Source organism: Lycium ferocissimum, chromosome 11, assembly GCF_029784015.1.
Source record: "Lycium ferocissimum isolate CSIRO_LF1 chromosome 11, AGI_CSIRO_Lferr_CH_V1, whole genome shotgun sequence".
Taxonomy (NCBI): Eukaryota; Viridiplantae; Streptophyta; class Magnoliopsida; order Solanales; family Solanaceae; genus Lycium; species Lycium ferocissimum.
Genome location: NC_081352.1, coordinates 32648941 through 32791003, shown reverse-complemented (window position 1 = coordinate 32791003; position 142063 = coordinate 32648941). Strand labels below are relative to the sequence as shown.

Below are 142063 nucleotides of genomic sequence, written 5' to 3'. Positions count from 1 at the left end.
CCTTTAATTGATCGTATATACTTTCATATTTTTGTTTTATTTTAATTTTTACCTGTGTTCTTTTCCTTAGTATTAGCATATCATCACTGTTCATGCATTAGAAGTTGCTTTCACCATTTTTATCATTCATGAAAGGTGATCTTTGTTATTTCCCTTGCTTGATATGCCACCTGTAGCTGCCTTTCTGCAATGCTCATTAGCCTGGCTGATTATCCTCCTGAAATCTGTTGGACAATTTTTTCAAGTTCCATAATTTTGATGTTTTTTATGTGTGTTCGTCTTCTGGAACTACTTTTATCAGAATATTCATTATGGAAATCTTCAACTGCTCAAATGGTAGAAGCTGATATTCTTTTATATGCTTCTCTGTGTGGGAAGAGCATTCATTAGATCACCGAATTGTGTCTTGCATTGAATTTATGTTATAGGATGCTGACAGTTTCAACCTTCGTGCAGTTATATTTATTCGATTACTTTGCTAATCCAACCAAATAAATAAAGAATCATTGTAGCTATGTTCTTTCGACAACTTATTCTTATGCGTTGTCGTTTCTCTGTTTGCTGTTTCGTGTAGGTTCTGACTACGCAAAAAGAAACACAAAAGCAGATGGAGATGATGGTTGCTGTTCCAGTGACCAAAGAAGGAAGAAGACTTGAAGCTGCCTTGGGTCGGAGCATGGAGAAATCAGTCAAGGCCAATTCTGATGCTTTATGGGCTCGTTTACAAGAAGAGAGTGCAAAACAGGAGAAGTCTCTTCGTGATCGTACACAACAAATAACCAATTTGATCTCTAACTGCTTAAACAAGGACATGCCAGGGCTGATGGAAAAATTAATGAAGAAAGAACTAGCAGCTGTTGGACAAGCTGTGGCACGCAGTATTGCCCCTACTATCGATAAAACTATATCAGCTGCAATTTCAGAGTCATTCCAGGTTAATATTTTGAAACCTTTGGTTGTCTGGATTTGCTTGTGTCGTGACTGAATGTTTTGGTGCAGAAAGGAGTTGGTGACAAGGCAGTGAACCAACTAGAGAAAGCAGTAACCTCCAAACTTGAAGCTACTGTAGCTAGACAAATTCAAGCACAATTCCAAACTTCTGGCAGGCAAGCTCTTCAGGTAAGCTGAAAGCTTTCTATTGAGCCAATGCCACTATTGTGGGTAAAAAAACATTTTCCTCGTGTTCTGTTTAAAAGAACGTTTTCCTCGTGTTGTCATGTCCATTGTTTTTTCTTAATATTATGGTTTATAATACTGGATTTCTAGTTAATCTTTTCATAGTCTATCTTTTCAATTAAGTGTTGAATGTTTCTTATGTGATGGCACTGAAACTGTGCATGCAGGAAACACTGAAATCTACTTTGGAAGCTTCAATAATCCCTGCCTTCGAGATGTCATGCAAGGCAATGTTTGAGCAAGTAGATTTAACATTTCAGAAAGGCATTGCTGACCACTCGGCTGCTGCACAACAGCAATTTGAGTCCATGCATTCGCCGTTGGCACTTGCTCTAAGAGTATGGACTTTTTTATATATTGATTTTATCCTTTTGTTTTCTTGCTAATGTTTTTTGTTTTTTGAAACTGGTAAATTTAAAAGTGAGTTTTCTTGCTAATCTTTTGTTAGAATGTTCTTTTTCTGCTTTTACTTTATCTGAACTACATCAAGTAATTATGCCTTCAAAATGCAAAGTTGGTTGACTAAGGGTATGGTCCTTTCACTTTCTGTGTTGACTTATTCTTCTTTCTTTACTGTGTTTTAAATTCAGCAAGATACCTTTTCTTCTTTGGATATATATCATACCATCTATAGAATTTGTTTGGTATTCACAGAAGTTAAAAAAAACCCATCAAAAAGCGCGGGGTGCACTTTTTTTAGTTTTCTACATCCTGTAGTGCTCTATAGTGAGTTTTCTTAACCCAGGTTTTCGTGCTTTTGCCCACTGTTATTTGTGATTAACAACATATTGAATGGCGACTCGCTGATCTCTAAATATATACACTCTGCTCTCCCAAAAAGATTGCCATTCTTTCCACTTTGCTCAGTCCCAAAGTGGTTAAGGAAAGTTTCAATACAATTAATATATCACAGAAAGATGAGCTTTGCCCACTTTATACTATCCTCATTTATCAATACCTCTTGTCACTGTTATATTCTCCAAAAATAAGCATTCAATATAATACACTGCTTGTTTCACTATCCTCATTTCTTTAGACAACTTTTTCATTATTGTATCTCCGAAAAACACATTATCAAATATAATTCACCTCATGTTTCGAAAATAAGACAAATCACTTGTTCCCCTCATCTTAATAGTTGTGCAGAATATTCTTAAAATGGGAAGGAGGGAGTGGTTATATTTTTGTTTATGCGTACTGCTATTTTTCTTTCTTTCTAACATATAGTTCTGTCTTTGTTTATGTGGAAGCTATCTTTCTTCCTTCTTTCCTCCCTCCCTGCATCCTAACCTGGTGAATGTGTTGATGAAGTGACTGGGATCACATCTTCCTTAGAATTACTCACTCACTAGACTCAATTTTCAGGATGCCATCAATTCCGCATCGGCAATGACCCAGACATTGAGCGGAGAGCTTGCTGATAGTCAGAGAAAGTTGCTTGCTCTTGCAGTATCTGGAGCAAATTCCCAATCAGCAAATCCACTGGTTAGCCACATGAATAATGGATCATTGCTGCATGACAAGGTTCTTCCTATACCTTAGTGGAGCAAAGAGTTAGCTGCGTATATTTTGTTATTAAGAATTTGCTTCTTAATACTTTGCTATCAGTCTCTTTTTTGTCTACTTTGCTATCAGTCTCTTTTTTGTCTTGCTTAGTATATACTGACTGATATTTTTATGTCTGCCATAGATTGAGACACCTTCAGATCCGACAAAAGAGTTATCGAGACTGTTAGGGGAGAACAAGTATGAGGAAGCATTCACTGCAGCGTTACAAAGGAGTGATGTGTCAATTGTCTCATGGTTATGCTCTCAGGTATGCTGTTTACATTGGCATTTACTTGCTGATAGGATTATCAGGTAGAGACGTGTTGTTGAAGAATATTGTCTTAATGGGAATAAAAGAGGAGAGCAATAGGGTCCAGGAAATGAGGAACAGTTAGGGAAGAGAGAAGAAAGGGGGAATTGGGAATTTTAATGGTGTTGGGGGTCGTTTGGTTGCTGGTTAGAGTGGAGTTATTCATGTGTTAAAACTAGCATATAACCTTATACATTGTTTGGTTACAAAAATTGGGGGTGGGGTAATCTCCACATAGAATCTAGTTGAAGTTTTACAATGTTTGGTTGGGCATTGCTAATACAATGTTTAATTCACGTTTTTCTTTTCCGCATAACTAATACATGCATGAGTTATGAGGGGATCTATATATTATTTTATGCAAGGTAGAAAATGGAATAACTAATACCTGCACCTAATAAGTAAGTCTAACCAACAACGAAACCACCCCTTAGTGTTATTGTACAAAAACAAAAGAACTTAGTTCTGCCATTACTTTAGAGGATATTGTTACCTTGTCTAGTTAACACTTGTTACCTTGAACTTGTCTGTTCTTTGACATCCAATAAAATTGGGACAATACAGAGAAGAAAGTTCTTTACCTGGGAATATAAAAGCTTTTTAAATTTCTTCTGTTGTAAAGTATTTGTATGTGCTTGCCTTCAGTTCATGAGATATGTACACACATAAAGAACAGCTGTTTGGGGGTTGGGAGGAACATGATGTTCTTCCTGGTTTTGGTTGCGCTAACAAAGTGACGACGTGGCATTCTGTGGTTGGATCTTGATCGTTTTCTGGTGTCTTGTACCAGGTTGATTTGCCTGGGATGTTGTCCTCGAATCCTCTCCCTTTGAGTCAAGGAGTGCTCCTTTCACTTCTTCAGCAGTTGGCGTGTGATATTAGCGCAGAGACTGTCCAAAAACTATCCTGGATGAGGGATGTGCTATCTGCCATAAATCCAACTGACCCAATGATTGCTATGCATGTCCGGCCCATCTTCGAGCAAGTATATAATATATTACACCATCGCAGAAGCATTGCCAACACACCACCTGCTGAACTTTCAAGCATTCGGCTGATTTTGCATGTTATCAATTCGATGCTGATGACCGGTAAATGATGATAATCAAGAATAATGATCATGTTTGGTGAATATAGGAGAAGCCTGTACAAATCCTAGGGATTTCCATGGAAAGGCTAGTGGAGAATTGAAGTGTACAGTGTACACCACCCTCCTATTATCCCTTTTTTTGTTCTACTTTTTCTAGGTAAAATCTGTAATCATTTTGGCTGAATTTTCAAGCTGTAGAGACTAGTCAAAAGAAAAAAGAAAACAAAAAAAAGGAAGAGAATTTCCAAGTTGTAGAGTTGGTTCTTTTGGGTGAGTATGATACAAAATTTTGTGCTTGTACATTGTTATACTGCAATTTCAAGTGGCAACTCAAACTGTCATTCTTGTGATATCAATGTGTGCTAGAAAAGCTCCTTTTTTAAGTCTGGTTCTTTATGGTGGACTAACATTTTGAAGACCGGTCCCTTTTCTCTCTGAGTTGGGACAAAATTGGATTGGATTGGATTTTAGTTCAATCTTTTGGACCCCATAAGCACTTCTTTATTTTTGCTAGTGGTTCTGATCCTTTAAAAATATCATCTACCTTGTTTAAGTTTCTAATATGATGTGCTATTCCTAAGCAATAAGTCCATTTTGTGCATTTAAGTTTGATTGTCTACGAAATACCGTTTCCAAAGTTATGTGCTATTCCTAATCAGCGTACCCGTTTTGCATGTTTGACGGGGAGAATAAATACTCCTAAATACAACAATGACTTCTAGGCCCCAAATTAGGTCCGAGATTGACTGTGGATCATTGCTGCTTAAATGAGGTGATGATTTACATGAGTATCGGACATCTCGGATTCAATAGAATTAATTTTGTCATAGAACATACATTTCTTCCTACTTACCAAGTGACAGAAGTAGTTACAACAACACACCCAGTGTATTCCACAACGTGGGGTCTGGACAGGATAGAGTATATATATACGTTAGGCTTTTTATTTCCTATAGACTCTCGGCTTGAGATAAAAGAATAATTAAAAGCAGTTCTGAAAAGAAAGTAGTGGAAAAAGTATTTATAATAAGGAGGGTAAAAAAAATGCAAGATTCTGTTCAAATTATAACAGATAATAGAATAACATTTGCTCCACTAGTTCTTTAGCTAAACCCAGAAAGCCTCGGTTTTTGCTACCTCACTTCTCCATTATCTAAAGGAGAGCACTTCGAAAACCAAAAATTACCAGAAAAATTTAGTAGTCCTAGATTTCGTTCGGATGGGTTTATGGCTTTTAACTTATAAGTTAAAAAGCCATAAGTTAGAAATCCTAACTTGACTTTTGATTTATTTTTGTTATTTTGGCTTAAAAACAAGTGCGTATAAGTACTTTTTTATCTTACCCAAACACTTCAAAAGAGCTTAAAAGTTATTTTAGCATAAAAACGCCTAAAATAAGCCAATCCAAGCAGGCTCTTAATTTCTGCGCAAAATTTCCAAGGAAAGCCATGAGAATGTGAAATATGTATTTACTCATTTCCTCAAACAAGAAAATTTTCCTTTTTTTCATTTTTCATTTTTGGCCAATTGGCTCAAATAGAGGAACAAAAAAGGGAAAAAAATAATAAAAAAAATTGAATAAGATACCATATGTACACTAGCTAAAAATCTCCATCTAAACGCCACTTGACGAAAAATACAGTGTGAATACGGAGAAATGTGTGGCCCTAAATATCACCAGCATTGATCCGTTTCCCATCTCCGGGTCGGATAAAACCCGGACCTCTTCACCCGGGTCGGGTAGATCCCTCTTCGCCGTAAATCCACAGTCAACTTAAGATCATAAAGAGCCCTAGCTGAAGGATCAGATAGCGTAGCATAAGCATCATGTATCTCAATAAAATCCCGGGTCGGGTCGGGCCTGGAAGATTCCTCCTCCGCAGCAGCATCGGGATGGTACAGTTTAGCTAGATTCCGGTAAGCAGCTTTAATCTCTTTTGCTGACGCATCTCTATTAACTCTTAACACTTCATATAAACTCACCGATTTTCTCCTCTCTAACACTGGATTAGTAGCCTCCGCAACAGCAACAGCACATACCGTTGCCTTCCTAGTACGCGAAACACGGCAGTTAAATCCAACTGCCGTGGCGGAATAGGAGGGTTTTGGGACGGAAAAAGAGAAGGAGGTTAGCGCAGGTAGAGTTAGTGATTGCACCATCGGAATAAAATAAATCCAGGAAAGTGAAGGGATAACTAAAAGGAGGATGAACGAGACCAAGAAAAGATAGTATCCAATACTTTTCAAATGAATTTGTTTTTCTCTTTTAATAATTGAACTGACAATTTTACTAGCAAATCAAATCGGGTACAGAGTTGATTATCAATTTTTTTCCAGGAAAGTGAGGGATAAATAAGAGGAGGAGGAATTAGAACAAGAAAAGATAGTATCCAATACTTTTCAAATGAATTTTTTTTTTCCAAAAAAAAAAAGAACTAAGCCTTTTGTTAGCAAATCAAACCTGGTACAGAGTTGAAAAACAAAATCCCTAATTAAGAAATGACAGGGATTGGACCAAAATTCAATTTTTTTCCACAACTAAGAGGAAGATGAACATGAACAAGAAAAAACAGTATCGCAAGTACTTCTCAAATGAATTTGTTGAAAGCAAAAGTGAGATATATAGATTTTTTTTTTTGTGTGAATATAATTTAAAGAGAAGGTGAGAAGATTTTTATATAAAAAGAATTAGGAGAAGGAGGTTGGGGCAATTAAAGTTAGGGATTGGACAATTGAAAAAATAGTTTTAATTTTTTTTTTTCCAAGAAAGTGAGGGGACAAGTAAGAGCAGGAGGAACTAGAACAAGGAAAAATAGTATCCAAAGTGCTTTTCAGATGAATTTGTTGAAAGCAAAAAGTGAGATATGGAATTTTTTGTGTGTGTATAATTTAAAGAGAAGGTGAGATTTTTTTTATATAATAACGAAAAAGTCTAAGGAGGGAATCTTTAAACCGAGGATGGCGCACCCACTGATATTTTTTAGAAATACGGTTGGAATATGGAAGACTGTGTACCGACGAGGCACTTTTATGTTTTTTTTATTCCTTCTAGAAGATGGGTACTGGGGAGTGGTAGATGTAAAAATTCGTTTTGGTTCTCAATTGGTATTTGGTACCCGTCTAATTTATAATGAAGGGCTGGATGTCAAAGACACATTATTTTCAAGGTACAAATTTCATAGACTTAAGTTAGAATTTTGAGTTATGTATTTTATAGGATTCTAAAAAAGGTAGCTACCTTACTAGGTTTTTGATAAAATATTTATACTTTTTTTATGACAAGAAACTCGCAACCGCTATCCTTTTGATGCGCATAGTTGCAACTTGCACATCATACAGGAGAAATAAATCGCACGAGGCAAGCCCCGTGGAATGAGCTCTACCTAGAAAACATGCAAGGGGTTTCGAACTTGAGACCTCCCATTTGAAAGATCCCTTGCTCAACCAACTCGGTCACCTTCTGCCGGGTTATAAAAAAGTAACTTATTAGGTTCTTGATAAAATGCTTATGCTTTTTAAGTGAATTTTTTTAATACAAATATAAAATCGAAAGCAAAAGCTACTAATTTTGGTCGAATTTGTAATAAAGCTTGCAATTTTATTCCTATCGAATTTGAAACCTCCGATTAAGGATGCATGGAATATGCTTATATAACCTTTAGTGGTTGATCTAACTTCTATCATATGTTGTTGTGTGGGGGTAGAAGTTTCATGGACTCAAATGCTTAGCGTATAAGGCCTAATGTTGGTATTTTGTATTATACTACTCCCTGCTTAACTACTAACCTACTCGAGTAGTATCGATATTTTCTTATAAAATTTATGTTAGATACATTTGACACGTAAGTATGTTTGTATATCATCAATATAATTTTTTTACTATAGCGTATTAGTTATATTTTTATCGGTATTATTTGTTACTAATGTTTATTGTAGAGTTTTATCTTTAAATATCGTACAAGTTTTGCGTTCTACTATTTACTTAATCATAGGTCTTATTTACTGTAGAATGCTAAATTGAAAAATTGAGTCAGGATTGGACAAGTCAAAAAATACCACGTTGAAGTTCATACCGCAATTCATTTCTTATTAACATTTTCTCTTCGGCTGTTAACATCTTATTTTTCTTGGGCTAATAGTTTTGACCACGTAATTGAATACATTTAGTACTTATAATACTCTCAATACTTTGACTAGCTAAAATCACATTTTAATCAGATTAAGCTAAAATATGACTGATCAATTTGGACTTAAGATACTTTTTTAAACTGTCATTAGTTATGACGGTCCATTCAACCGTCAAACTTTGGAAGGATTGAAGATAAAGGACAGCGCCGTTCTGTCTCTCGATTAATGTTTGTGGTCTCACGTCTTGTGCTCTTTAAAACTGCAAGCATGACCAGTTAATTTTCATACCGACAATGTTGTATAGTAGTGGACATTTGATTTTAGGCTTAATGCATATGTAACCTCATAAACTCACACTTTTTTTCTAATTTGGCACCTCAATTAAGCGCTGTTTTTATTGAACTCTTAAACTAGTTCTAAAGTGTATCTATCAAACACAATGCGACTTAAATAACATTTTTCAAATAGTAGATATGAACTCATTTCTTTGACTATCTAAGCATATTATTACAACACTAGCCATATGGTCAATGGATCATCTTAAACCCAAATTCCATATATTTTTCTTCATATCAGAAACTTCAAATAAGATTGTCTTCTGATGCAAATCGCGGTAGCAAGTTGATATCAAGAGTAAGGGTGTGGGCTATCTTGGATATGAAAGCTTTCAATCACCCATGAAGAGCTCAAAGTGCTATGGACGATTCAATTAAAAGAACTTTTAAAGTCCACAACATGCTCATAGATTTTTAGGGAAGTGATGACAATCAAGGTGGTCATAAAGGACTTTGGAGCATTCTTCCAACCATCATTAGTTTGGATGATCTAAAGGAAGCATGGAAGGAAGACTTCAAGGCCACCAATATGCTCAAGTGGCTATTTTTATAATCTGGTCATTTTTGTAATTTAGCTATTTTGGCAAGACTAATATAAATAGACTAAACTCTTTCACATTTGAGAGTTAGTTTTTGGGATGAACACTTGGTTTTAGGCTCCTTTGTGAGTATTGGGGAAAACCCTATTATCTCTCCAATTGAACCCTCTTAATTACTTCGGTAAGTAATCTCTTGTATGAGTTCAGTTTCACTTCTTCCTTGGATTAGTCTAATGATTATTACATTTTAATTGTTCGATCATCCCTTCTTTTCTTCTAAAATCCATTCTCCCTCCTTTCTATTTTTTAATCAAATTCTTATATTTTATCTTGTTTGTTTAATTGTGGTTCAATTTATCATTCTCCCATCTAGAATCACATCATCTTCTGTAAAGTGTAAACCTCATGTAGTTTATATTACTAAATTAGATACCCCGCAACAAAGTCTTTAGAATATTTTCAATTATTTGACTACCTAAATGCAACAAAACAGTAACGCCTAATAGAAATCAATTCAGTCAAGGATCAATCAAAAACTTGTGGCACATGAACTCAAAGTTGGTAATTAAGTAAGAAAATGATACTAATGAAACTAACTGAATTATGCTTGCGCATACAAAGAATAACTCTATCCTATTGCAAAGTTTGCAAATCGGATTGTGTTTGATAGACACACTTGAGGACGAGTTCAGGGGTTCAATAGGAACAACGCTTAGTTGAGGTGCCAAAATGAAAAAAAAAAGGTGCAAGTTTAGGGGACTGCATATGCATGAAGCCTTGATTTTAAAAGTGCAGCATATTCATTAGATAAATATTGCAGAGATGCGAATATAAAATGAATGTGCAACCATACTAAAAAATTGTAAATATCCTTGCATTGCATACTTAGGCTTCAACGAAATATTCGAATGCTAGAGGGGCTATCAAGACTTCGCGACGAAAGTTGGTTTGTTTATCTGCAATTGAAAAAATCAATATCGATTGGATCCATTGACATGCGTTTTTTCTTTCATCTGCTTAAACGATTGTCGTGAGTAAACTTATAGGAATAATTGGATTTAACTTAGTTACAAGCAATAAATAATAATGAAGAAATGAAAATTATACAATTTTTTTTTTCATTTTTCATTTTTATAGGGCTATACGGATTTAGATAATATTAGAAATGGTTATATTCGCCAGAAGGTTTAAATAGAAATTATCGAGGATAAATAAGAGAAAGTTGTTTGAGATGGTTTGATCCCGTCCTATTTGACTTCCAAATGCTCTAAATATAAGTGTGAAACTCATGCTAACTTAGCTAAAGATAAAACACAATAGGAAAAATACATCTACAATTTTAATCATGTTAATACATTTACTTAGGTACAATATTTTTCTAGGAGTATTTTAGCATTATTATACATTTTTGTGCTCGTATAAATATAAAGAACTTCTATATTATTTTTAGTTATTTATATATGTTTATTTTTTTAAATTTCACTTTTAACAACAACATACTCAGTGTAGCCGCAAGTGGGATATGAAAAGTGTATGATGTACACATATTTTATTCCTATTTTTTTCGAAAATAGAGAAGCTATTTCCGACAAACCTTCGACTTTAATTTCACTTTTATTTGATATAATAATGACATGAGGTAAAAGTAAAAAGCATGGTACTGAATATTCACATTATTAACTCAACCTGTTTCGAATTGAATGGTAATTATTGTTGTGGGACTACAATTTGTGATCACAAAACACAAGCCCAACATAAGAGAGAATTTCTCACGGGTCATTGGCACGATTATCCTTCAAAGGCATTGGACTTTAATTTTTGACCATTAAATTGGTGGTCTTTAATTTTTGTCTTTGCTTAATATCATGAGGTTTAGAGAGTTTCGTAGCAAAGTTAGGTTTATTGGGGTCAAAGTTAGGCCTATTCGGGCCAAAGTTAGGCTTCAGGCAGAGTTTAAGGTAGAGTTTTGCATACAAAACTTTACCTTAGCGATTTTTTTTTTTTTTTAATTGAGTTGGATTCAAACCCAGAACCTCGGGATATTAAGTGAAGGACAAAAATTAAAAATCACTAATTTGAGGGGCTAAAATTAAAAACCAGTGCCTTTGAAGGGCAATCCGCACAAAAAAATGATTTCTCACGTGGCCATACTTCTAGATGCCCTTGTCTTCCACTCCACCCAAAAGAAGAACCAAAAGCCCCAAAATTTGGAGAAAAGTCACCATCGTTCTTGATTAATTGATCTGTTGACGTTCCCTTTCGTTTTTTATACAAAGTCTCTATTGGGTTTGCACTTTGGACCCCACTTTTAGCAGATGTATATCTTCATGCACCATAAGATAGCTTTGAATTATAATTGCATTTAAGCAAAGGATAAGGCTTCTAGAAATCTTTCCCTTACACCTTTCTAAAAAACGGTTATCTGATGTGTTTGTACTAATAGTTGTGCTTTACCACTAACTCAATTCTTTTTCTTTCCTTAATTTAGTAGAAACTGATCCATTAATTAATTTCGATTGATGACACTTTACTTGAAGTTGAAATAAGTAGTACCATACATCACGGGTTGCATTTCTTAAGGCATACATTTAAACTCTCTGCCGGTCTGGGAGTGTTGGACCTGTCATGTTTGCTTATGTTAGTCTCAACTCTCAGGGTGTGTTAGGTATGAAAATATTTTCCTTGAAAATGTGTTCTTGAAAAATAAGTGAAAATTTAAGTGAATTTATTTATTTTTTAATGTATTCGTTTGGGTAGCGAAAAATAAGTGAATTTATTTATTTTCTCGTATTCGTTTGGTTGGTAGAAAACATTTTTAGGAAAATACTGCCCCACAACTCTACCCCTAACCCCTATTTTTTTTTTTTTGAAGTATTTAATTTTTTTTTTTGAATTTTCTAAACCACATCCCTCCTCTCCCCTCACCCCCGGTGTGGACCCATACCACACCAACCCCCACAACAACCCACCCCCCACCCTCAATTTTTTTTGGAGGGGGTGGTGGGGTGTCGGGAAAGGGGGTGTGGGTGGGGCAAAAAACAAAAAAACAAAAAAATCAAAACTTTTTTTTCAAAACAAAATTAATTTTTTTTTTTTGGGGGGGGGGGGGGGGGTGGGGCAAAGGGTGGGGTGGTGCAAAAAAACAAAAAAAAAAATTTAAAACTTTTTTTTCAAAAGAAAATTCATTTTTTTTGGTTGGGGGTGGGGTGGGGTGGTGCAAAAAAAAAAAAAATTCAAAACTTTTTTTCAAAACAAAATTAATTTTTTTTTGGGTGGGGGGTGGGCTGGGCTGGGCCGGCAGCAGGGTGAGTGGGGTGGGGTGGTGCACAAAACAAAAAAAAAAATTCAAAACTTTTTTTTCAAAACAAAATTAATTTTTTTTTAGGGGGTTGGGGGTGGGGCGGGGGTTGGGTACGGTGAGGATGGGTGGGGGGGTGAGGAGGGGGGTGGGGTTTGATTGCGCGTGGGGGTGGGGTCGGGTGGTGCAAAAAATAAAAAAAATAAAAATTAAAACTTTTTTTTCAAAATAAAATTAATTTTTTTTTGCCAGGGGGTGGGGTAGGGGTGGGGTGGTGGGCGTGGATGGGGGGTGGGTTAGGTGGTTGGTAGAATGCACTTATAGACTTGTTTTTTCTACTTTTATTAGGGAAGTCATTTTCTCCATTTTTAAGGAACTTATTTTCCTAAAGAAAATGTTTTCCAAAATTTTTGTCCAAACGAACATGAGAAAATTGAAAAACATTTTCCGAAAAATATTTTCCTCCATACCAAACACACCCTCAACTATCTTTCCTTTTCGGAAGAAATTAGTAAAATGCTATGTGGCATTTCAGGATTCACCTTAAATTCTAAGAAAATTTGGGGTAAAAGGGTCAAATTTCACCTAGTAATTTTTACACAAAGCACAAACCTTTATATAGAAAGTTGTTAAAATTTCAATAGATATTTGTATTTACACATATAAGAATAAATACGCCTCAATTTCAGACTAGGTAGAGTCAGCTATATTGAATCATCACTCCGTATTTAAGCTCAACTCATATCATTATTTGATATCAAATAAAGATGACAGTGAAAAGTAAGTTTAATATGTATATAAATAATAGTGATAAAATATTAGAAGAGCTTTAATAAGATTAATCTCGTTCCTCACCAGTAAACATCACTTTATGGATCTTTTTCTTTCATCATACTTTACTTTTAGGAAGTCTGCATTTATTTCAATAAATTATAGATCTTTCGATATAATTTCCTTTCATTTGATTTCATATTTAGCTCATTCCCTGTATATTGATATCTTCACTTACCATAACTTCATTCTTATGGATCAATACATTTGTAGGTTAACACAAGACATGATTAGATTATCTCAAACGGCATTCTCTCATTTTATTCGTGCTACTTGTAACTTTTGCTACTTGTAACTTTTGGCCTATATGGTCATTTTTTAAGCTTTGAATCTAAACGGTTTTAATCTGAAAGCCATAGGCATTTTTTACTAGTATAAGATATAAAGTACATACAAACTCTTTATGGTCTTTGATTGCTGGACTTGTCATCATGTTTTGAGAAATTAGTCTCAAATATTTTTTCTTTTCGGAAGAAATTAGTAAATATGTGGCATTTCATGATTCACCTTAACTATTTAAGCCTTTTAAGAACCACTTTTCACTGTCATATGCCTTCCATAAAGAAGAAATGAATTTGTGAAACAAGTATTTACTCATATCCTGAAAAGAGACATTTTTAAAAAAGAATTCCAATTGGAATAAGATATTGTATACACTAGCTAAAATCTCCAACTAAATTGCCATTTGATACTTGATAGTAGGAGTATACAATGTTAACGCGGCAAAATGTGGGTCCCTAGTGAGCTGATCATCTGACGTCACCAACACTGATCAGATTCCCATTTTCGGGTCGGGTAAACAGTAAACCCCTGACCCAATTTATATGAATTCCACTAATGGTAAATATGGGTCATTTCGCTAACAGCAATCTCACGAGCGAGACCATTTTAAAATGGAGGTAAATTTTTTTATTTATTTTTTATTTTTTATGAAATGGGAATTCTTGAATGTTATTCTTTGAAATAAGGTAAATTCAACTCCTTTACTGATAAAAAACTACGGAGAGATAACTCACTTGTGCAGTTGCCGCTTTTCAAGGCAAATCCCCCAGTGTTGTATAGATTTTAGCCGGCACTCTATTATGAAAGTTCCATGCTCAACCAACTGAGCCACTCTTGCAGGTAAATGGAGGTAAAATTGCTCTATATCGAATAATGCGTGACATATTATGATTCACCTTGATATTTTTCACGAAGCTTTTTACACTATAAGCCTTCCATGAAAAACAGATAAAATTGTGAAATACTCTATATAAATTACTCATATCACTTGTAAAAATTTCCAATTGGCTCTTCATAAAGGAGCAGAAATGGAAACAAAAAATTAAAGAAGATGCAGAATATGTACACTAAGCTAAACCTCCAACTAAAATGCCATTTAATATACAGTGTTAACGCGGCAAAATGTGGGTCCCTAACATCACCAGCACTGATCCGTTTCCCATTTTCGGGTCGGGTAAAACTCTGACCCATTTATACGAAGATGGGAGCTCACATTTAACTTAAGATCATATAGATCCCTAGAAACAGGATCGGATAGCGTAGCATAAGCATCGTGTATCTCAATAAAAATCCGGGTCGGGTCGGGTCGTGAAGATTCCTCCGGTAGAGAAGCAGCATCAGGATGATAAAGCTTAGCCAAATTCCGGTAAGCTGCTTTAATCTCCTTAGCTGACGCATTTACTTTTACCTTTAGCACATCGTACAGACTCGCCGCCGGCGTTCTTCTTTCCAACGCCGGCGGAGCCGCAGCAACGGCGGCGGCGTTTACAGATGATCTCCGGTTAGTCCGTCGGAGAAACGTGACGTGGCGGTTGCCGGAAGGGTTTTGTAAAGATAAAGGGAAGGAGGTTATGGTGGGTAGTGTTAGTGATTGCATTTGCACCATTGGAGAATGATTTTTTTTTTGTTTTTTAATTTTTTTTTTAAGCAATATGAAGAAAATTGTAATTAGTGTGTGTGTGTAATTTAAAGAGAAGGAAAGAGAGGTTTATATATGAAACAAAAGTTGAGCCTTTGAAGATAAAATAAAATAAAAAGATGAGGGGGAATCTTGAGCACCCACCGTTTCTATGGGTTTAGCAGTTGGAACTAAGAAGACTGTGTGCTGACGAGGCATCTTTTCCTTCTAGACGAAAATGATTGGATTTATTACTCTATTGTTTTAATAAATTAGTATTCGTACTCGCGCGATGCGCGGTTGACATGAAAAGAAACTAATCGTAAAAAATTAGTACACATACCTTACTTAATTTGACATCAAATCTAATTGTTTCAATTTTTAAATTGACAATTTTGCCGAGACCATTTATTTTTTCTTTATAAATCAATTTTAATATCCTACCTACACCGAAAAATTAAATTAAGAGTTGTTAATAATTTTTTAAATATGCAAATAACGGTAACTTTAAGATTTGATTTTTATAGTGTCTTTTTTCACAAATGCTATTTCAATTATTTATCCGTCCCAAATTTATATATAATCATTTCTTTCACACTAAAAATGATTAATTTATCTTTTAATTAAATAAAAGTTAATTACACTTCATGTTATTGCATCCATTAATATTGTCCGAAACTTGACATATGATTTTATAATAATTTACACTTGGCTAAATATCTTTGCCCACTATATATTTTATTGATTGAAACCTTGTTAGATCTCTTTATAATTTATCAATATGTCAGCCACATAGTAGTTAGGGGTGTACAAACCAAATCGACAAACCGCACCAAACCGATAAACCGAGTCAAAACGAGAAAAAAACCTGACTTGTGGTTTGGTTTGACTTGGTTTGGTGTTGGAAAAAGAAACCCGACCATAATTGGTTTGGTTTGGTTTTAGCTAAAAAAAGTCAAACCGAACCAAACCTACCCGATATTACGTGTATTCGATTTTAAAAATATTTTATACATAAGAATATTTATTTGTAATGTAATTTGTATATATTTCTTAAAATTTTTCATAGATTTTTGTCTTTTATCATATTATTTTAAGCTTGAACTTAGAATTTGAATGCCAATAAGTTTTATATTCCATAGATGTTAATAACTCAAATAAAGTCCAAATCAAAACCAACTCAACACTAATGCTAACAAAAGAAATTCAATTCTAACACTAGGAATGACAGTAATGTTGGATATCTATTCTTTAGTTTTGCATAATTGGTTTACAGCGTAAAAATACATAGCTTAATTTTTTCTTGTTAATTTTTTCTTTGTCATGTAATTAATACTTATTAGCCGTACTTATTTTATCATAACTTAGTATTTAGATTAAAGTCATTTTCTTTATGGCTTATTAATTAGCAATACTTATTTTAACCGATTTTATTATTTTTTTGTTGAATATTTTAATACAATGTCATGACCCATCTCACATTTTGTGTTATTTTCTTAAGAAACACCTTAGTTATATAGTTGTATCTTACTAGGACTAAAGAAATATTTGAAATAAAAGTCATATGTTTTGTATGAAGACTTTTTCGGAAAAAAACCGAAAAAACCGAAAAACCCGAAAAAATCGAATAACCCGAGAAAACCCGAAGTTGAAAAACCCGAATTTTATTGGTTTGGTTTGGTTTATAAATTTAAAAACCCGACGCAATTGGTTTGGTTTGGTAGTTGAAAAATCCGAACCAACCCGGTCCATGTACACCCCTAATAGTACTTACTACATAGCAAAGCAACAGAACGACTTAATTACATTGCATAAGCAAAAAATATTCTTAAGCAATTGATCAAACGAATGAACTTGCAGTGGAAAACGTATTAGATATTGTAGTCGTCATTAAATCAAATTTCTTGTCCCATTGTCTCAATTTTTTTCTACTCATACAATATTCACCACTCATACTTGTTCTTCAAACTCTTATTCTTTGTCTCCTTCTTCTTAAATGGGTGATTTTAGTGATGAATTTACGAAAAGCGTTGAAATTGATAAACAGCCAATGCTTGAATTCCAAGGATCAACCTCAATAATTAATGTATATAAAATGTTTTCTGAACTATATTTATCCAACGACTCTTGGATAAAAAAAAAAGCTCAAAATATTTTTATTCTTAACTTTTATTCAATTTTCCTAGTTGAAGTTTAAAGTAAATCTTCTCAATCGCATTGAAATGTTTCATTCCTATCATTACATAGTCGCGTTTAAATGATTTTTATTTCTTTAACTTGAAATATTTATCTTTGAATTTAAAGCTATCAATTGAAAACTAATATCTATAAGAATACCCTTCCCACATTTAAAATTGGCAAGTGGCTTTTTAATAGCTTAGCACTGGTCCTAAAGTATTAATAATATGTCACATCCAATTTAATTTATATTTTATTTTTACTTAATTATACATCTTTTCTCAAAGGTGAGAGTCACTACCTTATGTTCGAAAACTAAAACCATTGATATTTAACACCTTATAAAATCTTATGACTGCTTTATTTGTGCATGACGTTTTTTTTTTTTAAAAAAAAAAAATTATATATCCTCGTTTATCCTTTTCTTCCTTGAAGCATTTTTGTTTTTAGAGAAGAAAATAACTGTTCTATTTTTATCAATGCCGAGATTTATTATATCACGTGATTAGCAATTAATTTTTGTTTCTCTTTTATTTTGAACATACAAAATTTGAGTTTAATTTCAAATTAAATTTACTCACATGAGAATTTTATTTATATTTTAAAATTTCTAATGTGTTTCCTGGAATTCCTTCGTGATTCAATTTTTTTTAATTTTTTTTTTTTTATCTACAAAGACAATCGTATCCATAGTATGACTTTTTTAATCATAACTTTAAGACACTTTCCTATATTAAATTCAAAATAAGTTTATTAAAAGGGGTACTTGTAAAAATTACTAACACAAAATGAGCAACGTGCCATCCTAGCTCTCCTATTTCCATTTACCGTGCGAAGGCTAATGGATTAACTTTTCTCAATAAAAAACATTCAATTCTTCTCCGATTGCATAATGTCCACAGGGTTCACGTATTTCCCCCTTTAAGTAAGTGTCCTATGAAAAAACCCAAAATCGATAACAATATCAAAATAAGTCTGCAACATTTTTTTCATTTTCAAAGATGAATGGTAATCCACAACAACTTAAAATAAGATTTTCCATGATACAATAAAAAGCGCATACATAACCTGCTTAATTTTCCTCGGTTTTCCTGTGTGTCCTTCAATATTTAGGAGTAGATAGGCTCGCTAGAATTGCTTAATCTTCGTCGGTTGAATTTACCTGAAAGATAACATAAAAATATTTGTATACATTAGTTAATAGCAGGAAGGTAAGGGACTGTTGGAATTATAAGCAGCTATAAATAATAACATCATTGAATATTGATAGACTTCCTCAAAAGCGATATGCATATACTAACATCATTGAATATTGATTACTGATTACTTACATAATAATATTAAAAGCTACATAATATTACATATTTTATATCAAAAGCTACTTCTTCAAAATTCAAACTTACCGAAACCTAATTCAATGAATTATCTTCTCATTAAAATTTGAATATTTATATTTCAATTATCAATTCAAAATTTATATTACAATTTTTATTAACTTTGTCCTAATTTTCATTAATTTGTCCTAAAATTGCCAAGTGGCTTGTTATTAGCTTGCCACTTGGCTTAACCACATTGCTTATACCTCTCCTATTTTATATATATAGATATAACGTTTAGATAGATCGCATGTTTTCCGTCGTTATGTAATATCACACATCAATATTTTGGAAGTTAAATCTATTAAAAAAAAAAAGAAGGTAGGGTACAAGATAAAGCTACTATAAAAGAGTAGGATAAAGAATAAAATAGAATTATTAAATAATTAGTAAAGGCATAATAAGAAATATAAAATAAGGTAACAACATGATCACACCAAATCGGTCGTTACATAATGGAACTTTTTGTCGTTGCATCTTTCTGTGAAATATTTACTGGGTGACTTTTAATGTGATATAGGGAAGTTGGATGACCTTGTTGTTACAAAACAAGGAAACATAAACATGACTTTGGGAGATCATTACTCATAATTGGGTGACCTTTGTGTTACTGCCTCTAAAATTGGAGATTAAAGTGACAGGGATTAAAAGTACACCCTCGCATGTGCAGGACTCATTTTGATCATAAAAATATTCAATTTATTTGAAAATTAATGTTTGGCCATGAAAAATTCAAATTTGAAAAATTACTTATAATCTATTTTCATTTTTTTGCAACTCACTTTTTACTTTTAAAGTTGTATTTTATAAGCACATTCATGAACACTATTCCAAATATTTTTGTTACAAAAAAAAAAAATATAACTAAACAGAACTTTATCTTCAACTCCATAAATTTTAATAAAGTGAAAAAAGACAACGCCGTTCTGTCTCTTTTTATGCTTATGGTCTCGTGTCTACGCTCTTTAAAACTGCAAGGATGACCAGCTAATTTTCATACCGACAATGATAAATGGTAGTGAATATTTGATTGGTGAAGTGCAACATGTTCATAAGATAAATATTCTGGTGATTCAGATAGTAAAATGAATATGTAATCATATAAAATTAGATAATATTAGAAATAATCACATTCACAAGAAGGTGCAAGTAGCAATTATGAAGGATAAAATTAGAAAAATTTGTTTCAGATGATACGATCATGTCCTACAAGACTTACCAAATGCACCAGTATATACGTATGAAATTCATGCGAACTTAATTAAAGATAAAATACAATAAAAGAAAGAAAGTTCTACAGTTTTAATCATGTTAATACGTTTACCATTCAATACTTTTCTAGGAGTATTTTAGCTTTATCATGATAGATTTTTATACCCGTAAAAATATAAAGAACTTCTGATATTATTTTTAGTTATTTGTATACGTTTAATTTTACAATTTCACCTTTATTCGATATAATTATCACATGAGATGAGGTAAAAATAAAAATAAAAACATGATAGTGAGTATTCACATAACTTTCGAATTGGATGGTACTTATTGTTGCAGCACTACAAACTGTGGTCACAAAACACAAGCCCATCGTAACTGAGATCATTTCTCAGGTGGCAATGCTTCTAGACGCACTTGTCTTCCACTCTACACAAGAAAGGATGTAAGCCCCAAAATTTGGAGAAAAGTCACTGTCGCTCTTCATTAATTGAACTGTTGACATCCACTTCGTTTTTTATACAAAGACTTTGTTGGGTTTGAAGGTTGGACACCAATTGTAGCAGATATATAAGCAAGGATAAGACATCTAGAAGCCTTTCCCTTAAACCATTTCTAAGAAAAGGTTATCTGATGTGTTTGTACTAATAGTTGTGCTTTACCACTAACTCAAGTCTTTTTCTTTCCTTAATTTAGTAGAAACTGATCCATTAATTAATTTCGATTGATGACGCTTTACTTGAAATTGAAATAAGTATTCCCATATATCACGGGTTGCATTTCTACTCGTAAGGCACACATTTAGGTGCCGTTTGGCCATAAATACCAAAAACAAATTCACCTTTTTTGGAATTTTTAAAGTTGGAGTTGGAGTTGGAGTTGGAGTTGTGTTTGGCCATATTTTTTAAAATTGTAGTTTTTGGTGAAATGTAGTGTAAAAAAGTGGGAAAAAAATTTCGGAAAAAAGTGAATAATTTTTATGGCCAAATGGCTACTTAAACTCTTTCTTTGGTCTTGGAGTGTTGGACTTGTCATGTTTGCTTATATTTAGGGGTGGGCGTTCGATTCTTCGGTTCGGTTTTATCAAACTTCGATTTGACTATTTCGGTTTCGGTTTTTTGAAGGTGGACGCCGAACACCGAACCAAACTAGTTCGGTTCGGTTTCGGTTTTTGAAGTTTGATTCGGTTCGGTTTCGGTTTTTTCAATTTTGTTTTTTTGATATGATATTAGAAGCGATTCCATTTACACTAATTCATATTCTCAAAAGTAACAAAACATAAAACTAACAAATTAAAATCAAAATCAAACAAACAAGATACACAAGAACAGAAAATCATAACCATAATATAGGATTACTGGGTGTTATATACATACAGTAAGAATAATTAAGAAAACACATAAAAGACATACATTAATCCTAAAGACACATTCTAGTCACCTTTCTTTGTTAAGGATATTTGATTTTCTCAACTGAAGTGGAAAATTAGGGATACAAAAGCAAAAGAGAGCTTATTACAATTGAGTTTTTTTTTTTGGCTTAAACTTAATGGGTCTGGACTATTTTAATTTTTTTGGATAATGTATAAATTTCGGTTTCATCAAAGTTCGGTTTCGGTTTTTTGAAGGTGAACACCAAACACCGAACTAAACTACTTCGGTTCGATTCTTTCGGTTTCGATTCGGTCCGGTCCGATTTTTCAGTTTTCGGTATTTATGCCCAACCCTACTTATATTAGTCTCAAATATCTTCCCTTTTTGGAAGAAATTAGTAAATGTGTGACATTTCATGATTCACCTAGAATTTTAAGAATTCCTATTGGGTAATAGGGTCTAATTTCACAGTCATTTTTACACGAAGCACAAACATTTATGTAAAAATATTTGCTAAAGTTTCAATAGATATTTATATTTGCACACATATAACAACAAATACGCCAAATGCAATCCAGTTAGGATCGGCTATATCAAATTCTTATTCTTTTCATTTATGTTTAACCATTATCATCATTTAAGATTAAATAAAAATAACAGTGAAAAGTAAACAAGACTAATCGTATTCCTTACTTGTAAATATTACTTATATGCATCTTTTTCTGTTCATCATGTTTTATTTTTAGCTAACTCTGCATTCGTTCCAATAAATTATTAGGTCTTTTGATATAATTTCTTTTCGTGTAAATTTAGATTTAGCTCGTCCACTTTTAATATTTTTACTCATCATAGTTTCATTCTCATGAAACGAATGACCAAACCATTTTAAACGACATTTTCTTACTTTATCCGTGGTATTTGCACCTTCTGACCTATCTGTTCACTTTTAAAAATACAATAAATTCAATATAATGTTGCTAAGAATAAGGCTTGAATTAATCAGATTTAAATCTTAAATTCATAGGCACTTTTACCCTGGAAAATACAGTACATGTAAATTCCTTTATGATCTTTGATTGTTGGACTTGTCATTTCTTGAGAAACTAGTCCCTTTTGTGACATTTCATTATTTAGTACACCTAAATATGTGACATTTCATTATTCACCTTGGTTTTTTAAGAATTTTTTTACACTAAAGGAGAAGAGATGAAACTGTGAAATATGTATTTACTCATATCCTCAACAATGAAATTTCCAATTGGCCTCTCACAAGGAAGCAAAAATGGAAACAAAAATTAAGAAGATACTTATATACACGAGCTAAAATCTCCAACTAAAATGCCATTTGCGATAGTATACAATACAATGTTAACGCGGCAAAATGTGGGGTCCTTAATCATCTAACATCTCACCAACACTGATCCGTTTCCCATCTTCGGGTCGGGCAAAACTCCGACCCATTAATCCCAAAACCTGGTCGGCGAGAGCTCACGTTTAATTTGAGGTCATAGAGATCCCTAGACACAGGATCAGATAGCGTCGCATAAGCTTCGTGAATCTCAATGAAATTCCGGGTCGGGTCGGGTCGTGAAGATGCGGTGTCGGGATGGTATTGTTTAGCTAAATTCCGGTAAGCCGCCTTAATATCCTTAGCTGACGCATTTTGTTTTACATTTAGCACATCATAAAGACTCGCCGGAGTTCTCCTCTCCAACGCCGGCGGAGCCTCCGCAACGGCGGCGGCGTTTACAGATGATCTCCGGTTAGGCCGTCGGAGAAATGTGACGTGGCGGCTGCCGGCGGTGGAAGTAGAAGGGTTGTGAAGGGAAAAAGGGAAGGAGGTTCCGGCAGGTAGAGTTAGTGATTGGATCATTGGAAAAGTTGAGTGAGATGAAGAAAGTTGTAAGAGTTAGCTTATAATTTAAAGAGAAGGCGAGAAAGAGGATTTTATATAAAACAAAACAAAGCACCCACCGTTTTTATTGGTTTACAGTTGGAACTGGGAAGACTGTGTGCTGACGAGGCATCTTTTCCTTCTAGACTAAATGAGTTTTATTACTCTATATTGTGGGTTTGTGGTTATCCATTGGTCAACTAACACTCTGTTTGAATAATTGCTACACATTATTTTTAGGGAAAAGAGTAAAAAATGTCCCTCTATTTTGGAAAAAGGGCTAAAAATATCATCCATTATAAATTTGGGTTAAAAATATCCTTCCAGTCAATAAAGTTTTCAAATATACCCTGTCTTAATGAAAATTAGCTATGTAATCCGATTTTATTTTTAAACCTGACCCAACTACATAAAAACCCCATATGTGGCCAACTTGTTCCCGATTATTACATCTAGAGCCACTAGGCACAGGAGCGGGTAACTCATATGGGTTTTTTTATTTAGTTCGGTCGGGTTTAAATGGAGCGGGTTTAAAAATGAAATCGGATTGTGTTGGGAATTTCTGTTAAGACAAGGGTATATTTGAAAACTTTAATGACGGGAGGAGTATTTTTTACCCAAATTTGTAATAGAAGATATTTTTAGCCCTTTTCTCAAAGTGGAGGGGTATTTTTGACCTTTTCCCCTTATTTTTAATGCATCATGTATTGTATCGTACTGTGTAAATTTGATGAATACAATATTTGAATAGATCGTATATTTTTTTCTTTATTACATAATATCAAACATCAACAATTTGAAAAATAAACTTACAAAATGAAGATAGAGTACGAGATACAGCTACTATAATAAGATAGTGTAGAATAAAAAAATAAAATTAATTTATTAAATAATAAGTAAAGTTAAAAAGAGAAATATAAAATAAAGTAATGACGTGATCACGCTAAATCTGTCATTACACAAAATGATAGGAGTAATAGATTTAATAATACAATACAATAAAATTAGTAACTATCAATCAAAATAATCATTATATTAAACTAACAAGACAATACAATACCATAGCTAACAACCATCCGGACAGGCTGTAAGCATTGTATAACTTTAAACAACAGGGAACTTCTATTATGGGCTGTTAGCTTGTTGAGATGGTGAGATTATGACCCCTAATGCTTGACTTAAAGGGTCTAATGATTGCTGTATTTTTGTTACTAACTATTGTTTGAGTGATGATTTATTGTACCTACTAAATTTATCTTAAGATTATAATGTTATTTAAGTGTTAATTGGGTAATATAGATGATCAATCACCTTTGTTAAAACTCAACTCATGTTTGATAGTGACATGTAATGCGAGTAAATGCCATTTAGAAAAGGTCATCTCACATGAAATTTGTGAGAAAACTTATACGATTGTTAAAACTCTCGATAGATACAAGCTAATAAGAATCAAACCTCCCATCAAAAGACAAGTTATAGAAATAACCTCAAATAAAAGGATATGGACATATTATTCACTCTACACATGTAATATAGATGGTTTTACAAATCTCACTCGACAAATATTTATTCACACCGGATATTCAAATTTAACTAAACAATTAATATGAAATGCATATCACTTAATCATAGTTAAATTTTAAAATATATATATATATATATATAAATCATATATTTTATATTTATTGATCTTGTTTAAATACATGATGTGAGTAAATTTTTGTTATCTCACTGCACTAACCATGATAAACTTGGTTGACTTTCCGCTAAACCATTCACGGAGCTATTGAACTGTGGTTACAAGCCCATCGTTAAGTGTTGTCCTTTAGAACGTGGCAATGCTCTAGAAGGCCTTCCCTTTCACTCCACAAAATACACACATCCCCTAATTTGGAGAAATGTCACTATTCTTCATTGACTATTGCCGTCCCTTACAAACTTTCATACAAATCTCTGTTTGTTTGGACCCCAATTTTAGTAGGATTGACCCCTTGATATATCCACATATACTATCATAAACTGCCGCTGATTTATGCAAATGTTTTCATGTTAGATTCGAGCATAATATTTGCTTATATACTACTGAACCTTATAGATAAAATATTAGATTGTCGTCTAACATTTGCATAACATACAAAATTACAATTATCGTCTAATGTTTTTGCATATGATTTTCAATCTGTTCAAAAAAAACTTTTAGATTGTATCTAAAAATCCGTAAGTTACAAGACATGTAAAGGGAGAGTCATTTATTAAGCAGCTATCCCAAAAAATATCTGACAAATTTCTTTGCATATACTATAGCATGATAATTGCATTCAAGCAGGGATAACGCGTTTAGAAACATTTTCCCAAGCATTTTTAAATTCTAGATAGAGTAAAGAATTCATATAAAACTCACCGAAATTGCAGTAATGAATTATTTAATGTGTCAGCAACAGTTGTGCTCTACCATACTTCAAATCGCTCCTTTTTTTTTTTCCTTTCAATTTAGTTGAAACTGACCCCATTTGTTAATTTCGATTGATGACGCACTTTTTCAATGAAATTAAGTACCATTTTGCGTCGCATTCATCTGCTATAGGAAATAGTACATTTTAAATCTTTGTTGGTCTTTGATTGTTGTACTTGTCATGTCCTGGTGAAATTAGTCTACATATATATATATATAAAATCAATATTTCAAATTATTAAAAAACAATTGATCTTTAATGATAAGCACTAATGGTTGTCCTTTTCTCAGGTTGTCTTTAAAATTATTTTTTGAGAAAATTACATCATAAGTCACTATACAAGAATTAAAAACATAAATAGCAACTTTTCATATTCTACAAAAAGAACACTATTTATTACATTTATAACATTTGAAAATAAATATGTGACGAATGGGAATATCCCCTAAATCAGGGAGTGATATCTTGTTTTCTTTATTTTCATTTATCCATCATTTATTTCTCTGATTTAATGATAAATATCTACCAACTTATCTATCTTCTTCAACCAATATATCGTCCATCTCCTATTACTCATCCCTCTATTCTTTCATTTTATTTATAAAAAATACATCCGAAAGATAATTATTATATGAGGTATTACTGCATACAATATTATTTAGTTCACACACAAAATTATACGAGGTATATAAAATTAATTATACAAGGTATGATTTAATTATACAAGGTATATAAAATATTATATAATCAGCTTGGTTATGGGTTTTGGGATTAGCAGAGCCCAACACTGAATAAGCCTTTTAATCCCTACTTCTCATTGAGCCTTGCAATTTTTTGGGCTAAACATATCATTTTTCGGGCAATTAGCCGGAATGGCCTTAGTACGGGGTGGTCTTTAAGTTTTGTCCTTTGAAATGGCGGTCTTTAAATTTTGCCCTTCGCAAGGGACCTCTTGGTCACGGGTTCAAACCCCTACTCAGGCGAAAATTTTAAAAAAATTCGCAAGGCATAAGTTCAGAAAAAAGATATAACTCTGCCTTAGGCAGAATTTGCAGAAAAATTCTGCCCCATGCAAATTCTGCCTTTTTTTACAACTTCTGCCTTGCCAAAAAAAAATTTAAATTTTCACTGAGCGGGGGTTCAAATCCGTGACCAAGGGGTCCCTAGCGACGGGCAAACCTTAAAGACCACCTATTTGAAGGACAAAACTTAAAGACCACCCCAAATGAAGGGCAATCCACGCAAAAAAAAAGTTATTTTCCTTCAAAGGAGTGGATGGCAACTTGAGCCCACATTTAGATGGGTTTATATCTGTGAGCCCACAAGCCAAATTGTTGAGGCTTTGGCATTAAATTGTCCAACATACTTGTGTATAAAACCCATGAGCACAACACAAGATTTTGGGAGACAAGGCTGTAGTAAAGATCAAAATAGAGTCCATAGTATATAAGTATGTAACTAAAAAAAAAAAAAAAAATCAATTATAGCTCAACTCTATCCAAATCGAGTGGTGGGGATTCTTTTTTCCCTGTTGGACTATTGTTCTTGCTGATACATTCAACTGGAGTGGAGCAATCAAAGAAGTAAATTCTATATCAGACAAATTTGGCAAAAGAGTTTGTGGAAGTCGTATTTAAGGCATATTTTTTCGGCAGAGTCGAAGATAATATCTGTTGACGCGGAGAACGTAACGTTTGAAAATGAAGAAACCTAATTCCACAAGAAAAGTTTTCCAAGTGGGATATCATAATTGAGTTTTCATCATCTCTCAGCTTCCTTTGTTTTGTGTTAATTAGCTTATTATATTATGGTAATTAAGAAAGTGGACTTTAGGTTCAAATCAAACATATAATTTGTTACTATTAAGTTGAGTATTGTCAAAGATAAAAAATTGAGCCGAAACACGTGATGTGTTGATGTACAAATTCCTACCATATATTTTTTTTAGCACCATCTTGTATATATTTCGGTATCCACTGGTCCGACTAATCAAGATTCGGGTTGCGTATGACTCATTAGATGCGGAAAACGCTCCTTACTAAAGATGTTTACATCACAAGAATTCAAACCTGAGACTTCTGGTTAAAGATGGAGGGACCGTTTAGTTGTTAAAATAACAATTAACTTTGATAATATTGTTGAAAATACCAACTTGGGCTTAAATTGAAGTTGATTATCAAATGCCCGACAAATCTTCAGCTTTTGAACTACAAAAAGCAGAAACACAAGTAAAAAACACTATAAACTTGCGAACTATTGTAGAAAGTTCAAGCTTGTGTGTGTTGGTAGAAGACTTAAATTATTACTAATTACTTATATTGCGATATGCTTGAAAACTGAACTACAATACAACAAGAACAACAACAACAACAACCATCCAGTGAAATCTCACAACGTGGGGTTTGGGGAGGGTAGAGTGTACGCAGACCTTTCTCCTACCAAGATAGGACGATTGTTTCCGAAAGACCATCGGCTTAATATAAAGCATAAAAGGAGTCAGATAAGGTCAAGAAATTCAAAGCGATATGAAAATGAAAATAACAAAAGCAACTGAGCCATGATGAAGCAGTTTGCATGTGACAAGAAAACGAAAATTAAAACGAAAGTTAATATTGCAAGTGGACGATTCATGTAACATGATTGCATGTGTCATCTCAAATAATTCTGGGCATTATATGCGGAAAACAAATAATGGAGGAGATTGGTTCAACACTAACGTTAACATATGTTTGTCTTGTTTTGGAATGGAGAGAGCAATAATTGGACAATGATTGTTATTCACTTCAACTGCACATTACCCAAGAACTTATCAATTCTGAATAATATTTCATTAGAAGTGTCGAACAAACGAGGTAAAATGGACCAAATTAATAAATAAACGAGTTAATAATACGTTCAAAAATTACTTAAGCTAAGATAAGCTTAATGAAATCGAGTTAAATAATAGTTAATAGCTTAACTCGTTAATATGAAAGATAATTCCACATTATACCCGCTACTAGAACATAACTAGCATGTTCCAAACTAGCTAAGTGTTCTTCCAACTTCTTTCAAGTTTTGAAACTAAAAATGCTTTTGAGAAATGAGAAATTTCTTAACAATTTACTATTCTTAGTGGACTTATTCGGTAATTTGGCACGAATTTAAATTAGTTAGATGAGTGAAGAGTATCATATAGTTAAGCTTAAAAAGATATGTTAACAATGAGAAAATCCTGCTATAATTTTGAGTTTACAAAACGTAATCTTTGATTAATTGGTGAATCATATCCTACTAGGATCCGAGCTGTAAATGATGTGGTATTGTCACAAACAAATCAAGCTGATGTGTCTACACGGTCCACCGTTGCTTATCTTCCACAGTTTCTTTGTTTATTTATACTTAAATGCCTTGATGACATTTTTATTGACACCTCACATGCAAGTCACCACGATAAGATTTGAATCGAATTAGTCAAAAAGAAAGCAGACTAATTCACAAAATCCAATTTTAGTCACATGATAATTAAAAAGTGTCCTTTGTGGTCATGTGGATCGTACTTGTTGCAGACCCGTGATACTTTTTTCCTACCTTTCACGTTTCGTTTAATTACCAAAACCAAAAGAAACCAGATATTTTCAACTGCGTAGTGATTGCTAATTCAAATTTGTTGTCTTCCTCTAGCTCTTTTCCGAGCAATCATGGAATTACAAAAAAAAAAAAAAAAAAGGTTTGGTTCCTCAAATTGATTTGGAAGAAACCCCAAACACATACACTGTAATCCCTTCGTTTCATAATAAGTGATATTTTTAGCTTATGCACATCCTTAAGAAATTGTTCATTCCTAAAAAATTAATAGTGTTTTTACTAACTTACACCAATCAATGTCTAAAAAAAAAAGCTACGTAATGCTTCTTGATTATGTAAATAAAGGTAATTTTAAAAGACTAAGATCAATTTTTTCTTAAAATTCTAAAGTGCCACTTACTTCGAAACAAAATAAAAAATGTAAAACACCATTTATTTAGAAATGGAGGGAGTATTCAATTTACATGCCGACATAATGTTTGATTATAAAATAATTAAATGAGAAATTTAACTTCTATATATCGACAATCTAAATTTTTTTGGTTAAACGATCAATCAACTCTTTAAAAGCAAATAATTATGCAATTATCACTTAAAATAAGTGAATTAGATTATTTTGGAATATATTTCCAGCTCCATGTGTTGCTTCCCGCCATAAAAAAAGAAAAGAAAAGGAAAGGTAAAAAAAATAAAAAAAATAAATCAAGAAAGCAAATGAAAAGACTCAAAGATCAAAAAAAAAAATTCAATTAAAGATCCAGATTGGAGCATAACTGTGCACCTGGTTCCACCATCCACTTGGCAATAGCTCATATATCATAAATAAATCATAATGGTTACTTTTTTTTTTTTTTTTTTTTGATGAGATGAACCAACATTGTACGTAGCTTTAAAAAATCAGTATAAAAGGCACAAAACCCGGCAAATATTAACCACTGAAGCTTCTCTTTCTCCACTTTCCAGCTCTGAAAAATCTTACACATTTATCAATCATTATACAGGTTTTAATTCTGTCATTGCTTATTCTTTGTGGGGTTTTTGAGATTTCTTGTTTCTTTGGTCTTAGAAAGACAAAAATCATATTTATTCACATTATTTATCAATCACTATACAGGTTTTGGTCCTGTCATTGCTTATTCCTTGTGGGGTTTTTGAGTTTTCTTGAGTTTTGGGTCTTATAAAGACAAAAGATCATATTTTTTTTTCACATTATTTATCAATCACTACATAGGTTTTTATCCTGTCATTGCTCATTCCTTGTGGGGTTTTTGAGTTTTCTTGTTTTTGGGTCTTAGAAAGACAAAGATCATATTTTTTTCACATTATTTATCAATCACTACGTAGGTTTTTATCCTGTCATTGCTTATTCCTTGTGGGGTTTTTGAGATTTCTTGTTTTTTGGTCTTAGAAAGACAAAGATCATATTTTTTTTACATTATTTATCAATCAATGAAAAGTTTTGATCCTGTCATTGCTTATTACTTGTGGGGTTTTTGAGATTTCTTGTCATTTGGTCTTAGGAGGACACAAAGATTATATTTTTATAGTTTTTTTTTTTGGTTTACGGTTTAGGAAGACAAAGAACAAAAGTTATTTCTTTGGATACTTTAGTAGATTTTTTTGTGTTTTGTTTTTTTATAGGAAGAATAAAGATGACAGTGGGAGCAGGAATTTGTGTAGCTGAAAGGAAGCTGAATGTGTTGGGACAAAGCATTCTGACAGATGTTCATGAAAACATTATTGTTACTCAGCCAAATGGTGAAGCTTTCACTAATGGGGCATTCCTTGGTGTTAACTCAGACAGAATTGGTAGTCACAGGGTCTTCCCTATTGGCAAACTCCAGTATGTTCTTCTTCTTAGCTTTGAATTTTGAATTTTCCTTAACGAATCTAATGTTAAGATTGCATTTTTTGATGATGCATTTAATGTTTTAACTCAAGGCATCCCATGTATTTAATCTAAGTGTTTAGAGTGTTTGGAGTTTTAGTCTAAAGATTGCATTTTTTTAGCTGTAAAGATCGCATCTTTTTGTTGCTGTAAAGATTGCATTTTGATTTTTGGTTCTTTGAGTTTCACGTGGGTTCTAAAAGGAAATTATTTGTGTTTGAATGCTTCATTTTGGTTCACTGAGGATTTTATATTTAACTTCATTGAGGCTTCACCTATTATTAATGTAAATATTGCATTTTTTTGTTGTAAAGCTTGCATTTTGATTTGAGTTTTTGGGGGTTCTAAAAGGAAATTATTTACCTGTTGAGTGTTGAATGCTTGATTATGGTTTGTAGAGATGATTATATTTTAACTTCATTAAGGCTTTCCCTGTTCTTAATCTAAATGTTGATAATGTTTGGAGTTTAATGTAAAGATTGCATTTTGATTTTGGTTTTTTAAGTTCTTTTGGGGGGTTTTAAGAGGAAAATATTTATGCGGTGGATGCTTGATTATGGTTTGCAGAGGATTGAGATTTATGTGTGGTTTTCGATTCAAGTTATGGTGGATGACACAAAGGATGGGCACATCCGGCCAGGATATACCATTTGAGACCCAATTTTTGATTGTGGAACGAAATGATGGTTCAAATTTTGATCAAGACAACCAGGAAAATTCAGCATTTTATGTTGTTTTCTTGCCTATTCTGGAGGGAGATTTTAGGGCTGTTCTTCAAGGGAATTCAAACGACGAGTTAGAGATATGCCTGGAAAGTGGTATGAATATTTTGATCGTTTCTTGTTGGGACAATCTCCATTCATATGTTTTGGATTTGCAAGAATGGTTGTTATCAATTTTCATGATGCTAATGGTGATGGTTGATTATAGGAGATCCTGCTGTGCAAGATTTTGAAGGAAGCCATTTGGTTTTCGTAGCTGCTGGACCGGACCCTTTTGATGTCATAACTAGTGCAGTCAAGTATGTTTTATTCCTTTCTTTTATAGTTTCCATTCTTGAATATTCCTTATTCAAGTATCCGATTCATTGTCCTCTAAATTTTTGGTTTTAACTTCAATCTGTCATGTGTAATGGGAAAAAGGTGTCTTTAAGGCCAAAATATATGGTAATGGGAAAAAGGTGTCTTTTCGGAAGAAATGCCTTGAGAAAAGGCAAATGTATAGCACCTTTTGTCGAGATATTGCTATTTCAACTCTACCAAAATGGAATTGTCCTGAATATATATGCAACGGTTCCTCAATTTGACAGCTTATAAATATCTGAATTTTATCTTTGGATGTTTTTCCGGACCTATTTTCATTTCCAAGTAATCATCAAATTTATTTATGCATAATGCAAGATTTGAAGTTTGCGATAATGTTGGCGCAAATTGTGAAGCTTGGGCTTTCTGCTTGAGATTTCATATGTTGCACCAATTTTAGACATTTGACTATTCGAAATGGAATTGATGGTTGAAATACATTGTCAACGCAGGACAGTGGAGAGGCATTTACAAACATTTTGTCACCGTGATAGAAAGAAGGTACTGTTTGAATCTCTTTTGATTGCTGTAAATGCTATTGGCATCATTACATCTGAATATAGTCTTATATAGATATAACATCATGTTTTTGTCATGGTTCAGATGCCAGACATGCTGAACTGGTTTGGATGGTGCACGTGGGATGCTTTCTACACTACCGTTACTTCAGAGGGAGTGAAGCAGGGTTTAGAGAGGTAACAACTGTAACTTTTAGATACTGAAAAGCATTCTAAATTCCTGTTTTGTGTAAGGTGCTTAAACTTCTATGTCTTTTGCAGTTTGGAGAAAGGAGGTATTCCCCCAAAATTTGTACTCATTGATGATGGATGGCAATCAGTCGGTATGGATCCCAATGGCATTGAATCCATTGCTGATAACCATGCAAAGTGAGTAGATGGAACAACATTTAAAATCATTGTCATTGCTTATGAATCCCTTTAAACGTTCTGATCGTTCTTTGGTTCGTTTTCAGCTTCGCAAACAGGCTAACTCATATCAAAGAGAACCATAAGTTTCAAAAAGATGGAAAGGAAGGTCATAGGGTTAATGATCCTGCAATGGGACTTCGACATGTTGTTACCAATGTCAAAGACCAACACAATTTAAAGTATGTTCTTCAATATCTTCACCACAAAAAAAAAAAAAAAAAACTGAAATTAGCTACGAACTTCGTCGCTAAATTGCTCGTTGTTAACAAATTTTATGATAATCTATCGCTAAATTGAATTAGTGACGATTTTGCTGTTTAGCTACATAATTTGTCCGTCGCTAATTCTTGTTCTTTTAATAATGCTTCAACTATTAGGTGTCGTCCTTTTAATTATCCACTAATTTATTTGCTTCTATGAACCATGCACTTTAGGTATGTGTATGTGTGGCATGCACTTGCTGGTTACTGGGGCGGTGTGAGACCTGGTGTCCCTGAGATGGAACACTATGAATCCAAGTTATCTTTCCCGGTTTCATCTCCTGGGGCTGAGTCACAAGAACCTGATGATGCTTTGGATAGCTTGACAAAGAACGGTCTTGGTCTAGTGAACCCTGAGAAAGTCTATAATTTCTATAATGAACTGCATTCATACCTCACTTCTGCGGGCATAGATGGAGTTAAAGTAGATGTTCAGAACATCCTTGAAACACTTGGAGCTGGTCATGGTGGAAGAGTAAAACTCGCAAGAAAGTATCATCAAGCATTAGAGGCATCTATTGCTCGAAACTTTCCTGATAATGGAATTATTTCATGCATGAGCCATAGTAATGATAGTTTGTTCAGGTAATTTTGTCTCCCTCTCCTCTCTTTCTTGCTTGTAAATGTTATAAGCTGAATCAGTTCTAAGAAAGATAATATTGTGAATAGATAGCTACAAAAAAACTGGAAGTAGCTAGAAACTTCGTCGTTAATCCGTCGCTAAATTGCTCGTAGCTAATAGAATTTTATGATAATCTGTTGGTAAATAGGATTAGTGATGGATTTTGCTGTTGATTAGTGATGGATTTTGCTGTTTAGCTACAGAATTTGTGCGTCGCTAATTCCTATTTTTTACTCCCTCCGTCCCAATCTATATGACACTCTTTCCTTTTTAGTCAGTCCCAAAAAGAATGACACCTTTCTATATTTCGTAAAAGTTCAACTTTAAATTTATCTTTTTGCTTTAATGAAATGATTTCTAGCCATACAAATTTCTATGGGTTATGTTGGACCACAAGTTTCAAGTCTTCCTTTATTTCTTAAACTTCGTGCCAAGTCAAACACCTTCATATAAAATGGGATGGAGGGAGTAGTAGTTATAGATACTCTTCACATATTCTGATTTGATTTCACTTCTCCTTCATTGTGTAGTGCAAAGCGTTCAGCTGTTATTAGAGCATCGGATGATTTTTGGCCACGAGATCCTGCATCACACACAATTCACATAGCATCAGTGGCGTACAACACCATTTTCCTTGGGGAATTCATGCAGCCTGATTGGGATATGTTTCATGTGAGTGATGATATGAATCTCGGTTTGTTAGTATACTTACCTACTTCCCAAAAAAGAGCTCAACTGACTAAAAAATGCTAACCGTGGTTTAATATTTTAGAGTGTGCACCCGATGGCTGAATACCATGGAGCAGCACGGGCTGTTGGAGGCTGCGCTATTTATGTCAGGTACTGCTTATATATACCTTTGAAACGGCTAGTTATTTGGTGTACAATCCAATTCTGGTTAATATTTTCTCATGGCTGTGCCTGTTTCCATGCAGTGACAAGCCTGGACAGCACGACTTTAATCTTTTAAAGAAGCTTGTACTTCCAGATGGTTCCATATTACGCGCCAAACTTCCAGGAAGGCCAACTAGAGACTGCTTGTTTTCTGATCCAGCAAGAGATGGGATAAGGTAATTGGTTGATCAGATAGTTCTCAATCCAAAAGGAAACCATCATTTTCAACGGTGGTATGCAGTCAAGCCTCTCTATAATAGTCATCCTCTATAATAACATTTCACTACAACCCCCATGTTTTCTGTGGAACCCATCTTTCATGTTATGTTATGTTGTATGTTCTCTATTACAGCATTCCTCTATAGCAGCCAAAAAGTATCGGAACAAACAATGCTGCCATAGAGCGGCTTGACTATAGTTTGTAATGTACATTAATCTTGCTTATGTATATGCAGTCTTTTGAAGATTTGGAATCTAAATGATTGCACCGGAGTAGTCGGTGTATTCAACTGCCAAGGAGCTGGCTGGTGTAAGGTCGGGAAGAAGAATCTAATCCACGATTATCTACCAGGGACGATAACTGGGATTGTTCGCGCTAATGATGTTAATTACTTACCAAGGATTGCTCATGATGGGTGGACTGGAGATGCCATTCTCTATTCTCATCTTCATAGTAAGTTGCTCTAATCATTTTCTATTATAATGTTCATTTTGCTGACCTGATTAATTTTACGGAAAAGGTTCAAATATGCCCTTAAAGTATTCAAAATTGAGCATATATGCTCTTTGTTAATAATTTTGCTAACATATGTCCTTACAGTTCAATTGTTGGGCCTATTACACCCTTAATTTAACTGAATCCCCCCAGATTAAGCTAATTAATTGATTAATAAGCGAAAAAGGGCCAAATATGCCCTTAAAGTATGTGAAATTAAAGCAGAAAAGCCTTTGGTTAATTGTTTAACATTTCGAATACTGCAGGGGAATTGGTCTGTCTTCCTAAAAATGCAAGCATTCCAGTTACTCTGAAGGCGAGAGAATATGAAGTCTTTACAGTGGTTCCAATCAACGAAATGTCCACAGGAGCAAGATTTGCTCCGATTGGTCTATTGAATATGTTCAATTCAGGAGGAGCAATCAAAGAGTTGAAGTATGAAACAGAGAGAAGTGGACTAATCTCCATGAAGGTTCGCGGATGTGGCATGTTTGGAGCTTATTCATCTATGAAGCCTAAACGAATACACTTGGACGATGAAGAAGTACAATTTGATTACGACGAATCCTCTGGATTAGTCACCCTTAATCTTAGAGTTCCTGACGGAGAGTTATACCTTTGGGATGTAACGGTTGAAGTGTGAAAAGTGCAAGATGATCATTGTGACGTACAAATGGTAAAATCATTGGATGAGGTGTGGACTTGTTAACTGAGTCTCTCCTTTCCAGTTCCTGATATTTGAAATCTAGAGGGCAATATCAGACATTGAGGTCCTGATGTTGTAGCCTTGGACTTAATGTATGATCCATTTGTTAGAGATTTCATAGTAAAATGATGGTCTATTGGTCCTGTATCTTGGTTATTTGAGCCTTGGAAATGATCGACTCAAATAGATGCTCTTCATAATCTTTGTTTCCTCCTCTTTCTTGTTTTATTGATCAGAAGCATCTAACATCGCCAGACCAGTAAAAAGAGTTTAAGCTATTAATAAAGATCCTTGAAGAGGCACTAACCCTTCTTTTAGTCCACAAGTAAACTCTCAAGGTACCAAAATGTTAACACTTTCATGTTCACTCATAGTTGACAACTTTCAAGTGTGTTTTGATGCTGACTATAACAACGTAACATAGCAGCAGTACACACACAAAATATTAGAGTATAACCAGTTAACCACACAATTATCTTATATCTTGTTAAAGGAGTAATTCATTCTACCTCCTATAACATAAGGGTATCTTTGTTTTCTTTTTTTGTTATTCTCTCCGTTTTGATATATGTATCTGTTTTGAAGAAATGATACACTATACCTTTTTTCAACTTTTTGTTTCAAAGAACGTATATATCATAGTCAATTTCTCAACTCAACTTTACGTTGGATTTTTCTGAGTTTGAAAAACTCGTTTTAAGCGCTTTTTCAAGTAAAAAGCTTTTTCTCCTTACCAAACTTCAACAATTTTCAAGTGAAATGTAGTCGAAACGCAACTTTAATTTTAATTAAATACTACTTTTTTTGAATATCTCCAAATTCATAACAAAACCCCTACTAAATTTCTCCTATTACTCGTGATAAGATAATTTATAAATACACAAATATTTATGTCTTATTTAATTAGATAGCAAGTTCAATACTCGTGTCCAGTCAAATATAAATGAATTATCCCAATATTTATATATATATTATGATCATTATAAATTAAGATGTAGCTAGTATTTGTTTATATGTTACCGCTTGTTTCTATTTCTTATACATTAAGCAAACAAATTATGCTCAGCTCAGCTCCATTAAACTCCAAGTCCATGATCCTATCCAAAAATTCGTCCCTTTGCACCTGAATAAAGTATAAAAAATGCCACGATAAGTTCAAAAGCATCGACTTTACTTGCTACGCACCACGTATATGAAAAAAAGCAAACACGTGCCCTAGTTACAACTAACATATAAGTATCATAAGATCATCATTGAAAGTAGTCGTGCCACTACAATTTCTCAACTGTGTGAGAGAGCAAATTAGGAGTAATAAAATAAATTAACCAAAAAGAGTATGGCTGAAAACAGGCAAGTGATGGACGTAAATCCACAACAAATCATCCCAAGGTCGTGGATTTGGACAACAATTGCTGGAATTACAATTGAAGGACCAATTTTGGGACTTATGGGTTTCAGTTTCTTGAGTTCTTTGATACTTCTGGTGATAACTTCTCCGTTACTCATAATATTTAGTCCTCTGTTAATTGGTGCTGCATGTGTATTTTTAGTAGCCATGGCAGGGTTTGGGGTGGCTGGAATTACGGCTGTTTTTGGATTGTCTTCGTTTGTTGTGGTGTATCGTTCACTAATTAAAGATAGAAAAATTGGCCAAATATATAGCGATGATAAAATGATACAACCGGCGGAGACGGACGAGGAGGAGGAGGAGCAGCAGGACGACACCGAAGTGCCAGGTGACGGATTTAAGATTTAAATTTTATGAGTTCAATATTTATATACCGCTACCGTTTAGGGAAATAGAAAGACATAATTGAACTTTGAAGAAATATTGCATGTATACTATTCTAGGAAATAGTGACAACTCCCTCCTCCAAGATGCTGTAAAGCCATTATGTACATAAATTAACTTAGCCACTTAATTAACTTTTAATTAATTTTAGGGTGATAAAATTAGCTCATGAAAACATAATGTGTCAACCCATCTAAGTTTGGATAAGTTAATGACCTTTCTATTTATTATCTGAGACTCTCAGTCCATTCGAACCCGCTCAAATTTTTCATCTAAAAGTTGGGCTAATTTAGGTGCTCAAAATTAACCGCTAAGAAACTTTATCAAATACTTGCTAGAGATAACTACGATAAATTATTAAAACTTGGTAGGAGTTGGCGGGTGGAATTATGACGTATTATTTAGGGCCGTTTGGCCATGAAATTTTTTCACTTTATTAGGTGGAAATCAACTTTGGCCACGAAAATTCCAAATATAATTTCAAGCTGTATTTGGAATTTGAAAAACACCAAAAAAATTGTTTTCACTTTTTTCACTTTCAATACATTCAAACCACCAAATATTGTTTGCAAAAACTATAACCAAACACAACTCCATCTCCAACTCCAACTCAAAAATACCAAATAAAGTGAAAAATATTTGGTTTTCATGGCCAAACGCCTACTTAGTTTATGTTCTATTTATGTTAGCACAAGTAATATTTAGATTAGTCAATGATCCGCTTATATTAACTCAATTCATTTTCGTTCGTCTAACCTCATCTCAACTAGCTCGATTGACTCCCTAATTAATTTACAGAGTTATAAAACAGACAATTCAAAACAGTCACATTTTTCATGAAAAAAGGCGTACGTCTAAATTAAAAATACCAAGTCTTATTATATACATAAAACCATCAAATTCATTTTTGCCTTTCGGTAGGAGATCAAATTCATTACAAACTATCTAAGCCATTTTGATTACTTATTCATTGCATTGTTGCAGTTGGATTCAAAACCTAATATTTGTCAAAATTTTAGTAATTTTCCACACAGGTACCACGGATAGAATTGAGCCAGATGAGGCTGTAAAGGAGAAGCAACAAGGTGTTATTACTGAGCCAGTTGCAGTGGATAGAATGGTTGAGCTCTTTGAATCTTTAAAAGATGACACCCCTGCTGTCACAATAATTAATGTGGTTGATGAGTCGGAGGATATGCCTAGCTCTGGTGGCTATTTGCAGCAAAATGTTCACCGACAGATCCCAGTACAAGAGGTTTAACAAATATACATGTTTAGAAGTGGCTATAGTTTAAACACGTGTACCATATTTTGCTTTTACTAAGTTTCAGCTCATGATAGGATTTTTTTTTTTTTTTTGGTCTTTATTTCTAAGTTCTACTACCACTGCACATGTACATTTTTGGAGAATGTTTTTCATTTTGCTTCTACTTCTTTAGGTTGCTTCTACTTCTTTAGGTCTTTACGGTATTTACATAGTTGGTGGTGCTGTTTTTTAATCCTCATATTATCTTTTTTTAATTACTCTTAAGACATTTTGGTGTTGTTTAGAAAGAAAAGAAAGAACAAAATATAGCTAAGCGTTTGGTTTCAAATCTAATTCGTCCACTTCTCAAAATCTCATAACAAGAAAAGAGTATTATCAATGAGTTTAGAATTTTCTATTTGGAAACAAAATTTGAACTTCTTGCTTTGGGACGAACACACTAATTCAGGATCAAAATCAGCAATTATATATTGAACCACTTCCATTATAACCACAAGAACGTAAACTGAAAAAAAAGTGAGAAAAGAAAACCTTGCAGCTTGTTTGGAAATATTATACAGTACAATACGACATGATACGTTATGAAATGATATCTAACAACCATCCAACCAAGTTGTTAGAAGTTCATCTTTTAAACGGCTGTATTGTTGATCATGAAATTAAAATAAAACGAACTATAAGACTAATTTTTATAATAAATCAATAAGATGTTCAACATCTAAAAGACCAAGTAGACAAGTAAGATTTGATCCTAACTAAAGCAGGAACAAAAGAACCCCTAGCTACTATTACTATTTATTATATTACTAGCTCTATATAAAAATACTAGAAGCTAAATCTTTACTAACAACATTAAAACCTTAGATGACACTGTGAGTTTTCTTAGCACAAAGCTTTTGCAGCTCCTTGGCAACTTCTTCAATCTCTTCATCTCCTTTGGAACAAAGCAGCTCCTTCGTATCCTTTGCCTTTTGCCTTACAAGTTCACCATCCTTGTCAAGCACCACTTGATTGATTATGGCCGCAACTTCCTCTCTATGAAGCTTTCCATTACTATCCCTCACAACTTCCACAGCAATGCCAACATCTTCAACAAGCCTAGAATTAATTGGTTGATCAATATGCATAGGCATCGAGATAATCGGAACCCCATATTTCATGCTTTCCATTACAGAACTCCATCCACAATGACTCACGAATCCACCAATACTCGGATGCTCCAAGATTTTTGCTTGTGGTGCCCATCCTTTAAAAACTTTTCCCCTATTCCCTACCCTATTGAAAAAGCCTTTAGGCAATGCCTCTTCAAGTTCAAGATCTTTCCCTTTTTGGAACCTTATAGGCCATATAAAATTGACCATACTATTTTCCAACCCATAAGCAATCTCTAACAAATCTTCCTTGGACAAAAAATATTCACTTCCAAAAGACACCAAAATTGTGGATTTCTTCTCTTTTTCATTCAACCATGTTATTAACTCTGATTCTCCATCATCAAGGGTAGGTTCTTGAACTAAAGGACCAAGAGGGACAACTTTTTTCCCAGTTAAATTAGTGATATAATCACTATACTTACCCTCAATCTCCTTAAAACTTTTTATCAAAACAATATCACAAGATAGGTAGAAACAATCTCTAACTCGCTTCTTATCTTCCTCAAGCTTTTCCACCGGGATAGATGATTCTTGTTTCTCAATACGAGCCATCTCATAATCGCGATAATAAATAGATGAGAAGGGGAATTTTAAACCTGGCTTCTTGAACACATGCAACATATAAGCGGTCATAGTGGAGCTGCTACTAATAAATTCAACAGCAGGGATTTTTAATTCAGCAGCAGCCTTTGGAGCCCATGGTTGGAGAAAATCATAAATCAATAAATCGGGTTTTAGGGTTTTCAAGATTAGGGTAAAATCAGGGCTAGCTAAGTCAAAAGCTTCTTTGAGAGTGTTCATGAGATGTGGTGGGAGGCCATTGGTGGTGTGGTGACAAGGCGGAAGATTAGGTAAAGTTTGGAGATGAAGTTCCACGAATTGGATCGATAGTGAAAACTCCGGGCTAAGCTTTTTCTTGATAGAGTTCAGGGTTACTGGCGTAGAACACAAGTAAATAGTGAAGTTTCTTTTGCTGAGCTTTTTGGCTAACTCTAAGAATGGAGAGATATGACCATAACCCAACCATGGAAACATCAAAACACGAAGAGGTTCACCATTATCCATGAAATTGTTCATGATTAATTCCTTGACTTTTTCTTGTTTCTCAAACTTGCTCTCTTATTGAAATTGTTTCTATGGAGGCCCGCCGTATTTAAAGTTGATCAACAAATTCTCATATGGTAAGTTGAAGAAATATTGAAAGATTTAGAAGTCTTTAATGCATATATAAACACGTAAAGGAAAATGCGGCTATGTATTTTGGTATACGTACAATATGCATGGTTCATTTTCCTTTTTGCATTGATCCACTTTCTTTTTTTTCCTTCTTCTTTTAAAGTTTCTCTAATTAACTTTCTTCTTCGTTTTCTATTTTTGGTAAGTAGTGCTAATTGAAGCTTATAATAGTTATTGCAATAGTGTGCGTAGGCCATAGTGTGGTAATACTTGCGCGAGTTACCGAAATCAATCCACAAATGGAACCCAGTACTCTCAAGTACTGTTTATATTTTACTAGATCTGAAGAGAGGCGAAATAATATTTTTCTTGTATATTCTGTCCCTTGTTTTATTTTTCAATTTAGTTTAAACTTTATTCTTAATTACTTTCTCTGTTCCATTTTATGTAAAGGTGTTACTACGTATTGAGTAATCAAACACTTTTTTCTTTAACTAATTTTCTCAACTTTTTAATTATTAGCTATGTTGACTTGTAGTACTCATCATATAGTTTTAAATGTGTAATTTTTATTTTCAAATAATTGAAGAATCTATACCCAAATTCATAGTAAGTGTTTAGACCCTCTCCAAAGCTCTTCACATTAATTGGGAGAAAGGTAGTATTTCTTTATATGACGCTATAATTTACAGAAGCCAAGTTGGATGAGAGAATTAGATTATGTATTTAATGATTAAGAAAAGAAAGTATAGTTTTCGTTACCGAGAACTACACATAAAGGTAAGCTTATCAATTTATTATAAATTATAATGTAATCTTTTTACACAAGATATTAAAGGAGATTAAGGTGTTTGTGTAACATATAGAAACCAAAAGAGGAAGTACGTATAATTTCTAAAAATAAATACGGCCAGTGAGATACACTACATATATAATCTTCATACTTCTTATTTTATTTTTCAGAAAACAACGATAATAAATTCTGACAATTTACCTTGATCTCGTTCCAATAGAAACTTTAGAACTTAAGTAATATCTTTTTACTAGAAAATATATGTCACGATATTCCCTTAATCTAGCTATAACGTAAAATCAATAATTATATAGGTTCCAAATATAGTACTTCTGTTGCAAATACTAACAAGTAACGAGTACTTCCTCCGTCCCAAAATTAGTTATACTATGTATAAATAAGGATGTCAAAAATTTGTCGTCCTCACAAAGTATTGAAATACTATCCTGATGCTACACGTGGCTGACTTTTCTTTGCCTATAATTTCCCGATGCTACATGTTGTTGCTGCATTTATCTTTGCCTAATTTTATTTTGGCACTCATTTTTTTTTTCAAAGTCCATTTCTACGTGGACCTCTATAATTGGTGTATATTCGGTCTCAAATTATTCTTAGTGGTTACTAAACATAGTTATGTCAAATTATTTGTCGTTTTATAAGTTCAAGCATAATTAATTACATTTTTCTCATTTTACCCTTAGTAGAATTTTGTCATTAATGAGTTGAACACATGAATAGAGCAAACATTTAATGGAGAGTGATTGCAACTTAGACATAAATAAGGGTAAAGTAGTCAAATACTCTTCATAGTTAATATTTCTTAAGGGACGTGTAAAACAAAAAAATGACAAATAATTTGAGACAGTCTTAAGGGGTGTGCCCAAGCTAAAAACACCATATAATATGAATTGGATGGGGTATTAGATTTCTCTTTACATTATTTGTCATTACATGTTTTGGTAAAATTTAGGCAACTTTGGAGCCACATTTTTGTTTCCTAAGAGATTTATTAGATCTTATTAATTACTTCCATCTGTTTTAATTTATGTGTCACTTTTCATTTTTCAGAGTCAATTTGACTAAATTTTGAAGTTATATTAAATAAGCTCAACTTAATATTTTAAAGTTAAAATGTAAATACTTAAAAGCTATGCAAAAAATATTGTACATTGTAATTTTAATTGAGAATATTTTTAAGTATAAACTATCTATAAAAAACTAAATTGGTTTTTGAGGTTTTAATGATTTTTTTTTTTTAATTTTGTCTAAAACAAAGCTTAAATCACCACATTTAACTAGCATGAACTCTTGCTACATAAAATATCACAAGTGGAATTAAAACTTAACAGATTACAAAATGATCTATTTCTTTTTAATGAATAGGGAAATGATATGCTCACAAATTCATAAAAATGCCAATATTTTGCAATTTATAATTTTCACCGAATTGCAAGTATTTTATACAATAATTTACTTTACAGAATGTCGAATCACTTGTGTCTCTTTGGTATTTGCTAATTCTCCTGAAAATCCTTTTCCTCATAAATAAAAAAATATTTCATAATTATGAAAACTTACCAACAATAGACGTTTAATGTGCCACTGAATTACATAATTATACGGAAAGAAAATATGATACAAATAATATTTTAAATTTAAATATTACGATTTTATATATTGAATTTGGGTCCGGGCTTATCACGGGCCTCGTGGAATTAGTACTTATCATACTTAACAATACACATGTTTAGGAGTGGCTATAGTTTAAATACCTGTGCTATATTTTGGTTTTACTGAGTTGCAGCTTATGATGGATGTTCCCCCTTTTTTGTCTTTATTTCTAAGACATTTTTGGTGCTTTTTTAAAAATCCTGTTAAAGTACGAGGATGTTGTTTGGCCTTTCCAGTATGAGCATGTTATATTTATTTTATTATTACTCTAAAACTATTTTATGTTACATTTTGGAGAAAAAAAATATAGCTAAGCCTTTGGATACAAATCTTATTTATCCACTTTTCGAAATCTCATAGAAAGGAAAGAATATTTATCCGTGAGTTTAGAATTTTCTATTTGGAAAAAAATCTAAACGTTCTTGCTTGAGAATAAATTGGCAACACTTTTTCATTTTGCAAGTATTTTACATATGGGTTTAAATTTTGTGCATGTATAGTATACAAAATATTTATTCAATCAATTTACTAATTAAATAATTATATATAATTCCTTGATAAATATTAATGAATTATCTGATAAAATAATAGTAAGTAATACTCCATCCGGATCAAAAAGAGTGTAGAGTGTTCACTTAACCATTATCAAAAAGAGTGTCCACTCAATCATTTACACAGCCCTTAAGAAAATACTTCATTTGCACACTCCTTAAGAAAATACTAACTCCTAGATAAAAATAAGTAATTTGACTAAATTGTCCCTAATTAAATATGTATTGGGATTTGATCATATAACAATCAATAGGGAAAAATCTGAAAAGTTAAGGTTAATTATTTCTTGATTTGATACGTGAATATTTTTTTTTTTACTCAACAAAAAAAGATTAAGTGAATATTATTTTTTATCCGGAGGGAGTACTATGTTATATTATATGTTTCTCTCTTCTCTTCCAACATGTTAAAATTCAAGGATATGGCCAAAGTCATAAGCGACCCCCTAAACTTTTTCTCAAATTCCTCACGGCCACCTAAACTGACGCTTGTTCCAATTTGACACCTAAACTACTTCGAATTTGAATCACTTAGATACTTTTTGCTGATTTGGCACAATGTGTGTGATACACTTAAGTCAGGCGCGTGGAAGGCATTTAATTAGACATTTTCCTTTAAAAAATGATATCTTCTTCTTCATCTCTCTTTGCCACCATCCACCCACCACCAATCCTATGCTTTGCCGCCGTCATCCACTCTTCTCCTTCCTCTTTTTTTTTTTTTTTTTTTTTTTGACTACTTCACCACCATCATTTTTCGGTTCTGGTTGTCACCGCTGCCACCACGCCATTTTCATCCTTATTTGGAAGATGACCCTTTGTCTCTGCCATTACAGCCACCGTCTTGTCGTTTTTTTGTTCAGATTTGAAAACGCCACCACCGTTACAATTTCATTTCTTTTTATTTTTTCCAATTTGAGTTGGCCATCAAGAAAAAGGATATCAAATTTGGGTCTCAAAACTTTTCCGGCGAATCTCCATTTTTTCCGCAAGTAGAAACGAACGAAATTTTTTTTTTTTTGAAATTATCACAAAAGTCCAAACTCTAAAGAATCCACAACAAAATCCTTGTTATTTCACCTTCAACAGCAACAGCAGCAGTCAGCTCCCAGGAGGAAAGGTGTAGATCGTGAAAATGCCGTCCCATCATTTTAGCAGAGTTATTTTCTACTAATGTTTTGGTAAAAAATGTTGGAGCTTAATATCCAGAAAAGTTTATGTATTAAAGGACTATTTTTGGATTAAAAAAAAAAAAAGAATCCACAATACAAGAAGGAAAAGAATCCACAATTACAGTGGTAAGGAAGATGAAGAAAAGAAGAAATGGGGGTGGCGGGGGACGGCGGTGGAGATGGCAGGGGACGGCGGTTCTATAGCAGGGGAAGCTTGGTGGGTGGGGGTGAGTGGGGTCCTTCTCTTTTTAGCATAATTTTTTTTCCTTTTACTCATAAAATATTTTTTAATCATTATTTAGAACTCAAAATACCAGATGGCCATAGTTAATTCGTCACTTGTCACATCATGGGCGAGTGCATCTCACACACTTTACATTTTTAGCTGATTAGTAAAAAAGTGCGTAATAGATATATTTTTTAATAGGTTAAGTGTTCAATCGGAACAAGCATCAATTTAGATAGCTATGAGAAATTTCAGGGAAAGTTTTGGGGGCCGCTTATGACTTTGGCCAACTTTTTTTTAACAGGTCGTGACGTGGTAGATTAAAAAAACTGATGTGACTGATGGTTGGCTGGACTTTTCTGAAGTAAGATTTTCCAAAAAGATTATGGTCGTGGAGTAGGTAATTTTTAGTCTGCCACGTAAAAGCTTGTCTAGGATTTCTAGTTGATTTCTTTATTAGCAGTCCTAGTAATTCCTTCGATTTAAAATTCGTTTTGAACAAAGTTTCTTGCATGATAGTAATGATTTCATCGTCCCAAAATTTGCTTGACAATTTGGACCACATAAAAAAAAAAGTTTAAAGATCAATGTTTTCAATCATAATCCATGGCGGAGCAAAATTTTCATTAAGAGAATTCAAATATATAAAAAAGTAAATACATAAAAAAAAAAATTACGGAATTTAACATATATTATATACATATATAAAGTAATTTATATATGTAATTTTAACCTTATACATATCAGGTAAATTTTATCTGAAAAAGATTCTGGTGGATACCTTGCTGTCACCTAGTTCCGCCCCTGATCATAATAGCTTCCGTAACTATCCTGCACCAACTGTCGCGTGTGATAAATATGATTTGTTTACTCTTAATCAGAGGTTTCAAGCGTGTGCTATTCAAAGGATTTTTTTTTTGAAAAGAAGCGCTAGTCTTTTAATTGGCCACGCAAAAAAAGCGGCAGGGGACGCTTTCCCTATTTGTGAAAAGTCGAATAAGCCTTTCAACTCTTAGGTGTGAAGCTAAAAAATTATAATGGGGGAATAGGAATAGTTTCAATTCTTCAATATAGGTACTTTTTAGTTAGGGAGAATTACCTGTATATTTTAATAATAAGAAAAGTATTTACAAAAGGTGGTAAGAGTCACAAAGCATTCTCTTTAACGAGTTCCAAAACAAATATAGGAACATCTAGTGGAAAAAATAGCTAAACGTGTAGGGGTCGTTTGGTAGAAGGTATAAGTTTGGGATATTAAAGATTCAATTTTTATACCATATTTGGTAGAAGGTATAAATTTATCTTTGAATAAATTTATACCTTATACCAAACATGATAAAAAAATTAATCTTTGGAATATCTAACCTTCTTATACATTTTCTTATTATTTTATACCATCTTTTGGATGGTATAAAATAATCCAATAGATGGGATAAATTAGTCCCGGGATTATAATCCCGGGACAATTTCGACTATCTACCAAACGACCCCGTAGAGAAAAAGGCAGTAGACAGTAGGTAAACAAATGCCAAACGGTTTTGTTTGTTCTTAACGTGGAATAGTACACAACTACACACCAGAACAGAACCAATTGAAAAACAAGAAACACGACCAATACCATTCTATATAGTTATAAATATTGTACGTACGAGGAAAACACACACAGAGAGAGAAGAATCATCATGGCTGGTGGAACAGAACATAATCCACAAACCCCATTACTACCGGCTAAATTTTCTGGCTCTTCTGATAATAATGGTAGATTTATTTTTATTAAAATTCTTTCTTTCTGACTTTGGTGTAGTAAATGTTACTATGTCTTTCTGACTTGATGTAGCAAAATGGTATCTTGATTTTGTTAAAAATTCTGTCTTTCTGACTTTGGTGTAGTAATATGGTGTCTTGCTGTTAAAAAAATTGTATTTCTAACTTGGTGTAGTAAATAGTATCTTGATTTTGTTAAAAGTTCTATCTTTCTGTTTTAGTGTAGGAAAATGGTATCTAGATTTTTGTTAAAAATTCTATCTTTCTGACTTGGTTTAGCAAAATGTTATCTTGGTTTTGTTAAAAATGCTAATCTTTCTGACTTGGTGTAATAAAATGTTATCTTGATTTTGATAAAGATTTTTTCTTTTTGACTTGGAGTTGTTGTTTACTACTAGTACTGATTTGGGTTTTGGTTCATTTTCTTTAGTTGTATACTCAAATATTCGGAAAAAGGGTACAGAATGGACTGCAGTGGCACATATTATAACAGGGGTTATAGGAGCAGGCGTACTCTCACTTGCATGGAGCATAGCACAATTAGGATGGATAGCTGGTCCATTGGCGATTCTAATCTGTGCATCAGTTACCCTCTTTGCAACTACCATACTTTGTGATTGCTACAAATCTCCAGATTCTGAGCTTGGCCCTACCACAAATCAGTCTTTAATTGAAGCTGCAAGATTTTACTTTGGTAACTTACTGTTCACTTCATTTCTTTTACCTTCTTATTATTGCCTTCTACTACGGTAGGTGTTCAGGCCAGTTTACCCACCTCCACTATTTGATTGGTATCTGTTAACTTCCAGTAGTACATATGTCGAATGACTCTGTCACCAAGACTTAACTGTTCACTATACTTCTTTTACCTTCTTATTATTGTGTTTTAAGATGGTAGTGCCTTGGCCAGTTTACCCACCTCGACTATTTGATTTGTACCTGCTACCTTCCACTAGCACATATGTTGAATAACTCTTGTTGGGATTTATCATCATCATCATCATTTATCTTTCATATGAGAATAAGACTATTTTGGGGGGAATGACTGAACAATTATGTGTAGCTATTGTTATTGAGGGTTTGTATGACCTCTGTCCTATCCCTGGAAATAGAAAGGAAAAAAAAAGTGTACTAAAAAAAGAATAGAAAATATAAATATGACCATATGATTGAGAATTCAAGTAGCATTAAGAAATTGATAGGTTACTGTATCATCATTGAAACAGTGTAAAGATTGTGGAGTATTTGAGATACTCTCTAGTCTTCTGTTAACCTTATTGTGACATTACAAATTTTCATAATGGCTTGGCACTTGGCAGTCCAGTCAAATCGACTTGAATCTTTTTGTTTTAAATCAAAGGATCGGTGGGGTTAGACTGCACCCTACCAGTATATTAGCACCCAAAAAGTGATGACATTGATTTGAATCTAAGTTTGGCTGTAATCTGTCAGGCCTTGAAAAAGACATGCACATGGAGTGTATGAATGCAAGTATCTAATTCCAGATCTGGCCATAGTGACAAGACCAAAAATTGGTTAAAGTTACTAGACTCTATGTTTAAATAGACACCCCCCTTCGGTGAAAATTCTTGTGAAATTTTTATCTCATGGTTTGTTACAAGTTAGGACCCCTTTGGACTGTTGCTTTTTGTAATTATATGGCAAGTAGATATTTTATTTTCAAAATTTGTATTTATTTGCAGTTAAAGGATACTAGAATTACCACAAAAGAACTACAACCAAACGTTTCTTTATTAGTGGAAGTTCCATTATTGTTGATAAAACTTGTGGCCAAGTCCAACAAAAAATTTCTTTCCCCCTATCTTTTTCATTAATATGATGACTTATGAGCACTTACCACTACTAGTGGTACTGTTGTTCTGAAGGGAGGAAGTACTAGAGAATTACGTCTTTAAACGTTTCTACTAATAGGTGAAGGCTTTATGCGTTCTACATTTTATCCAAGAGTTGCTTCAGGGCTCCTATGTATAAATTCTTAGCGGCCAGATAGATTGATCTCAGATAGATAGATGGAAGTTCAACGTGCTCTAGAACAAGAGAAAACTTCAGGCAAAGATGATGTAGATGCAATTAGAACTGGTAAAGCTTTAAGTTGTCTAATATTTTCTCCGGTGCTGGAGTTTTAACATTAACTAGGATTAAGAAACAATAGCCTATGTGTATTTTCCTACCAGGAACTGTGTGGACTGCAGTTGCGCACATTATATCAGCTGTAATCGGAGCTGGTGTTCTCTCTCTAGCTTGGTGCACAGCACAATTAGGATGGATTGCCGGGCCAATCACCATGCTTTGTTTTGCAGTTGTTACGTACATATCTGCATCCCTCATATGTGACTGTTACAGGTCACCTGATCCCATAACAGGAACGCGAAATCCCTCTTACATCGATGCTGTTAGAGTTAATCTTGGTAGAATTATCTTAGAAACTCTTTTAGCAATCCCTTATATAAGGATTCCTCTTTTACATTTTTTTGTGGGGGAGGGGATTAGAAGCTTCTTTTATGTATTTTGACTTACTCATTCAGGCAAGAAATGGACGTGGTTGTGTGGTTTGCTTCAGTATGTGAGCTTCTATGGGACTGGTATTGCCTATGTAATTACGAGTGCAACAAGTATGAGGTTAGTTAGCTATATCTATATCTATATCTATATCTATATCTATATACACACACAAGTTTGATTTTTGCCTCTCTGAATCTGAAAGTGTTCAACAACAATAAGCGTGTCATTATACTATGCTCATTCGGTCCGGTTATAAGCTAACATTATATCCATTGTAGTGATGCCTAGTGAAGTATGCTTCTGAAAACTTAGTAATCCCTCAGACAATTTTTGCAGAGAAATTCAGAGATCAAATTGTTACCACAAAGGAGGAAAAATAGCTGATTGCCAGACTGGGACAAACATTTTCATGCTGATTTTTGGCATTACTCAGATAGTAACGTCGCAGATACCAAATTTTCATAACATGGCGTGGTTATCTGTTGTCGCTGCATTAATGTCGTTCTGTTACTCTTTTATTGGATTGGGCCTTGGATTTTCTAAAGTGATTGGTAAATCCTGGACTGTTTTCTTTCTCATTCTGTTTCTTGTTTTTCATCTCAAGTTCCATAAATATATCGAAGAATCCCGTGTATCTGTAGATAATAGGGGTATCAAGGGAAGCACTGTGGGAGTACCAACAAAGAGTGCTGCTCAGAAGATATGGTTAGTTTTCCAGGCACTTGGAGACATTGCTTTTGCCTATCCTTATTCGATTATTCTCCTCGAGATACAGGTATTGTGTATGAAATTCGACAAACTTTGTCTACTCTTTGCTATTCTTTAGACCTGGATTTATTTGAAGATTGACTCGGAGCATAAACATGAACTTAGCGAATGTTTCTGAAACCAAACTAACCATAATTATGAAAACTCTAGTTGGAATGGACGAATAGTTACACTAAAAGTATCACAAAGACTGCTAATATTTCTGTTAATATTAAAGATGTTTTTTCCTTCTGGAGTGAAGGATACACTAAAATCGCCTCCACCAGAAAATCAGACCATGAAGAAGGCGTCAATAAACGCGATAGTTATCACCACGTTCTTCTATCTATGCTGTAGTTGCTTCGGATATGCAGCCTTCGGGAACGACACACCAGGGAACCTCTTGACAGGTTTCTATGAGCCGTTTTGGCTTGTTGACTTTGCCAATGCCTGCATAGTCCTTCATCTGGTTGGAGGGTATCAGGTAGTACTAAAACTCGAGCATTTTCCTTTCTCCCTTTACTTCACTACGAAAAAAACATGAACTAGCTATGGAAAAATTCTGTACGAGCAATTTAGTGACGGACTAGCGATGAAGTTTGTAGCTAAGTTCCTTACCTTTTTATAGTGCTTGGTTTATGAAAATTTTAACTTAACATGAACGAAATGGTCGTTTGTTCCTTAGGTATACAGCCAGCCAGTGTTTGCATTTGTAGAAAAATGGGCAACTCAGAAGTACCCGGAAAACAGATTTGTGAATGAATTCTACGCGATCAAACTCCCGGTGTTGCCAGCTCTTCAGTTGAACCTTTTTCGGTTATGTTTTCGGACTTTATATGTTATTTCTACAACAGCAATAGCTATGGCATTTCCATATTTCAATCAGGTACTAGGTATCTTGGGAGCCTTGAACTTTTGGCCTATGACCATATATTTCCCAGTGGAAATGTACATTGTGCAAAGAAAAATAGGAGCATGGACAAAAAAATGGCTACTTCTTGAAGGTTTCAGTATGATCTGCTTGGTTGTATCTGTACTGGGCTTGATTGGATCAATTGAGGGAATCGTTAGTGCTAAATTAGCTTAAATGTAAAAACTTCTCTTCTTTGACTCTCAATAATATTTGCTAGTAAATACTAGTAGTAAGATTTTAAGCCAAAGGACTCTACATTTTCATTACTTGTACATATGCTACTGACTTGTTGCATTGGAACAAATTAGCTTTTTTGGGGGAAAGTAATGTTGCACATTATGACGTCGTTTTATATTTTTTTATGCAGAATGTGCCTTTTTCGTTTTGCAATTACTATAAATTTTTAAGACAAACATGTTAAAATTTGGACTTTATGATTTTTTAAAGTAATCAATAATTACCAAAATTACACATAACACACATCATGTTGTGATTTTCAAAATATTTTTATTAGACAAATAAAAGGATACAATTACAAACAATTTTCATTGGACAATGCAAATAACACATTACAAATTAAATTCCTAAGATGATACGTACTAACACATTACAAACGGAACTTTTAGAACAATACCCATGAATACGTAAGAATAATGATCACGCCTGTTATGTCTTGTCTGTTGGCGTATTATATAAGCTCTATTATACGTTTGGCGTCCTTTTCTTTTTTCCAAAAAGGAGGGAGAGTAATTATGGAAGAATATCAGTGGTTGTTACTCTTGAATCTCTTTTTTTGTTTTTTTCTTATAAAAATATCTTGATTATTGTGCAAATTTTAAGTGCTGTGTACTGAATATAAAAAAGAAAGATTGAAAGCTACTGCTTGAAGGTTTGCGGGTAAAACCAAACACTATAATAGTTGATTATTAGACGTTTCAAAGATGTTGATAGGCACCAATGAATCTGTCATCAAAAAACTTGTAGCCTTTCCTTTTCAATTTAGAGAATAGGCTACTCCACTAAGGTCAAATGGAAATGATAAAATTACATAATTTTAAAAAATGAGCATATGTCCATTTCTTTGAAATATTAAAAAGGACTAATTACAATTTTGCTCCCCCAGTTGTATAGTATATTCTGAATTTTGGTCCTTGTGATATATGATTAAACGCGTTTAACTTTGATCAATAGAAATCTACATTTTAAATCTTTTCTGCTAGTGAATATTCTCAAATTTACCATAACTATTAATCGTTCCACTACTTAATTACTCATGTATTGCGTTAAGCTTGTAATATTACTTCATATGTGACGGTAACATAGTTTTGAAAATAATCCAGATCAGGAGTGAATGCAACTTCGAGTTCATCTGAATCCAAACTTTTGATGCAGAAGATAAACTTATGTATAAAAATTTATTAAAAGCGCAATAAATAGTAGATTTGAACCCATATTTTGATAATATAGCGAGTTTAATTTAACTTTTTTAAAAGTTAAACACATAAAACTTAAATTCTAGATCCGCATGTGGTCCACATATAACATAATTACACGCAAGAGAATTAAAAAACACATTTTAATTAATTAAATAGTTTATGTTCTTAGTCAATTGCATAAATGCCAAAATCAGAAATTGCTAAAACAAAGGGACTAAAAATGCTATTATCCCTGTTAAAAGTGCTATTGTTATCTCTATTAGTAAAACAGTGAGTACTAAACAAATTTGTAGAAAGAAACTTTCCAAGAATCTTGGAATTACCAGAAATATGGGAGTTGATGAAGAAATTGATTCACAAATGCCATTTTTGGACCCAAATTATGCTTCTTCTTCTTCCCCATCATTTAAACCTGCCTTCAAAAGAACTGGTACTATGTTTCTTCTTCAACTATTACATATCACTGCTTTTTTCCCACTGTACTATAAAGTCATGTTTTTGGCAGCTATCTTTTCTTGTCTCAAACTTCATTTTTTCCTCTCTTCTTCAACCCCCTTTATCCCCACTTTACCATTTTACAAGAAAGTTCAAGTCTTGACAAATTACAATAACAAAGTTAAAGTCTTGACAAATTACAATAACATATTGGGTCCATAAGTGAACCCATCTCAAGAATCTTGATTTAACTTGTCCTCTGCAACTAGTGCTGTACCATCTCTGCTTATTCAAGGAGATTTGTCTTAAAAGGTGTATAACATGTTTGGCTATGCTTTTGGGAAGTCAAAAGTTTTATTATTTAAAAAGTGTTTAATTTTTTAGGGAGTGAGGCGTTTGTCCGAGCATTTAGGAAAATTACTTTTGAATAGTAGCAGAAATTTTTTTTCAGAAGCCGCAAAAAATAGTTTTTTTCAGAAACACTTTTTGAAATCTTGACAAAGCACAAATTGCAAAAATGTTTTTCAAACACAAATTGCTACTCTCTAAAGAAAGTACTTTTTCAAAATAAGCAGATTTTGGAAGGTTGGCCAAACAGTACGTAATCTTGATCTTTTCTCACCTTTTCAAACAAATTGGGAAGATAATTTACTCCTCTTCCGTCCCAATTTATGTGGCCATTTGACCAGGCATGGAGTTTAAGAAAGGAAGGAAGATTTTTGAAATTTATTGTCCAAACAAGCCCTAGATATTTGTGTGCGGTAAATCATCTCATAAAGTTAAATTGTTTCTAAATATATAAAAGTGATATTCTTTTGGGACGTAACTAAAAGGAAAAGTGTGCGACAGAAATTGGCATAGAGGGACTATTAGTTTCTACTAATTTCTTGCAAAAATTGTAACCTGTACAAGTAGATGATACTTACTGAAGCTAATATGTGTACTCACCATGAGAATTCAGGAAATGAATGGACAGCTTTGGCACATATAATTACAGCAGCAGTTGGTTCTGGTGTTCTATCACTAGCATGGAGCATGGCACAATTAGGATGGATTGCTGGTCCAATGACCATGCTCTTATTTGCATGTGTTAGTCTTACTTCTGCATTTCTTCTAAGCAACTGCTATAAGTCTCCTGATCCAGAAACTGGCCCTGATAAGAATGGCTGTTATCTTGATGCTGTACAAAAGATTTTAGGTGAGAATTTCAAGCTAAGGTGAAATTAGAAAAGTCTTATGTCCTGCACTTTTTTCAGTTCAGTGGAGCATTAGCTTTCCTTTAGGGTGTTTGGTATGAAGGAAAATGTTTTCCTGGAAAATAAGTGAGCTTACTTATTTTCTGGTTTGTTAATTAAGCAGAAAATTATTATGACAAAAGCATTTGTATATGGGGGTGGAGGGCAAGGCTGTGAGCGTGGTGGGGATGGGGTGTGTTAGAGCGTGGGGAGTAGACAATTCTTTGTGGAATGCCACTTATGAAACTTGTTTGTCCTCTTTCCACTAGGAAAGCCATTTTCCTCGTTTTTAAGGAACTTATTTTCCTAGAGAAAATATTTTCCAAAAATTTTAACTAACCAAATATGAGAAAATTAGAAAACATTTTTGGATAATATTTTCCTCCATACCAAACACCCTTAATTGGAGCACCAACTGAATAGTTAGTGCAACATAGCAGAAATTTACTGCCCTTATGTAGAACTTGGCATGGCAGCAATTTTCTACTTACCTTACTGAACTCAAAATAGTTGTTAAGTACTTGGGCTTACACAGCAAATTCTTTTCTTCTTGTATCTCAGGAAAAAGAAACGCTTGGCTTTGTGGAATTATTGTTCGTACAAACTTCATCAAGGTTCCAATTGTATATACTATTACATCTGCTATCAGCATACGGTATGTCTGTAATCGTCTATCTCACTGGTATTGACAATGTCTCCTTTCAACAATTTCTGCACTTTCCTTTATGAGCTTTGCTGCTTATCTAATTGTTGTTTGGTTTCTCCTATATTCCATACTATCTGACAACTTATAGTATAATTATATAAGGGCCGAGAGTGATTACTTTCACACATTCTCAAATTATCTATTTCCCTATCTTGCTTATTCTTAATGTATTCCCTCTCTTGCTTATTCTTAATGTTTTAACACCTATTAGAAGTACATTAGGAAGGGTTATTTCTAATAGGTGATATTAATAGCACATCCTTTAAATGCATCCAGAGCAATCCAGAAATCAAACTGCTATCATGATCAAGGTCACGAAGCTACCTGTGGTCACGAAGCTACCTAGGTATATGGTAATATTTGGATTAATCCAAGTTGTAGCGTCTCAAATTCCTGACTTTCAGAATATGAAGTGGCTCTCCATAGTTGCCGCAGTCATGTCTTTCACATATTCAATTATCGGATCAGCACTTGGCTTAGCCCAAGTAATAGGTAGATTACCTTTTTGCATGTCATTTTATTGCCACAAAATCTTCACAATAACAACAGCCTCCGGTATCTTGATATACAGAAAATGGAGAAGTCAAAGGTAGCATTAGAGGTCTGCCAAGTTCTACTGCTGCTGAGAAAGTATGGTTGGTTGCTCAAGCGCTCGGGGACATTGCCTTTGCCTTTCCATTCTCTCTTATATTTCTGGAGATTCAGGTGCTGCATTTTGCTTTCTACATCAAATAATAAGAGAGTTTTAAGTTTTATACACCGTTACTGTAAACAACTTTTACTATCAGGTCATCTAAACGACATCTACTGGTAAGTCTCGTTAACATGTGGGATTTGCAATATTGAAAATAAGATGTGTTGCGTGTTATAACAGGTAAAGATGACCTGATGGTGTAAATATTATTTACACTAACGGTGCATATTACTTAAAACTCATAATAAGAATGTACTCTTAAACTACATTAAGCAACACTGAAGCAATTAATGAAAACTTCCAAAAAATATGAAGGACACATTAAAGGCGCCTCCTCCAGAAAAGATCACCATGAAGAAGGTCTCGATAATGGCAGCCTGTATTACAACTTTTTTCTACCTTTGCTGTGGGGGATTCGGTTATGCAGCCTTTGGTAATTCCACACCAGGGAACCTCTTGACAGGATTTGGTTTCTACGAACCGTATTGGCTTGTAGACTTTGCTAATGCATGTGTTGTTCTCCATCTAGTTGGTGGATATCAGGTACTTGAAAACCTAAGTGCTCTGTCAATCCCTAACAATGTTGCCCTATGTTTTTAATTCTTAAACTTCTATGCCTTCGCAGAGAACTTGTTTAGTACTCAGCTAAATCTTTAGTTTTGGCATCTCAATGAGCTAGCTTTTAAGTTTGAGTCACGCCTAAGTTCATTTTCTTTTACAAAACTACAAATTGCTTCCTTGGAATTGATCTTTTGTATTGACTTGAATATGCTTTACAGATTTTCAGCCAGCCACTATTTGCAGATATTGAGAGATGGTTTGCCAGAAAATTCCCAGAGAGCAAGTTTGTTCACAAGAATCACACCCTGAAACCTCTACTAATGCTGCCACTTAAGTTTAATTTTATGAGATTAGTCTTCCGAACAGCTTATGTAGCATTAATCACTGGGATAGCAGTATTATTCCCTTACTTTAACCAGGTCGTAGGGGTGTCTGGGGCGATAACCTTTTGGCCTGTCGTCATTTATTTCCCTGTAGAGATGTACTTAACCCAGAAAAAAACTGAAATTCGGAAAACCAAAGCTATCGTGCTTCGCGTGTATACAATGGTATGCCTGGTTGTGATATTCTATGCATTTGTAGGATCCATTAGAGGAGTGATAGTCGCTAGGTTCAGGTAAAATATACTATACTTCTTCATATACCTACTGAACAGGCTTTAGTCAGAGGAAATGTAAATGAATTCTTAGCAGTGTGTAAGTCTTGGTTATGTAAACAAACAATGTTTTACTTTGTCAATAACAAAATATGCCATGAAGTGTAATTTTGAAGAGTCGAGCATTCTTTTGTTAGCTTCTGCAAGTGCAAACTGCAATGCAATTTTTTGCGCGGAGTGCCCTTCTTTTGGGGTGGTCTTTAAATTTTGCCCCTCATATTTGTGGTCTTTAAATTATGCCCTTTTTCTATTGCCGGTCTTTAATTTTTGCCCTTCGCGTTAGTTCGAGTTCGAACCCTAACAAAAATTAAAAAAAAAAAAATCGCAAGACAAGGGTTGAATCGCGTGTATGCCGGACCGGCATATTTTGAAGGAATTACAAATTTTATGCGAACCCGATACTCATACCTTTTTGCATAAGTAGGATCCGCACGTGGTGATAACTTTGATAATTTCTTCTGGGCATACTTTTAATGGGCAAACTTTCTTCATCACAACACGTTGCACATAACACAAATTGGTTCTACACTCTTATTGTATGATCCTATTAGCGATCGAGCTATCTTCCATGTAAGCACAATCACATTGTGAAATATATTTTAGTCGAGTGGCATGTTGAAACACCTTGACTCTTTCGGGATTACCTAATAATTGCAAGAATTTAGTTCGAATCAAGCTTTTTCCGGGTTGAGAAGAAGTATGCACTTGCTCAGGATTCTCCAAGAACCAATAATTTGTCTAACCATCCAATACAGCCAAACCTTTGTTAAATTGGTCAAATCCTACTCTTTGACATAGTAGGCATGGATCCACTTTATCCATAAACTTTTATCGGTAGATAACTTTGTGAAGGAATTATCAAAGTTGGTCCGCCCATAAGGCACAGCGCATAACTTTGATAATTCTTTTGGGCAAACTTTCTTCATCACAACACTTGCACATAACACAAAGAGCCCCATTGTATGATCCTATTATGCAAGCCTTCCATGTAAGCACAATCACGTTGTGAAATATATTTTGGTCGAGTGGCATGTTGAAACACCAGGTTGACTCTTTTGGGATTACCTAATAATTGCAAGAATTTAGTTCGAATCAAGCTTTTTTCGGGTTGAGAAGAAGTATGCACTTGCTCCAGGATTCTCCAAGAACCAATAATTTGTCTAACCATCGATATGTCGAGCAAGCTCTAAATTGGTCAAATCCTACTCTTTGACATAGTAGGCATGGATCCACTTTATCCATAAACTTTTACGGACCGGACCCAGGCATAACTTGAAGGAATTATCAAAGTTAGCGGACATTCTTAAGTCTATAAGGCATAAGAGTATCAGTGCCGTCCGAGATAACTTTGGCAAACTTTCTTCATCACAACACTTGCACATAACACAAATTGGTTCTACTCAAGCCTTATCATGATCCTATTAGTGTAAGACAATCACATTGTGAAATATAAGAAACACCATAAATTTTCATACTTTTCAGATTACCTAATAATTGCAAGAATTTAGTTCGAATCAAATGCAAGTGATTCTCCAAGAACCAATAATTTGTCTAACCATCCAATATGTCAAATCCTACTCTTTGACATAGTAGGCATGGATCCACTTTATGAGAGCGATCCCAGATGCGCCTGAGGCATAAGTATGCCGGTCCCATAACTTTGAGAGATTTAAACTCGCCTTGCGAATTTTTTTTAAAATTTTGCTCGCGCTGGTTCGAAGAGAAACCTATGGGTGTTAGCCGAAGGGCAAATTTTAAAGATTTCAAATATGAGGGGCAAAATTTAAAGACCCCCCCAAAAGAAACATTCTGCGAATTGCCCCTGATGCTTAGCTTATCAAATGAACATGTGGATAACGGGCTCGTCTATTATTAAGTTATTAGTTTACAAAGCTATATCAGATATCTCGAAGTAAAGTAGACGGACGGGTATGACAGCTAGAATTCTATTTCTAGGAAGAGACTATCGGGAAGCTCAGTTTCGATCGGGCTCGAAGCAGAAGGTAGAGTCGTCATATCTCTTGCTGGTGCAGCATTTAGGACATTCTTGGGCTATTGAGCCAGGTGCTTATCAAGTAGCTCTAGAAGCATGTGTACAAGCTTGGAATGGAGGACGGGATCTGGCTCGAGAAGGCAATGAAGTTATTCGCGAGGCTAGCAAACCGAGCCCAGATATTGGCTGTTGCTTGTGAGATATGGAAAGAGATCCGATTTGATTTTCCAGAGAAAGCATGAAAACCTCTTATTTGGTCAACGAGAAGTGAACTCCTCTTTAGTAACCCAAGGTGATCCGACCTCTTCGATGCTTTATCTTTGTATACCACCTCCAACTATGCTTCAAATCCAAATTGGTCGAGATCGAATAAATTAGTCCTCGTATTCATTCAGCTTATCAGGACTAATGTCATTTGAATACTATATAATTAAGTCTCAATACCAAAAAAGTAAAGTAATAAGTTAACAACTAATGTAAAACTAATCAATTTATGATAAAGCATGCAGAACGACATTCGACTAGTTGGTATTTATATAGCCAATCTAGCTTGCAAAAAAGTAAAGTTTCTACTTCGAATTTTAAGCTCACTCTTTTCAAAGAACAACATCAGATGTTCACATTTATACTCCCAAGTCAACACGGTCTGCCCCGACACCCTACTTTTTTCTTTGAACCGCGCCTATCTTATTAGTTTGTCGGCCTGTACCGTGTTAAAAAAGAACTGTATTTCCTTATACGTGCCCTATGGTTGTGTATAAACCAAGGAATGCATGAAAAGAGACGAGACCATCTTTTCGTGCAAGAACCTTAAAACTTGCCAAAACGAGAGATCAACAAGAGTAAAACCAAAGGTTTTACCACCAGCAACTTTACCACTAGAGATTTTCCTAATCATTGGAACTGCTCCTACTTCCAGTAAAATAGTCCCTTTCTAGGCTCGAACCTTAAGTATACAGCTGATGAAATGGGTAGCTTGACAAGGCCCCAACTAATGCACCAACTGCCAGTGTCACACATGAAAATAAAAATGAAACAATTGAAAAATTCTGTGGATTTATCAAAGGGCAATTAAGAGCCTGACTTGCTTCCCTCAACAAGCCTTAAGATCCCGGTGGAGCAAGTCCACCAATCACGCATCAGAGGAGCACGATTTCACCATAACCTTCCATCTCTGGTTCATGAAGAGGGATCTCCGTAGAACCAGAGTTCGTGTACGCAAAGCACATGCAAAAGACCAGCAAGGTCAGTTGCACAAGAAACTTGATGAAAACGGCTAGGATTCAGAGGATGTAACAGAAACAAGAAATGTATCAATAATTTTCAACTCAGATTGTGTTCTATGGGAGAGATGATCATCTGAAGATCTCATAAATCTACTAGCGAAAGTAGATTTTTGTAATATCTAAAGAGGCCAAGCCAAAAAGTTGTCATCATTATCAGAAGAACAACAGAATGAAGAATAAACAGGGGATACAATTCATCAATGGTCAAAACTCAAAAAATGAATGTCTATTATTCTTGTCGATTTATCTTTTTATTCTATCTCTCATTTTATCTTTTTATTCTATCTCTCATTTAAGGCAAACCATGAATCTCAAGCGAAGTAGGATGAGGATGATGATGTATCAGCCAGGACCTGCAAAGATGTCACAAATGATCTCGTTAGCTAGGAAAGCAGCTATTACATTAATTATAGCGGTGGCTTGTTAAAAACTATGTAAGAACTACTCCATTCTTCTAGTTGTTTAACTAGGATTTGATATAAAAAATAAAATGGAAGTCTTATAGAACTTTGAAAAGAAAACTTCCTTTTCACATTAAACAAGTAAACTAGTTTTGGATGAAATCCGATATAGAACCTAATGGCCATAAGATCCCAACTATGTCATAGCCACGGATCTAGATTTTCAATTCGCCTCTACTTGTATGTCAACATTTTGGTTAAAAAATTAGATTGGAGAGGACCCATACATCAGCTAAAAGTACAAAATAACAATAAATGTACGTGTGACCACACCTCAAGTTGTTCTTCAGTGAAAGAATCTTTCTGAACGTTCCATGTGTCCGCATGAGTACGTCGAAACTCTGCCACAGCTTTTGTCACGGTCGATTTTACAGGTGATGGTTCAGAAACAAATTGAGCCAATAGGGTAACGTGTCCTGGCAACCAACTGCAATAAAATTTGACAATTTGTCACTAATGAGAAACATTCCTCTCGAGTAAATCCATACTACTGGAAATATCTAAGTTTAATAGTATACAACTTTAGACTAACTCAAAAAGAATAGATATCTTTCTACAATTAGAAATAATTTAACTATAAAAGATTTATGTTTTTGGAAAAGGTAATAAAGTATTTGTATTTATAAGCAACACAAAGTTGGTACTGAAATTTATGTACAGTGAGCAAAAAAATCAAAATATGGCTCTTCTAATCCTCGAGAGCCTCTATTAGTTCTAGAATAGCTTCTGCCTCATTTACAATTTCCTTTTTACACCAAAAGTGAAATAACACAATACACACTAATGAGATGATTTATAGCCACACACATATTTATGGCTTGTTTTAGACAACAAGTTTAAAAGTCTTTCAATATATCTTTCTTAAATTCCGTGCCTAATCAAACAACATCACATAAATGGGACGGAAGGAGTATTATTTAATGCGGGATAGAATTGATATAAGAACAAGTCTAATAGCAATAGATGTATAAGAGTATCGAAAGACAGAGATGCCTTTATAGCAGGTAATCCCTGCATAACAGTCTATTATTATTTCACTACATAATAATTCTTATGTTATTATTAGTCCATGGACCAAACATTACATGGAAACAATACATGAGACAATATCAATATTTCCATCAAGTATTAAACCTAATTCTCAAAATTAACGAAAAAACTTGCTTATATAACTTTTTGTTTCATCCTTTTCAAAAAAACTTAGTTGTATAATTAGAACCAAAAAAACAAAAAAGAAAGACACTAGCTAGCAACTATTCAATGATTTTAGTGGTCATGTGAAACTTGACTAATAAAATGTACTGAGCGGCAAGAAACTCGACTCTTTTGTATTAACAAAGTTACTAACTCGTAACTTGAAAGTTCTGAATGCCATGTTCAAGTAGGCATATAACAAAATAAGATTGATTAGGTAATACGACAGACCAAAATTAAATTTAAAGCAATGTTCCGTGTGGAAAAAAGTTGTTGTCGTGTTAGTGGCAGTTATGACATACACTACAGCATCATATATCAATATAAAATAGAGTTTGAATTTTTCAGCTACTTGATTATATTAATAAATCAACTAGAAATAGAACATCGGTTTTTCAAATTGCATTACTGTGTTGCACGCCCGTGCAAAACTAGCAAATACAAAAGGCAGAAACAACCTATGTTAACCCTTTCCAATTAGAAGGAATACCTATCTCAATCTTTTATTTCTGTGTAACTCCATTCTAAGGCAACAATCCTTCCTTCAAGCACTTAATGCACTAGATACACAATACCAACCAAGTATGAGATGCCTATTATTTTCTTTTCTTTTGATAGGTAAATTATGAAAGTCCATCATTCACAGTCCCAAACGTTGTTGGCTCTAGGAAGTAGACCATACAAATTCACTGCTGCTAGGATGCTTCACATGGCTTATCTGGAAGCTAATAACTTAGGAATGTAAAGTCCATAAACAAGATTTACCTACGCTTCTGTAAAAGATTGCTTGAAAGAAACTGTCTTCTAGAATATTTCAAAACATTAAGCATGATCTCTACACATACTCAATTAGTATGGACCAGCATAAGTTGATCAAATTAATATTTTATCATATTGCTGGCCCTATTAATCAGGGTCATCTCAAGCGTTATTTAAGTTTCAATTTATTTTATTTTATTTTACTTTATCTTTTGACAAGTTAAAATGCTGCTTATCATTTCAAGTTACCATTTTCTAAAAAAAAAAAATGCTGCTTATCGTTCCTGCTATGTATTGCTACTTCCAGGAACTCCCTAAGATAACAGTTAGTCAAATATTCGAATGTATGAAACTCTATTAGATAATGGACATACCTGGGAATATCATAAGGAACTGATAGCACGCAAGCTGCCAAAGCAAGGATCTGCCCATGAAGGGATGCTACAGAGAGTCCAGAATGCATGCTTCTGCAATTGCAAATACGAAACTTCAGGTAAGGACATATATCAGTCATCAGGAATACTAGAAGCACGCAACCCACAGAATACATAAGCATTGGATAAAAGCCCATCCCAGGTGAATGGTGTTAGAATATAAAGATAGGCAAGACCTCTCTAGGATGATCATCAGTAATGACCTAACAAACGATAAAAGCAGAGCAATAACCAGCCAGAATTGAGTAAAACAAAAACAATAAAAGAACCTCTGTTTTCTCTTCTTCTGAACAATACTTGCTTCTGTATAAGCTCTATGACGAAAATCCTGGGCTAAATCTTCATCCCCACCCTTCATTAGGCCAGCCAAAACTGCTGCTGCATGCTCTCTTACCTGACCAAAGTGTTCAGAAGGATCAAAGTGAATTTTAAATCACCATATTCTCTATATTTAGGTAATCAGGGAAAACTAAAGTTATTTATATAATAAAAAAGTTAAAACATGACTACTTGAAATGCACCTGTCTTGTTTCTTAGGAAATACCAATGAATGCATTGAACACTTACGAACATGTTAAGATTTCATCTTGAAAACAAAGAAGCGTGTAATGCAGGTCCAACTTCTAAACACAGAAAGAATGTCTTAAATACTTGTTTTTTATTTGATGTGGGATGTGACATCACATTCCCTCCTGGTTGAAGTCCTGATGTTCTAATTAGACACAAGCGTGGACCACCAGGCTGTTCTAGAGGTGGTGGCTCCCACCACGTATACGATGTAACACTTGATCTGGTATGGCAGTTAGTTCCCACACCTCTGGCTGGTTTCCTTAAGCTTGATCCATTTTGTAGTGCATCGGGTCAAACCTCTAGGACAAACAACTAATCAAGCTTATCCTTGTTCACCCTGCTAGGTGTCATTATTATTTGACTCTTCAGTTAAAACGCAAGTTCTTAGTAGTGGGTGTATGAAGCCTTATATATTACTTAAACAAGTTTAACCTATCCTATGTTGGAACGGCGGGGGGGGGGGGTGGGCGCAATGTTATCAAAGGCGAGCTGAAGCAAGGCTCAAAACTTGTTGAGCGCTTCGCCTCGCTTTATGTGCGCTTCAGTGTCATCATCAAGGCTCTAAGACATACTTTTCCGAGCCTCTCTTGGAGAGGTGACACTAGAGGATTGATATTTCACTTTATCGTAATATTTTTACAATTTCTTTGTCCATATATTTGTTATTCATGCTTATTATTATCAATCTTGGACTAAACATATACATATTTGTATTTTTGCACCATTGCACTTTTTTCCATTAAAGCCCACGCTTTATTTGCGCTTGCGCTTAAAGCCCCAGCTGACCTTAGACCTTTTTTGCGCTTTTCGCTTTTGATAACACTGGGTGGGCGCAATAATCAATTGAAATTCAAGCTACACAAACATGAGCTTTCAGACACCAAGTAACTTTATAGGATAATGATCTCACTTGATCCGAACATGAAGGGTTGAAAAAGGACCATAACCAAACACACTATTTATTACCTATATCATCATTACGTACATAATTGCGCCCCTTGATGACACAGTATCCTGTCTCATCATCAGGCAACTGGAGCTGTACCAGCAATATTTTCAGAAGCTCATGGTACCATTTTAAGGACATGACAAGACTTACAGGCTACATCAATAGAAGAGGGACGGCCATATGAAAACTGGATGTATTTGGAAATACCATATAGAATTGGACAAGACATAGGATAAGCAGGGGCGGTCTTTGAAAAAAGGTTGTCTTTTGGTGCATAAAACATATGATAGGATAGACAGAGGAAATTGTACTCTATCCTAGCCTTTCCTATTCTATGTAAACAAACATAACCCAGTAAGTTTACGAAATTAAAAAAGCAAAAAATGCAATTTTCTACACCAACCATTGGACAAAACAAGCAAAAGAGCATCAGAGAGATCTACTTAGTTTCTCCAAGACTAGACATCATAAGATAATGCACAGCATTTTAATTATTTACATAGTTGATAACACAAATATATCAGCAAAAATTTATGTAAACTTGCCTCAACTTGATTATCTGTGAGTAGCTTCTCAACAGTTTGCCAAATTTGTTGTTTGTCCACCTTAGAGAGGACGAAAGTGTGCCTGTATGGTGCAACAATATAGCAGTTCAATTCTCCAGGATATTACAAGTTCATTTTTGCCTTACTTAGCTATTCTAAACCACCGTGACAAGACAATGAGTTATACCCGAAGACTGAGTTTGAAATAAAAATAATAATGATTCAATTTAAAGTTATGATAAGGATACTCTTCTCTTTCAAAAGTACCTCATTTTCTCTTCAAGAACCAAAATAAGGAATTTTACCCTCAAAAGAGAAGAAAAGGAGCAAGAAGATCAAAATGGAAAGATCATACCTATACATGAAACTCCGCAAATAGGTCAGTGTCGCAGATCTTGTGCGCCAATTGGCATCATTGGCTATAGAAAGAATGGTGAGTACAACTTTCCTTAAATGGGACTCTGAAAACACTCTCCACTTAAGCAATTCAAAAGCTGCTTTGGCCAGTGTCGACAAATCCTTATTTGATGTCTCCTACAAGAATTCAACAGTATCAAAAGAGGAATGCACTTCCTATTATAAACACCTCCAATGAGAATATATTAATTTATATGATGTATCAATTCTTCACGTGTAACGGCTGCAAAAATGTCAAGAATTTGACTTTTCAGTATGCGTTTGAACAACACTGCATTTCAACTAGGATCTACTTCATATGTAGCTTCCATTTCAACTAGGATCTACTTCATATGTAGCTATAAATCAAAGACTAGAAACTGAACGAAAGAATTAAGGGAACACACATGCAGATTTGACATGGTCTGGGATGACGTATACAGCGGAAATATCACCAAAACATAAAGGACGCAGAGACTCGCAATTCTCCTACTTTGTAAAGGATACAAGTTCAATGGCCATGGCTCGTGTACCAAGCATAAAAACTATGGAAAACTGGCTATGGAGATCCTTTGCAATCAGAATTTAATCCAGAAGGTGCTCTTATCTTCAGCCTATTAATTTGGCTCACAGAAGGTCCTCTTTCTTTCAACTATGGAAACAACTAAACCCAATCATTTATTTCCAATAAGCCATTCACCTTGTGAGGAGGTTGGTGGAGCAGTATAGGGATAAGAAGACTGACTTGCACATGGTGTTTGTTGACCTTGAGAAGGCTTACGACAAAGTCCCAAGAGAGGTGCTGTGGAGATGTCTGGAAGCTAGAGGTGTTCCTGTAGCATACATTAGAGCGATTAAGGACATGTATGATGGAGCCAAGACCCGGGTGAGGACGGTTGGAGGTGACTCGGAACACTTTCCAGTCACGATGGGCCTACACCAGGGCTCCGCGCTTAGCCCGTTTCTGTTTGTTGTGGCAATGGACGCTCTGACAAGCCACATTCAAGGAGAGGTACCGTGGTGCATGTTGTTTGCAGATGACATTGTGCTTATTGACGAGTCGCGGAGCGGTGTTAACGCGAGACTGAAGGTTTGGCGACAGACTCTGGAGTCGAAGGGTTTCAAGTTGAGCGGGTATAAGACACAGTGCTTAGAGTGCAAGTTCAGTGATGGGAGGCAGGTAAAGGATGAGGACGTGCAGCTGGATACTCAGGTCATCCCGAAGAAAGAAAGTTTCAAGTACCTGGGGTCGATCATCCAAGGGACAGGCGAGATTGACGATGATGTAACACGTCGTATTGGAGCGGGATGGATGAAATGGAAGCTCGCGTCGGGGGTGTTGTGCGATAAGAAGGTGCGCTATTCTAAAAGGAAAGTTCTACAAAGCGGTGGTTAGGCAGAGCTATGTTGTATGGGACGGAATGGCGGTTAAGAAAGCTCATGTCCGAGAAGATGAAGGTGGCGAGAGACGGATCTTTGAGATGGATGTGCGGGCATACCAGGAGAGAGAGGATTCGGAATGAAGTGATTCGGGATAAGGTGGGTGTGGCCCCTGTGGTGGATAAGATGCGGAAAGGGAGGTTGAGGTGGTTCGGCCATGTGCAGCGGAGATGCGCCAGTGAGGAGGTATGAGAGAATGGCACTGGTGGTCCTGAAGAGAGGGAGGGGTAGGCCAAAGAAGGCCTGGGGAGAGGTGATTCGGCAGGACATGGCGCTACTTCAGCTTACCGAGGACATGACTGGTGATAGGAGGGGATGGAGGTCAAGCATCAGGGTGGAGGGCTAGTGGGGGGGGGGGGCGCGAGGTTTCCTTTCTCGTATTAGGAGTATTTTTACCCTGCTTCTATGTGTTCGGTCTTGTCTCTCTTTGCTGTTTATCATGACTTCCTTGCTCTTGCTATTTCTCATTTTCGCATTGTTTTGTTTTGATTTGCTTGTCCGTATCCTTTTCCCTTGTTTTTCTTGTTTTCTTTGGAGCCGAGGGTCTTTCGGAAACAGCCTCCCTACCTTCCAAGGTGGGGGTAAGGTCTGAGCACACTTTACCCTCCCCAGACCCCCACATTGTGGGATTCAACTGGGTATGTTGTTGTTGTAATATCCTGCCTTCATAGCTATTTCCATCCTCGTCACCTAAGCAAGGCGTACTCCAGTTCCAACAATATACATATGTAGTTGGTAAAAGAAAAGAACAACCAGTCAAATATGAAGAACTGCAAGAAATAGCAGTTCCCGAAGACGAGAAAAAATAAGAAAATTCAAAGCCTAACCTTTTGACCACGAGATAAACAAGATGCTTCTCATCAGTTTTATGATTTATCAACCAAAAAAAAAAAATGAAAGTTAATTGTTTAAGAGATCTAAGTCAATGGTTTTGATGGAAAAAACGTTTCTTTTTTGAAAGAGAAATCAATTCCAAGTTTTACCATTTTCATCAGTAAATCGGAGGGGAAGCGTGCACATATCAAGTTCTTCAAACGGCAATTTCATCCATTCAAAATGTCAAAAACAACTAAAAACGACAAGCAACAGGAATGGAGCGAGGTTGCAACTTTCTTACCTGTAGAGATACTACAGGATACAAAAGACCAACAACAACATCCAGCAGAACCGAGGATCTTCCAGACTTTAGAGATGAGATCATGAAATGAAACAGCTGCACATCACCAAAAACAAGCTAATTAATAAAAGGTATTAGGAACAAAAAGTCCACTAGATGATTTTGGCTGACTGTACCGTCTCCATCCATTTAACATCATCATGAGACTGTTCGCTTGATGCTCCACTGTCAGAAACTCTGTCCGTTTGCACATCCAGAGTGTCAGACTGGCTAAAACTTTGGATCTTCACCACAAGCTCAGATGCGCGTTCTACTAGATACTGATCCCAATTCCCTGCTTCAACTTTCCTGTGCACATCACTTGTCCCAACTTCATGTGGATGAACTTGATTATAGGACACCTGAAGGCGAATGTTTGAGCATAAAACAGAGAGGGTGACACCAATGGATTCTCTAACCTGTTCCAGAAATCATTTCATTAGCTGTGACTGTAGTGACAACAAATTATACAGAAGACTTTGAATGGGGTTGATGAAACAGTGAGGGATTCAAAACTGAAGCCATTAATAGGAAGTCAGCATTTGAAAAGAATAACAACCCTCCCCCCCCCAACCCCACAAGACAAATCTCATAATTTTTAATCCTTTTTTGTTACCAATTTCCAGCCTCAAACATAGATTAATTTTGTTAGAAACTAGACGAGAAGAACTATAATTTACAATGTTCTTATTTACAAATGACGATATTATACATTCAAAAAATGTAGTCAAAGATCTTCTTCTATTTTTTTTTTTTTGGGTGAACAGTAGCCAAAAAAATCACTTTTTTGGACTCACAAAGTCAACAACTTTGGATACAAGGAATATAATGAAACTATGAAAGTCGAGGCCAGTTCTAAGATGTAGCCTCAATGTATGTACATCTTGGAAAGAAGAATGGTCAAAGAGAGTGTACATGGGGTCATAATGCCTTTGAGATGCAAAGGGATGAAGTGCAAAAACAATGGGATTAAGGTCTGGTGTGGAACCATAACCATGAGAAGTGTTAAAAGGCTATTGAAAATATAGTTTACAAAATCTAAGAAGGGACCTAACAATGATGCTCAGAGTTGAGCCTATTAATCTGGAAAAGTTGAGACTAACAAGCTTGTCTTTCCGGAGAACAATTGAGAAGAACCAGATGAACTTGTAAAACTAAAACTGGTAGAGCAGATACTCCTTATGCTTCCTTTGGCAATTAAATCAAATACCAAAATGGCTCATGTAGCCAAGCAAGCCTTAACACAACCAGAAAAATAACACAAGAAAAGAGAAAACAATAGATTGTGATCCCAAGCCTTAAATCGAAATGTTGAATACTCACTTGTGCAGATGAATGGCTCATACTGCTAAGCAATTCTTCAAGAAGCTTATAGTGAAGGGCTAGTTCAGTAACTGGCATTTTTGGTGGAGAAACTTCAATTAGTGCGGCTGAAAGGAACATGTATCGCTTGGCAACTACACTAGTACTAACTGTTTCAGGCAAGGGGTTCATTAAACAGTCCATGACCTTTTGTCTCAAAAGTGGAACTTTTGTTCCATGTTTTCCTTTTCCTGTAACTGCATAACGAATACAAGCTGCCCACTCAGGTATGGACTCAACTGTTGGTGCTTGAATAATACTCTGAAGATGGGCCATCAACCAGCTATCCCATGCTTCTGAAACACCATAAACATCAGAATGTAGCAGACCTGCTACTGCCTCAGCAGCAACACACTGCTTTGTCCTCTCCTTGGCATTTATGTAGTCCCCTAATGCATCTTTTAGTTCCAGTATAACAGGAGCACCACATTCTTGGATTAGACGTTTAAAAATTCGGGCAAAGCTCGAGTAAAAGGTATCATTTCCAAACAAAGATATCCAACTGGGAGTACGGGGCCATGATGAAGAAAATTCAAAATAAAAACGAGTGATTGATTTATCGGCCACACTCTGAAATGAAGAGGTTCCATGATTTCCTTTAGAAGAAGCACCATCTGTATCAATTATATGAACATGCGAAAGACTATTCAGGGTTTCGTTGAAAAAACCCTCTTCCTGGAATATATTACTTAAAGCTTCTTCAAGGGAAGACTTGGATTTATCCTGCCGGTTAGTAGAGCAAATGGGCCGGTCCTCAGAGAGCTTGTAAGGTGATTCTTTCAGCAAAGTATTTAGAGCTGAGATAGCCAAAATTCTTGTCTGTGGCAGTTGGCTTTTTAAACTCTGTAAGAAGTGACCTGATAAGATTAATCATAAGATGAGAAATTTAAACATGAAACATAATGCTGCTTACTTTAGATCACAAAGAATCACAGTTATACTTATAAAGGTAAATTGAGGTTTTCTTTAACATTGTTTTTAATAGGTGAAAGAAAATATCTCTTCGAGATAGCAATCATTTCGAGTGCTTGTTATTCAATTTAAATTACATCAGGGAACAAGAATACCAGAAGGAGAAGAATACTGATCAACAAAAAAATAAAAAAGAAGAACACTAGAAGGAGTGTCTATTTCTTGCCTATTGAGGGAACAAGAATACAAGCAGAAATGTCCATTTAACGAATGCGCTGAATCAAAAACAAAGAAGACCAAAGGACAAACTTAACTAACCAGCAGTTTCACTCAGAATTTTGGAGGACAAGTTAGGGTCATTCCTGGAAGCCATAGCCAACAGCAGCAGTACACGGTTAGCCATCAGATTGTACCTGAAAGAAATGGAGGAATAACAATATCTTTTATATAAGTATAGACGGAAAAATGGGCGCTGATTGACAACAGGAAGACAAAACCAGTCCTGCGGCTAATCTATCGTCTGCATATCTATAATTAGAGATGGCGGTCGAGGCAGGTCATGCGAGAGAATTTCTTTTTAAGAAAATTGTGGGCAGAGCTGGTTGTGGCATTGTGGGCAAATGCTGAAGTAGGGATTCTACGTCTCTGAACACCTAGTCATCTCTCATGACAACAGCGACCAAAGTCATCGCTGGCAGTACCACCCACTGCCTGTAATTAGCCTCCACAGTCCGCGGTTACCCACAACTCTTTATTTCCCCAAAATCAGTATACAATGGCACCCAAGATAGAGAAAACAAGAAGCTAATATGAAGCTTAGAGTTCTTCAGATATTAAGAAGACGGCATAAAGTTTAGACGCAACGTCTTTTACGGATCACAATGAAAAATTAGTGGTTTCTAATGTTTTATTGGCTTTGATATCTATTTTCATTTCCTTCATCTTTTGACAATCTTGAAGCACTCTGTTGATATTTTTTTAATGTTCACAATAGTTATGCTTGAGGGGAAGATCAACGAACAGAAAAATGTTGCGGCATGCAGGCAGTGTCCGGTGGGGTTTTTTCAGGGAGAAAAGAACTTGTGCGGTGAAGAGGGCAGTGTAGTGAGGAGCGGAAGTCAAAACCTGCCACACCCTGCCCTATAGAAAGATCTTGCACAGTGAAGTGAGTTTTGTGACGCAGCACTGTTGCAATGGAAGTTAAAACCTGCCACACCCAGCCCTATTCTCATTCCTAGGTGTAATGGTCCAATCGAGACACATAAACTTAGAGGAACTGATGCTAAGTGGTGGTGAGTATATTAGATAAAGCTTTCTTACCTCCAGTGCAAGTTGGAGCTCTCAAAACTCTTCGAACCTATCTCAGAAACCAACACTGCGAAATCTGTTCCTTCTGAATTGCCTGATGCCTTAAACATGTTTCTGGATACTCCAGAAAAATGAATGTTGTACTTAATGAAAAGCTGTCAGATATCCAATAAATAAATAAATATTCTTTTGTCGACATAGAGAATAGAAATAAAAAGACTCAACTTTGAACGTATATTCACCTCGTTGATGGCTTTCTGAGCTTTTAGTGTTTCGTGATGAGAGCTTGAGCAATAAAGATTCAGTAACACACAGTCAATACCAACATTGTGCTATAAGGAATCACAAGCTCAGAAGATGCAAGCATAAGAATTTACCTTGACAGAATTCCAAGCAGGAAGGAAGAAAGTGCCTTCAAATCCTTGATTCATGAAGAACAAAAACAGTCAGGTACTCATTTCTTAAAGAATAATGCATGTAATCTGAAGATCAATACCGTTGTTAAACATTTGAGAACAGCTTGTGTTGCAAGGACTGCACAGGAACCTAAGACTGCACATTCTGGTGAGCTAGAATTCTTTAAGTTCTGACTGAGACTGAGCACACATTTTGAGATTGTAGAGGGCCATCTTTTCATCATCTTCAAGAGAGATTTTCCAGCAAGTCTGAGGAAATGGGGAGTAGATAGATGAGATACAAAAAATCTTCCAGAAGATGCAACTTGGTTATGGGACCTAATCACTAGTATCAACATAAAATGGTCTCTCCAATATAAATTAAGAATGACAGGACAATGACCATGAGAGATACGCACACAGTTTGTACTCCTATTGTATTGCTTAAATCACTCAAAAATGATATCATTATTCTACTTCCACGACTATCCCAAAACAAGATAAATAGCATGGACTTACATTAGCTTTATCACTTAAAGAATATATCGGGTACTAAGTGAATGAGAAGGTTTAATTGAAGGCAGGAAATATGTACAATATAGAGTAACTGAAGCTCCTATTAGTTGATGAATAAATATTTTGTAGGTCAAATTCAATAAATTTGTAATACTTTGACATCATTTAAGGCAAAGAGGACATATGGATAGATATCATGAAGAATAAGTCAAGCAAATACCACCTAAACTCCCATTAAACCAGATCAGGTAGGAGATAATCATACATGATCAGAACCTGAACAAAACTGTTAAGTCTTACAGATGCTGCCTTAAGTCGTGTCTTTGAACTTATGATCACACATCTGCAAGTGTCTCATCAAAGACAATCTTCCAAATTCCACAGATTTCTTCAGACAACATGAGTGTAAAATTAGAACTCACCTACGGACTGTTTCATAACTATGCAAAGAGAGATTGAGAAGATCATCCGTCAAATGAATGATATGATCTGAAGGAGATGCATTCGCACTCAACCGGAAGATATGATATGATGATTGTGAGGCTCTCCAAGTACTATGCATGTATGCTTTGTCAATAAGTGCCCACCTAGGCCTGCAAAATTGGCGTTACCTTCAAATCAGAAAACGACATATTCAATATGGTCGTTGGTCCTACGTACAAAAGCATAACTAAATTTACCTTCTTTTCCCTTTCGAATGAGATGATACAATATAATTAACTGGAGGTTCTATTATGGCAGCAGATTCTAGTTTCCAGGAATGCCTGTGATTTGACCACTCATCATATTCTGAACTCCCTGTTGACCATCTCAATAACTTAAGATAGAAGTTATGGAAGACACATAAGAAGAAAATGAAGATTGTACAAAGAATATTCAACTACCGTAGTTCCCCAAGGAATCAATTATACGAATTAGAAGCAGCAATAGAATGCTATCATCTGATTTTTCCTCCAGTAAGTATCTGCCATCATAGTAGTGGTCAAATTCACGACTTGAAACCCAGGGAGAGAAGAAGCAAGAAAAATATGGAAGAGATCAAGATGAATACTGGCAGGTTGCATGAATAATGTCAGCAGCCTTTGATCGTAGTTCCATGGTGCCAACACATGAACCAGTCGCTCCAGCAATTAGGAAAGGAATGTCAGATTGCTCTTCAGCCAACCCGTTCCTACAGGATGGTCTGAAATCAGGTAGACATGACAAAACACCTTGAAGTGACGAATCAATACGTAGAAGGGTCACTTTCAAGTGTTCTTTCTCTATGCCTGCAATCAAAGAGCAAAGGAACAGTAAGTCAATGACTTACAACAAAAGCATACATAAACAGCACATGTTTTAAACTGGAAAAAGAAAAGGTAAACAACCCTTAACTATTCTTTTTTCTTCTTTTTTTATGCATGCATTATATCTTTTTCTAAGCAAGTGATACATGTGTTGGGCTTGAATAGAGTAAAATGGATATAGAGAATTCATCTAACCAACCCCAACTTCATCCTGAAACCAATACCCAACAAGTTTGGATCATCCGGTAATTTATTCAAGGACTCATTCCAAGCTTAATGATCTATGCAAGTATCATTCAGAAAAACACTATGCCTCCACTCAGTAGAGGAATAGAAAATCTCCATAAAGTTGATCATGGCGAGTGGTAAGCTTCATCCGATTGGCAGATTGCAGTTGCAAGAATCAGAATTGTAATAAAAAACCATAGTTACCTGGATCAGAATGGATTTTGGATTTGCATATTTTCAAAAGGTCATCTAAAGCAGAATCAAGATGCAGCTTCAAGAGTTCATTTGCAAAATGGATTTCTTCAGTGCAAGGGACATGCCACTTAGGGGCTAACCAGGGTTTATCTTCAGTAAAATCTTTTGTGCTGATCCATTCCTCCAGTGCAGGGGCAGCAGCATGGTGCAAAACACACCTGGTATCCGGAAGTGGTGCAATCAATAGATACATAAATGAAAAGTCATCTAGTAGAAAACACTTGTCTTGTATATTTTGACCGAAAATAAAATGGAAAAGAAACTGCATGGTGAATGTATAAAATTCTTAACTAGATAAAAGTTTTACGTACTTGTACTGATTGATGGGATAATAAAGAACAAGATTTCCAAGGAGAGATCGAAGGACATGATCACCAGCACCATTAACCTGTCATATAATATTAAACTTATCAGATAAAGTTGAAGGACCAAGAATACTTTGGTTCAAAGCTTCATACGAACAATGGTCCACCTAGACTAACTGGACAATAAATAAACATAATTCTCAGTTTACTACTACCTAAGTGCAACATGTGAAAGGTGTGAACAGGGAGGGAGGGAGAGAGAGAGAAGAAGAAAAGAGCTGCTATGCTTCTGTATTGTGTGCAAAAGCTGACTTTCTCTTGGATCTTTATTCTTGGGATGGAAGGCGTGAAGGCAAGAGGTTATGTAACTTGAATATACCAAAGAGATCTTTACTGACTATGTTTACAAAGGAATGGTAGTATTACTTGTATAGTTTCTTCTCCTTCGACTTCTGTTACATTCTGTTATTTCTTGTACTGCGATTAGTTCATTTGTATATCGACTGTAGTTACTGCCTTTTCATAATGCTATATCATGCTTTTTACCTTATCAGGCTTGCTTTATCATGGATTTTTCACTCTCGTTACTTTCATTCTAATACTGCTTTGATCTGCTTGTCCATATCTAACCTTTTTTGTGAAGTTTTCTCTTGAGCCAAGGGTCTTTCGGAAACAGCCTCTCTATCTTCCAAGGTAAAGGTAAGGTCTGCGTACACTCTATCCTCCCCAAACCCCACATTGTGGGATTTCACTGGGTATGTTGTTGTTGTTGTTGTTTACAAAGGAATGGTCGAATAGGAAAAAAATAACCATCTGCCTCTATCTGCAAGACATTTCATGTTTGCAATGCGCATTTGCTTGATATAGTTTCCAAATATGTAGACCTATACAATGTATCCTCAATAAAGAGAAGATATTGGTAAGCCTTAGGCATTCTTTCGGGTTTTTTTAGCAGCCTTAGGCATATATATCAATCATATGACCTCTTTTCCCTAATTGATTTGATATCATCAAGATTTGGAAAACAATTTGATCACCAGACCACACCGTTGGGCAATAGGTAGTGTTCTCCAGGATCTTTGTATGTACTTTGGGTTTCGGCAGATAGAAGGCAGCTATTCTTAATAGGATCATTTATTTGGAAGATGGAACATGAGGGGTTACTGGAATTATGATTACTTAGGTGACCGGGTTACCGCATGATTACTTATGTTTCAAGTATACAACCTTATAACGCCACTAAGTAAAAACAAATATTCAGTCCACCAGAGCAAGGAAGTTAGAGAAGAATCCACCCAGTGGACTAGGTTGGTGTAGAAGACAATCAAACAGCTCATGACTAGATGAGGGACAAAAGCTAAGAAGTATCGACCACTAAGACGGGATAGTAACCATCCACTGCAGCAAATGAAATGAAATAATTTTTGGTCGGGGGGGGGGTTGTAATTGTTGCCAAAAGTATAGACTTCTAGCTTAATCAAGCACAAAATTGGCTCATGAGGTGAAGTTGTGAGGATTGTTAACAACCTTATATACTTGACCATTATTGCACTCTATGACTAACCGCAAGAACCACATGACCATGGTTGGACTTCTGGAGCACAGACGCAACATAACGTAAGGGTCCAACATTGGGAAACCAAGAACAGAGATGAGTTTAGCTTTGATAGCGTGTTACAAAAGTGGACCTTACGCCTAAATATTTGATTTAATGTCAGTACAATCAAGGGTTTAAAATAACAAAAGAGTAACCAAAAAAGGATATAGAGTTGAAAGAAAACCTTCCAAGATGGTGAATCAAAGGCATCAAAAATAGCTTCCTTGAATTCGTTTTTGTAATGAAGAAGTGATGGACCTCCATAACTAATAGCAATTGATAAAACTTTCAACTGATACTCAATTGCAATTTCAAGAGCAGGAGAGACCGTTGGCTTTGCCTGGAGAATTCAAAAATGAGAAATCAATGCAGACTGTAAGTGGAATCGTGAAGCATGTTACAATAACCATTAGTTAAAGAAGAGAACCTTGCTTGCTTCAGAAGCTTCAAAAGCTCCTCTTCCACCAAATCCTGTAACAGGCGTTCCTTTTAAGGATGATAGAGCAGACTCCAAAAGTGGTTTGATAAGCTGAGAAACTGCCTCATCAGGGTTAGAGTGAACACAGGCACAGCAAAGCAATCCAACCTCAGCAATAGCCCCAGGAAGAATATTTGTTGTGACAAACTTGGAAATTTTTTTAAGAGCCTGCTCAGTAAAATTGAAGTTTACATCAATAGAAATCGTTATTCTCAGAACTATCATAATCATTTCGAAATCCAGAAAAAGATACCTTCTTGTATAGTGATTCTGAAAGCCTCCCAAGCAAGATTTCCAGCATGCAAAAATAAAATGGACCATCTTCTACCAGGAAAGTGCCTGAAGTTGCTGGCGAATGAAGACCTTCATTCCTGGAGCACCAATTATTAGAACAGCCTTGAGCATATAATTGACTTCATTTACTTGCGCTCAAGTTTTGTAACATTAAAAATGGAAAATATAACCAAAAAAGGGAGAAGAATAACTAGTATTACTTACACAACACTGTTAGCTTCCAAATTTTGAAGTAATGAAAATAAGCGGAACAAGAACTCGTCAAGCCATTCTGAAAAGTGAAATCCTGGTATGAGTGAGGACTGGTCCATAGTCTCTTCCAGTATAGCCATCTGCAAGGTATGATAAATAAGCATAATCCTTTTGTGAATCGAGCCATAACTGGAAAGCAACTTTTAATATCAGAACTTAACAAGGAAAACTCTGAAGCATCTTCTTCAAAGGCAAACGATGAAGGTGATACTAAATAAAGAGTTCCCAGGTTTTTCAACAGCAACGAGTTGGTTCCAGCTCCGCTTGACTCAGGGATAGATTTCTCTTCTCTAGCAACCTGTGATGCACTCCCACTGACATGGTGCGAAGGTGGTCCAACTGCGCAAATGGTCGACAAGCCAACACTAGTCGAGACTTCACAATGGACAAAAATCTTCATGGCTAAGGCATACAAGGCTTTTGGGGTTAATGCAATGGGATTCGAACACGAATTACTTGACATGATTCTCAGAATGGAACAGAGGAAGAGAATTCAAATTCAACAGCAAGCCGAAAAACAAAATTCTGGGGCAAAGAGAAAAAACAAAGGAGCAGGTGAATTAAAGAGATTGGAGTGTGGGATTAAATATGACCGGAATAAAACGGAAGGCAGTGGGAGCAGGGGCTGGCAATACAACTCAGCTTCCACATGAAGCTAAAAGCATTGAGCTGGAATGCGCAGGGGATGAATGAGGGTGGGAAAAGAAGCACTATAAAAACTCTCATTCAGAAGTGGAGGGTGGATATATTATGTTTGCAAGAGACCAAAATGCAGGATTGTTCTAATAGTATAATAAAGCAGATATGGGGCAGCAGATGGGCAGAATGGGTGGAGTTAAAAGCAAGCGGTACCAGGGGTGGGATTGTTATGATATGGGATAAGAGAAGATGGAACAAAATAGATTTTCACCAAGGAATCTATTCCATCTCCACTATGCTTGAAAGCACTCAAGAAGAATTTAGATGGTGTTTTACTGGTATATATGGGCCACATACCAATCCGGAAAGGGAAGAGATGTGGAGTGAAATTGCAGGGGTAAGGGGACTGTGGGAGGGACACTGGATCTTGGGAGGTGATCTCAATGTATGCAGATTTGAAAGTGAGAGGCTGAACTGCAATAGAAGGTCAAGGTCCATGTTAGAACTGTCAGAGATGATTCAAGACCTGGATATTATTGATCTTCCTCTCCAAGGTGCCCAATACACCTGGTCAAGAGGGGAGAACAGATTACAAGCTTCCAGGATTGACAGATTCCTAATCTCACAAGAATGGAATGACACATTCGGAGTAGTGAAGCAAATAGCAATGCCTAGGGTGATTTCTGATCACAGGCCAATACTATTGGAGAATGGGGATTGGGATGCAACTCCTTCATACTTCAAATTTGAGAATATGTGGCTGCAAGCTGATGGATTTATTGAAAAAATGAAGAACTGGTGGCAAAGTTATAGCTTCAATAGCAGGGCTGATTTTATACTGATGCAGAAGCTAAAGAGCCTGAAAAAAGATATCACCAACTGGAACAAACTGGAGTTTGGTAAGGTGGAAACTAGAAAGTCCAAAGCTTTGGAAGATTTAACAGCTCTTGAGCAGTCCACAGAAGGAAGGCAAATGAATCTTACAGAGGCTAACCAAATGATTAATTTGAGGATAGAAATCCAACAATTGGCAAAAGCAGAGGAGATTTCATGAAGGCAGAAGTCAAGATGCCTTTGGCTTAAAGAAGGAGATAAGAATACTAAATTCTTTCACAAGATTGCTAACTCAAACAGGAGAAGCAACTGTATGGACAGGCTTATGGTGGACAATGTCATCATAGAAGACAAGAAGCAAATAAAAAAGGAGACACTGGACTTCTTTGAGAACTTGTACACAGAACATGAAGGTTGGAGACCAACTGTTAGCTTTGAGAACATTAACACCATTTCTGAAGAGGAAAAGGAAGATTTGGAACAACCTTTTGGGGAGGAAGAAATCAAAGCAGCCATTGACTCTAGTGCTCCTGACAAAGCACCTGGTCCTGATGGATATACAACGGCATTCTTTCAGAAGGCATGGGATTTCATCAAGCTGGACTTCATTGCAGCCATGAACCATTATCACCAACACTGCTGGATGGTGAGATCTTTCAATGCATCTTTCATTGCTCTAATCCCTAAAAAGAAAGGGGCAGTGGAACTCAGGGATTATAGGCCAATCAGCTTGATTGGAAGTGTTTACAAAATTATAGCAAAGGTTCTGGCAGAAAGGTTAGAGAAGGTTATGGAGAAGCTTGTTTCAAATCAACAGAATGCCTTCATCAAAGGCAGGCAAATCACTGATGCATCTTTAATTGCAAATGAAGTACTTGACTGGCAGATGAAACAAGGAGGTGCTGGTTTACTATGCAAACTGGATGTTGAAAAAGCTTTTGATAAATTGAACTGGTCCTATCTCATTTCTATCCTCAGGCAGATGGGTTTTGGTGAAAGATGGATAAAATGGATCAAGTTCAATATCTCAACGGTAAAGTATTCCATTCTCATAAATAGAAGTCCAGTTGGTTTTTTCTCACCTCAAAGAGGACTAAGGCAAGGAGAGCCACTCTCACTCCTTTCCTCTTTATTTTAGCAATGGAGGGGTTGAGTAGAATGCTTGACAAGGCCAAGCAGTTGCAATGGATCAATGGTTTTGATGTGGGAAGAGTCAATCCTGTTAACATCTCTCATTTGCTCTATGCAGATGACACTCTGATTTTCTGTGGGGCAGACAGGAATCAGGTGCTCTTTTTGAATCTCACTCTGTTTATTTTTGAAGCTCTTTCAGGTCTCCACATTAACATGCTGAAAAGTGTCATGTACCCTGTTAATGTGGTGAACAATTTGGAGGAAATGGCAGAGATTCTAGGTTGCAGTACTGGATCTTTCCCAACCACCTACCTAGGTCTTCCTCTTGGGGCTAAATTCAAATCCTCTAACATTTGAAGTGGAATCATAGAAAAGTTTGAGAAGAAGCTTGCATCCTGGCAAATGAATTACCTTTCAATGGGTGATAGGCTGACCCTCATCAATAGTGTGCTTAGCAGCATTCCAACCTATTCCATGTCACTTTTTCCTATACCAAGTAAAGTTCTGGAGCAACTAGATCAAATCAGAAGAAATTTTCTTTGGGAGGGAAATAGCACTGAACACAAATTTCATCTAGTCAATTGGGATACTGTGATGCTGCCAAAACACCAAGGAGGATTAGGCATCAGGGACCTCGCAAAGCACAATAAATGCCTACTAATGAAGTGGTTGTGGAGATACACACAAGAGGACCAGAGTCTATGGAAAGAAGTGGTCAGGGCTAAACATGGATTCCAAAATCATTGGTGTACTAAACAGGTAACTGACACACATGGAGTAGGAATGTGGAAGAGCATAAGCAGACTTTGGGGTGAATTCTCACAGAATCATCATCTGGTTGTAGGGCATGGCCAACATGTCAAGTTTTGGAAGGACAGGTGGCTGGGAAACACCCCTCTAAAGAGTGAGTTCCCTGCCTTGTTCCAAATAGCTAGGGAGCCAGATGCAACAGTACAGCAATATAGAGATGGAAATTTCTGGAATCTAACCTTCAGAAGAAACTTGCAAGACTGGGAATTAGAGGATTTGTTCACACTCTTACAAACTCTCAATGGATTCACAAGCAATGACAATGCAACAGATCAGTTTTGGTGGGGTCACTCAGACAAGTTCACAGTGAAGGCAGCTTACAAGTTGGAAATGATGCAGAATGCCATCACTGACAACTGGCCTTGGAAACTAATCTGGAAGGTCAAACTCCCACTCAAAGTTGTTTGCTTCAGTTGGACAGCAGTATATGAAGCCTGCCTAACACAGGACAATCTGGCAAGGAGGACATTTCAGATGGTGAACAGGTGCTACATGTGTAATAGAGAATCAGAAACTCACAGCCATCTTTTCCTGCAGTGCTCAGCTGCAGCAGATCTATGGCATATGTTCCTCACCTTTTTTGGACTCAAATGGGTAATGCCAAACACTATCAGGGAAGTTTTTGAAAGCTGGAGCCAATGGAAAGTTGACAGCACCATCAAGAAGATTTGGAAGATGATACCAGCTGCCATCTTTTGAAGTATATGGAATGAAAGGAATAGTAGATGTTTTGATGGACTTTCAACTAGTCAAACTATGCTCAAAGCTAAATGTCTCTTTTATTTACATAGTTGGGCCTTTTTATCCCCAATAGATTCCCCTGATAGCCTTTTAGATTTTGTTTGCTCTTTAGTTATGTACTAGAGCCGACATTCTTGTGCTCAATCTTTTGAAACTACTTTGCATCTTCTGGATGCCTTGAATAGAATCAATTACTTCATCAAAAAAAAAAATATATCAGAACTTACATTGGAGAACAAGGAGCCAATCAGTTGCATTGTTGCTAAGGTTTTAGGTGGGTCATTGGCATCCATCCCAAGTAATGCATTAGACAAGGAAATCATCATCAGGTCAACAAGTGAATCAGAACGATCAACAACGTCCAAAGCCATGGATGAATCTGACAAGCTAGTCAGGAGAAGAGATCGACCAGCATATGCTACAGACGTCACAGCACTTTTCAACTGGTGAATGGCTGTCATCTATTCAGAAAATTGCAGTAAGGGAGTAAAATCATCAGTCCAACTCCAACAATATTAACTCTTCAGCCAGCAGGAGCTATCTATTTGAAAAGGTTCAAAAAGGAGTGTTGAATCTAAATTGCCAAGATTCTTTCTTAAACAAACTCACCGTCTCTAAGGCCATACGAAAGCGAGATGATAGAAAGGGAAGAACCATAGATGGTTCAATGTATGATAGGATAGAAGTGGCAGCTGCTACTGTTTCAGAAAGATGTTCATTTTTGCTATACTGTCCACGATCAATTAGCTTGAGTATAGAATTCACAAAAGCAACCCTCTCCGATTGCCCTAGGAAGATTTCAGACTGCTCGACATCATCATTTCTCCTGAGCCCACAGTCTCACAGTCAGATAAAGGCTACAAATTCCATGTATTATCTAGAACTAGTATGATAGATTTAATCTTCTTACTGTTGCTCATTTTGCAAGCGCTTCTGAAATATATTTACCAAGTGGAACAAGAATCGCTCTAAGGAATAAGTCCAGCGACCACCATTAGAAGGATGGTAATACCTAAAGCAACAAAAAGAGATGGTTTACAAAATTTTACAAGGCAAAATTTGTGAAAGTAAGGTGATATAAAATCCGTTTAGAAAACAAACTGTTCCAAGAGGTTGACCAATTTCTCCAAATGTTCTTGTGCAGAACCACCAGGCTTTAGTACATAAACCTGCATTTACATCGACAAAAACAGAGGGTCATTTTGGCAGCATGCAGATGTTTTCTTATGATCATTGATCACTTATACAAGTGAGCTTACTATTGATTTAGCAATGGCTTTTGATGGAGTGATTGTTCTATTTGAGAATAAGAATCTAGTGTTTCTGGGAACATCCACAGAGAACGGATTTGACCCACCGCCATTTGCTACGGGAACCTGTGGACAAACATGAATGAAATCTTACATGAGAAACAGCAGGCCAACGAGTTCCATTCTTCGTAAGATAAGGAGCCTTCAATGTACAAATGTGATAGAATATGATCTTCTATACAAGGCATAGTAATACGACAAACTTGTTTGCTCATGCTCATTTGCTGAGAAAATTTCTTCAAGTGGCGAAGATAAAAGTCTATGCAACATAAGTACATAACGGCATAACCTACCTCAAACATATTCAAGTATTTATTGAAGATATCTGGTAACAGATGTTCCCAGTCAATGAAACTATAGTTCTTTATCACACGAGCTGTAACAGAGGCCCACTGGCTGTTCCAAAACTGAGAATTTGGTACGGAATCCCAGTGGGCTAAACACGTAAGAATCCATGTGCTGTAATGACACCACAAAGAAAATCAGTTTACTCATGTAATGAGGTGAAAGTGAAAAGATCTTCAGAAGAAGTTGATCGTTCTTACTGAGAAAAGAAATCCTGGTTGTCTCTGTTGGTAGGAAGGAACAGTCTTACAAAACCGGCACCCTCAAAGGATGAGTTATGCCATGGATTTTCAAGCAAAGATCTGCAAAATGCATTCCATTAATGAATTAGGACCAAAAAAAACAAAATTCAACCCCAAAAACTAGCTCATAAGAGGAGAGTTAACCATATAAGGAAACCACAACCCGTACCCTCAATCAATGTGGGACTTAATACTCCCCACATGTGCAGGACCGGGGCCCAACATTGAGAAACACAACAATAGGGATAGCCTAACCCCCAAAACTAGCTCATAAGAGAATGATTGCCTAAGATCACATACGGAGACCACAACCTATTCCCTCAACCAATGTGGGACTGAACAGCTTCAAAGTCCAAGAGAAGTCCTACCTATTAATTCATAATCCCAAAAGAGATTCAAGCCCCAAAAAGGTGTAAAACACCAGAGTAGTCCAATTAATAAGATAATCCCCTCTAAATACCACATTAATAGTCACCACGATACTGCAGATTGTGCAAAGTGCAAAATTCTGATTTTAATGAATCGCCTGAATGTGACCATCAACATCAGGTCAGCCAAGTTCTCCAATTTCTTTTGATAAGGTAAGTAATTGTATTAACAAATGGGGAGATCCCCGTTTACGAAGTTCTTCAATTATCTTTAAGGGTTCCAAATCCACAAGTCTTCACTTGAATAATGGTATGACAAAGGAAAAGTATCTTAAATAAAACAAAATGCACAAAACAGAAGTTCTCTTCCACCCATAATTACCACATGGGCCTAGAGCAATATATATACATGTATAAGTGAACTAGTATCTTTCGGAGTTAAATCACTACATACTCCAAGCTAACAGAAACATTAGATTCCCTTTTAAGAACTCATTTTCAAGGATCCAAGCAAAAAAATACCATATACACACCAAATTACTGCCAATTTTAGCATTCCCGGACTCTAAACCCTAGAAAGTACAATTTTACCTGAACTCGGACCATATCTCGAATGCAGAGCCTGGAGGGAAAAACCTTCGGCAGGACCGAATAAGTGATGTAACAGTCTCAAAATGTCGTTGTCTTATTCTCCACCCTTCTGGGCCTGTATTCCTTTAGCAAATAAAGTAGTTCAACAGATCAGCATATAAGTGTATTAAAAGAAAAGTCGCTGGTTTAATGATATAAAAAGCTACATATTAAGTATCTGACAATGAGATTTAGGTTTGTAATAAATTGATCAAAATACATATCTTATTAGTTATGTTAGTAAAAATAATATTAGCAAAAAAGTGGATAACCTCTATCCTTCAAAAGACGGAAATCTGTAGTATGTGAGCAGTCGGATTCATAAGATATTACGCATATAAACATCAGACTTCAGAAATGCATGTACTTTCTCAGGTGTTGTGAGTGGCTTGATACCGCCACTTTTTACAAACTCCTTCCAGTTCTAATATCGCTGCTGATTGTCCTATTTTTTACTTCCCCTCCAGAGTAACTAATAATGTCCTACATTCATTAAATTATGAGTGACGTGTTGACAAAGACCATCAAAAAGGATCATTGCTTATTTAAATTACTCTCCCATCAATAAACCTATGGAAATATGAGGCACCCAGTAAGAGTTAAGAAAGATGAGAACAAGAGATGAATCTTCAAACTCCACTTGGAAGTGACAGGGAGAGAACTGGAGAATTTTGAGAATTACCCTCAACTATTTGCTAATTCAATAAAAAAGGTCAATACAGATACTCAGGTGTAGATAATATGATGCTAAGGGTAAAAGGCGTAGCAGAACTGGCCTTCTTTGAGAGGGACTTGGAGAGTTTATATGGTCTTACAAGCAAGAGATTTTTATTTTTACTTTTACTTTTTTGATTGAAAGGCTGAACTTGAATACAAGACTGAGGAAGAATACACCAATCAGACAGCAAGGGAGTGCGAGTGCTGATAAGGTTTTCAAAGCCATGAAAGGATAGGACCATACTCCTAAACTATTGACCAGAAACTATCAGGTTTCACAAACCTCATGGGGTTAAACCGCAGCACTGGACAGTATATTAGCTGCAAAGGCGTTGAGATGTAGGTTCAGGAAAGAAGTTGTTATCTGATATGAAATCCAGGTGTCCCAAGTTGTGAACACAAATGAATTAAATTTTGAGAATGGTGACAAGACCACAAATGAATTTATTATGAGGTCAATACAGAAAAGGCAATAAAAAGCAAGCTAATTGGGGAACAAAAGGTGACAAATAAAAGAAAAGTAGGGACTTGCCTTGTGAAATGTGTGTGAACCAGAGTATCATATAAAGGGCGCCATTGAACTTTCAAAGCCAACTTTTTCCGGTATTTATTCAGTAGCTTTACCAAGATATTTCCCCATCTAACCTGAAGAGAGCAAATGACCTTAACTACGTAGATAGACAGCCATCAAAAAGGATATGCATGAACATGTAGCTTTCTGAAGAAATTACCTGAGCGTAAAGTTTATTTTCTGATATACGGAACAATTCCAATCCAACTTCAACTACTTCTGTAACATCCTCCAGAGATAGTTCACTTTTTGCCTTTATGAAGCTGCAGGTAAGTCCGTTAGTAAATAGGATAATATAATTCCAAGAGTCTGTGTTCTATCTGTGTTAAGTTTGCACCGGTTCCAAGAGATAAATTTTTCTTTAGCCAGGAAAACAAGTTTTTCTAAATCAAGATAATTTTTTCTTTAGTTGTGCCAAGTCTCTAAATCGGTTATCGTATCAGAATTAGCATGTTTTTTCCAATTCAATAGACAAATAAGACAGTACAATTAATCATGTTACTTGAATTCAAGAAATTCAAAGCCCCAGACAAAAAAAGTGAAAATGAGCACAAACCAGGTAGTAAAACCATGTAGCACCCGGAGATTGTACTTCAGGCATCTTAGGTTGTACGTAACCATTGACAATTAAAATAAAAATGAGAATAGTTATGTATTTTCTATTGTTACACTTTAGTCTACAATTAGCACCTTAGTCCATTTGAGTCCTGGTGAGCCGTCCAAAGTGTTATCAGTTAGTAAAAGGTTCACAAGCTCAGTGAGGTGAGGAGAAGGAGCTTATACGTGATTGTTATCAGTTTGTCAGACGATTCACGAGCTCAGTAGGAGCTTATATATGTGATAATAATAGCAATTGGGTTTATGCAATGAAATTGTTCCGTTTGCTTTATTTCTCTTCTTTCATGTTTATTTTTGATAAATTAAGGTAATATTATTCAAGTTAGTACCAACGAGGTACTGCGAAATTACAGCAAAACTCTTCTTTCCTATTTATTACTCTTTCACTTCCATTTCCAGCCAGTTACACTGACAGTACACTCGAACTAAATAAATTCAAAGATAGACCAATAAAGTAAGAGAAAGTGCAAACATAACAGGCAGTACAATCAATCACATTTAGTTGAAATTCACGAAATTCACAGAACCCAGACTAAGAAGTACTCCCTCCGTCCTAAAGTAAGCGTTGCTTTAGCTCATTTCATGCCCATTAAGAAAAACAATAAATATAAGGTATAGTTCACTAAGTTAACCGTATTTATTAGATGTTTCTTGAAAACTGAGCAGATGTTTCTTGAAAACTGAGCACTATTAAGTACTCCCTCCCGTTCAAAATAAGTATCCACTTAGCCTTTAGCACATCCCTTAAGAAAATACTAACTCCTAGAATAAATAATAGGTATTTTGACTAAACTATCCTTAATCAAACACTATCAGTAACTTATATATAGTTCCTTAATAACATAGAAACTCACTTATCTAAATAGGGGTAAATTTGGACAAAAATAATTCATTCCTTCTTGATTTTGTAACTGGACACTTATTTTGAACCAAAATAAAAAAGGTTAAGTGGCCGGTGGCCACTTATTATGAACCAAAGGGAGTAGTTCTTTAATATAAGGTTATAGTTGGAAATAATTACTATGTTTTGTCTTGAATTCCTAAAGCGACACTTATTCTGGGAACTAAATTTGGGATTAGGGTAGAAGGTTAATAAGTAGTTGAGCATTATCCTACTTACCCTTTCATACTAGTAGTCGTACTCCCTCCATCTCAGATTATTTGTCGCTTTTTTGCTTTACACACCCCTTAAGAAATATTAATTAGGAGGGGTATATGACTAACTTTACCCTTATTTATGTCTAAGTATAATATCTCTCCATTAAATGTTTACTCTATTTGCGTGCTATCTCCATTAATGACAAAATTCTACTACGGGTAAAATGGAGAAAAATATTTAATTATGCCTTGAACTTCTAAATTGATAAATAATTTGAGCAGCTATTTTTAGTTAGTAACCACGACAAATAATTCGAGACAACTATCTTTAGTAACCACAATAGATAATTTGAGACAACTACTTTAGTAACCACGACAAATAATTTGAGAGAACTATTTTTACTAACAGGGACAACAGATACTTTGAGATAAATTTTTTAGTAACCACCAAAGATAATTTGAGACAACTACTTTTAGTAACCACAACAGATAATTTAAGACAACCATTTTAGTAACCACCGAGAGATAATTTGAGACAACCATTTTAGTAATCACTGACAGATAATTTGAGAGTTGAGACAACTATTTCTAATAACCACGACAGATAATGTGAGACAACTTTTTAGTAACCAACAACAACATACCAGTGTAATCCCACAAGTGGGGTCTGGGGACCACGACAGATAATTTGAGACAACTATTTTTAGTAACCACGACAGATAATTTGAGACAACTATTTAGTAACCACAACAGATAATTTGAGACAGCTTTTTAGTAACCACAACAGATAATTTGAGACAGCTTTTTAGTAACCAACAACAACATACCCAGTGTAATCCCAAAAGTGGGGTCTGGAGACCACGACAGATAATTTGAGATAATTATATTTAGTAACCATGACAGATAATTTGAGACAACTATTTCTAGTGACCACGACAGATAATTTGAGACAACTTTTTAGTAACCAACAACAACATAACCAGTCAAATCCCAGGGTCTGGAGACCACGACAAATAATTTAAGACTATCTACTTTTAGTAACCACGACACGTAATTTGATACAACTATTTTTTAGTAACCAAAAACAACAACAAAATACCCAGTGTAATCCCACAAGCGGGGTCTAACTATTTTTAGTCACCACGATAGATAATTAAAAAAAGTGCAAACCCATAAGGCCAAGATCAAGAATTGGCTTTAGAAGAGAGTGATCAAAGTCAACGAGCAAAGACACAAATTACATACACAATAAATTACAAAAACTAGCCATGAAAATTGAAACTTACAGGTCAAGAACAGAAATCCATTTAAGGGTAGCATAAACTGAATCAGGATCATTTGAATTATACGATTCTTTAACAGAATTCAACACTTTGGAAAAAGATTGTTTCTCCTTTTTTGTTTGTTCTGCTACAGGTGGAGGTAACCAAGCGTTATACAAGTGCATTTTCTAGTGATGATAACAAACAGTATTTGAGTGTGTAAGAAATTGATTGAATTTTTGTAAAGAATTGAGTGTATTTGGAAATGTGAAAAACCCTCTTTGGAAACTTGGATGAGTGATGTTTCAAGTGTGATATTTATAGCGAAGGGGTGTTTCTTTCTTTCTTCCCAAGACAAATTTTGACCAATGACTCAAAGTTTGGAGTTTTGCTCAAGTCATTTAAGTTGTAATCACAAATGCTTTCATAAAAATATTTTATATACTAGTATATATTAAGGGCTCGTTTGGTTAGAAAATAAGTTATCTCGGAATAATTAATCCCAGGATTAGTTATCCTGGGATTGTTATTCCACTCATAATGTGGGATAAAAAAAACACTATAATCCCAGAATTAGTTATCCTAATTTTTATTCCAACCAAACGTGGGATAAAGCGGTACTAAATTTTTATCTCAGAACTATTTTTGCTTATCCATCATACCAAACAAGCCCTGTGATTAAATTTTCTTCCCAATTGTATATAGTAAAGCTTTTTTATTTTACGAAGCACTTCGAAGAATGTGCTGGCGCCCTTGACAGGCATCCCAAAACCTCAACGCTCGTGAAAATCCAGGTTGGTCAGTCCTCCATTCATTTGAACGAAAGTATGGATAACGAGGATTATGGTGTTGTTAGTTTGTGTGTATCTTAATTAATGTTACGTGAACTTTGTTCATTAAAATTTCTTCACATAAAAAAAAGGCCAAACCCATCGAAGAATGTCGTCCACTTCTTTCACTTCAAGCATCGAAATACCACTTTCCATTTAAACACTTTAAAGGTGTCATTCCTATTTCACTAGACACTTTTTGCATCGTTATCGTGAGCAAAATCCGGCGTTCGACATCCAATCCTGACTTAAAAGTCCCAATTTTAATGGTCAAAACTCCAAGAATTTACAAATTTGAATTTACAATTAAAATGAGTTGAAGCACAATTTAATTAAGTTAGCACAATTTAAATGACGACACAATTTAATTGGCCACTTAATCCACGTAGATGGTGTTGGTTTGCTTCGATGTGTGTATCTTAATTAATGAATGAACTTTGTTAAATTAAAACTTTCTTCAAATGAAAAAAAAAATCATTTTTCATATGTTTTCGGTGCAAATTGAACCAGAGATCTTATTAATAATTAGGCCAAACTTTTTGGTGCATTATTCATCTTAAAAACTAACCTCTCCATCATTTCTTTGCTACTTTCTTCATTTTATTTTATCTAGTAAAGTAAAGTAATATTTAACCACATAGCCATCATATGTGGTATTAGATCAGAAGGATAACTATATCTAGTTCTAAGGTTGGCCTAGTTTAATTTGACATACGCCTATGGAGATTTTTTTACCTGAAATGTTATTAAATTTAATAATAAAATAAGACTTCAAGTATATACTAAAAGTACCTCAAAACTTGGCCTTAAATGTGATATGATATTTTTGTTGCTACAAATACATGTCATTAAGAAAAATAAACAATTTAAAGTTAAAAAAAAAAATATATTAGAAAAGGAATTAATTTGAACAACTAAACCATAGAATACACTTGGCAAATGTGATGATCTGGATCCGAATCGGATGAAAGACACAAGAACTATGGTGCAGGCCACGTGTAAACATGAGTATTTACTGGTAGCCCCTGTGATTTGGAAAAGTGAATTTTCAATTGTGAACCTCAAATCGAATATATGACATTGCCACTTATTGAAAAAATAAAAATAAATATTATATTTGCCACTTTTGGTTCTTTTGACTTTTATCCAAATCCTAAATTCGATGCCCATAAACATAATAGATCAGAATATCATTAAAAGTTTTGCCCTTTAAGCTTTTCTACTTTTCAATTCTACCCCAAGTTGCTATTTCTTTTCACTCAAACGGTGAATCATATAAACATTTAATTTGCATATTTCAACATAAGATGTTGCAACACTTTAGTGGTGGACCTAAAAAAATTTACAAGCTAACGTAGTCAGAGTTTAAAGAACAATCACATTGCAACACCAATGTGTGACAAGCAAATTTTGCTTCAATTCTATTTTATTGTACTAGCATATGTAAAACTGGACCTCAAGATAACGTCATTTTGAGACAACTTTTTTTTTTTTATCTTTTGAAGGGAAATAGTTTATATTTGCTCTTAACTACATGAAATGATCCAGATTTGGCCTCCATTACGTTAATAGTTAGGATCAAATTTACCTTTAACTGTTATAAAAACGGGCTAAATTTGTCATACTATTATGACTGATCCCCATCATTAGATAGCTCAGGGCAAGGTATATTTGGATTATTTGAATAGTTCAGGGGTAAATTTGAATCAGTAGCGACGAATCAAGCTTTTAAGAATTTTGTGGTGAAGCTCACGTGTGCAAATGTTGGCTTGACAAATGCTATGACTTTTTTGAACTCAAAACACACAGAACATTCCAACGCTTTCATTTCCTAAAGTTTCAATAAAATTTGGTCGGTCAAACAATTTGAAACGACAAACTCATTATAATGCTCCATCGGAGTTATTATTCATTGCCAATTTCGAGCCACAATTAATTCTAGTACCAACGTGACTATAAAACCCCTAATAACCTTCCTCCACCTACTGTTAAATCAACCTTTTGAGTGTAGTTGAAGTCATCACTAACTTCTGGAACTAAGTTGATATCATTTAAGCATGATTTTTTGTGAATTAAAGGTGAATGAGTGGAAACAAAAATGAAAATGAAGTCTAGGCTTTTATGAAGTCAAGCCAAAATGGAAGTTTCGTGCAGTATGATACGACTAGAAGTTAAAAGAGATTTTACGATGAATGAAGACATCTGAAGATGGGTGCAAATAGTATATGGTCCAAATTTGCCCCTAAATTATATGCACTTATCTAGATGTTCCAGAATTATGCGTTAATGGTGGACTAGTCAATAGTCGATCACTGGTCAACAAGGACAAATTTACCCTATTTTTTTACTCTTCACACGCCTAAATTTTGTCAGTAATACACATGTTGAAAAATGGTGTATATTAGGCATACTCAAAAAAAAATTGATGTATAATAAAAGATTTCTCGTAAACAAAAGGTGTCAGAGAAATTTGGTCACAAGTTCAGGGTAAACTATGTATTAAGCTAAAACAAAAAAAAAACGAATAACCACAGTACATGCCATAGCCTTTAAGTTACTTTATTTTCATTTATTTATTTCTTCTCATGATCCGACCGTTGAGATTGCCAACAACAACAACAACAAAAAAAGTGACCGTTGCAAAACTCAACAATTCCCATCAGTTTAAATATGTGAGATATCCCCCTCTATTTCGGACATCAAAAGCTATCAACAATCTTCTCTTACGCTAACAACTGCAATTTCGCTTAAAGCTCTCTAATTTCTCTCTTTACTGCTATAATACTTCATTCTTGAAAAACTTTCTTTATTCTTCTTGTTATTGCTAGTGTCTTTGCTTTACTGTTCTATTAGTAGTTTCATTTGTTTCTCAAATTTTTCAAGAATGGCAGAATCAAAGGATTGTCATGTCATCGTCGAAATCCCTGTCGACGAAGAGCATCAAGAAAAACTTTCTTCAGCCATAACCACTGTAACTGCAATCCAAAACCACCCATTAATGGAAATTTCAAAAAGTCCAGGTCATTTGTTACTTCTCAAGCTATGGCAAAGAGAAGAAGATCTCTCTGGCCGCAGAATTGCAGCCAGAGAGGCCCGAATGGATAGCATTCGGAGAGAAATTTTTCAAATTTGTTGTTTTTTCTTTATATTTCACGCGCTTTTCTTTACTATTCTGTTCACATCTGTTCCTGAGGACCACCATCATGATAATGTTATGTGTCATAAATGGTGGATCCCTTCAGTTTTATCAGTTTGTACTTCGTTTTGCATTGTGTTTTTGGTACAGGTGAAACTTTACAGGTTTTGGAAAGTGTCGAGGCAGTTGCAAAGGGAGAGGGGGGATGGTAGAGCACTAACGAGGTGTATTTCGGAGTTGAGGATGAAAGGGGCAAGTTTTGATTTGTCGAAAGAGCCACAGATTGGGAAGAAGATGAAGAGCTCTAGTGTGGAGATTAAATGGAGGCCATTGACTTGGTTTTCTCAGTATGTTGTAACTATTTGTCTTGTTTGTTTTACAGGATTGGTGTTCCCAGCTTCCAGGCTCGTCCTCTGCATTTGATGATCTTCTTCTTCAGTCTCATTCATACATAAATCAGCAATTTGGACTCTGGAAAGTTGGCTCTTTGCTCCAATCAGCTCGAAGACATCCAAGAAGTGAAGATTTTCGACCAAAAAAAAAAATGGTAATTCATTGTTAGATCAGTGTTTTCACCTTAACGTGTACCTGCTTTTTAGTAGTAGCTAGCAGACCAATAAACAAGTCCTTAAACGAATCTTCACTAAGCAAATTGTGATCTCATTTCATTCATACTTTTGTTACTTTTTCAGAGGATATATAGATGCACACTCCCCACTCCCTAGCAACAGCAAGGTTTCTGCATATATAAGTTTGAGCAAGTCCCAAACTGGCTGGAAGAAGAACCCTTTTGCAAGAAATGGCAAGAAGGAATTGGCTCTGGTTCGAGTCACAGTAGATGGAGCACGGAATTAGGGCAAGGCCCTTAATTAAAGGAAGGGTCAAAGCTAAGCTGTTCACGCAGGGAAGATACTAGGCAGCTCAGTACATGAAGGCAGGGCCTTACCACTGATACCTGACCAGCGGAACCTAGACAGTTCATTGTTGATTCCACAGCTCAAATGAGGTCAGACGTAGACAATTTTACCACTGATCCAAGGCTCCACTTCAAGGTGCTGACCAGTGGAACCAACACAAAATATTATTCACCTCCATCTGGTCATGCTGCAAATGACATCAGTGTCTCACTCTGCTAGTGTTTGGAATAATCTGGTGCTGGAATATCAGGCTGCCCACTGCAAGAGTTCAAGAGCAGAGACCTAGAGTTTCCGAGAGCTTGCACTTTTGAAGATTTGCAGGAAATACAGCTCTATTATAATGCTTGAAACAGTACCCGAGTTCTAACGTCTCTTTCATAATGTGTACATAATTTATCAAAAATGAAGTACAATACTATTAGTGTCTCAATTACCATGTGCGGAATGTTACAGATATTTTACTCTCTTCTTCTTACATTATACATCTTTTCTTGATAAGAAGTTATCTTTCGGGACTTTATGCACTCTCAAAGCCAAATATGCGAAACACACCTACATAGAAAAAAAAAAGTTATTAGCACTCATATAGAAAAGCAAAGATGCCACTAGTTCTATCTTAAGCCAGGCACACCTTCATCAGCCTGATACTTGTTCTTATCATCCCCAGCATAGGCAAGCAAGTTGTGTTTCGGATTCCATTCCACACTGTTCATGGCAGCACGGCATGGAATCTGGTGAACTGACCGTCCAGTTTGGACATTAGCCTGTGGAAAGGCATTAGTTGTAGGAAGGTTAAGGGTCTATCTAGGTAGAAGAGAGAGTAGTACACAGGTTCTCGAGTACATACAATATCAATAAACAAATCTTCACTAGCAGACGCAATGTAGTCTCCTGTGTGATTGAAACTTATTGTCCGAACTGGCCACCTGAGTGGCAAAAAAAAAAAAAAATAAAAATGCCTGTCCCCAGTAAACTTGTGTGAATGATAAAATGGACGAAAATCATCCTTGAGAACTTACTCGAGTTTTGTAAATGTACGAAGACATAGCATCTCCTTAATGCTCCAAAGGCTGACCAATGAATCAGCACTTCCAACAGCAAAATATCTTGTGTAATATTGAATCAAAATATGGTAGTATTAGTTTAGAGAAAAAAAAATCTATGTGTCCTATATATATAGATACTTATTGACATGAAGATTTCATGCGCTACTAGATACTTGGAATTCTAGAGCTGTCTGAGACCTCTTTAATTTTCATTTTAAACCATAAGCACAAAGGTAGCATACATAAAACAAAATATCAAGCTCACCTTCCAAGTGGATCAATTGCAATGCAGTAACAACCAGCTGTGTGAGCATTAAGCGTGTTAACAGGTTGTAGAGTTGGATAAGCTAAGACTTCCACAGTTCCTATATGAGAAGCAGGAAAATTTTGGGATTGAGGTTCATATTGGTAATTCAAGCCTTTTCTTGCAAGCAAAGCAACTGCCATCATCTAAGTAATTTGTACTCACCATTTCCAGTTGTAAGAAAGAACATATCGCCACTCATGTTCCATGCAATCTCATTTACCTGATGAGACAGAAGTGTTTTATAAAACAATGGGAACTCTAGAGAGCTCAAAAGTGTTAACAGTATGGAACCAATCATGCTGATTGCCTGAGTAGGAATAGGACTCAATGCATCAAGCAACTACTCTTTGCAACTAATACCTTTGAGAAACAAGAGGCAGGTTACATGCACGGTAAAAAATGCAGCATGAAATGAACAGCCATGAAGACTGAAGAGCTTTAGCAAACTAGAGTTAAAGACTTCTCCTGAGAAGAAGAAGACGCATTCGCCCAAACTTGAAGAGCATTTCTAGGTTTAAGAGGAATTTGTTGTCTACTCATACCATAAGATCAGCAAGTTGGGATAAATTACATGCATCAGACATGATATTTCTACATCAATAAGTAATTGTCTCTGCCCCAGTGGAGGGGAAGAGAAGATGACACCTAAGAAGAAGAAAAAGTGATGCTGTGTGACTTCAAGCCTTTTTTTCAAAATATCCAACAGAACCCTACTTCGAGAATTAGTTATACCACAGCAGATAAACGTGAAAAATTGCAGCAACACATCTCAGAACTTCTGATAACAATCGTCTTAAACTTAGTTGTGGGACAGACTACCTCGTAATTAAACTTGCGCTTATGAATAGGCTTAAACTTGCGAACATCCAATATTGTTAGCTCATCATCCTGCACCATATGATAACAGAATAAGAATAGACACCAAATTGATTTCCATGACAGGTAATTAACAGGGAACTCGAATATCACCTATAGAACTCATCATAAAATATTAACGATAGAAAATACATGCAATAGAAAGAGACGAAGAGTTATACTTATGTAGAATTTCTCTGTCTGCACACTCATTTTGACTACATACATATGTAGAAGCAGCTAAGATGATAGAAGCAAGATACAGGTGCTGATTTTAGGCATTAATAAGTGATAAAAGGAAATAATGAGTACCCTGTTTCCAACAGCTACATGTGTCCCATCAGGCTTGTAAGTGATATTGATATTTTCCCCACTGAGCTCAACTTGCTGCGAGCATTTCCCACCTGCCAATTGCAGACCAAATGTGGTTAATATCTGCAACACCCTGACCAATAAGAAAAGATCTGTAACACTGTGGCAATTTGACGGGAAACTACGCTGTGAAAGTGCATGTAGAGTTGCTTAAATCATACCTGTTACTATTTGAGGAGTCAAAAACTTTTTTTCAACCAAAAATATTTTCGTTTAAAAATATTAAGAAACTGACGTATGAATTGAGACCGAAAATTAGAAGATTTGACCCTTGTACTCTAGACCCCTTCATCCTTTTTAAAACAGAAGGAGTAATATTGTTCTTGGGACAGTTACTTTATGAGGAAAATGTATCCGTAGATATTTAATGTTACAACTTTTAGACTCTAACCTATCTTCTTTCTTTTTCCTTTTTTTTCTTTTTTTTGGATAGGTTAGGTAAAAAGTTTATGGACTGTAACCTATGTATAAGTCTTCGGATAACTTCAATAGATATAGGCTCTTATAGTATTGCATTTCTATAATTCCAATAGATATAGGCTCTCATTATTTCGTACAGTAGTTTTGCAGCTTAATGCTGGTACAAAATAAAATAAACTTACTACGAGCATCCCATAATCGAACTGTCTTGTCACCAGATGCTGTAGCTATCAATTCCGCATGTTTGGGATCCCAACATAACTGGTCCACACTGTCGGTGTGACCCTTTAATTCAACATCTTTCACCTTCCCCTGCAAAAGAGCTATCAGAGACTTGGAGCGTACACATGCATAAGAGGTTTCATACTCCACCTCCCAAGAATGAGAAAAGACTAGAACATGAATCATAGATAGCGAGCAATGATTTTAGTGTAGTCTTCTGTATGGTGGCAAGCTATTAATGCTCCAGGTTTTTGCAAGCAAAGGCAAAATATCCTACAATCTTCATGCAAATTCCAAAGTTGAGAAACTTAGGACTATGAAACAAGATAACAGTACGCTTATAGCCTTGATGCAGAGAAATGAGAAATGTTATCGTTAGAGTTGTAGAGCACCGGATAGCAGCAAAAAGCAAAATATCCAACAATCTTCATGCAAATTCCAAAGTTGAGGAACTTAAGATTTGTGACTATGAAACAAGATAAAGCCTTGATACAGAGAAATGAGACATGTTATCATTAGAGTTATGGGGCAATCAATCCACCAACCAAGTATAAGTTTATCTGGTCCTGCAAAGACACTACACCTGTTCTTACTCTCTCTCTCTCTCTATAAAGTTTTGGCTTGTAAGTGCTAAAAGGTATTGCCGGTTTTGTATTGATAACTAATATGGTCCTGCCTCCTTCATCCTAAACGAGTGAAGAACAAGCCTCCCATTTGCAAGTTCATGGGGGAGAGATTTCCCCATGGCAAACCCATTTAGACTCTTTTCAATTTTCTACTTCAGCAATATTTCGCCATCCTGTGTAATTCTGGAGCATTTTTGCATCTTTTTAATCGTTCTCCCATTTCCTCAACCTCTTTGTGTATCTATAACGTTGAATTCATATGACCTTAAATGCCCTGTCACTATCCCTAATAAGAATTTGATCAAGTCCTATCAAATAACTACAATCACCCTTGATTTAAAAAATTCAATACTACTCCTTGCTATATATTCTGGAGTAAAAGCTCACGAAAAAATTGCATTCTGTGTTCAAATTTCATGGCAAAACTTTGTATAATTGGCCACATACCATGAAGAGGATATAATTTTTTTTATTTTTTTATTTTTGAAACTGGTAACATTGAAGAGGATATCAATTTTAGCATCTATAATTATCAAGTCTATCTACATGTAAGGTCGCATCGTACACGAAGCTGCTAGCCAATTACATAGGAAAAACAACAATTAATTGGTTCATCTAAATTATGCTGATATATAACACCCTTTAGATACAAGAAACGTATTGGCTATGTCACACGGGCCATAAAACATAGGTGCTGACAACCATCTCCGTGCAGTCAATCAACATCTAGTGACATAGCCAATTGATGTCAATCAAGAATAAGTTTCTCTAGAACTTTTCGTGCAGTCATGGAATCAACATGTTTTGGTAGTGAACAGCTCTAGTTCCACCTAATACATAGATTGAATTCAAGAAAATTATCTTTGACTATTCAAAAAGATAGAGACTTTCTTTCTTCTTTTTTCATTTTTGTTAAGTAGCAAAAACTCCTCTTATTATAGCTTCCGCAACTTGGAGCACATAGCAATAGACGTGGGCAGAAACAACTGGAGTGAGACACCAGCTTCTTAACTCGGGAAAAAATTCTCAAGCACCTAATCAGACAAGTGTCATTTTATTTATTGTAAATGAATTAATTCAGTCCACAACACCCAGTTTTCCACTTCAAACTCCTCATAACGAAATCAGGTCCTAAAACAAGCAGAACATTCAAAAAGCAGCAAGATGCTCTAAAGGGCAACAATGGCAAAAAGGTGGCTTTTTGCAATATATAAAGTTGACCGAAAACAAAAAAAGATGAACTCAAGAAGCTTATGTACTGACAACCATCTGTAATAACTTGTGTGCTCCTTGTAATCAACCAATGCCTGGATTGAATTCAAGAAATTTATCTTTTACTTTTCAATACCACTGCTGCTTCATTTGTTCACTATCAAACTACAATTCATTCATCACCTATATTGGCGTTGGACCAGGTAATCATTAATGTGCAAGCATGCATTGCTGTGTAAAAGAAACTATCCATAAATATAGAGACTTTCTTCCTTCTTTTTTTCTCGATAAGTAACAAAAACTCTTCTTTTTCTAAAAACCTAACTGCAATGAGCATTACTATCATAGCTTCCGCAACTCAGACCACACAGGACTAAACATTGGCAGAACCCACAGGAATCAGACACCGGCTTCTTAACTATGCAGAAAGTCCTTAAGTACCTAAGCTCATACATATATCAGAAATAAAAATATCTCATTTTGTTTATTATAAACTAATTTATCGAACTTACAACTCCCAGTTTCCCACTTCAAACTCCTGATAAGTAGAACTGTCGAAAAGCAGAGAAGACGGGCAAAAAAGTGCAACAATAACAAAAAAGTTGACGTTTTTGCAATATATAAAGTTGCTGATAACAAAAAAAGATGAACTTTAGAAGCTTACATGACTATGGGGCTCAATTTGCCAAATACGAGCAGTTTGATCCACAGAACCTGAAGCAAAAGTAAAGATGAATGCACCTAAAAATAGTGCATTTCCATAAATATTTTCAAGAAAAAAAGATAAAAGATATCACCTTTAATCCATCTATAACTTCAAGAAACTCAATTTTCAGGAAAAATCAACCAATGCCTAGCTGATTAGGAATTAAGTTATTCATGTATTAAATTTATCTTACTAGTATTCTTTTGTTATTTATAATCAACCTAATATCTGCTGTTTGCATTTGTTTACGAATATCAATACATGTACAAGTCATTCAAAATTTATATCGTTGCGTTGGAATAACTAATATATGTACATGAATTACTAATTCTTGCATAAAATAATAGTACATAAATTCCCTGATAACTAATATTATCTGCATAACTCTAACCAGCTACCAAACAACCCCTTATTGTTGACAATGAAATGAAAGAACATTTTAGAGAGAGAAACCTTCTTTTTGTGTCCTTGGTATTCTCTGCTATGGAGGTTTTTGAAGGGTATTTTTTCGGCCATTGTTAGTCTGCTTCGTTTACACTTCACTGCCCTTTGATTTCTTTTGTTGTTTAGAAGACGAATTAAACGACGGGCATTAGAGTCGTTTTTGGCCAGCCTAGTCCAAATTATGATCTAGCTAAATGGCATCCGCAACCTCAAAAAAACCACACATCTTTTTTTTTTTCAAACTAAATGGGTATTGGTAGAACCAAACGAAATACCAGACACCGGCTTCATTAATTATGCAAATTTTTTTTTTTTTTAAGTCATTTGAAAGCCGAACTTTAAAATGGCATTAAAATTTTTTTTTTTTTTTAACATCGTTTATACAAAAAACGAAAGTAAAAATAAAAATATTTTGCCTATTTATTGACTACCAACGAAATAACAAATTTTTTTTTTTTTTAATTTCGTTTTTTAGCCAAATTGTTAGCCAAATAAAAAAAAAAAAATATATATATATATCAAACTCCTGATAAGTAGAACTGTCGAAAAGCAGAGAAGACGGGCGCCGGAAAAAAAAAAGTTTAAGTAAACAATTTTAGTTATTCAAAAAGTTGACATTTTGCAATAAATATAAGATTTTATTATAGCCAACCAAACCAAACAAATGTTGATAACCAAATTCATATCAACTTTTCAACATTATTATTATTAAAATTGTACTCGGCTTTTACACGTAACGGGCATTGCCAAATTAAATTTTCCTTAGCAAAGTTTGTTATCCACAGAAACTGAAGCAAGTTTCATACTTTTAGTTATGTTTTATGGGACACACTTTTAGCTAGGCATTACTAAAAGTTTCCTTGAAAAGTTAAAAAATATATATATATGCTTTGGGAAAGTACAGACTTTTTCCATCAAAAGTATCTTATGCAATGATTTTTACTGAATGCACCGGAAAGGCGTGGGGCAGACTTTTAGTTATTCATCAAGAACTATACATATTATGTATAAACTATATATATATATTTCAAGACAATGAAATAGGAAAATATATATATAAGATATCAATCTCCACATATATAAAGATTGAAATATTGTCAAGTAACTTTGAACTATATGTAAAGCAATTTTCTTAGAAGGACAAAAAAAAAAAACAAACGAGAAGCTTGAAAAGATCGGTTCTGAAGGGGTTTGTCTTCCATAAGAGATAGGGCTTCCATTATTGCCATGGCACCAACTAATATTTTTGTACTTTATGATTATACGTCATTTCTAGTATTAAATGTAGGCAAATACTTACCGAGTGGGAAAATGTTTGGTACAAAAGAAACAAAAATATATATATATTCATCCTATTTCATTACATGAATGAAATATATATATATATCAATATGTAATATCTATGAATAACTGGCCCTGCAGTACTTTTACTTAAACACAACTAAAAAACTAATAACTATAAAAGTCACTTAGAAAATTTTTGAAGCATATATATATTTTTTTTAACTTTTGGGAAACTTTTAGTAAATATAAAAGTGAATAACATAATAAAATATGTACATGAATTAGGTATAACAAAAGTTTGCCTTATAAGGCAAAATTTAACGGGCAAACTTTTATGCCCATTACGTGTAGAACCTGAGTACAATTTTAATAATAATAATGTTGAAAAGTTGATATGAATTTGGTTATCAACATTACCAAAATCTTATAGTTTTATTGTTGACAATGATAATGAAAGAACATTTCCCGAGACTAAAAGTCCGCTCTTTGTGTACTTTTTACTTAAACACAACTAAAGTTGGTATTCTCTGCTATGAAGCATATATATATATATTTTTTTTTTAAGGGTAACAATTTTAACAAAAACGAAATTAAAAAAAAAAAATTTGTCCTATTTGTTAGTCGAAATGATAAAAAATATATAAATATTTTTTTATCCTATTTCGTTGGTAGTCCAACGCCTAAAAATATTTTTATTTTTACTTTCGTTTTTTGTATAAACGAAATTAAAAAAAAAAAATTTAATGCCATTTTTGATTTCTTTTAAAAAAAAAAAAAATTGACCAAAATAAAAAAAAAAAAAAATAATTTAGAAGACGTATTTCGTTGGTTATCCAACGAAATACCCATTTTGGTTTGAAAAAAAAAAGGCATACCATTTTGTTTTTTTTTGTGGCAAATTTATGCCATTTAGTCCAAATTATGGTCGATAAATGATAGACTAGTCATTTATGTTTGGGGATTGGTCTAAAATAGTCCTTTAAATATGTATCTGAACAGTTTTAACTCTTTATGTTGTCAAAATTGGGCACTTTTGGTCTCAATATATATGTTTAGAAGACGCATCAGAGGTGGGGGGGCTTATCGATCGGTTCGTTCGGTTCAGTTTATCGGTTTTGAGTTTGTAAATATGCTAAATCAAAACCAAACGGATAAGATATTCATTATCGGTTTTCGGTTTAGTGTTGTTAGTCCTTAACGGTTCGGTTTAACCAATAAGAAAATGCCCCGCTAGGTTTTTTTTTATTTCTCTTATTTTCATATGTTCATATATGCACAGCCTTCATGCATAAAATTTACACAAATTACAAGACAAAAACTATAAAACGCATTGTAGCAATCTTTTGAAAACAAAACAAGGTCAGTTCACAGTTCATAAACAAGGCCAACCCCACTCGTTCATTTGAAAAGTGAGGGACAGAGGCAGAGACAGAGAGGCGTTGCAAGCCCAAGTTTCGTATGAGAATGGAGACTTTGAGAGAATAAGCGTGCGTGCGGTAAGTAATTTAGAAATTGGTTTGTATTTAAAAATTAAAATTTAAAGCCACTAATATATAATTAGGAATTAAAGGGTGATTTTAACATAAGCTTAATGGGTTATTGGTTTAACCATCAACTAAAACCGGAAACCGAACCAATAACTATATAAAAAAAAAAATCAAAACTGTTTGCAAACTGTTAACCCAATAACCCGATATCGATAAACCAATAGCATTTTTATTTGTTCGATTTATCGGTTAAATCAATTTTCGCACACCCCTAATCAGAGGACGTGCATTTAGTCATTTCTAGCCAGCCTTGTCCAATTTATGGTCGAGAAAATGATAGACTAGTCCCTTGTATTTGGGTTTGGTCTAAAATTGTCCTTTAATTTGGACAGTTTTAGTTCTTTATGTTGTCGAAATTGGATATTTGGGTCTCAGTTTATATGTCTAACAAACCACGACAACCAATAGTTATCTATGACGAAACTAGCTCATGAAAGTATGTGAGCCCTTTAAACTGAAAAAGATCAACTAGACAGGATTTTCACTATTCATTTCTCCCGACTCGAACCTTTAAAAAAACCTCTCACTACAAGAAAGCGGGATACGACGACATTTATTTCGTGACATTTGAAATAAATGTCGGAAAATAAAGAATTTCATGACATTTATGAACAAATGTCGATAAAACAATGACATTAGATGTCAAATGTTGTAAAAACAACGACAGCTTGTGCAAAATGTCGTAAAACAACGACGTTAGGTGCAAAATGTCACTAAAATAAGGACATTTGTTGTAAAATGTCATTGTTTTTAACGACATTTTGCGTAAATGTTGTTAAAATAATGACATTTGATACAAATGTCGAATATGTTATTACATTTTTTAATGACATTTAGCGAAAATGTCGTCAAAACGATAACATTTGATACAAAATGTCGAATATATTATGATAATTGTTTCAAATGTCATTTTATTAGCCACTAATTACCGATATTTACATGTAGTATTGAAAATCTAAATGTTTTTAAAATTATTCATCACTCTTATATGGCAAAGGTCCAAATTTACCGCTGAACTATACGATTTAGAGCAAATTTACCTTCTGTTTAAAAAGTGTCTCGTTTTTACCCTCGCTGTTGCCCTTATGGGCTAACTACAGAAACATATATAAATGGAAAATTTTGATCATTCATAACATTCAAGGACCAACTCGGATTATTCGAAAAGTTCAAAAACAAATTAATTTAAACCCTACGCCCTAAATAATTTATTTACATCCAACTAAAGGTAACTAAGAAGTAACTAACTATGAATAACACTTCAAAGAGGATAAATACATGTCAGAGTACACCAATTTACTTAATTAAACGGGTCAACTCTTTTTTTCTTTAATCCTAACTTAATTATTATTTTTAATTAATTTTTCGATGTACATTACTTGATTTATCCAAACCAAACTTGAATTAATTGCTGTATCAATTTGTAGGAACTCTTCTAGTTAAAACAACCAAATATTATTTGCTTATAGTTGGGAGAGAAGTAAAAAAAATTGCCTTTGAGCTTTGCGGATCCAAATTTGCCATATATTCGTATGGTGGCGTGATGCTCGACATGAATCCACATTCGAAGGACATCGTACCAAAGTTGTACAATTAGAACCTTGGTATGGTTTTATTCTATTTATCATATCCAAGGTTATGTTAGCTTTTGCTCTTTTCGGGCTTCTTCTCATTCTTCTTTGACACCAATGGCAGAGATCAGAGTTATTTGCCCCCCTCGAACTTACAAATGGCCTAAATTTACCCTTTATGATATTGTCGTTAGCCCAAAAGGACAAGATTGAGACATTGTGGTTACGACATGGTAAAAATGAGACTCTTTTAACGAAGGGTAAATTATCTCTAAATTGTGTAGTCCAGAGATATATTTGAGCCCCTGCCCTCTTTATATTTAACTATAGGAAAAATTATTGGATGCATAAATGTTAGTAATTGTATAATATATAATTAATGAGTTTATAGGCAAGATTTAACAACAAAAGAATATATTAAGGTTTCAATTGAGATACTGTATATAAAATGTGTTAATTTATTTTCTGTTTTATATAATTGATGGTTGAATAAAGTAAATCATGTATTTAATTGACTTGAATAACATATTTCTTAAGGTATTAATTGGGAAACTGAATTTGTAGAAGTCCGTCCGGAAAATTTTCTTTAATTTAAACAACTTACATGCTTCTCACGAGCCAAACAACATTGTTGCGTACTATAACGATAATAAGGATTAAAAGTGCTTAATTTTAATAAAAACAAAAGACTTAAATTATTCAAGTGCATATTTAAATGACCATTTTAGATCCGCCCAAAATCATAAGGGTTCTTTTTTCTCATTTTCTCATTTAAGATCCGTTAATTTGCCGTGATTATTATTCATATATTATATTATTTATGCACTGAATAATAGTATATTAATTATACAAAAATAAATAATTACAATGATGGTAATAAGGTAAAATTCATTTTTCCCTTCTACCTTTTGTTTTAAAAATTTCCCGTTTTCCCCGTCTTATTTTCGATAGTTGCCAAGAACATTAATCATATAGAGATTTTCTTAGTAATTTTCTTTAAGTTGGTCAAAGGTGACTTAATCAAACATTCTAACGTGCACTAACATTTGCTCTCGAGTCATTATGTTTTACTTCTTTTTTTCTAAAATATATAAGTGACGTTTTTTTCCGTAAATCGCAAGTGTTCTTCAAAATAATATTATTTATTTAATTATTCATTTCGGTCCATTGATTGAAGTACACGTATATGCCAAATGACTAGCACCTATCAAATAATTGACAAAACAGTACATCTATGACTTTTGAGCATGACAACATTTCAATGATTTACTTTTATTCAATTCAAAAGTTTGAACAAGTGATACTTCTTCTTTCCCAAAAATTTTGGAGATTAATGGACGTGCTTGGATTAAGTATAAAATTCAATAAGTAGCTTGCCCATCTATTCAGAAAAGTAATTAACGAATAAAAAGAAATATAAAAATTAAAGGTTCAATCAACTTCCTAAATACGTGGAGAATGCGAGAGAATAAGTCCAACTCATCCTCTTACGAGTATTATTAGGGATAATTCCACTCTTATTCCCTTAATTATATTTGGTGAATTTTAGGCAACTAGTCTCGATGTTTGTGCTTTGCACGAAGCTATCTTGCGTCAAATACTATGAAATATATACTTAAAATAATAAATTTTCACCTTATAGATATTTTAAAATTGGTAATTATCAAGCATTCTAATTTTATCCAATACGGAATAATTTCATTACAAATATATTATAATTTTGAAGGGCACAAAAATCGATTAATATTATCGAATCAACATGTCATATGTTTTTTACACGTGCAATGCATTTAAACGTGAAATGAAAAATGGTAAAAAAAAAAAATGCCTCTGACATATTGAAAATGGTTTAAATTTGTCCTTCTTCCACCTATTGGACGCTATGCTCTTAACGTTAGGTTTCGTGTTAAAAATGCCCCCTCCCCCTCCTCATCCCACCTATTGGACCCCAATTACCCTTCACGGTTAAAAATAACCCTCCTTTTAATGAAATATTTGAAATAACATATATATGACTTTTATTAAATATCTGGTACTGATTTATTGGTCCACATAAATATTAAACCCAACTCGTAAAATAACATGACCATCTAAATTTATTATGTAGCTTAATTTAGTAATATTCTATTATTAGTTAATTAGGAATTCAAAGTCCTAGAGATTGGATGAATAAAATAGAATTAGATATTAGAAATTCTTTAGCCTAATATAAACAAATATCTGAAACCATGACGTTACGAGACTTCTAGACTAAATAGGATTTTATACCCCCCAACGTGCAGCAAATTGGGGACCTTTTTGAGTAACTAACCAGGATTAGAAGTCATAATTCAATCTACAAGAGACTCGGACTCAATAACGATTGAAATACTTTTATATTTTTGGACATTCATATTAAAGAGATAATTTAAATTTGAAGGGCATAAAAGTCATTTAATATTTGAAGGATATTTTGGTCAACCAATATTTATATTTATATTCATGCTTTTATAATAATGTAGATAGATGTAGATATAATATTTGGCTAAGTACACTATATTTGTAATCAATTAAAAGTATATTTAATTTTGTTTTTATATATAAAAAAATATGTGATATTATATTATCTGTAGATACAGAGTAGTAGTACAAATTTATCATAATACATTGAGAATTGAATGGTTTAGCACTTGTTAATTCATGAAATTTCTAAAGATTAACAGGTAGAGGGATCAAAAGTATACATATAAATTAGTTTGAAGGTTAAATGGATTTAACAAAAAATCACGAGGAGCAAAATTAAAAGTAACACTTGAGGGACTAAAAATGTTAATTCCATTGCTATTGATGTTCAAAATTTGAGTTATATACATTGACAATTTTTTTAAACTTTTAATTTAACTGATTATTTAGTTTCTAAGTTATCATATAAAAAATTGGTATGGAAAAGTTATATTGAATGTCAACTTAATGTAACGATCTTAAAGAATTACTGTGGATGAACAAAACATAAATCAATATTATTATTTTATACTATGATTTTCTTTTGTTGTGGTTAATTGATTATCTAAAAATAACACTCCAACCACTCTTACCAATTATATATGACTATGAAATTGCTTCTTTCTCGACTTTCTTACTCTATTTTTTTTTCCTTACAATACAATTTCAATGTTAGTATTCCTTTCAACATTTGGTTAATGATATAGGCATTTTAGACAAAATTCAAAGGAATTGAAGTTAGCAAACATTTTAAACTATAGGATAAATGTATGTATTAATAAAAGATATATAATTCATCAACAAAGGTTATAGTGGTGTGCTAAGTACTCCATTTCTATTTTGGAGTTTTAGGTTTGAGTTCATGCTGTAAGCGTCTTTATTATGAATTGCTTTATTCCAAATGTGAAATTTTTTTCGACGCGAATCCGAATTTAATCGGATTCCAATATACCTAACACCAAATAAAAAAACAAGAGAGAGATATAATTCTTCATTAAATAAAAGTAGATGTTAGGTCAAAAAGTAGAAATTTCTACAATGTCATAAATGGTTGAAAATTGATGAACAAAAGTAATGGAGAGAAAGAAGCATTAGACAGCAAGGACCAGTAACCTTAAATAAAAGGGTTTTGGTGGGTGAATAAGAATTTTCAACTCTTAATTAAAAATATCGGATTTGAGTTGTGGGCATGAAAAGGATTGTGGTGGGTGAATAAAAAATTTCAACTATTAATTAAAAATGTCAGATTTGAGTTGTGGGCATGAAAAAACTCTATTAGAGAATACTTCTTTCCTTAAATAAGTCTTACGCATTTACAAATTTAAATTAATCAACACCTAAATATGAATACGAACGCACCAAATCTGAAACTAAAAAAGGACTAGCAGGCAGCCACCTACCACAAAATCCACTAAGTGTGAAGTACAAGGACGGTCTTTGATTCTATAGTAAAAAGTTGTAAACCACTTTTTCTTACTTTTCCCACTAGCACTACTATTACTATGTTCTCTTTTTTATTTTTTTTATTTTAATAAATTCGAATTAATCTTACCTATAAATTTTGAATTCTAATGATTAAAGAAAATATCCAAAATTGAGCAACAGCTATAGTAATTTATGTATTATTATTCATTGTACAATAATTTTTAATTATTAATTATATGATAATTTTTACATTTTTATTCATTATATAAATAATTCTTACATTACAATACTATATAATTAGACCGCAAACTAACAACCCCTTAGAGGTATCTGGTCCTTTATGTCGGTTGAAGGTTCGATTTTCAGGAAGTATGTGCATTTAATTTAATTAATTAATAGAAATATTTATGACATGATAGATGACATGGATCTAATGTCTCGTTCAAGCTAGACAAATACAATAACAACAACAACATACCCAGTGAAATCCCACAATGTAGAGTCTGAAGAGGATAAAATGTACGCAAACAAATGAGTGACATAAATAGTTAATGATTAAAAGCACACTTAAATTATTTACCAAAAAAAAGGATTATGATTGACCAAATTTAACTTTTATCCCTTTTAGCTATGACATAGGGATTGCCTAGATGAAAGAATTATGCAGTATCTGCTGTGCTGCTACAATATGAAGAACAAATGCATGAGCTGACTACTGGGGCGTTTGTCCAGTAGCATAGCTCGTTTTTTCCTGCGCTGTAAAATCTTACTTTTAATTTATAATACAAGTTATTTATAAAAAAAAAAAAAGCACACTGAAATTATAACTTTTTCGCTATTTTCATACTTCAACCATTCATTTTTCCTTAGCTATCAGACCTTTTGTATAAAACACACCTTATTGGTAAGCATGTGTGGACTAAAAAAAAAACATAACATCCGTCCACCTGGCATATATAACAGCTCATTGAGTTGAATATTTTTTTTCTCTCTATTTTCCGTTAAATCCTTCTCTTCTTCCCCTTTCTTCTACTTCGTTATAAAATTTTCTTCCTCTTTTGCCTTCTTTATTTCTCCATGAACCTTTGAATTTTGTACAATCCTAAAATCATAAACAATCCGACAATAATCCTAAAATTTTATACAACCCTTTAATTTTTCCCTTTCAATTAAATCACTATAAACATTCTAATTATAGTAGGTGGACAAATTTAGCCACGTGGGGTGTCACTTGACACTCTTTTTTTAATTTTTTTAAAAACAAAAATGAAGTGTATCAAACACACGAGTAACTCAACATCGACGTGTGTTTAAATACAAATGAAGTGATAGTTTAGGTAGGAAAAGAAAGTAATAGATAATTGAGATATGAAACTAGCAAAAAAAATATAAAAAAATTATTCATGTGCGTTTTTTTACCATTAACTCTAACGCACGGGGTTAAGGGGTTTAAATACTAATTTTACACCAGTTCATAAAAGACAAAAGGGAAAGCTGTAATATACCGTCAACTTTGCGATTTGGACATATATATCGATCGTTAAATAAATTGTTCATATATACCCTGCTGTTACACAAATGGCACAAATATGCCCTTTTCACTTATGGATTTTTTTTTTTTTAAAAATCATTAAACTTGTTTTTTAATTCAAAAAATACCACGTGACTTTAAAAAAAAAAAGGGTAAAAAGTGGCCTCTACTTTTGGAAACGGGCTAAAAATATCATCCGTTATAAATTTGGGTCAAATATACCCCTCTCGTCACTAAAGTTTTCAAATATATCCCTGTCTTAATGGAATTTCCCAAAATAACCGGATTTCATTTTTAAACCCGCTCCATTTAAACTCGACCCAACTACATAAAAAATTCATATGCGACCAACTTGTTCTCAAGTTCTACATCTGGAGCCACTAGGCACAGCAGCCGGTGACCCATATGAGTTTTTTATTTAAGTGGATCGGGTTTAAAAATAAAACCGGGTTATTTTGGGAAATTCTGTTAAGATAGGGGTATATTTGAAAACTTTAAACGAGGGGTATTTTTGACCCAAATTTGTAACGGAGGATATTTTTAACCCTTTTCCAGAAGTAGAGGGGTATTTTTGACCTGTTTCCCTTAAAAAAATATTTCTACCATTTCTTTTAATAGACTTATTTGCTTAAAGCCACATGCCAATTTTTTTTTCGGGTCTAATTCCTTTAGAAAAAGGGTAAACTTATTCTTTTTACGCCACAAAGATAAGTTGTAAACAAATCTGACAACCCACTATAAAAAAATTGCTACATGGCTTTAAAAAAAATGGAAAGACTTATTTTTTCAACGCCACGTGAAATTTTGTAAACTAAAAAAAGCTAAATAATATTTTTTTTAAAAATTCCATCAATAAAAAACAAATATTTGCATCATTTTTATAACGATATATATATATATGCTCTAAATCGCGATATTGAAGTTATATTTACACCTTTGCCCAAAGACAAATTGCAATTCATAAATCGCATATCAGAAATGCCATTTACGTGTTGGCATAAAATCAGGGACCGAAAACACAAAATTTAACTCTTTTTAATCCACCGACGCTTATATATATTAAATAAATCTACTAACATTTAACAGGTCATTGCCAGTCCAAAAAAGGGAAAGAGAAGGACTCCCCTTTTTAGAAAGTAGTTGAGTCGTCGGTAAAAGATGTCGTCGGGAAATAGTAGGTATATGGCGTATTCACCATCTCCATCTGCACCTCACTCTCCTCATATCTCAGCCCTTCGTTCTGCCACGTCAGCTATCGCCGAACAAGAAAAGTAAGTGTAATTTCCTTTTATCTCTACAATTTTTTGTTTATTTGAAGTCATTGATTTTGTTGATTCATGTAATTATTAGTGGATCGTGTTAACTCTATGATTAGTGTTTGTTGATTCATGTAGTTGTATACTTATTTGGCGATCGAGCTGAATTTCGCTAGCCTATGTATCCGATCATATGTTGATTTAAAAGTTTGTGGATTTTGACTTGATTTTTAATATATTTGCAATGATTTGAAGTTTGTTAAATCCAAAATGAAAGATCTGGTTTGACTGTTTGTTAACTTAGTTCAAAGCATCAGTTTATGGTTCAATAAACTATGTTTCATGTAGTTATATACTTATTTGTCGATCGAGCTGAATTTTGCTAGCCTATATGCGATCTTCAGTTTTTTAGAAGTGCGTATTTACTTTTATCTCTCCAAAGTCATTGATTTAACTCTGTGTTTGTGATTTGTGACTTGATTTTTGATTTATTTTCAATGATTTGTAGTTTGTTTTATCCAAAATGAAAGATCTGGTTTGACTGTTTGCTTACTTAGTTCAAAGCATCAGTTTTAGGTTCAATAAATTATGCCTCAATTCCTTATTTTTGTTTTGTTTGTTTGAAGTCATCGTGTTTGTTGATTCATGTAGTTATATACTTAATTAGTGGATCGTGCTGAATTTTGCTGACCTATATCCAATCCTTCGGTTTTTTTTTTTTCTCTGTGTTTGTGATTTTGTGTCTTGATTTTTGATTTATTTTCAATGATTTGTAGTTTGTTTTATCCAAAATAAAAGATCTGGTTTGACTGTTTTGTTACTTAGTATAAAGTAATAGACTTAACAAGGAGATCTTGTAGCACTATGTAATTTATGTGTTTCCTTAACATTAAGCTGAAGGACTCAATTATCTACATCCTTTCATGGTATAATGACTCAAGTTGTTAGAAGCTGGAGCCTCTAATTTGGCAATCTAGGCTGAAAGTTCTACTAAAAATACTGATGATTTTCTTCTCATCAATGTGTGTTAACAGGTATCTGTCAGAGTTGCTTGAGGAACGCCACAAACTGGGCCCATTTGTGCCCGTCCTTCCTCATTGTTATCGGTTGCTGAATCAGGGTGAGTAGGAAGTTGAATTTTGATTGATTCAGCCACTTGTGCTTCTGATATCAAAAAGTAGTTTTTATTGCTTTAACACGAGAGAAGTGAAAGTTTTAAAGAATGAGGCTGCAAAGCATTTTACGTTAATGGGCACACCCTTTTCAACACAATGAAGATGATAAGTCCCTTCTATGCTTTTTATCTCAAGAAAAAGTCTCTTCCTTGCTTTTCTTTGTTAATTGGATGGAGGTTTAGTTCAAGTTTGAGTCCTCTATGTAAAGTTGGCCATCATTTTTTTCTGTACGGCTCACAACTCTACTTGTCTATTCCATGAATGCCTTTTTGTTTTTCATTTTTGATTATAATTTGACCCATAAACAGGTATTAGGATCTCCAATTTTCTTCTTCTATTGTCAGCTGAGGCTTTCTGCTTTTCTGCTTACTGAGAGTTTATTAACAACCTACGTGTCGTAATAAGTCATTGAGAGCAAGGGGTTTATCAGCGAGCCTGTCATAAATTTGCTTATAAATAATGTTGTAACCACCCACTAGCAAGAAGGAGAAGAGGTTGAGAGAGTCATGGTATTGAACCGTGTTTATGTCCTATATGTTGGAAATAAGCACTTCATAATCCCATTCCTGTTTAAAAAAAGAACTTCATTATCCATTTTTCTTATCCCCCGTATCATATAGGGTTGTTCCGTCACATTTATGTTATACTTCATTTACAATTTGAACTGTGTAAACACTCACATATCCTTGTGAGCCTCTAAGTTTTAGATGGAAGGTGTTATTGAAATCATCTTTTGGCATAGTCGTGGAGAGTTTGCTGTTAGTCTTCAATGCAAAATCCCAGCTTATTTCACCAGCAGCCTGTCATATATTCTTACCCACACTGGGAAGTTTTCAAGTACTTATAGACTTATAGTGCTGTAAACTGTAATGGATCTGGAATAGAAGGAAATACGTGCTTCTGCGTTGCACAGACTGTCAAGAGGCGTTGATGAAAAGGAAAATGGTTACTTTAATATGACTGACTGTCCAGCACTAGTAATATACAAGATTAAGATGAGGACTGCAAAATTGATCCTTGAAGTATAAGAAGCATGATGTGCATTTTGTGAAGCTTCTCCAGTATGAAGGGGAGGGTTGAATCATTGTGTGATCACCATAACATTCAAGTTAGAGCTATGGACCTGCATTTTGGGATATCTATATCATAGTAAGAGGTCATACTGGCATGCTATTCCTCTTGTAATTATGTTTGGAAATGGTGGATCGCATGGCCAAGGACATGTTAGACCTATAAGGAAATTCTTTTCTTTTCTTACGACTTTGAAATATATCTCGGAAATGGTGGAGGATACGTCCAAAGACATGTTGGACCTTCAGGGAATAACTTTCTTTTTTATTACGACTAACAAACCAGGACTGTCTGAACGTATTTGTGATTTTTTGCTGTTGTCTGCTTAAATTCTCTCCTTCAATCAGGTTAGACCTCCTCTTCGTCCTTTCTCCTTCTTCTTGTCGTCATCTTCGGGACATCGTTCTTATGAAAACAAATGTTGCTTCTAATTGCTGTCTAGCGTCACACTGAATCACTTAAATGGCAGGGGGATTTATTTTATATAGAGAAGACTGTATTTATCTTGATATCAAAGTTTAGCATCTTCACCTGAAAAAAGGTGCCTTAAAGTGCCTTTACTAATGCGATGGGTCTTCTTTCCCCTCTAATTGTACCCTTGCGTCTTAGATTTTCTGCCCCATGCTTCCCATCTATACTGTTCCCCATGTTTCGACCATTCGTCCGCAAATTATGAATCTTAGGAGTCCGTGCTGTCCATAACATTTAACTGATTGCTTTAACAAATCAATTTTTTCCTGTAAAATCCGTGAGATAACTAACCAATGAAGGATCCGTCTTGTTGTCCATATTGTGGTGGCTACTAACTGATTTATTAACCACTAACTGGTACGTCTTATTCTTGGAAATTGACCTTTTTGAAGCAGAACTTTTGCGTGTAACTACACTGTTGGGGAATGCATCAGTTTTAGATCAAAATGGGCTTAAACATGCTAGCCCCCTGGCTTCAGGAGGAATGTATTCAAATGGAGGAGCTAATGTGGACAGATGGACATCACCATTTCAATCAGATGTATGGATACTAACTATTAACATAACCTCTTTTAGATCTAATCTTTTTTTAATCTCTGAAAAGCTTTACTGACAAAAGTTTCTACTTTCCATGCTAACTTGATTTCTTTTTAAGTGTTTTAACTTCAGTTTCCACTTGTCTCGTGTCAGGTAGTTGAAGCTAACCACAGCAATATTGATATACAGTTTAAGCTGAACATCTGATTTAGAATTTTGCTTTTAGTTACTAGGTCTCGTACTTTTCTGGTATACTGACAGCCAGCTAAATTTTACGATGAGATCTAGATGTCTATGATACAACAGAAGATCTCCTTCTGTGTTGTCTCAGTAGAATGTGAGGGGCTTGTTCCGCAGAATTCTGCTAACACTTATGGTATGAGATCTAGATGTCTATGGCACCATTTTACGATGATATCTAGATGTCTGTGACCACGAGAGCATCTCTTTACCTTCAATTCTCCTACACTTAAGGGATGCTTTCATCCATTGTGAAACATTGGAAATTGAAAATCAGTTATTTCCAGGTTGATCAAAATCATCAAGATCTGTTATGCTTTCAAGGGTGTCAGTATGTGTCTTTCTTCTCTCTGTTAATGTTGCATTTGTGATTAGTGGCTTATTGTCTTTATTCGTTTTAACCTGCATATAGATCCAGTGTGTGCTTTGTTATTCCTCTTGTAGTCTTGGGTTTAGAATGTCTTTTAAGTGTTCTGAATTGTAAGGAGGTTCAGAGTTAGTTACCTCACCAAAAAAAAAGGAGGTTTCTGGGTTTATCTGTAGTGTAGTAGTACAGAAGAGAGAGCACAAGGTGTGCATTTCCCTGTTTAACCAACTTTGTGGTTATGATATTCAGATATCAGGTTTAATGCACTCAACGTCGACTCAAAACTGGCTAAATACTCAAAGTAACTCATCAGGCCTCATAGTGAAGCGAACAATCAGAATTGATATACCCGTGGACCAATATCCTAGTGTATGGACTATTATCTATTTTGTCATTCTGTTATTCATGCTTTGGCTACATCATGTTGAGTGTGTGTTTTAGTTACATTTGCAGTACAATTTCGTGGGACGCCTCCTGGGCCCTAGAGGGAACTCTCTAAAGCGAGTGGAAGCTACTACTGAATGCCGGGTTCTGATAAGAGGACGTGGAAGCATCAAGGATCCAGTAAAGGTAATATTATGAACTGACGTAATATTTGAGAGCCCATGAAATAAGCATGAGAGAAAAACCTCTTCCCACTTCTCTTTTCCCGGCGTTATTACACTCAGTTGATTTTTGTGCCAGCCGATAGCTGTGGTAATAAATGAAGCCACCTGTTCACTTTTTGGCCATTAATTGATAGTTTGAAGCTCCTTGCAAGACTATCTTCTTCTAGTATGTTCGTATTGCTTATCTAGGTCTCTATTCCAGTCTGTTCGCATTGGGTGATGATGTTTTTGAAGTTCTGAATAAATTTAGAGACAAGTTTCCGTTTTTTTTTTCTGGCTTATTCAATTGATTCATCTGTGATGATTAAAGTTGGCCCTTACCTCCATATGTCTCTATTCCAGTCTGTTCGTATTGGGTGATGATGTTTGTGAAGTTCTTAAAAAATTTAGTGACAAGTTTCCCTTTTTTCTGGCTTATTCAGTTGATTCATCTGCAATGATTAATGTTGGCCCTTACCTCCATAGGTTGGTGCGAAGTTGATATATTGGTAGACGTCAAATTTTGAATCCATCAGTGGTTATCAAAAAAAAAAAAAAAAAAAACTGAATCCATCATTAGATTTGTCGGTAACTCTTGTTAGTGGCAATGGATAGTCTGAGGTGGTACTCAGGTTGTAATTTATACAATTTTGCCATGTTGAATCATCTTTCACAAACCGCGTGCTTATGCTGTTAAAATATATAGTTACTCCTTTTTTCCGTGGAAGTTCAAACATGTAACGTAAGAATGTACTTTGTCATTTGAAGGAAGAAATGATGAGAGGCAAACCGGGGTATGAGCACCTGAATGAGCCACTTCATGTTATTGTGGAAGCTGAATTGCCAGTGGAAATCATTGATGCTCAGCTATTGCAAGCACGTGAGATTTTGGAAGATCTGCTCAAGCCCATGGTAAATTCAACATAGATTGCAAGTTGTCATTTTTTGTCTAGTATCACACATTTCTGATGTGGAGAGTTGATGTTCAATATTACTTCTCCTTCTTCCTCCAAAAGCAGGATGAGTCTCAGGATTTTTATAAAAAACAGCAGCTACGTGAACTTGCAATGATCAATGGTACTCTTCGTGAAGAAAGTCCTCAAATGTCTGGTTCTGTTTCCCCCTTCCACAACAGTCTTGGGATGAAGAGGGCTAAAACCGGGGGGTGATAAATAACTTCTCTAGTGGGAATTGGAGCTTGTGCATTGATACACACCATTAACCAGCAGGTCCTATGCAACAGGTGTTGCTATAAAGTCATATGCCTCGCACTGCCATCGGGGCACTGGTGCTGTTCTGTGCCAGTTCTAACTTGTCTCTATATGATATGAAGTGTGTTTATGTTCTGGTTGGGGAAGATTTAGTAAGAGTAAGCCGTAGTAGTGGAGGGGTTTGCTTGATGTCACCAGGTGGTTTGTCCAGAGCGTTGGTATCTTACCGACGTCATTGTATTATTCCATTAATTTCTAGTTTGTGATTTGATGGTGTGGGAATGCCTGTAATGCTAGCGAGGCGTGTCTGTACTGAAAAAAGAAAAAGAAAAAAGAAGGTGGGGTGAAGATCTATGTTTAAAGTGTCTCTGCAGTTGGTGCCTTTTCTGCTCTCCTTTGGTACATTATCTATTATATTAGGAGAGCATTCTTCTTAATCTTGTAGACATCAAGAACTTAACCATATACTTATGGTTTGGGGTCAGTTTCTGCTTGTATTCGTTGTGGTTGTATGATTGGTGCAGTTGATGTTCAAATTGCTGATAAAATGTCGAAATTTGTATTACCTTGTAACTGGGATAGGTATAAAATTGTTCTTTAAATATAATAACATCAAGCAATTTTAATCCTTCAAGTTTACCAAAAGCGACACTGTTGACCAAACAAAACATAACAAAGCTCTCTAAGTTCCTCACTCTTTCTTTCTTCCCCATAGTTTCCTCCGTTTACTCTCCCTTTTGTCTTTTCATAATCACAGGATAATAATAAAAGCAGAAAAGGAACAGGTTGGGTAAAAAAATGTCAGTCATTTAAATATTCGAGTAAAAGACAAACTGAGTTAACAAGAAACCAAAAAATGAAATTGAAAAGACAGAAAGTTGGAAGAGTAGGAAAAAGGAATATGAAACGCTGAACTTGCTTCTGCCAATCAATAAGCTTTCTTTCAACTGTACGTTTGAATTGTAGTACAGTAGTTGATAAAGAACTAGTTTTTTTTAATTGCTTAAGGGGTTATTTGGTATGCACACTAAATTATTTTGGGACTAATTTAGATGAAAGGTAAGATAAAATAATTTTAAGTTTGATGGAATAAGGCGAGGTATTCCTGAATTAAGGTTGTATTTCATTTTATACTCTTTTTGATAGAAGCTACAAATTTACCATTTTATCCTGCTAGCAAATGGCTCCTACAGGATAGTGATATCTTTTGTTTGTTCATCAGTTATTAGTAAATTTTAATTTTTTGTCCTAATGACGTATGATTAAGTATTTAACCTTCAATATATTAAAGTACGTAGTTTTAGTGCCTTTATATAGGCTATGACGCATTTGAATTGTTATCAGAAATATTTTAGCACAAATATAGAGTGATAATACAATCTTACTATAACACATGAATAGTTAAACAATAAGATGGCACACAATTCGTTAAATTTATTAAGTTTCATAAGTAAAAGATCAAGAATGCATATTTCAGTTAATTGAAATAAGCTAGATATCACAAAGGTCAAAATTAAAATTTATCAATACTTGAGGATTAAAAGTGCAACTTTTCCTCCTTTAAAAAAAGCATTTTTGATTTAATTTTCGAGATTTTATTTGCAATTTCTCTAATCCAATACTCCCTCCGTCTCAATTTGGTTGATATTTTTCGCTTTTTTAGAGTCAAACAAGTTATTCTTTGACTGTAATTTTTTTATACGTCTTTTAAATAATTAACTATGGTGACTTATAGTGGTACTTGTTACTTAGTTTCCAAATATATAATTTCTATTTCAAAAAATTTAAAGATTTTATATTCAAATACATGATCAAAATTAAAAAATTTAACTCTTAAGAAATAAAAAGTGTCAAATAAATTGAGACAGAAAAGTAAGAAAAAAGAAAGAAGTAATCCAAATAAAGAGGCAAAAGGAAAGGCCAAAAAGCATAGAATAAACACGTGCAATGTTATGAGGTGTCCACCGCCTAAAGGAGACTCTTCCTTTCCCAAATATATATAAAAAGAAAAAGACCCTTTTTTTTTTTATTCTATTTAATTATTTTACAGTCAAAATTCTATGCTTATATTCAGGTAGCAAGTCATATTATTGCAATCTCGTACGAAACTCTTTTTTTTTTTTTTCTCTCTCTAAAAAAAAAAAAAAAAAGAAGGTTCGTAACCCTTACAATTTTTTTAACCCTATCTAATTCTCAGCGTTTTAAATCGATTATTAATTCTCTTTGTTATATACGATGTTGTTTTAATTTGATGTTCTTTTTGTTACATGGTTTATTTCTTCTGTTCTGTTCTGCTTTGTTCACCTTTTTGTTGCAATTTTGTGGATTTATATGATGGTTTGCTAATTTTTTTTTTTTGTGTGTGTGTGTGTGTGTGAGAATAAATTACGGGTTAGTCTATTTAATTTATTGTTTTGTTAATTTTCAAGGATAAAGTGGCGTGATTACATCTAGTTTTGTATGGATAGTTGTTAGTTGATTATTAATTTTGAAGAATTGATTTATTGAATCTTTTTTTTTTTTAAATAAAAAAGGTTGATTTTTTCAGGGTTGTCCTTTCTTCATCACTAAAACAGGAAAAAAGTAGTATTTTTTGTTTTTCATAGGGGTGTGGTTAGTTGATTGTTAGTTTTGAGGAACTGATGTTCTGATTCATAAAAAAAGAGGTTAAAGTTTTAGGGGTTCTTCTTTCTTCATCACTGGAACAGAAAAAAGGAGTGTTTTTTATTCTGATTTATTTGGAGTCCTGGTCAAAATTGGATTCTTGTTTTGGGTTAGTATGCATTAGTTGTGTGGGTAGTTGATTATTAATTTTGAAGGAATTGATGTACTGAATCATCTTTTTTTTTATTATTTTTTTTTTAATAAAAAAGAGGGATAAATTTTTAAGGGTTCTTCTTTCTTCATCACAAAAACATAAAAAAGGAGTGTTTTTTAGTCTGATTTATAAGAAGTCCTGAACAAATTTGGATTCTTGTTTTGGGTTAGTATGCATTAGTTGTGTAGTTGGTTGATTGTTAATTTTGAGGGTGATGCTTTTTTTTATTAGTTGTGTAGTTGGTTGATTGTTAATTTTATGAGTTGGAGTTGGTTGATTGTTAATTTTGAGGAATTGATGTACTGAATCATCATTTTATTTTTTGTAAAAAAAAGGTTAAATTTTTGAGGGTTCTTCTTTCTTCATCACAAAAACAGAGAAAAAGGAGCTTTTTATTCTTTTTTTTTGGAGTCGTAGACAAAATTGGATTCTTGTTTTGGGTTAGTATGCATTAGTTGAATTTAACTGTCTAGAAAGTTGCGAGGAGGAGCTTGGGTTGAAGTCCAAGGCGAACTTTTGATCCATTATCGGTGTGATATAGATAAGGATGTAATGGTTGCTCTTGTTTTTAGTGTTTATGGTAGTATTTTGGTGGCCGTTAGCTATATTTATTTATTGGTTTCTTGTTTCAAGTCGAAACTTTTGATCGTTATCTCTCAGATACAGACTAGGATGTTGATGGTTTCTGTTGTTATCGGTGTTTTGTATAATTTTGATATCATTGATTATGGTAAAAATCTTTCCTTTGGGGAGGGAGAGTGTTTTTTCTTTGGTTAGGAATTTCATTGTCTGTCGTTTGCCTGAGGTTTGCCAATATAATGTGATTGTTCTTGCCTGCTTTCCCTTTTCACTTCCAGGAGCGGCACCAGGAAGTAGAGCACATTCTGTTTAGTAGTAGTATATAGTTACAACTTCTGTGAAATTAGTATTGAAGAGTAGTTATCTTACAAATTTTGCTCTTGTTATATATGTTAGTGAATTGACCTTCCTTTGATGCAGTGAGAAGTCTATCTGAAATTCGTTATGGCTTCGAAGAGGATCCAGAAGGAACTGAAGGACTTGCAGAAAGACCCACCTGCTTCTTGCAGTGCAGGTCTGATTAATGTCTCCTTATTACCATGTCATAGATATCCCCTCTGTACTTGTTGTTCCTAAAAGAGCTTGTCTTTTCTCCATGTTGGCAGTTTAGATTTATGTTGTATATATTTATGTTATATCGGACATGTGCTGTGAAATAATCTGATATATTTTTCACCTTACCTCCAATGCGTAGTCATTGCTTACTGGTTGTTTGGTCCTCTGCTTTGTTTCCTTTTTCTTTTTCCCCTTCTTATTGTGGCTCTGGGCTAGGGTAGTGGAGGCAGAGTAACAGGTGACAATTTTCTTGCCCCTGTTAATCTTTTGGTAGAAATTGTTTGCACTTGCTCTGGAATTGGCAAAAACCTTACCCGCACCTGGTGTTTACACCCAATTTTGTTAAATTAGCCATAAAAGATAAATTAAGGTTTACTATGAGTCTTATTTTTCATTAATAAAAAATAGAAAGAGGAAAGTAAAATCATATAATAACTATGGAAGTGGTAGGGTTGCCGTCAATTCGTCCTTTGATTCCCGGCAGTTCTTAAAATCGAACATTTTGTTTTCTTCGTTGACTTCACATGAAACTGAGTTTACATTACTAAAATGCAACTGGAAAATTGATGTATATTATTATGCCAAAAACTTAATCTCTTTTCCTTATAAAAAATTCGTTGTGAACTGCATCTTTGTTTTGTTGTATATTCTTTGGAATAATTTGTCATAAATATAATGAATGCCTCCATATAGCTAAAAGTCTAGAGTTTTTCCCAATTGATTTCTGGATTTATCGCTACTCCTGAATCGACCTACTTGGCGTTACTGTTAGTAACATGACAGAAAATAGAAATACTACTAATTAAGTATTTTATATAGTATGATTTAAAATTAAGTGCAAAATACATGGTAGCTGACTATATTTAAGTATTAATAATTGTTGTTAAGTAAAGTGACACGTGTCATTTATTTATTGATCGGATGTAAGCACCCGGTGTGGGTAAGTTTTTACCTCTGGAATTTGTGAATATTGTATAATTTTTAACTTGGATATCATCTTAGACTGAAAAAATGGTTTGCAACCCTTCATGCAGGTCCTGTTGGTGAGGATATGTTCCACTGGCAAGCAACCATAATGGGTCCATCGGACAGCCCTTTTTCTGGGGGTGTTTTCCTTGTGTCTATCCATTTTCCCCCAGATTATCCATTCAAGCCCCCAAAGGTAGTTTAAAATCTTACAAAATATGATGTCGAAATATTTGGTCTTTTGCAGATTATGTCTTCTTTGTAGAATTGTGCTTGCTCCTATTTGCGACATTCCTTACCTTATCAATTCTTTTCTTCAATATATTAAAACTATTGAATGAAAGTGTCTCCACTCTCCAGTAGATTAAACCTGAGCACATATTTGTATGATGTTAGATCTGATGATAACTTACTATAAGTAAATTTCCAATATTGTCATGATGATAACTAAGAAAGCTTCACTGATATTCCCTTTAATATAAATAGAGAACGTTATATTTTTTTGTAGCCTCCTATACGGAAACTACTGCACTGTGGTATCCATCCACAAACTTTGATATGGAGGATACACTGGTAAAAATATTAAACCAGGTTATACGGAAATGAAGTACTTCAAGCAACATAGAGTTATTTGAGGAGATGCCAAATCCTGCACAACCTTTGGCCCTGTTCAATTTTGTCTTGTTGGGGCTTAAGTATGGATTTTTGGCTGATCTTTTATTTTCCCTTGATGTGTGTCGTGTAGTCCTTGCTTTGGCTGATACATACCCGAGTTTCACTTAAATAAACCCATTCTAAATAAACCCATTCCCTCAGTATCCTTGGGAATATCGAAGGATGCCTATGTAGAAGTGCAATTGTTTTTGTTAGTCCGTCGTGTTACTTGGAAATACCAGGAAAAAGAACCCACCTTGTATTTCATCATCTTCGATTTTTTAAAGGACCTGCTTTCAATGATGGATTTCCGATGTTTCTTTCTTTTTGGCTGTGCATTCTGTAGGTCGCCTTCAAAACTAAGGTCTTCCACCCAAACATCAACAGTAATGGTAGTATTTGTCTTGATATCCTAAAGGAACAATGGAGCCCTGCCCTTACTGTATCCAAGGTAAAGTATATCTTACTTCTTTCTCTCTAAAGCCTCTGTGTATGTATATATTTTTTAGTGACGATTACCGGGAAAACGCAGGTGCTGCTTTCCATTTGCTCCTTGCTTACTGATCCAAATCCCGATGATCCTTTAGTGCCAGAGATTGCTCACATGTACAAGACTGACAAAGTGAAGTATGAGAGTACTGCCAGATCTTGGACCCAGAAATATGCAATGGGTTGAATAGATTTGGTTTTACTTCCATGAATTTCGGACCTTTATGATGCTATAGTAGTAAATAAACTTAGGCATGGTGCACAATTCTCTGATATTGGTATCTTTTGTTATCTGGTATTTTTTCCTTTGTGTTTGACTGGTTAAATGTTTATCATTTGGTAAAATCAGATATGTTTCTGTTGACATATGGATATGCTTCTTAAGCATTACAATTGTTCGTGGTAATATTCTTTTGACAACTTGTATCAGGAATTTACTGGTAACTATCAGGCCAGTCCATCATTTTCAGCCTTCGTTTTGGGCTTGGTCCGCTTCTTAACTGCTCGACTAATTGGTTGAAAGCCCTGAAATAGGCTTGCTCCGAGAATAAACGATTCTATGGAGGTTGTACGTGTTTTATGTATCGATCTTCTATATCATTGTACAGTCGTCGTTTAGTAACTGCGTAGTAAATTTTCAGACAAGTTTGCTTATGGGTATTAGGCCCACTCGACGACTTCTCTATTTACTTGACAAATAACATTTAACAGCCATTCTTTGGTCGTGTTTTGAATAATAATCACTGTGATGGAACTTCGAATGAAACTTGAAACTCAGTAACGATGGTTATGTTTCACTTACATTGGTTGAGAAGTGGGCATTTGTTAATCAATTACCAGAGCTAGTTAGCTAATGGACCAAATTTGGTAAATTGAGATGGTAGTTTTTTTTTTTTTTAGCATTTTGAAATGTGTTGTTAGGCAGGAAGAGAGCGAAAAAAGGGAAGTTTATCCAGCTACGCAAGGTGAATGAAAAGCTGGCATGTAAAACAAGGAGTCCAGTAAGAACAAAGGAGGGAGCATTACATTACAAAACAAGAAAGGGATTACACGGTCCTATGAATTGGACCACAAAAGAAACGTCTTCTTCAACTTCGAAAATTCTTGATCTTATATTACTAAAGTATTAAAAGTTTCAACCTTTCAAGAATTTAAAAATCTTTTAGCTTCTTCCTCGGTTTAGCACAAAGCAAAAGGAACAAGTACATTTTGTAGTTAGATATATACAAAAAGGTAAGTGGTCCTCTCCATCATCTGTATCAGAATCTTGTCATATTTTAAGTTTAGCCAGCTTTATATCATGAGTAACAACATTACAAATATATAGGCACAAAATTGGCATGGGGGAGAAGGAGGCAAAATGAAGTTAGTGAAGAACTATAGCTGAAACGTCCTTTTACGAGCAAACTGTGAAGTCTGTATTGGAGTAAAATCTTTCTGTATTGGAGTAAAATCTTTCTTTTTTCTTTCAAATTCACCATGTACATTTGGTTTTTCCAAATGTCTTTTCGTGTCCTTCCAACGTTCTACAACCGTCTTCAATGCTTTTCTTTTAAGTTTTTGACTCTTGGAAATGATATTTCAAGTTTTAGCTTGATGAAAGTTTTTCCACTTTTAACATGAGGCACGAGTTCGAACCTCAGAAATGGTGTCTTCTTTGAAAGAAACTGCAATAGCCCCGTTGTAATGAGCTCTTTACGACACGAATCCAGATTAGTCGGCCAGTAAATCTCGAACACCGAAGGGTTAAAAAAAATGTTTCAATTTTGTTATTGCATTACCAACTTACAACAGAAGCGTATTGCCTAGTGTCAAAACCATTTTTTCAATCCATATACGATACAATTAAGCCTTTTCAAGGACTTTCTCAAAGAGAAATCTCGTGTAACATGGAATAAGGTTTGATCTTATTCACGAAGATTGCATAACTATTTCAAAAATGAAAAGTTCGACACAATTGATTATTATTATTATTTTTTAAATTTGAAAGTAATTACTAATTCATCATTTAACGACATCTATTTTTAAGATTTTTGTTCCCTTGAGAAAGATATTTAGTACTCATAACTTTAATCATAGAATATGTGTAAATTGTTAGGAAAAGTATGTGATAACTTTATGCTTTTCTAATAGGATAGCACTTTGAAACACAAATCCAGTTTATTAACTATGATTAGTACTTGGGGATCGAAGAGAGTAATAGTTTATTTTCCTATAAAGATGAATTTTGAACATTATGTTAAAATCTCCCAAAAGGACAAATTTGAAAAGAGGAGGAAGACATCTTGTTTTCTCCTTGTCGGTTGCGATGAAGTCTTTGAATTTGACATTACACGAAATCAAGGTTAAGTAGAAATATCTTGTCCATATAATTGTTGAATAAGATATAGACTTAACAAAGATAACTTGTTCTAAACCTTAAAGAAAATCAATTTATATTGGTAAAAATAGGATTGAGAAAGTGAATTTGGATTACACGAAATCAAAGTTAAGTAGAAAAATCTTGTCCAAATAATTGTTGATGAATACGATGTACTTAATAAAGATAACTTGTTCTAAACCTTAAAGAAAATCAATTTATATTGGTAAAAATAGGATTGAGAAAGTGACTTTGGAAGTCAAGGTGATTAATCAAAAATAGTCACTAAAGAAACAAGGCATGTGAAGGGTGGTCAGATCTAGGGAGTGGCATGTTCTGCTCTTGGCTGCCCCGGTTGAAAAGGTACGTCAATATGGACAACACAAATCCGCCTTTTAAGAAAAGAAAAAAGCTTACGGTAGTGTCCGCATCAGCTTGCTCGAATTTTCTGCTAACATAAGTATTAAGTGAGATTGATAGGATTTTTCTACTACTCTCTTCGAATCAAAAATAGTGTTCAGTTAGCCGTCTGTATACTCCTTAAGAAAATACTAACTTCGAAAAAAAAAAAAAAAAAAGTAATTTAACTAAATTGTCCTTAATTAAATAGATATTGTGATTTGATCATATAACACTTAATATGGGCAAATCTGAAAAAATAAAATTAATTATTTCTTAATTTGATAAGTTGACACTCTTTTTGACCCAAGATAAAAAAGGCTAAAAGGACACTCTTTTTGATCACGAGGGAGTATTAAACAAAGGTCTTGGGTTCGAACATATGGAATAGAAAGATCTTGATAAGAAGCATTTGTCCTTATAACGGCCGGTACGCAGCGAGAACCTTGATTATTTTACTAGATATTTGTTACTTTCTGTCAACAAAAAGGTTGTGGTGGGATATATATTATCCATCCAACCACTACTAAAGAATCATTATTTTGATTGAATCAATGAAAAAAGAAAAAATAGTAGTGTTTTCATATGAAAAAATTAAGAAGTTTCTCAGCGTTTCAATGGGAAACTATTTCCACTATGCATTTTTTCTGTGAGCTGGTTCTGTAGGAATGAGGTAGGAAAATCATGTTTGATAACACAAATTTCTCACTGATCTTCGGTGGGAAAAACCTCTGTTCCAATAGTGACCTTTAACTAGAAGTCTCTTGTTCGAGCCTAGAAATAAAAGATAGTATCTTGGTAGGGAGCGGTTCTCCCCTTAATGAGCCTCATGTCATGCTTATTTGAATTAGTAGGGGTCTCTAAGTGAGTATCAGATACCAGGTAAAAATTAGGAAAAAAATCCTGCTAATGTTATCATACTTTCCTATTTAACAATAATTAGCTTTAAACATTTTATTTATCCTTAATAAGATCATTTATATTCGTACAAATATTTATACTTTATTTTAGATCACTAATTTTAAAAACTTCATACTTAATTAAACATTGCTACATAAATTGAGATTGAGAGAATATTCAATACCAAATAGAAAATAGAAACTATGTTCCCAAATAAGTTCAACAATCTTTATAACCCAAAACTTTTGGCCAAAAAGGGAAAAAGGAAACGATCAAAACACAGTTGATCAGAAGAGAATTTTTTCGAAAAAATTACCAAGCTGCCTTTAATATGCTGTCAGAATTGATATCAATAGCATCAATTAAAAGAAAATTCCGTATTTTAAAAAAAAAATTATTTTTATTATATGGGGGTAAGGGAAGGAGAAATGGAGAAGGGATTACAATGTGGGGATTCGAATCTTCACTAACAAGGTGAAAGTTCAAGTAGCCAACGTTATAATAGTGGCGTGACAAATTACTCCCTTAAATTATTGTTTAAACCCCGTACCGTACCCTTGTGAAAAAGATAGCTCCAAATATCTGTGTTTTGTCGTTTTATTTTATCTAATGCCGACATGTGGGGGTGTCCATAAAATTCTCAAGAGCCTGTCCTAATATATATGGTATTCTTGAATAATAAAAAATATAAAAAGATCATCATAAAATTCTAATGTGAGAGTGTCCATTTCGTTTTGTTTCATAGACGTTAAAACTCAATATATATGTTCTAAGTCAGGCTGCAGTGTTAAATTGCTCGTAAAATTAAGGTGTGTAAATAAAATTTTTGAACAAGTTTAAGAGATAACTTATGTATTTTTCTCTTCCTTTTAAATATGATGCATTTTCTCAAGATAATGAATTTTCATATACTCATTACTATACTTTTTCAATATGCAGTGTTATGTTTACAACAAATAGTAGTCAAAGTCAAGCTGAGGATCATATGACGATCAATTAATTTTAGGAAATTTAAATAATAAAGAAGTAAAGCACACAAAAAAGTTAAAGTAATTCAACATTTAATGTATATATAAGTGAATTTTTTGCCAACGGAAAGTTGGATGAACCCTTGCGCTCCTCTGGCTCAGGTTCAACCATATTTTATACGTTGAGTGATGTGGTCAAGGTGACAACTCTCAATTGGTGTCCAGAGGTGATGACCTAATTTTCTCACTCATTCGAGCTTATTATTCTGACTCAAGTGGAGTTACATAAACTCTATGAAAAAAAATGATTAATTAATATCTTTGACCATTTGTGAGGTGTTGAATTAATGCATTTCTTTCATGAGTTATTGTCTCTCAAGTTCTTCATTTATTATAACACTAGTTACATGAGGTTCGGGTTAAGTCCGGGTCGAAACTCAAAATAAAAGTAGTCATATTTCAATTAAAAAAGTATAATTTATTACATGTTTTTTTACCGCATGACTAATAATTCAGTGGCACGCTAAATATGTATTGTTGATAAGTCTTCATTATTATTATTAATGTTCTTTATTCAACTAATTAAATAATTTTTAAACAAGAAAATAATTATGAGGAAGGAATTTTAGGAGAAAAATCATCAAAAACCAAAGGGACACAAGCGACTCGACATTCTGTAAAGTAACATAATTTAAATTATGTAAAATAATACAACTTGGTGAAAATCATAAATTGAAAAATAAAAATCATAAATTGAAAAATATTGACATCTTTATGAACCGTGAGCATATAAATTTTGTATTTATAGATAAAAATAGAGTTTTTTTGGTATTATTAAATTTAGTTTCACTCATAATATTTCATGTAACAGGAGTTTATGCTAGCTAAATGTGGTGATTTAAGCTTAGTTTTAAACGAAATTAAGGAAAAAATTAAATTCATCACATGTACGTCAACAATCAATTTAGTTCTTCATATATAGATTATGCTTAAAATATTAATTCTAAGTTAATATTGCAATTTATAGTACTTTTGTATTTCTAATATCTTAATTTAATTTAAAATATTAAGTTGATCTAATTCAATTTAGCTTTATAATTTAGTCAAATTAACTCTGGCGAAATAAAAGTGTCCAAATCGGGGCAAGGTAATTAGGAAGATCTAATAAATATTCCAATTGAAAACGATAATATGGCTCCATAATTACCTAAATTTTACTATGTAATATGTATGATAACAAATATTATAAACGGTAATTTAATAATTCCTTATGTCCATATTATATGGTGTTCTTAGCTTATGCTAGAAAGTATGAAGCGTTTTACTAAATTACCTTAGTTAAATAGTACCAACTTAATATGATTTTTTTGTTATGTCAAAATTCACTTATCTAAATAATGGGAAATTTAATAAAAAATAATTAATATCTTCTCAATTATATATAAAAAAATTATTCGAATTAAATATAAAAACTAAAATACCATATAATATGAACCGAAGGAAGTAAAGAGCAAAAAAAATTCACAAAAAGTTATTACAATTCAATAAACATCAATTACATATGCCCACATAGCCACTACGAAGAAGTTTCGGGAGTTACGAAGAAAGCTTCAAGCTTATATTGATCATGGGTTGGGAACGGGAATAGATTAAAGAGCAAGAAAAAATTCACAAAAAGTTATTACAATTCACAAAAATTAAAAACAACAGAAACAAAACATTCAAAACAAATTAAAATGAAGGAATACTGCAGCAGCTTTGATAGTGACGAGATGAGACAGATAGGCTTGTTCTTTTTCTCAGTTTTATAGAGTATAGTGTTTACTATAGCCCTGTCGTTTTTCTGTTATGTTTGATTGTGACTTATCTACCTCTCTATCTCCCTCTGCCATTTTTCTCAATTCTCCTTCTGACCTTGTTTCCTTTTTAACCTTTTTTGCTTTGATCCTTGAGCCTTATTTTCTGTTCAATACTGCACTAATTAGATACTATTGCTTCCACACTATATCTGGACAAAAGCATGATAAAGGTTATGGTGAAATGGATTTCACCTTGATCAAAAGTCTGCGTTTGAACTCTGTTACCTGAAATTTTTTTTAGTAGAGAATAGTTTTTCTTAATAAATTTATGTCGGTCCGAATTCTAATTAATCAAACTCCTGAAACAGATACCAGACATCGAACAAAAAATCAAGAAAATACCTGGACAAGATGGTACAAGAGCTTCATTGCATAATTTATCAAAACAAATCTCAATAATGTAGTCTTAGCTTTTTTGAAAAACAAATTGTCTGCGTGGACAATCAGTTTCAAACTGGCTCATATTATCGGTTCAAACTTCGTACAAAGCAGGAGGATTGAGATGGAGATTGATGAACTAAATTCAATGAAATGATTCAAATGAAGTTCATTAGTCGGAAAATTATATCATACGTATAAGGTAAAATGATATTTTTTGTACATGTACAAAATTCTTCTAATTCATTTGAGGAAAGTTAGAAATATTATTAGTAAAAAGGGCTCAAAATTGCTTTAAGTCAAAGTTTGAATCCTAGATATGACATTCTCTTATATGTATTTGAATTATCTTATTAGGAATCTTGATTTCTTTGTAAGTGACCATAGATTTGAAAACCAATATAAACTAGTCAATTACGATAAATTCTTACCATATAAATTGTGTTGAAACGTGCTCATCTAGGCACACGTGTCACATTGGCTTATAAGATATTGAATCGAGATAAAATTAAATGGTCACTATAAATAATAGTATAAGATTTTTTTTTACAACGTAACTAATAGTCTAATACCAAATTTCCTAGTAGTACGGTAGATTTTTACTTCATTGGTTTATATAAAGAATTGTTTAGTTAGATTTGGTTGGAACTTTTGGGGCTAAAGTTGGTGTTAAGATTTGATGAAAAATGGGGTAACAAATCTTCAAGGGATTTTATTGTGGCTTCTACTTCAGAAAAAGTTTCAGATTCTCACATGTTGTTGTCTTCTATAATGTCTCAATAACTTTGCTGACATTCCAAGTACATTATTGACCTTTATTTTTTGAATTTTCCAAAAGAATTGTTTTTTCTTCTTCTTATTTTGAACTTTAAGTTATTGAAGTTTTGGCTTTTTCACCAATGGGAATTAGTGGTGACTTTTCTTTGTGGCTTTTTACACATTGGATGGATATGGTTATGACATTATTTCAAGATTTGATCCCTTAATGAAATTTTGCTTTTTCATTGTGCTCTTTTATTCAACCACTTGTCCACTTGGCTGCTGATGACTGTGCCACTAATAAATCTCATTTTGTGATTACATGTCAGCCCAATATCCCAAAATATTGTATTTTTTTTTTCCACAAAAAGGATTTATTTTATCTCGAAGGTGGATTATAATCTTAAATTAAATATTAAGATGTTAAGAGATGAATATAATTTCTCCATCCTTAAAATTCAAACTTAGAGAATTAGAGAATTTTTTTACGAAGAGCAATTTTCCTTAAATCGACTCTATGTCGGCACGACATATATAATTCGGACGAGTGGCCTATTTAATTCAAGCACGAAACAATCATCAAGAGGGGTACCATCAAGCGAAATACATTAAATGGCATTTTCTTAAGAGGTTGCCATAAAAGCTATTTTGTCTATTATGAGGTGTACCAACCAACTAATGTCACCAAAAAAAGACATCTTCAAAAGAAATTCCACCCCCTCCGACTAACTAAAATAAACACTAGATAGGTTTTAGCCCACCAACATCATTAAATCAAATCTGTTTCTCCATCTGCTCCTACTATTTTGTATTTTTATAGTGCTATATAGGCAGCAGTTGACAAAACTGCCACGTTTACATAGTACAAATACTGGATATTTGTGCACTCCATTCAAGTAAAAATCACACATCCCATCCCAATATACTGGATATTGTTGTCTTTAACAAATTTGCCTCTGATCCTAACGGAATTTTAACTTGAATTTTATCAAAAAATATTTTTTAAATTATAATCAACAGTAAAGTAGTAAATTAGATTTTCTTTTGAAGTATTTCGACATGTGAAATAAATTCAATATGTCATATAGTTCCGTTAGAGACATGAATAAATTTATAACACTTATGACTGTTTCTTTTTCTATTTTGGTGATACATCCTCATGAAATTTGCTTGTGTATGAAAGGGAAGGGAATAGAAGTAAGAAAAAAAAAGATAGAAAATGATAGGTCAAACATATGAAATAATACAAATCCCCTAAGATTTATCTAGGATAAAACTAAATGTTTTGTCGAATAAATGGGTAAATTTGGACATATTGATTCTAATACAAATACAAAAAGAATATGTTTGACCTATCATTTTTCTATCATTTTTTTCTTACTTCTATTCCCTTCCATTTCATACACAAGCAAATTTCATGAGGATGTATCACCAAAATAGAAAAAGAAACAGTCATATGTCAAAAGGCCAATGAGTTTTATTAAGTAACATAACAAATTTGTTGTCATAATCCTCGTAGATTCCTATAATTACACGTAATCTATTACTACTAATTTGGTTCTGATAATTTACTTACTCGTGCACTTTTAATGTAAGCGTTTACCCAATCGACTTAAATGGAAATTATTTATATAATAATCATAAAAAAAATTAAAATCTTATCCAAATTATGTGTATATTAATTTGGATATAAATTCACCGTTCAGATAATGTGAATATATTTAAGAGCCCCTTGCATTGATGACTTCCCCCTTATACATTATATCCAAAACCAAAAGCAACAGTTTCTATATTTTCATTTCCCAGTTAGTCTAAACTTTTAGATAACGTAAGCTAATGTACTTCTCAGATAAGTCAATTATCTTCACTTAATTATCATAACAAGGAAAATATAATTTAATATTTTCAACTCCAAAGTGGAAATAGGTAGTAAACATTTAATTTATGACTCAAAAAATAAATAGAAAAAATTATTTCTCTTTTTCCTCTATAGAAATTTAGTTATTAGGCCAAAAAAAAAGAAAAAGTAGAGCGAGTCAAACGAGGAGATTCAGAAAATAGCGGCAACAGTTACCTTACTCTATGTAGCATACTTTGCTTAAAAAAATTTAAAGTAAAATAAAAATATTATTTCCTTTACTTAGATACATAAAACTATACTCTTACCTTTGATCAAAAAATAAAAATAAAAAAATCGAGTAATATAAAAGATATGACTTCCTCCATTTTAATTTATGTGATATAATGTTTGACTAAGCACACATTTTAAAAATGAAAAGAAGACTTTAAAATTTGTGATTTAAAAACAAATCATAAATATTTGCATGAGTATAAATCATCTCGGGATAAAGTTAAATTATCACTAAATATAAAATATATCATTTTTTTACTTGATTAAAAAAAAGTCAAATAAATTGAGACAGATGGAGTATATCATATTAATCACAACATACTGTTATGCAGTATTGTAACAGAAATATCATGACATGTTAAAAATTGCACGTTTCAATTTTTTTCTTTATGTTTTAAAGTGAATACTTAATCAAATATTGTCACAAAGTTTTAAATATATGGAATAATATTTTTACTATTCAAGTTACTTATTTTCCCAACAATTTTGATTTTTTAATTGCAATTCATGTAATTTTAGATGTAAATTCAACTTAAAATTTCATCTTTATGTTTGTATAGGGAAAGCACTTTTGAAATGAAAGTTTTAAGCACGCTATTTACTTTTTCTCTCTTTTTTTCCATGTAAAGATTCTAGAAGTGCTTATTTTGAATTTTTATGCTTAAAAAGTGACACGTAAAAAATTAAAAAGAAAATAAAAGAAAAAGCAAAGCATAATATATAAAAAGTGGCGCAAAAGATACTCTCTCTCCACATATACATATAGAGAGAGAAAAAGCATAAGCCATGTGTATTGTGTATATTTTTGATATATATATATATATATATGCTTATATAGATTACAGTGAAATCTTTCTTTTTCATTCCTTCTATTATTATTATTATTCATTTTCATTCTCAGCTGAGCAAAGAATTTTCTTGAAATTTATGATTTGATATAATTAAAGCTTTGGGTTTTATTGAGGTTTCGTTTAATTGTTGGATTTTCAGATTATCAATGCAAAAAAGCTCTGTTAATTGGTGATTTAGCTTGCTTTTAGGGTTCAGGTAAGGTTTTTATCATTTATTTTTTAATTTTTGTGGGTTTTTTTGTTTGTAAAAGTTAAAAAGCTCTGTTTTTTATTTGTGTTTATGTGTTTTAGATGATTCTTGTTATTATTTGGGATAAATTTTGATGTGGGGTTGTGAGATCTGAGCTAAATTTACTGTCTTTTTTGAGTTTTTATGTGATCATCAATTTGCTGCTTTTATTTTTTCATAAAAGAACTAATCTTTTGCCTATTTTTTGTGCCTAAAATTGTTTTTGATGGATGAAAACTTAGCATTTAAGTGAATGTACTAATCAGTTTAAGAAATAGTTGAATTTGGGTTATGTGATATAGCAAACACTCGCTAGTTTGTGATTGAGGCATAGTTGATTGATTAATTGCTATGTGTGGTGTGGAGTGTTTTGATAATGCACGCCTGTGCATTCTGGACTTTTCAGATCTGTGAAAAGTCCAGGAAATGAATTTTCATTTTCCCATTTAGGGTGTGTTTGGTATAAAGGAAAATGTTTTCTACGGAAAATATTGTTCTGAAAAATAAGTGGTTCACTTTACTTATTTTCAGGCGTTTGGTAAATAAGTAGAAAATGTTCTCCCAAAAGCATTTATATATAATCTAGGACTACTAGTGGGGTTGACATGGGGGGCTAGCGGTGTGGGGGCGGGGGATGTGATATGGAGTTGGGGTGGGGGTGGGTGTGTGTGTGTGTTGGAGGGTGGGTATTAGACAATTAGTGTGGAATGCCACTTATGGAACTTGTTTTTCCTACTTCCACTAGGAAAGTCATTTTTTTCATTTTTAAGGAACTTGTTTTTCTAGAGAAAATGTTTTCCGCCATGTTGGGCGAGCACTTCCCCCGAAATGAAAGGATTTCTAGATGATGAAATAGAGGATTCTTTGCATAGGAAGAATATGTTTCAAATTTATAGGAAAATACATGCGACTTTCATCAATTAATGTTTTTCATATCTTCCAGACATTAGTTATTGTGTCATCTTTCATTTCTTTCTGCTCTGTGTTAAGTTAAGATTTTGATTGAGTTACTCTTCTTGTCCCATATGAAGTAATGCAACTTGAGCTCGGATGGTTTTCCTGCTGAACAGCTTAGATTGCTTTGAACATTAAGGGCCACGTTTCCTCCATCATTCTTACATCTGGCTTGTCGCAAGGATGTCAGGTTTGTGTTCCCATTTAATAATTGACTCTAAGAACAGTTATGGATGATTTAGGGTGTGTTTGGGATGAAGGAAAATGTTTTCTTGAAACACAAGTGGGTTTCATACTTATTTTCTAGCGTCTGGTAAGTAAGCAAAAAAAAAAAAAAAATCATCCCAAGAGCAATTATATGAATCTAGCAAAAATACTATAGGTGTCGGATGAGATGAGGAGTGGGTGTTGGGGGTGGGGCTGGATGGGATGGTCAAGGGTGGGGGTTAGAGGTATTGGGTTGGTGGGGAGAAAATAATGAACTTGGAATGTCTCTTATGGAACGTGTTTTCCCTACTTCCACTAGGGAGGTCATTTTCCTCATTTTTAAGAAACTTGATTTTGATTAACCAAACATGGGAAAATATTTTCCTCCGTACAAAACAACACACCCTTAGTTTGTGCATTTTCTCTTTATACTCATATACGCATATTCTGCATAATTCTTGTATTCTAGAATGGTTGGATGCTTATGATGACGTAAGGGAAAGAAGATCAGACTTTGAGGTTTCAGAGGACGAAAGACGACGTTCGAGAATTGGTGCTTTCAAGAAAAAGGCATTAAATGCTTCAAACAAGTTCACTCACTCTCTGAAGAAAAGAGGAAAAAGGAAAGTTGACTACAGGTTCCCTTCGGTTTCGATAGAGGATGTACGTGATGCAAAAGAGGAGAATGCTGTCTGTGAATTACGTCAAAGGCTCCTTGAAAGGAATTTGTTGCCACCCGGGCATGATGAATACCATACGTTGTTGAGGTTAGTTTCTGTTTTTTCCTGAAAAATTGTTCCGTTAAATTTTCATGCATATGAACAGCTATCTAACAATGGTAATTGTCATTAGAAATATGGATGAAGATGGATCTTAGACATCTTTGTTTTCTGCACCTGGATATTGTGTCCTTGTATCTTGCCTCCAGATGTTTAACCTAATTTTATTAACATTAATTTTGTGTAGATTCTTGAAGGCAAAGGATCTCAATGTTGAGAAAACTATTCCGATGTGGGAAGAAATGCTTAACTGGAGGAAAGAGTATGGAGCAGACACAATATTGCAGGTATTTAATGTCCTTATCTGAACCTTAATTTCACTATAGTTCTGTGTAATTGTAGATTCTAATTGAAACTTGTGACTGCTCAGGATTTTCATTTTGAAGAGTTGGATGAAGTATTGCAGTTTTACCCACAAGGATATCATGGAGTTGATAGGGAGGGAAGACCTGTTTATATCGAAAGGCTTGGACAAGCTCATCCGAACAAACTAATGCGGATTACCACAATTGATCGCTACTTAAAATATCATGTCCAAGAATTTGAAAGGGCACTACATGAGAAGTTCCCTGCCTGTTCTATTGCCGCAAAGAAAAGGATCTGCACAACAACTACAATTTTGGACGTGCAAGGCTTAGTATGTTAATTCTATCGGTGCCTAATTTACCAAATTGATATTGTTTCTAACTTGTATGGCTTTCTAATCTGCACGGTTCTGAACCATTTTGAACACTTAGGGATTTAATTGCATTGGATTTAATTGCATTGACTCCAGATCCAGTTTTTCTGTTGCTAGGTCGTATTGACATGCGTAAAACATTCTAGTGGTATTCATACACGAAAAAGAGTCTGGATCAGTTACTTTCATCAATTTTCTCCAGCTTATTCATACACTAAAAAGAGTATTGGATTTTCTTTCTCCGAATCGTTTCATTTACGCCCTTATGCAGCAGTGCTGATATTCTGAGTATATTTTTGCATTACTACAATTTTGTACCGCTTCCATCTAACCAATCATTTCCACTCAAGGAAATTTTCTGTGTTTAGTTTTTAGAGTTTTGTACCTCATGTTTTATTACTACTATTGGTTATTATTCAAGTTCAACTTCTAATGTGGTATGCTGTCAATGCAGGGGATAAAAAATTTCACAAGGACAGCTGCTAGTCTTTTGGCGGCCATGGCAAAAATTGATAATAGCTATTATCCTGAGGTATGGCTGTTAATTATGAACATAAATCAGATTGTCCAAGTAATTTATTGTCATGGCATGCCTTTAATAATATCCAACAACTATATGTAGACGCTGCATCGGATGTTTATTGTCAATGCTGGCCCTGGCTTCAAAAAGATGCTCTGGCCAGCAGCTCAAAAATTTCTGGATGCAAAGACTATTGCCAAAGTACAGGTAGTAGAGGAAACCATATATATATATATATATATATATTTTTTTTTTCTTTTTTCTTTTTCGCACTCTCTCAAACCACAATTAACTGAATCTTGGTGTTCCAATCTTTACTTTTGCAGGTGCTCGACCCCAAATCTTTGGGTAAACTACTTGAAGTTATTGACCCAAGGTTCATTATTTGTTTTGTACTATGTTTTCCCTTTGAAGAATAAAATCATTCAACCGTTTATCTGATTGTTTCTCTCTCTCTCTCTCTCTCTCTCTCTCTCTCTAAAAGTCAATTGCCCGACTTCTTAGGTGGCTCTTGTACATGTTCTTTTGAGGGTGGCTGCCTCAGATCTAACAAGGGTCCATGGAGTGATCCAGAAGTAATGAAGGTATGCTATGCCAGTTCAGTTATATTCTTCTTTCTATGACATATTAATTAGTCCTGGAGGTTAGAAATAGTTTGTAATAACCTGTTATTTTTTCCTCTGCTTTTAGCTTGTGTATAACGTAGAGGCAACAACTGTGAAGGAAATCTCTAGAAAAATCGGTGACCAAAGGAAAATTGAATCCTATATTCAGATACGCCCTTCAAAGGTAGATTTTCACTTTAACATGCTGCTTTTTCTTTTTCTTTTTCATTTTGTGCCTTCCCCTGTATGACAATTTATTTTGTGGTCAGGGAAGGAGTAGCGACACATCCACAAGTGATTCAGTATCAGATGCTGATGACTCGTGTTCACCAATTAGGGAAATTAGTAGCTCATTTTTTAGGCTGGACCCGGTTGATGAAGAAGTGAGTTTTGCAAAGCATGGTGTACTTGCGCTTCTTTAGATATCACTCCTTTTTGTTGACTTATTAATATTGGTTTCATAGGCTAGGTCATCAGATTCAACAGCCTATTGCAGCTGTGATGATGAATTCAGCCTAGATGATCGAGGTGTCGCTAATGAGCATAGATTGCTGCATTGGCAAGAACAGTCTCCTGTGAGCAATCCAATGAATTGGTCCACTAATAGATTGCCTAATTCTGAAGGTATTTGTCTTGTTAATCATGAATTCCATCAAAACGTTAGCTACCTTCACTAGTGTGTTTGTACGATGTGACTTGGTATATATAAAGACACCACGAGAATTATAAAGTGCTATTAGTTGAATTTAATTCTCAATTCCAAGATATGGTCCTTTGTTTTCATGTTCATCTAGGGCTAATCGTATTTCGTCATTCAAAATCAGCTTATCTCCTCTGACCATATTTTCCAGATTTTTCTCAGATCTTACTCTCCTCTAGTTTTAATGCTAACAGTTGCTATCTTATGTTTCCGTTTTACTTTTTGTAGGTGATGTTCAGTTAAAATGTTAAATTTATGTTTCTCACCTCCCCTTTTTTCATTGGATGGATCATTAATTTAGGTCAATTAATCAGCTATGCATCTAATTTCTGGAATAGGCCTAATTCAGATGTATTTCAATTTTCCCAACAACTAATCCTTTAAGAAATTTTCACTTACCCCCTCAATGTTTTTTATTGAAAATACACGAAGGTCCTTTATTGAAAGAGTTTGAGCTTACCATGGTCCTTTGGCTTCATAAACTTGTTAAAATAAGAAGATAAATAGAAATACTTTGTATGCCTAGACATTTACATTATCTTTCCATTTCCAACATAAAAAGTAGAATTTCTTCCTAGTTTTTTTGTAAACGTTTGGGCCAGACTTCCTATTAATGAACCAGACACTTTATCTAAAATTTATTAACCAAGTCACTGAACTTATTTGTAGGACATTAACTTTTCTATTTTATTCATGTGAACACTCCTTTTAAAATTTGATAGCCTACATTCGTAGTTCTACAATTTTCAAATCAACTGGAAAAACAATGTATGGTTGTAGGCACATATAAGTTTTTCTCTGGAGTGTAACTCCACTCCAGTACAAAACGATAAACAACATTACAAAATCATAGCAGACTAATTAGAGAACACTATTAGCCTCAGCCTCGTTCCAAAAAAAGAGAAATTCTTGGTAATACTGGCAAGAAAGATAATGGAATTCCTTGGTGCGAATGGGTCGTGTCTGAAGTTATAATAAACTTGAGAGGAAGTTGTGCTGCCTCGCCACACTTCTCCACCCTCCAAGGAAAAGATAACCTAGAAGAAATAATGATTCTTGTGTGTATGAATTTCAGAACTCATATATTGTGGGATTCATGTCCAGTATTCTTGCTTTTTAGGTACCTGGGCAATTCATTGGTGTGAAAGAATCCAGGAGAAGATTCTGAGCAGCTGTTTCAGTTGTTTGGAAAGGAAACTGATTCCTTTCGTACTAAAAGTCTTTGCATTTATTCGTAGTCTGCCATTTGAGTACTGGAGGAAACAGACAAATGTTCTTCCGACTAATGCATTAGAACAACAGCAAGGGAGCAGTTCGTCTGTCAATGATGAAGCAGTTGAAAGAGTAGGGGAGGCCCATCTGTGCATGCAGCGTCTTCAAAAATTGGAAAATATATTGGAACAAATAAACAAAAAGCCCGCTGAGATCCCAGCAGAGAAGGACCGAATGCTTCATCAATCACTTAACAGGATCAAGTCCGTAGAGGTTGACCTAGAAAAAACAAAAAGGGTAAGGCTCATCAATGAGGCTTGTAAGGCTTTGTCATTGGAGTGTTCTCTTATTATGTTTTACATGTTCAACAGGTATTGCATGCAACGGTGTTGAAGCAACTTGAAATTGCAGAGTTATTGGAAAACCTAAAAGAGTCGAGATTTCATGTAAGCATTACATAACAATATTAACATATTGTTGGTCATCATTATTTTGTCAGCTAGACAGTTTCAATCACTATATATGTGCTTAGCTGATCATGTGATAGTGTTTGCATATGTCTGCTATTTTATTTTAAATTTCTTCCCATGTATGGCAAAGAGTCAAGGGGGTTGTTTCCATGTGATCCAATTGGAAAACTAAAACGAAGGCGATTCACTCTGTTGCCTCATTACTTTTATGGTTGTACATTATCATGCTTTAGCATCCTTCCTGCAAAGGCCTGGTAAGTCGATGGGCAGTTACACTCCGAGATTGTCTGCTACTGATAACATTGCCATCATGGTGGAAATGGGAAATGAGGAAAAGAGGGGCTGAGAAGAGGGAGTCAAGTTCTGATAAAATGGCATTTCACGAAGTTCATATGATAATCTCTATTGATCCACTATCGAGATCATGATTGAACGATGAGTTTATACAAGGCCTAGAAGCACATATCCCATACCTCATTTACCTATATATCGGCTTGATTTGTGTGAGATACTCTCGAGCTACTTGCAAGATATGCGTTATAACTGCTGAATCTTTTATTTTGTACAATCTCATATCTTCTGAAGGGACACCGATAGGACGCATTTTCAAGTCACAACAAAATGTGCGAAAGCTAAATGGCAACTCATATCCATAACACTACATATGATATATCCTATTTTCTATGCTCTTGTAACCTATCTTATCTTTGTTTCGTTCTGAAAGTTTATGGTTTCGGTTAATCCTTCGTGGACTAGTCTGAGATCTGCAATGTTTTGTTGCAGAGGCGGCGGTTCTTGTGTTGATTATTGAAAGATTGGAGGTTCGAGTATTCTGACAACGCGACGAGAGTTTTAACTGCTAACTATGCTGCAAATGGAGATGTTAGCTTATGCACTCCTGCAGTGGTGACAAAGTTTTCCTTTTTCTTTTTTGTACAATGTCCTTTACAGAACTTGCAGTTATGGTACTGCAAGATGATGTTGATTATACTGAACTGTTAAACATCTTAAAGGAAAAGCTTAAAAGAAAGCCTTTTGAGGGTTTAAAAGCGTATGTGTACCATCTTAATTTATCCCTCTATCCCATTTGATTGTTACTTTTCCCTTATCACTGGATTAAGTTACTATTACACAATGAATTAGAAAGTACAGAAAAAGTATTTCTTGGATTAAGTTAGTATTAAACAATGAATTACAAAGTACAGGAAAAGTATTTCTATAAGATGCAAATTATTTGTTATGAATGTGATAAAATAATGTTTAGAAATACCATTAAAGATCATTTAGTTTGTTGGATTTGGGACCCAAAAGATCAGTACGTGAAGCTGGTAAATACTTGCTTGCATTGGGTGTTTATATCAAATCATGTAAATTGAGATATACACTCGCTGTGAGTAAATTTTTACTAGAGCATCAACCTCATGCTTGACTTCCATGGATCGACTTGAGATATTTACTACATTTAACTAAATTAATGTATTATGGTTAGGTAATAAACTGATGTAAGAACGTATATTAATTATGTATGATGGAGTACTAAATTGATAAAGTTTAATAATTTGATGTAAATGATGAATCTGCAATTTTTTTTTTCTGACTTGGACAAGTGTGTAAATTACAAGCCTTTCTAGAAAACATCAGTCGTCGTTAGAGAAAGGTTCAAGTGGATGTCTGTTGGTTTTGGTTCTCTAATTCAACCTTCACTGCTCATAGAAAATTAATTTGGTAGAA

General features: G+C 34.3%; 14 protein-coding genes and 1 pseudogene across 21 annotated transcripts in view; 9 read left to right on the top strand and 6 right to left on the bottom strand.

Moving 5' to 3' along the window:
* LOC132037530 (enhancer of mRNA-decapping protein 4-like) overlaps nucleotides 1-4319 on the top strand; it is a 9877-nt gene extending 5558 nt beyond the window's left edge. Inside the window, exons 7-12 of the mRNA XM_059428053.1 lie at nucleotides 575-934; nucleotides 1000-1119; nucleotides 1344-1514; nucleotides 2542-2700; nucleotides 2867-2992; nucleotides 3825-4319. Coding sequence (XP_059284036.1) covers nucleotides 575-934; nucleotides 1000-1119; nucleotides 1344-1514; nucleotides 2542-2700; nucleotides 2867-2992; nucleotides 3825-4133 — 1245 coding nt within the window. The 3' untranslated portion in view covers nucleotides 4134-4319. The remainder of the gene's footprint in view (nucleotides 1-574; nucleotides 935-999; nucleotides 1120-1343; nucleotides 1515-2541; nucleotides 2701-2866; nucleotides 2993-3824) is intronic.
* Nucleotides 4320-5569: 1250 nt separating this feature from the next.
* Nucleotides 5570-7044, bottom strand: LOC132037531 (chaperone protein dnaJ 11, chloroplastic). The gene has a single exon (XM_059428054.1). The coding sequence runs from the start codon at nucleotides 6282-6284 to the stop codon at nucleotides 5799-5801; it is 486 nt and encodes a 161-aa protein (XP_059284037.1). The 5' UTR covers nucleotides 6285-7044; the 3' UTR covers nucleotides 5570-5798.
* Nucleotides 7045-14538: 7494 nt separating this feature from the next.
* LOC132036184 (chaperone protein dnaJ 11, chloroplastic-like) lies at nucleotides 14539-15183 on the bottom strand. The gene has a single exon (XM_059426450.1). It carries the CDS (start codon nucleotides 15141-15143, stop codon nucleotides 14676-14678), a length of 468 nt encoding a protein of 155 aa, XP_059282433.1. The 5' UTR covers nucleotides 15144-15183; the 3' UTR covers nucleotides 14539-14675.
* A 7320-nt stretch (nucleotides 15184-22503) lies between these two features.
* Nucleotides 22504-23193, bottom strand: LOC132035975 (chaperone protein dnaJ 11, chloroplastic-like). The gene has a single exon (XM_059426172.1). It carries the CDS (start codon nucleotides 23165-23167, stop codon nucleotides 22703-22705), a length of 465 nt encoding a protein of 154 aa, XP_059282155.1. The 5' UTR covers nucleotides 23168-23193; the 3' UTR covers nucleotides 22504-22702.
* A 6862-nt stretch (nucleotides 23194-30055) lies between these two features.
* Nucleotides 30056-36506, top strand: LOC132035889 (probable galactinol--sucrose galactosyltransferase 1). The gene is made up of 14 exons (XM_059426039.1): nucleotides 30056-30209; nucleotides 30850-31051; nucleotides 31664-31914; nucleotides 32027-32117; nucleotides 32631-32679; nucleotides 32782-32873; nucleotides 32958-33065; nucleotides 33152-33286; nucleotides 33542-33952; nucleotides 34520-34661; nucleotides 34762-34829; nucleotides 34925-35059; nucleotides 35339-35556; nucleotides 35865-36506. The coding sequence occupies exons 2-14, from the start codon at nucleotides 30861-30863 to the stop codon at nucleotides 36239-36241; spliced, it is 2268 nt and encodes a 755-aa protein (XP_059282022.1). The 5' UTR covers nucleotides 30056-30209; nucleotides 30850-30860; the 3' UTR covers nucleotides 36242-36506.
* A 1041-nt stretch (nucleotides 36507-37547) lies between these two features.
* On the top strand, nucleotides 37548-39482 carry LOC132037504 (oleosin L). Of its 2 annotated transcripts, none has more exons than XM_059428036.1 (2): nucleotides 37548-38040; nucleotides 39116-39482. In XM_059428036.1, the coding sequence occupies exons 1-2, from the start codon at nucleotides 37641-37643 to the stop codon at nucleotides 39355-39357; spliced, it is 642 nt and encodes a 213-aa protein (XP_059284019.1). In that variant the 5' UTR covers nucleotides 37548-37640; the 3' UTR covers nucleotides 39358-39482. The 2 variants fall into 2 exon arrangements, with proteins under 2 accessions (XP_059284019.1, XP_059284020.1); XM_059428037.1 differs by having other exon boundaries at nucleotides 37550-38040; nucleotides 39131-39479.
* A 599-nt stretch (nucleotides 39483-40081) lies between these two features.
* On the bottom strand, nucleotides 40082-41686 carry LOC132037176 (beta-D-glucosyl crocetin beta-1,6-glucosyltransferase-like). The gene has a single exon (XM_059427645.1). The coding sequence runs from the start codon at nucleotides 41592-41594 to the stop codon at nucleotides 40224-40226; it is 1371 nt and encodes a 456-aa protein (XP_059283628.1). The 5' UTR covers nucleotides 41595-41686; the 3' UTR covers nucleotides 40082-40223.
* A 5981-nt stretch (nucleotides 41687-47667) lies between these two features.
* LOC132035963 (probable amino acid permease 7) lies at nucleotides 47668-52258 on the top strand. 3 transcript variants are annotated; one of them, XM_059426145.1, is made up of 7 exons: nucleotides 47668-47864; nucleotides 48301-48564; nucleotides 50417-50510; nucleotides 50730-50944; nucleotides 51035-51168; nucleotides 51403-51624; nucleotides 51826-52258. In XM_059426145.1, exons 1-7 carry the CDS (start codon nucleotides 47789-47791, stop codon nucleotides 52225-52227), a joined length of 1407 nt encoding a protein of 468 aa, XP_059282128.1. In that variant the 5' UTR covers nucleotides 47668-47788; the 3' UTR covers nucleotides 52228-52258. The 3 variants fall into 3 exon arrangements, with proteins under 3 accessions (XP_059282128.1, XP_059282129.1, XP_059282130.1); XM_059426146.1 differs by lacking the exons at nucleotides 47668-47864; nucleotides 48301-48564 and adding exons at nucleotides 49545-49970; nucleotides 50066-50299; XM_059426147.1 differs by lacking the exons at nucleotides 47668-47864; nucleotides 48301-48564 and adding an exon at nucleotides 49554-49970.
* Nucleotides 52259-53678: 1420 nt separating this feature from the next.
* On the top strand, nucleotides 53679-57883 carry LOC132036488 (probable amino acid permease 7; annotated as a pseudogene).
* Nucleotides 57884-61149: 3266 nt separating this feature from the next.
* On the bottom strand, nucleotides 61150-89829 carry LOC132036836 (proteasome activator subunit 4). The gene is made up of 35 exons (XM_059427231.1): nucleotides 89490-89829; nucleotides 86648-86750; nucleotides 86449-86561; nucleotides 85161-85283; nucleotides 84160-84261; nucleotides 83908-84073; nucleotides 83564-83680; nucleotides 83406-83473; nucleotides 83215-83316; nucleotides 82914-83130; nucleotides 82532-82765; nucleotides 78099-78226; nucleotides 77854-77971; nucleotides 77550-77768; nucleotides 77307-77462; nucleotides 75532-75608; nucleotides 75170-75378; nucleotides 74503-74719; nucleotides 74336-74415; nucleotides 74132-74249; nucleotides 73874-74044; nucleotides 73037-73205; nucleotides 72918-72961; nucleotides 72783-72825; nucleotides 72553-72695; nucleotides 71551-71645; nucleotides 70282-71177; nucleotides 69096-69377; nucleotides 68920-69015; nucleotides 66322-66500; nucleotides 65967-66048; nucleotides 64172-64296; nucleotides 63843-63935; nucleotides 61789-61942; nucleotides 61150-61407 (listed from the first exon to the last, which is right to left on the bottom strand). Exons 1-35 carry the CDS (start codon nucleotides 89648-89650, stop codon nucleotides 61366-61368), a joined length of 5442 nt encoding a protein of 1813 aa, XP_059283214.1. The 5' UTR covers nucleotides 89651-89829; the 3' UTR covers nucleotides 61150-61365.
* Nucleotides 89830-92979: 3150 nt separating this feature from the next.
* On the top strand, nucleotides 92980-93942 carry LOC132037234 (uncharacterized). Its single transcript, XM_059427727.1, has one exon. It carries the CDS (start codon nucleotides 93180-93182, stop codon nucleotides 93852-93854), a length of 675 nt encoding a protein of 224 aa, XP_059283710.1. The 5' UTR covers nucleotides 92980-93179; the 3' UTR covers nucleotides 93855-93942.
* Nucleotides 93943-94707: 765 nt separating this feature from the next.
* Nucleotides 94708-100708, bottom strand: LOC132035994 (THO complex subunit 3). Its single transcript, XM_059426203.1, has 11 exons — nucleotides 100564-100708; nucleotides 100073-100164; nucleotides 97531-97660; nucleotides 96869-96960; nucleotides 96521-96589; nucleotides 95864-95921; nucleotides 95660-95759; nucleotides 95368-95454; nucleotides 95196-95274; nucleotides 94980-95112; nucleotides 94708-94900 (listed from the first exon to the last, which is right to left on the bottom strand). Exons 1-11 carry the CDS (start codon nucleotides 100628-100630, stop codon nucleotides 94866-94868), a joined length of 942 nt encoding a protein of 313 aa, XP_059282186.1. The 5' UTR covers nucleotides 100631-100708; the 3' UTR covers nucleotides 94708-94865.
* A 10777-nt stretch (nucleotides 100709-111485) lies between these two features.
* LOC132037149 (KH domain-containing protein At5g56140) lies at nucleotides 111486-117885 on the top strand. Of its 4 annotated transcripts, none has more exons than XM_059427610.1 (7): nucleotides 111486-111668; nucleotides 112688-112773; nucleotides 114766-114911; nucleotides 115764-115883; nucleotides 115956-116084; nucleotides 116870-117013; nucleotides 117121-117885. In XM_059427610.1, the coding sequence occupies exons 1-7, from the start codon at nucleotides 111556-111558 to the stop codon at nucleotides 117268-117270; spliced, it is 888 nt and encodes a 295-aa protein (XP_059283593.1). In that variant the 5' UTR covers nucleotides 111486-111555; the 3' UTR covers nucleotides 117271-117885. The 4 variants fall into 4 exon arrangements, with proteins under 4 accessions (XP_059283593.1, XP_059283595.1, XP_059283594.1 ...); XM_059427612.1 differs by having other exon boundaries at nucleotides 111487-111668; nucleotides 115968-116084; XM_059427611.1 differs by having other exon boundaries at nucleotides 111487-111668; nucleotides 115968-116084; nucleotides 117118-117885.
* Nucleotides 117886-119441: 1556 nt separating this feature from the next.
* Nucleotides 119442-123741, top strand: LOC132035795 (ubiquitin-conjugating enzyme E2 28). Its single transcript, XM_059425913.1, has 5 exons — nucleotides 119442-119466; nucleotides 121130-121223; nucleotides 122299-122426; nucleotides 123231-123335; nucleotides 123417-123741. The coding sequence occupies exons 2-5, from the start codon at nucleotides 121154-121156 to the stop codon at nucleotides 123558-123560; spliced, it is 447 nt and encodes a 148-aa protein (XP_059281896.1). The 5' UTR covers nucleotides 119442-119466; nucleotides 121130-121153; the 3' UTR covers nucleotides 123561-123741.
* Nucleotides 123742-133857: 10116 nt separating this feature from the next.
* On the top strand, nucleotides 133858-141381 carry LOC132037658 (phosphatidylinositol/phosphatidylcholine transfer protein SFH13). Of its 2 annotated transcripts, none has more exons than XM_059428205.1 (15): nucleotides 133858-134173; nucleotides 135241-135350; nucleotides 135837-136134; nucleotides 136334-136433; nucleotides 136517-136783; nucleotides 137280-137357; nucleotides 137448-137552; nucleotides 137672-137721; nucleotides 137830-137929; nucleotides 138036-138134; nucleotides 138220-138333; nucleotides 138415-138574; nucleotides 139771-140159; nucleotides 140234-140308; nucleotides 141116-141381. In XM_059428205.1, the coding sequence occupies exons 2-15, from the start codon at nucleotides 135344-135346 to the stop codon at nucleotides 141134-141136; spliced, it is 1863 nt and encodes a 620-aa protein (XP_059284188.1). In that variant the 5' UTR covers nucleotides 133858-134173; nucleotides 135241-135343; the 3' UTR covers nucleotides 141137-141381. The 2 variants fall into 2 exon arrangements, with proteins under 2 accessions (XP_059284188.1, XP_059284187.1); XM_059428204.1 differs by having other exon boundaries at nucleotides 135238-135350.
* The last annotated feature ends 682 nt before the right edge of the window (nucleotides 141382-142063 follow it).

Bases quoted from the DNA above. Each gene is read 5' to 3' on its own strand.
- LOC132037531 (XM_059428054.1), bottom strand. From the start codon at position 6,284: ATGGTGCAATCACTAACTCTACCTGCGCTAACCTCCTTCTCTTTTTCC.
- LOC132036184 (XM_059426450.1), bottom strand. From the start codon at position 15,143: ATGGTGCAAATGCAATCACTAACACTACCCACCATAACCTCCTTCCCT.
- LOC132035975 (XM_059426172.1), bottom strand. From the start codon at position 23,167: ATGATCCAATCACTAACTCTACCTGCCGGAACCTCCTTCCCTTTTTCC.
- LOC132035889 (XM_059426039.1), top strand. From the start codon at position 30,861: ATGACAGTGGGAGCAGGAATTTGTGTAGCTGAAAGGAAGCTGAATGTG. The intron at 32,118-32,630 runs GTATGTTTTATT...TTGTCAACGCAG, and splicing joins GTCATAACTAGTGCAGTCAA to GACAGTGGAGAGGCATTTAC. The intron at 34,830-34,924 runs GTACTGCTTATA...GTTTCCATGCAG, and splicing joins GGCTGCGCTATTTATGTCAG to TGACAAGCCTGGACAGCACG.
- LOC132037504 (XM_059428036.1), top strand. From the start codon at position 37,641: ATGGCTGAAAACAGGCAAGTGATGGACGTAAATCCACAACAAATCATC. The intron at 38,041-39,115 runs GTGACGGATTTA...TCAAAATTTTAG, and splicing joins GGACGACACCGAAGTGCCAG to TAATTTTCCACACAGGTACC.
- LOC132037176 (XM_059427645.1), bottom strand. From the start codon at position 41,594: ATGAACAATTTCATGGATAATGGTGAACCTCTTCGTGTTTTGATGTTT.
- LOC132035963 (XM_059426145.1), top strand. From the start codon at position 47,789: ATGGCTGGTGGAACAGAACATAATCCACAAACCCCATTACTACCGGCT. The intron at 50,945-51,034 runs GTAAATCCTGGA...GTGTATCTGTAG, and splicing joins TGGATTTTCTAAAGTGATTG to ATAATAGGGGTATCAAGGGA. The intron at 51,625-51,825 runs GTAGTACTAAAA...TTTGTTCCTTAG, and splicing joins ATCTGGTTGGAGGGTATCAG to GTATACAGCCAGCCAGTGTT.
- LOC132036836 (XM_059427231.1), bottom strand. From the start codon at position 89,650: ATGCACTTGTATAACGCTTGGTTACCTCCACCTGTAGCAGAACAAACA. The intron at 83,681-83,907 runs GTAGGTTATGCC...GTTTGTCCACAG, and splicing joins AATACTTGAATATGTTTGAG to GTTCCCGTAGCAAATGGCGG. The intron at 69,016-69,095 runs GTACAGTCAGCC...GGTGATGTGCAG, and splicing joins ATGTTAAATGGATGGAGACG to CTGTTTCATTTCATGATCTC.
- LOC132037234 (XM_059427727.1), top strand. From the start codon at position 93,180: ATGGCAGAATCAAAGGATTGTCATGTCATCGTCGAAATCCCTGTCGAC.
- LOC132035994 (XM_059426203.1), bottom strand. From the start codon at position 100,630: ATGGCCGAAAAAATACCCTTCAAAAACCTCCATAGCAGAGAATACCAA. The intron at 95,760-95,863 runs GTGAGTACAAAT...CTTCTCATATAG, and splicing joins CTTTCTTACAACTGGAAATG to GAACTGTGGAAGTCTTAGCT. The intron at 95,113-95,195 runs GTATGTACTCGA...GCCTTTCCACAG, and splicing joins AAGATTTGTTTATTGATATT to GCTAATGTCCAAACTGGACG.
- LOC132037149 (XM_059427609.1), top strand. From the start codon at position 111,556: ATGTCGTCGGGAAATAGTAGGTATATGGCGTATTCACCATCTCCATCT. The intron at 111,669-112,687 runs GTAAGTGTAATT...GTGTGTTAACAG, and splicing joins GCTATCGCCGAACAAGAAAA to GTATCTGTCAGAGTTGCTTG. The intron at 112,774-114,765 runs GTGAGTAGGAAG...TTTTTGAAGCAG, and splicing joins TTATCGGTTGCTGAATCAGG to AACTTTTGCGTGTAACTACA.
- LOC132035795 (XM_059425913.1), top strand. From the start codon at position 121,154: ATGGCTTCGAAGAGGATCCAGAAGGAACTGAAGGACTTGCAGAAAGAC. The intron at 121,224-122,298 runs GTCTGATTAATG...CCCTTCATGCAG, and splicing joins ACCTGCTTCTTGCAGTGCAG to GTCCTGTTGGTGAGGATATG. The intron at 123,336-123,416 runs GTAAAGTATATC...GGGAAAACGCAG, and splicing joins CTGCCCTTACTGTATCCAAG to GTGCTGCTTTCCATTTGCTC.
- LOC132037658 (XM_059428205.1), top strand. The intron at 137,930-138,035 runs GTATGCTATGCC...CTCTGCTTTTAG, and splicing joins GTGATCCAGAAGTAATGAAG to CTTGTGTATAACGTAGAGGC. The intron at 140,309-141,115 runs GTAAGCATTACA...GTTTTGTTGCAG, and splicing joins TAAAAGAGTCGAGATTTCAT to AGGCGGCGGTTCTTGTGTTG.